The sequence below is a fragment of the Crassostrea angulata genome, chromosome 9 (assembly GCF_025612915.1).
Source record: "Crassostrea angulata isolate pt1a10 chromosome 9, ASM2561291v2, whole genome shotgun sequence".
Classification (NCBI taxonomy): Eukaryota; Metazoa; Mollusca; class Bivalvia; order Ostreida; family Ostreidae; genus Magallana; species Magallana angulata.
Window position 1 is genome coordinate 33350540 of NC_069119.1, and position 136393 is coordinate 33486932.

The window sequence follows — 136393 nt, forward strand, 5'->3', positions numbered from 1 at the left end:
GAGGTAACCTACACAACGGTTGTGTATTTAGAACAATAGCACGATTTATTTAATATCAATCAACGTTTAAATTATGGAGGATATAGAGAAGGATGGAACGAGACTTAATCTTAGAAAATCAGAGATTAGACTGTAAAAATTAAGGGGTTAAAGTAATGGACGCGCTTATGAACGTTCTCCAATAACTTTCTATATAACAGTATAGATCTTTATGAATGGAATCTGACGGGAAACTTACGAAATCCCAGTGAAAGAATTTGACTCATAACGAAGCTGCGTAGGAGGGAAGTTTATCTCGCGTTAATTTTGAATTCTAGAAGATAGTCCTTCATTTCAGACGATAGACTCTCTTCTACTGTATTTTAAATGACGATGGTTTGTCAACAAAGTACGACAACTCTTTACAGTTTTAACACATATAAAAAGAAATAAAAACGAACAAGTTTTGTAAATCCGAAAAAATCTATAGCTTCTTCATGATAAATTATATTCCTTATTTGGAATTTAAATTTGAATTAAAGTCATATGATATAAACAACATCACACTTTTGTTTTGATCTCGTCCCTGGTATCAGCCCTCGGATGGTATCGGCCCGCGCCCTTCGGGCTTGGGCCGATACCAACCGCTCGGGCTGATACCAGGGCCGAGATCAAAACAAAAGTGTGATATTCTATATATATCACGGTACAATATAAGTAATAATTGGAGGTGGATTATCATCATTACCAAAGAATCATCAGTTTTGATTTAAAAAATATATATTCATAAAGCTGGAATATGTACTGGAGGAACTAAATCGCTGTATAGCGGGGTGTGACCCGATTTTCGATCATTGGGCGATTTCATTCATCTTGAAAGGGGTACATAATTCGCCTGTCTTACTAAATGTACATTTAAACAAGTACTAGTCAAGTGTTTATGTTAACTCGATAGATTTCTTCTAAAACATTAGATCCAAAGTATAATAAACGTAGCTGATACAAAACAAATATCAAAAAATCATTTGAGACCCTCCCTATGCCAATGGATGAGTTCATTCAAACCGTCAGCCGTTGCGTGAATGGTAAAACGGGACTTCGCGCCATTATATGTGTCATTCAAAGTTTCTTTCGCGGCGATTAATGTACGAGTCTAAATTGGGATCAGAGCACACCGTACCTATCAGCCAAGACTTTTCGGTTCACTCCGCTCCCCTTAAATGGGAGCGGAGTGAACCAAAAACCCTTGGCTAGCGAATATGGCCGTAGAGTAAAGACTGGAGTTTCAAGATAAAAACGCTCCGTGTGAACACATCACAGGCACGTAGCATCAGGATGGGGAGGGGGGAGGGAACAGACACTTAATTTTAAATATCAGAAATGGAATATCATAGATTTGCCCCCCTTTCACTTTTGCCGCAGCATGTAATAAATGAAACTGAAAATAGTGAATTTTAATAAAAATGAATTGAAGTTAATGGTTTTGAGAATTCATCCTCTTTAAAGTTGCTTGTCAAAATATTTTAGAAGAAGCTGCCCCCACACACTTTCAAAACAATGTTACATGCTTGAATAATTCTTTCTTCTTCCCTCCTTCGAATTTGCATCTTAATATGACAAATACAACTAAAAATTGACTGTTTATCTTTACATGAAATTATTTGATACATGTACATTCGTAAAATAATTTTCATTTAATGGATTATTTTAGTTTCAAATGATATACATGTAAATGCACATGATGGAAGACAACCCTGAAATTTCTTTTTAAATCTGCACTTTCCGTTTATGAATTTACGATCAGCAGTTAAATTGAAATTAACTTCCTATAAGATAAAATTAATCAACTAATTGATGCATGCTTTCAATGAACAACTTTATTCAGTCAGGCAACCTTTTAAAAAGCTATTACTAGTTGATTTAACAGTATATAGGGTAGACATATTTAAATAGATATCGTTCGTCATTTATAAAATTAGCTTGGAAGCGCTTATGTTTAACACATGTATTTCAGCGTTTATAATAATGGCGAAATCCTTCTGATTATAATATACTTTAATCTACATTAATATTTACACGTGACCCATACCATCTTACATAATTATATTTTCTCACGGTCCTGGAAGTCCTACAGTGAAAAAGGGTCAACCCCCCCCCCCCCCCCTTGACCCCGCTCTAGATTCGCGCATGATTTATTTTTCATCAAAACGTTGGGATGCACGTTTCCGCACCTTCCGCTCACTGGACGCTGACATGAAGTGAAGCTGACCTTCCTCCGTCTTCACTGCGGTTGAAAAGAATCTACATTAAATCGTCTTCATCATCTGTAAATTCTGAATCTATGGAAACTCGCTATTTAAAATGATGTAGTCGTTCAGGATCTGACTAGGATTCTCCAACCAAATATTACGGAGCACTCTCTTCCGTACATGACTTATACTGGGCCAAGCCTGAAATTATTCCATTGTTGTTGGACACAGCCTCAAAAAACTTCCAACAAGCCAACATGCACTTTAGCTTTCAGATTTCTTATAGTCTTTGCATGAGTTTGGTATGCATCAGCACCGAAAGTCTGATTCCAATTGACCATAATTTACAATTCGAAATTATACATAGAGCAATTAATGAATAACACAATCAAGGTTTAAATAACATATTATGCAGAAATGTAATGAAATCATTTATCAAACAACAATTGAGTATAAATCATGACATTTCATAACAGGATTAATAACAGAGTTTCAATAAGCGCAGAAGTCATTTAAAAGATTAACTGTCCATCTCTGACTGCCTCAGGTGGGATAAAGGCTGCGCGAAATTTAGAACGTTTTTAAAACAAATGTCGAAATATGGGAAAAGTTTTTGTATCAAAAACACAAAATCAGAAAAAATAATTTACACAATAATTAAAAATAGTCCGAATGATTGAATTTCAAACCGTGACATGTTCATCATTTAAAAATTTAATCAATTTCTGTGTTGATGTTAAATAGTTATAACTATTCCTTTTATAACTATTTAGAGTTACTAATACACCATTAATCTTTTGTCTGACGATGCTTAAGATTTGGAATATAAACATTTATTATTATCAAAGTTTATACGAATATTGTGTATCAGATAACCCTGTCCAGCACCGACCGTGGGAATCGATTCCTCGGCCGCGAGCGAGGGATCGCTTACGTAATGGCAAATACACAGAGCTCAGAATCGCAGTTAATGCTTGCAGAACTTAACAGAAATGTCTTATCGTCCACGCGTAAAAACTTTAAGAAAAACATGCATACTGTAAAACGTTGTAACATTAAAAAAAAAAACTATTTCAGTATTAATATTTATCTATGGAATTCAATGTGCATTATTCTAACGAATGAGCTACGCGGACTCTGCATTGCCTGTTACGTAATGTATGACCGTTGCGTTTTACAGCCTGAATCTTAACAAAAGTTTTTCAAAAGTTCACGTGAACGTTACATACCTATATAAATAGTCACCGGACTTTTCAATTTCACACAGCGAGGGTTTTCATTTATTTATTGCGCTATCGTGCAACACCTACCACACGTATTGTTTTACTGGAACTGCATTTTCTTTCAATGCTTTAATTGAGAGTATTTAATTTAACTTTAAACACCATGCTAAATTAGTGCGTTCATTTTCTGGTTCGCCACCACCTCTTTCTTATTCTATTTTACAACTGATAAGATTAAGAACTACACTATTTTTGTAAGCCGATTTATTTCTATTAAGGTGGATCTCTACACCAAATAAGTGTAGGAGATTTTTGTTGCATGCATTTGTTACCAATACTAGGCACAGTATTCAACAATAATAGACCTCAAAATACAATACACTATTTTCTAGAGAATTTTTAAAATATCAGTCTGGTTCCAGATAACCCCTTATTTATCAAATTTTTAAACATTTCTGTTTTAAAATTCTTATGAAAGTGAGATGTTATTAAGTTTAGAAATGAAAAACAAAAAAATCATGAATGAAGTTTGTATGATTTTTATTGGAATCCACATAAATATGAAACTAAAATATAAAAAAATTCTTTTAGGGCAAACTGCTGGACAAAATCCCACAAAAACCTGAAAATATAAACAATATTCGTTGGCGAATGAGATGAATAAAAGAAATTGAATGAAATTGAAAAATTAAAGGAAATACTTAATTATTGCAAAAATCTTGGTATGAAAGATCCTGTTTAAGAGTTGTCTTTCTTTATTTTACATGGTCTCAAATATCTTGGGATCAATTTTTTAATTAATAAAAATCACGAAGAAAAATTAAAAAAGGAACAAGTTTATGCTAAATATGTAGATATAAGATAAGTAGTGCTTATGATAATGTTTGAAGCTGAAAAATCATATTATTGATGAATGCATTTATATATATATATATATTTAACTCTTCAGAACAAAATATTAGTAGTTGATTATATTATAAATTGCCTTTTACTTTTTTTTATATACAATAGCAATTATAAACAACAACAATACGCATATGAATACATACATTAGATGTCCATAGTGATACACATGCATGTGTGGAAATGAAAAACATGCTCCTTTTCAGAATTCTGTCTTTCCCTCATTTGGCTTGCAAATCCGGGCTTCATTGCTACCTAGTTGTATCTATTTTAATCAAAATACATTAGTTTAATGTCAAAGATTCAGTGAAAGTCTTTTACTGCAAATGTTTTTTTTAATTTGGGAAGTTAGGATCAATTCAAGAGATCGTACTACGGTACTTTTGTTTTATATTCATCATACATATATAGTTTAAATGAAAATTTGACATCTGCTTACCTATATCGATAATCCGCCACATATGTATGATCGTCTGTTGCAGATGACATGACAAAAATGTGTTGCCAATAGCAGCAGAGCAGGGAAACGGTATATTATTTAGATTCCACGTTTTCCGTACAAAACAGCTGATAATCAATGTTAGTTAAAAGCTTTAAACAGGAAAGAAATTGACATATTTTCTAAGCGTTTTGGTGATTTCATTCCTATCTCACCTCCTTAGTTAGAAGAGTTCAATTAAACGGTGTATAGCTATTTTGTACCACGACATAATGTTATCAATCCGGAACACAATGGCGTTTCGAACGGAAGTCAGACATGTTTTGACGATGTAGCCTTCCACCTTAAATTCTGTATTGTATTTAATATTTTGAATACACAATTGGCCTTGCGTATCTGACAATAACTTATTCAATGCTAAATAAATTAAAATTACATCTGTTGTGTAAGATAAAAGAGTGTGTTCTTGAAACAATATATGTAAACAAAATAAATACTGTAGTTATTATCTAGATTGAATGATGAACGTACAAAGGATCAATGAACATGTATGTGATAAAGTAGAAGCACATGAAGCGAGTGTTATTAGACTTCCGCGGATCGCATGCATGTCAATTTTGCCGGGATCTTCACGGCCATATGCGGGATATGGATTATATAAATGTGTACACAGAGCTCCGTGGCCATGTTCGCTTAAAATATTTGCAGTTTAATAACTTATTTTATTTAAACAATATATAACTATTTAAGAACTTTGAAAATATACAAAGAGCCCCCTTTTCAATGACACATGTCACAATGTCATACATGTATTTACTGAAATATCTACCGTTTTTAATTATGAAGCTAAAGCAGATTAATTTCATCATTTAAAGATTTCATCATTTTTTGTGTTCGTGTTTTGTGTGCATTTTTTTTTTCTTACAATTATTTAGATTTACTTACCCACCATTAATTTTTTGTCTGGCAATTCTTATGATTGAAAATATAAACATTTATATGTTATAGAACTTCTTTGTGAACCCATATATGAGAGACGCAAATCTTGTGTATGAGATAACCGCTGACCACTAGATAGTCCGGCCGCGACCAAAGTGACCGATTTTCTCGGCCGCGAGCTATGGATCAGTTACGTAATGGTACAGAGATCAAAAACCAGGTTAATGCTTGCAGAACTTAATAAGGCTGACATATAACCGTCACGCAAAAACTTGAAGAAAATAATGTATGCTGTTATGAAACTTTTTCGAATGAATTAAACCATCCCGAATTCAATAATACATTTTCTGTGGTGAATTTATGTCCATTGTACACAATGGCTGAGGTCATTTTAACGCGATTTAAATGAGATTAAAATTTTTGAAGAATTTAAAATTCATCCAATCAATTCAAGAAAGATGACATCAGACGCAGAATTGTAAGCGCAACTTAGATATCATGTTTGAAAATTAGTTTGAGGTCATTTTAACGCGATTTAAATGAGATAAAAATATAAAATTCATCGAATCAATTCGAGGAAGATGTCATCAGACGCAGAATTGTAAGTGTAACTTACATATAATGTTTTGAAATTAGCCTGAGGTCATTTTAACACGATTTACTAAAATTTAAATTGTTCCAAAAATTTAAGAATCATCCAATCATTTCGAAAAAGATGTCATTAGACGCGAAATTGTAAGCAAAAGTTTGATATCATGTTTTAAAATTAGTCTGATGTCATTTAAACACGATTAATTTAAATTTAAAATTTTCAAAAAAATTAAAAATCATCCAATCAATTCGAGAAAGATGTCATTAGACGCGGAATTGTAAGCGCAACTTAGATGTTATGTTTGAAAATTAGTTTGAGATCATTTTAACGCGATTTAAATGAAATTAAAATTTTTGAAAAAGTTAAAATTCATCTATTCAATTCGAGAAAGATGTCATTAGACGCAGAATTTAAAGCACAACCTAAATATTATAATTTAAAACTAGTCTCAGCTCATTTTAACACGATTTAATCGATTTTAAAATTTTCCAACAATTTAAAATTCATCCAATCAATTCGAGAAAGATGTCATTAGATGCAGAATTGTAAGCTCAACTGAGGTATCATGTTTTAAAATCAGTCTGATGTCATTTTAACGCAATTTAAATGAGTTTAAAAATTTTGAAAAATTTAAAATTTATCCAATCAATTCGAGAAAGATGTCATCAGATGCAGAATTGTAAGCGCAACTGAGGTATCATGTTTTAAAATTAGTCTGAGGTCATTTTAATGCGATTTAAATGAGTTTAAAATTTTTGAAAAATTAAAAATTCATCCAATCAATTCGAGAAAGATGTCACCAGATGCAGAATTGTAAGTGAAACTTAGATATCATGTACTAAAGTTGGTCTAATGTCATTTTAACACAATTTAAATGACTTTAAATTTTTTGAAAAATTTAAATTTCATCCGTCCAATTCGAAAAAGATGTCATTTGACGCAGAATTGTAAGTGCAATTTAGATATCACGTTTTAAAATTAGTCTCAGGAAGTTTTAACACGATTTAATTAAATTTAAAATTTTCAAAAAATTCAAATTTCATCCCATCAATTTGAAAAAGATTTCATTAGACGCAGAATTGTGTGTGCAACTTAGATATTATGTTTTAAAACTAGTCTGAGGTCATTATAACACATTTATTATGAATTTTAAAATTTAGTGTCCCTACTCGGAATTTCCAGACAATGATTTTTCTCGTAATGCTAGTCTATCATGTCCTCTATCATTCCTGAAAATTTCAGCTTTCTATCTTTTTTCGCTTTAAAATACATGTGTGGACAATGAAAACCCTTCGAAAATGTGTTATATATCTTGATCCCGGCTAGCTTCCGCATTCGGAATTTCCGAACCGTAATTTACCTTGTGCGGCTAGATTTGTATATCTTCTACCAATCTGTAAAATTTCAGCTTTCCATCTTTACTCATTTTTGAGGAAATGCGTGGACAAAAAATTTCGTCGAAAACGTGTCCTATATATTGACCCTGGCTAGCTTCCGTACTCGGAATTTCCAGACAATGATTTTCCTCGTGAGGCTAGACGTTCATGTCATCTATCATTTCGAACAATTTCAGCTTTCTATCATTGCTTGTTCTTGAGGAAATGCGTGGACAAGGAGTTTTCGTCTAAAACGTGTCCTATATTTTGACCCCAGTTAGCTTCCGTACTCGGAATTTCCGGACAATCATTTTCCCCGTGAGGCTAGCCTATTGTGTCCTCTATCATTCCCGAAAATTTCAGCTTTCTATCTTTGCTTGTTTTTGAGGAGATGCGTGGACAAGGAGTTCTCGTAAAAAACGTGTCCTATATTTTGACCCCAGTTAGCTTCCGTAGTCGGAATTTCCGGACAATGATTTTCCTCGTGAGGCTAGACATTCATGTCCTTTTTCATTCCTGATAATTTCAGCTTTCTATCATTGCTCGTTTTTGAGGAGATACGTGGACAAGAACTTTTTTAAAAATTACAAAATGGCGGATAAGTCCGAACCGGAAGTGATTTTTACAAAATAAAAAAATGTATATAAGCTTTAGATAATAATAGATAAATGCTGAAAATTTGACAAAAATCGGACCACGCATCTCCGAGAAATCTTCTGCACAAAAATTGTAAAGAAAAAAAAAAAGTGAAAAAGAAACATTACAATAATAGAAGGGTCTTCCGCTGAAGACGGAAGACCCTAATAAGTTTCCAAAGATTTCCTAAATATATAATGTCTATTGTAGCTTTAGCCCATGAAAGACTTGTTATTACAAAGCTGTTTTCTACATTAAACATCCGTTGCCCGGCTCACATTTTATTTTTTTGAGAGAGAGACCCTGTATTTGAGTCCCTTGTTAAAACCACATGCAGTGACGCACTGGAGAAGGAGGCACACGAATCGGGGTAAAGTTTGATATTGTAAAATTCAAATTTGCGTAATATTTGTATATTTGTTTCAATACGTAAATCATAGAATATAATAGCATAATAATGTTATAAATGCATACATTTTATATGATAGTTTCATTTATCACAGTATCGGTAAAAGTTTTCAGTTATGTTTCCAAAGAAATCTTACACAGGTGGTAGGCTATGCTGTTATGGCAAAGACCTGCAGAATATGTAAAAGTGCTGAGCTCCATGGGCGTGAAAAAAAGAACATGACTGCAGAAAGGAAGGAAGCTCAAAATCAATGGAACAATCAATGGCCGTAAGAATCCTCAAAGGTATTGAAAACAAAGGACACAAGCGAAAACTTTAGCTCTGGATGATGATACCAGTACCATACCTAAAGTGAAAATGGAAGTAAATGCTGACAAATAGATATGTAGTGACAAGAATCATTCATTCAAGAACGTTACAAATAATCTGCATGCCTAACAAAAAGAAAATATAAGAGGATACTGAGTGCGTCACATAAAAAAGGCTTGGCATATGCTATGTCATCTCACAAGGAAGATCCTGTGTCTCTGAAAGAGAATCTACTAGCTATTCCACACCAGCTGTATGGCAATTGTTCTTCATGTCGGGCCAAATGGTGTTGATATCTACAAAATGAGGAAACGTGCACACCGAAACGTCTCTCCTACGGGTAATATCTCACCGACTCTAATCTGTTTTAAGATCTTCTGCAACTCTTTACGTCGTATGCTAATAAGTCAGAGAAACTTTCTTTTCTTGAAAGCACTCAACATGAAGAGAACTTCAATCATGTTATTTCCAGGAAAAATCCCAAAAACAATTTCTGCTCTGGATCTGAGAGTATCAGTGTTAGAGTTGCCGCAGCAGTGTGCGAGAAGAATATTGAAGCTCCATATGTACTTCAGGTAAATTCATAAAAGAGGTTGTACCATTTATTGTCTTTGACACAACTGGTTGAAATAGCAATCTAATTTTCAATTTATATGTTTTATTATTACACATACATGAAGAGCTAGCTTTGGCCTCTGGATCATGCACTGTCAAAGATGCTGAAAGAATGAAGAAATTAAAAATGAATTTGGATCAGATATAAGAGTAGAATTGAAGAAAAAGTCATCATCTGCAACAACTTTATATGAAATAAGAGAGGGCGTAACACATGAGAGCACAGTTCTTTCGCAGACTGGTGGTATCCCTAATGACAGACTCGAGACTGTACCATTCCGTCCAGAACAACTTCACCAAGTTGCATTGCCTCCTGATGAATACATTAGAGTCTACTTTGATCTAGAGACAACTGGCTTAGGTCTGTGTAAAATTGTGACTATCCTGATAAATACATGAACATGTATAAAATATGATATTTTCCTACAAACACATGATATTTTTTCTTCTTTTATTTCAGATTCATCATGTGAAATAACACAAATGCGTGCAAGGTGTGGAGATTCTTCTTTCTGTCGGTATGTATTACCATCAATTGCCATACAGGAGACAGCTTCAAGGATAAGGGGACTTACATGTGATGATTCAACTTTAAAAAAAAAACTGCTCTATACTGGAGTGTTTGACATCATTTCATGAATGGCTAAATAATACACCGAATATACATAAACCAACACTATTTGCTCATAACTGCAGAAAATTCGATAGTGTTGTTCTAGGCAGATCAATGAGAAAATGCTCTGATATGACATTGCAAGACTGCATTGTTGGATTCTGTGATACCCTGTCTATGTTGAAGAATCATGCGTCTTGTAATACCACAAATTCAACTCTAGCGACCCTTGTGCTGGAAATTCTAGGCTGTACATTCGAGGCACACGATGTACTTGAAGACAGACTGTACATATCTACAGAAACTTGTGGAACATCACAGTACATATTCCTATTATTTAAACTATACTTTCAGTATGGATTATATGATGCAAGTTGTACTCCAAATGGAAGACTCTAAATCTAACTTGCAAACTTTTATGCCCTTGTAAACAAAAAACAGTGCCTGAGAGCATGATGAAAAGGATGTCTCTCTCTGGGCTTTCAATGCATCATCTACAGTTAGCGTACCAACGAGGAGGCTTTGATGGAGTACAACGTGTACTGAATGAAAAAAAAAACCCAGAGGTAACCAAACACAGGGACATTAACATTTCTGTTGTTGACTTATTGAAAGAAAGATAACAATTTCTCATACATAATGTAAAGATATTTTCTTTTATTTCAATAATTTTAATACTGGATACAGCACATTTTAATTTATTTATTTTACATATATATATATCTATTGAATGTTTTCATGTGCAGGAATCAAGTGTTATCATACTCTCCTTAATACAAATTAGCAAAACCTTGAAGTCACTTCTCTTTCCTTATATAAATCTTTATGGGTGATAATGCATTATCTTTGAAAGACGCATGGAAACATTGCATAAAAATGTTTGATTTATTATAATAATCATTAGTATGAGACAGTAAAATGTCATTTGCTTTAAAATTTACACTTTCAATTTTGGTACCTGAGGATCGGAGAACCTTAAGGGCTTTGGTACTCGGTTGAATGTCAGACCCTTAAGCGCCTTGTTTATTTTTAAAAACAAACTCAATATATTATTTGAAATAGATGCACACTTCATTAGAAGTTTTACCTAAATTTATTTACATGTATAAAAGATATATAACAAACAAAAGCGTGATTTCTTTTATTTTGAAATCAAACATTTTATTGATAGAGTAAATAGCAATAAGAATAAGGAAGCCGTTTGCAAAATCCGCGAGACTGTTCTTGAAGTCGAAGAAAACACTTTTTAGTCATAGCAAGGCAGTAAAAAAAAAACAACGATATTTAAAGCACAGTAGGCTGGATTTTCTGAGGGTGTCTGCATATGAACTTGATTCAAACTATCCATGAAGGGTAAATTGACCAATTTTGACAATCCTGATTCTAATCTCGTCTCTCATGGGCTAGCAAAATATAAAACATCTTTGAGTTAGAATAATTTAACACCGGAGTAACAAACTAAGTACATGTTTACTGCTTTTATTACAAAAGGTGCATGTATCTGGTTTGTGGTATATACTTATACAAATAAAAATATCTTACTGAAATTGTATTTTTAGAGAATCTATCTAATATGTTAAACAAGCGTATCAAAGAGGAGCAAATATAAAAGTCAAATTCGAATTTGAATGTTTTTCAGTAAAACAATAAAAAGATTGGGTTGTACAGTACCGACCAGACCTAGTTTAACAGAAGGTAAACCCAACAAAACCCCGAGTTAACTTTCGGGGTTCACTGGAGGAGAACGCGAGTAAACCCCGAGTAAACCCCGAGTAAACCTTAAGTAAACCCATACTGGATCCTGAGAGTAAACTCCGATCATAAGTATACCCCTGAAAGCAGACGCTACATGTGTATTTGGAATATACATGGGGCAGGAATTACAGGCAGTGAGATGGTAAAATTAAAAGACGGAGTTGTTTCACACTTAAGTGCGTGAAGTGGACCCAAAACGCAAATCCAAAATAAACCCTGAATGGACTCAAAGTAAACCCCGAGTGAACCAAAATTGTTCAAATAGCAGACCCAGAGTAAACCCCGGGTAAACCCTGAAAGTAAACCCGGGTTTTAGCTGGGGTCTGCTCTGGTGTTACGTTCGGTCTGATCGGTACTGTATCTACACTTTTGATTATATACACTCACCGTGATAACAGTCTGGTTGACGTCTATCTGATGACCATTCGGAATTTCTACGTCATAGCCGTACAACTCTCCATTAAATGGCAGCCGCACACTTACACATCTAAAATTTTATTACAGAGGGAATAAAGTTGAATTACTCCTACAATTATTTCATATTATGGCATCAAAGAAAAAAAAAAGAAAAAATACCAATAGTTCAAACTTATCTGAGCATATTTTAATAAATAACGATATTTTTTTGGCATGTATCGGGCATCGATAGCTTAACACCACTTGGGCCGTGTGTTGTGTGCGTACAAAAGTTGTTCGATAATGACATCGTTTATGAGAATATCACTTGAACAGTTAGTATAACATCTTGGAAATACCAACCTGTAACACTTGCTTTTCGGCATCAAAATTTGTAAGGCCATACTATCACATGAAATAATCTTTCGTGATCATGGTTCTCTTGGCAACTACATACCTTCTACCGTGATTAAGTAGCCATATTTTGTTTCCATTTTCGAAATAGTGAACCCATGGTTCTTCACGAATAATTAACAATGTTAGCAAATTGTCCTTGATTGAATTTTGGACACATTTCTATGGAACTTCTAACTTCTAGAAAAAAAAAAACTTTTGACATCTTTTTAAACAACGCTTCATTTACAACTTTCTAGCAAAATACACACGTGCATCCAGCAAGGCGTGATACTTTGTTTACTTCGAAGTTACACATGTGCTTGAAAATCAAGCCCAGACCTTTTCACCGATCTCCGGAAACAACACGCATCAAAAATTCAAATGACTTCGCATTATTACAAAACTGGGATAGTAAGACCTCTTACACATTATTTTTCATCTCATAAAAAAGTCGGGTCCTGTCGCGTGCGGAAACGCCCCAAATTCAATGGAAAATTCAGGATTATTTTGCCTCAGCCATGTTCGACGTGAACCTTCAGTGAAATACTGTTATGACTCTGCAAAGCGTGTGCTTCTTTGATTAATATTTAATGTGAAATAAAGTGTACAAGAGAGAAGATTCGGTGCTCCTCTAGATACACTATCAAGAAGTTGTAAAACTATTTCGTTTAGAGAGGAAAGGCAATTGTATGATATGTTGACATGAGCACAATGAGTCGGATGTTTTGCACAGTGCATATGTATAAAGTGAGAAAGAGGGCATTGCTCACGGGGCTACTCACGTAGTAGTGATCGTAGAGTTCGTTCTAATAGTATCATTGTGATTTATGAAATTCACTCCCTTCAAAGGTCCGTCCTTCTGCTCTTTTTTTTTTGACAACGTCACGATTGTCTCTCCATTTACATCTTCAAAATCCGCTAAAAAGAATTTCAGTAGTTTAGTCATAATTTTTATAACGTTGTTTTAAGATGTAAGCTTGAACACTACGTAATATGCATTATTTGAATGTACGGTATTTATTTTTGGAATATCAAATTGGGTTTAACATTTATTACACCGCTCTTCAAATTTGTATTACCACATACGTTGAAAAAACTTTTTTTTTTAAACTTTGATAATACATGATTTGATGTACTCATTATTTAATTGTATATTACTTAATCATCTAATGTTTTAATAATATAATAAGATAGGCCATGCAGTTAAAATGAATACCGGGCGTTAGCGCAATATGATAGATCATTTGCGGCCTGGTGTGTTGTAAGAACGATGTTCAAAAATAAGTATTCAATGCTTAGATTTATTTTTATTGAACTTCTTGCCTTGTCTGCAAATCTGATGCATGCAGATGATATGTGGAATGTGAATAATTCAACATCATGCAGGTACATTGATACGAGAAAGGCTGAATTACTCTGAGTTTCAAACGGTTGTCAGAATTACATTTCAAAGTAAATGCTTATCGGACTTGTTCGGAATCTGTTCAAAAAATGTTTTAAATAGTTTTTAACGTACCATTTAATTCACTCATCGCAGCCATTTCTGAAATATAAAACGTTGATAGCTCTATTATATGACTTTTTTAAATTTTTCATTTGCCATTGCCAATGTTAATTTTTGTTTAAATTCACCATTCTGGAAAACATTTAATTTGTTAGTAAGAATTTAGATTTTTTAAAGTTTTTTTTAAGGATGGTCAAAAAATTTATAAAATTTAACATGATATTTTTAATATAAAGTGGGCACATTTATATATTAAATCATTTTGAATACGAATGTTCATTAATTATACCATGATATAAAAATGAACGACATACCCCTTTTATAAAATAATAAACATTGACTTAAAAAAGAAGATATTATTTGACGAATTCGGTGAATATACATGTACGCTAAACAGTATTTTTTTCATTACATAAATAGATGTGATGTTGAATTTAAATGGATATTTAAACTACGTATTTATCTTTTGAAATATTGCTGTTTGTTTAACGTTATAATTTAAATTATGTTTGAGCAGGTGTGTGTATTTAATGGTAATAACTTTTTAAAGCATATGAGTGTGCACAGTTATATTAAAATAGACAAAAATCAACAAAAAATTAACGTTTAATGATCAATTTCAACGTTTACACAAATACACACAAATGTACACATGTTTATTGAAAAAATAGACAAATTTTAACAAAATTACGTTTTAACTATCAACTTCAGCGTTCACACATAAACCTACTTAAAAGTTTTTTGAAAAGTGACTATTTTTAAAATATAATCCATATTTAAAAAATTAAAATCTGCACAATTTTTTATTGCAAAAAATATACTTACTTATGTAAAAAAAAAAACTTGCGTTGCAACGATCCAATTACACCCCAAATCTACATTTGCGGAGTTTATATAGAAAAAGGGTTAAGACCTCCCTCAGGTCAAGTGTCAATATGTGAACCAACCAATCAAAATAAAGATTGCCAAGTATGGTTCAAATGCCATAAAAACAACATTGTTTTAATCGTGATAATATATACATTAAAAAAAATCCAGTAAAATATAATTCTTTTCTACACACATACATACAAAAGACATTAGAAGCGCTAGCACATTACAATATCATTAAACAATGCAAGATTTAGAATGTAAATCTGCTTTGAAATTTATTTAGCTTTTCCAATTTTGAGCATAAATCAGATTGAATATCTAAGCGAGGATAAATTTGTAAATTAAACCCGCCGGTGACTATGTGCCAAGCAAAGGTTCATTGTGTGTAAAAAAAAAAATAATGTAAAGCATAGATAGCATTCTACTTAAGCGGAATACAGAACAAATCTACAAGAGATATTGCTGAGGTTTTGGTAAGCTTGATGAGTTTGTCAAAAATATCATAAAGCATAATTGTTTTATGATGATGTATAACAAGCAATGAGTAACATAATTTGAGTCCGTTCACGTGCATCTAAAACTTTACCATTCATCTCAGTTCAACGAGGATATGGCCATCCGGCATTGTTGTCTTATCCCACCATCGATTACTTTTGAGGTGAAATGTTTCAGACAGGCAAATGATTTGAGGTCATTAGGGCAAAACGGTGGTTGCTACTAGGAGGACTGAATTTTAGACTTTTTGTGATCGGCTTCGGCCGATCACTGTTGTGTCCATATGAGGCATCCGGCAAATGCTTCAACGTGCGCACACATTCCGCTTGCATAAGTAGTTCTTATAAAAACTTGAAGCTTTTATTTAGTATTTATATAGCATTTTACTAAGTGTTATTTCAATTCATTTAGCTTAAGAGATGCAAACATACATTAAATACAGTTCGACCTGTTAATTCAAGAATGCACATTTTGTCTCACGCGTAAGAATTTCGATCGAAAGATTCATTCAGTAATGCAGTTGACTTCGATGAACTGACCTCGATCATAAGAAGATTCTCCATGAACTGACCTCGATCTACTGATGTTGCATGATAGTAGCTAGGAAGACGGCTTGATTTATAAACAAGGTTACGTTATAATGCGACCTCAATAGCAAGTTATGATGGCACCAATTTTTTTCAGTCGCATTAAATTATTTTAATACAACTCTTTCTTTGTATACGTGTTACGTGAAGAGCCCTACTCAGTATTCTGAAGAAGAAAATACATTTACATTTAATAATAACGTTAGAATATAAAACTAGACAAGGAGTTTACGAACGGCTTTCTGCAAATTTATTTCAAAATTAAATTTGTTGACGGTTTATAATATGATGAAATTACGGTGTACAGATTCAAAATATTCTATATTTTGTAAAAATACAGTACTTTTTTCATCATTTTACATCAAACTGAGCATGTTGATTGCTTCTAGATATCTATATATCTTTATTGCTGATCATTCCTTTAAAAGGAATACTTGTTTAATCTCCTTGAGAAGGAGGGCTGTGTATTAAAAGTTAAAAAAAAAAAAAACTTTTTGAAATTAAGATTAAAATATTTGGGTTTTTTACCTGATGTAAACTTACGGCTAAACATATCGCACTTGAAATCTTAGGGCATGTCTGATGACCATCCAACTCTCTTAAGCGTCCAATTTACAATGTTCTTTGAAATTACCCGTTCAGATGCTCAAGCCAATCTGGTGAGGAATGCAAGTCATTGTTATTTTCTCAGAATACCTCGATTTCAAAAATGCCTCTTTCATCGGCTAGAACCATGCATTTAAAGTAGCGGCTATGCGTGGCATAGGGTGGTGACATCAAATCGGGGAAAACACAACCAGAGCGATTAAAACTGATAATTGTCTAAATATGTGTCTTCATGTTTGCTCCAAAATAATATATTCTATAAAACGAACAAACATTTGTGGTTAAATGTTTTTGTGATAACTTTTTTCAATATTAAGTAGATTTATGCTTCAGACCAGATACGACGCTCGGAGTGGTGGTTTTTGCACGGAGTGGGTGCTTTGTTTATGAAACTGGACTCTTTTTTACATGAAGTTTTTTTAGAGGGGGGACAAAAGAACACATTACGTAACATTACAACTATATGAAAATTATGATCTCTTTCTTTTGTGCTATAATACAAGTAAATTATAAGAGAAATAAGTTTATGTTTCATATATGATAAACATTGTACGTAGTTTAATTTTTTATTTCGGAACTATTTTTTTGTAACCGTTATAATTAATCAATCATTGGCAAAAATAAATCCTCAAAATCCTGGAGTTTGAATAAGAATAAATTTTAATTTTGCAATCGTTAAGACTTGAGATTCTGCTTTACATACACTCAGGAAGAAAGTATGTCAATTTTTTTTCTTTTCACGATATATTTAATTGAAAACAACATTTTTTAAAAAATTGTTAAATGGAAACCCCTTGACTGATTTTAAAAATACTTTCATAATCTCTAGCTTTTTTCACCATATTTACGTATTTTTCAAACCTTTTGTTCCAGAGATTTGGTATTAACAATCCAAAGTAAGATTTTTTTTTGGCTCGCACATTGCAAATAATATATAGTAGAGCCCTTAAAACTATCTTAGAGTTGTTTTTAAATTTAAAATTTTACAAATGAGTTGTAAAAAAAAGTTTTCAATGTATGTCAAAAAGTGACAATTGAATCTACTGTAATCAATATGAATTTCTTCCAAAATCTGGCAAAAATTAACACCAGGAAACCTTTTAAAATTAAGTCTTGTTTTTCTATGAAATATACAGAGAAAAAAGCAATAAAAATTGACATACTTTTGGCGCGTGAGTGTATTTCAAAACATGAAGAGATCCGCTATTTACGTTTTTAAAAAGTGTGGAAGTGTTTCAAAGGATCTTGTTTAGAGTGTTTTAACAAATATACATTTTAAACATAAAACCAATCTGTGCATATCGCAGTCTTCCTTTCAATGGTTGCAGAGGCGTACTTTGTATAAACAATAATGTCAATAGATTATTTGAAAGGGGGCTGAAAAGTTTATTCAAAGAAATGAAACTACTTTTGATAAATTGTAGGAAAAAATATTAAAGTTTGGAAAGTGTAAACTTTGAATAAAATCGGTTCAAGAGGGAAAAAATATTCCACATTCACACAAAAATTCACCATTAATACAACATGAAAAAAATCGTGGAGGTGTACGGGGGCACTTACATGGTTTCCGTCTATTTTTTCAAATGTAAAACATCTATTGGAGAGGAAGAGTGGTAGAAAAGGAATTTTTTCAGCAGTATTTCATATCACTCGATCATTTCTTGCATGAAGAGGTCTTGTAGAACTTATTAAAAATTTGAAAATATTACATTCTACATGAAAGAGCAAACGTTTGGTTTCATTTGATACATTTTCACAGTATATATACTAGTGTCATCCTTAGCTATATAGCCCCGTGAATGGTTCCGCCTGTGTCATATTGACACTTTCAAAATGCTGTTTTCACACAGATTGATTACTCATCAAATTAAATCTTATTTAATATCCTCACGGAACTTAGCATGACTGAACCCCTTTTATCCCTCAGATTTCTGATTAAACAATTAGTAATAATTATTGCTCATCACAGTCTCTTGACTCATATATGTCACAGCAAGCTATTACATAAAGTTACATAAAGCAAGTTACATAAACCAGCATAAATATGGATTATTTTTACTAACAATAAGCACATACTTATTATAGTGATCATGTTTAACATGCTTCGCACTTTCGAAATGTCAATTGTTTATAATTGTTTTATAATTTCTCACGATCATACCAGAAGTGTTTCCTTTATGTACTTAAATGTATGTAAAGGCTCTTTGACAAAGGCTTGAGAGAGAGACAAAGAGAGATAAGGGATTCTTAACTTAAGCTTAGACCTCTGTTGTAAAAACTATACGATCAAGCCACAACCAACAGTTTTGGAAACAAAAGCAGGGATAGAAAATAGGCTCATATGACAAGTTAATAAATTTTGATTCTAATTCTCTTGATAATTTAATAATTTGCTTAATTTTGTTTAGAACCAAACAGCCGGATATGTATAAAGTAGTGTGCATTTAAATAATATACTTTATATCAATTTTTAATGCCAATTTCATTATCATTCAAGTCTGAAATTTAAAGAAATAGCTCTTTTTAAAGTATAGCACAAACAAACACAAACTAAAGCAGCATCGAACCGTGCCTTAACCATAAATACTTCTTAATGACATAGGTTTCTTAACCTACCAAATATAGACCAAGACAAAACAGTGTACAAAAGTATTTATTTTTAATCATGTCGCCACCCGTTGAGACACATACACCGCCACACCGAGCATTGTATCTGGTTTGAAGATTAATATTTTAAATTAATCATGCTGACTTGCCACTGAAAACCAACTTTTATTCGCGAGCGAGATATTTTTGTGAGGTTCGTGGAAGCCTCGTAGCAATGTGAACGAGGCAAAGTAAAGCAAAAGAAGTAACATCCACAAAGTAAGTACATGTATTACAAAACTGTGGCTTAACCTAACTTCATTGACATACATGTAGTACAATCATTTAATTTTACGTAAAGATACATTATAACAAGAATTCTATATTAATCAGCTTTTTATATTTTACATATTTGATAAAGCTTTTTTTTTCAATTTAATAAGGTAACATGTTGAACTTTACGCATATTCAACGATTTTTCTTGAAAATAGACGACTATTTCAACATATATAGATCGAGTTATAGAGTATGAAACCTCTCCAAAGACTAAACAATTTAGGAAGATTGTCCCAGAATATTTTTAACTTTCCGTGATGATTGCCTCGTTTTGAATTACACTCTTTTTCTATATAACTACTGCGAGTAAAGTTTTTGGGGCATATAGGAATGAACTTTTCCGTCTGTCCGTCTGTCTTTGCAATCGGTCCGGTGCATATCTTTCTTATGGAGAAACAATATTGACCCATGATCATTGTGGCCAGTTCAAGGTCATTGAAAGGAAAGGCGCATAATTTGTGGCTGGTGTATATCTTTTTTATGGAGAAACATTGGAAGTTTTTACTTCACACAAACATTGCTTATGATATGAGGGTGTTTCATTTTTAAACCCAAAATCATTTGGGTAGGTTCAAAGACTAGGAAAGGAAATGTGCATGATTTGTGTCCGGTCAAAGTCTTCCTTATGGAGAAATATTGGAACTCCCTACTTCACACAATGATTGTGTTACATTATTTTGATCCAAAGTATTTTGTGCGTAGTTCATGGTCATTGTCAAAAATACGTAATTCCTGTCTATGCCATATTATCTTCTGAATTATGATTAGAAGTTAAGACTAAAAAATATGTCCTGAATATAAGCTTTGGTCATTTGTTCAAGTTTAATGACACTAAAATAAATGTAGGTAATTTGTGCATAGTCTGTATCTTTCTTACGGAGTAACATTTAAAGTTTTTACCTCACACAAACATTGCTTATGACCTAAAGGTGTGTCATGATTTGGAATCAAGGTCATTTTGGCAAGTTCAAGGTCAGCAGAAGAAAGGGGAATAATTTGAAACTGATGGAAGGAATCTTGGTCGACGTGAAAAAGAAATTGAAATGTTTGTCAAAATAAAAGAAGTTTTATTTCATTATATTTTATCTTAATTAATTATTTTTTATTCAAAAGGTAATTTTCTGTACAACAATTAACAAAATTAAATATGTGTGATGTTTTTTTAACCATATCCAATCGACAAAGAATCAGCAAAACCGAAAATAAGAATAAACAACATACAAGTCCCTTTCTAAATGGTTCTCAATCAATGACAAAACTTTATATACATATTGATATTAAAAACAAACTACATAAATTACTCTAACCGATATAATTTCATTAAATTCTAAAAGAATGTTTTGAGCAATATAGGAACATGGTCACGATCTGAAAAATATGAACGATCTTTCAATTTTTCTATCCCAAAAGATATGAAGACTTTAAAATGACCAACTTCTACAAAGTTATGCTACTGGGGATTTGAATATTACTCACTCCAGTCAACTGATGTGGATAAGGGTACTTGAAAAAAGGTTAACCAAAATATATTTAGGCTATTTGGCACTGCGTCTTGGAAATACCGCACTTTCCCGGAATATGTACGATTGCGTCCAACACTTTATCGCTTCTTGGACACAAAACCTTCATGGAAGTTCTTGATCTCACAATTAATTTTGCATTTCTTTAAAAATTTGTTTAGCATTACAGTCTAAGAATTACTGCCGTTAAAATTTTAATTATCTCTAATCATAGCGACACAAAACAAACGTGCATCTACTATTCACTTGATATCAAATAACCGACCCCGCTTTCTGTAGTTATAATTCCGCTATGAGATGTTTCAGGAGAGAGAGAGAGAGAGAGAGAGAGAGAGAGAGAGAGAGAGAGTGAGAGAGCTAGTAAACATGCCATGAAGAGTCTGAAAGAGACATCTTATTTTTATCCTTCAAAAACTACCGTAAAAAGGTTTGATTAAAATTTAAAGCTACCAACATTCAAAAAGTTCTTAATTTCATTTTAATAAAAAAGGGTATGGATGTATTATCTTTCTTTTCAGTAAGTAAGATGTACATGAAAAAATCAATGAATAAAATTATTCCTTTTTTTATCCATCTAGATTTTCTTTTACTAATATTAAAGAAGTTGTCTAAAATGATTTTTTTTCTTAGGGAATGTATAGGACAAAGAAGGATGTGTGAAGTCTCATCACCTCGCTATGTCTAGAACTAACATGATCATATGCTTTATTGATAGTGTTTTGTTTCATCATTTCAACCACAAATGTGCTTGCCTATTGGCCAGTACTGGCTTTAGGCGTGACCAATACATTCTCGCCATATGGACAGCAGAAATGACGCTATTGAATTATCTATTTTGATCAGTGGTATTTTTCATTTTCAACTGCACAAGCATGCAATTCATTACCAATAGCATAGTGTACGTGCATTTCTAATATCTCTTAATACAATTTATTTCCTATTTCATAAAATACTGATCTGTAAGATTAATTCTAAGCATTTGAAATAAAAAAAAATGTTTAAAAGAACGTATTATTATACCTATTAACCAGATGTAGTTCACCCTATATACCAAGTTAAATAAATAAGGTCTTTGTTTGAATTGTGACTAAGAGGCATAATCAGTAAATAAATGCATTTGAAATATCATGATCAAATTTTTATTCCTCAATGTTTCTCTGTTAAAGCTGATTGATTGCAAAACCTTATTTTCTCTTCATTTAAAAATATCATTGCTATTATTTATGATATAAGATCGCCGATATGATTTGAAATAGGTTTATACCAATACATAATTGGAATCAGAAAATTTGAACAAAGAAATATCTTATTAACATTGTATGATGTATTGATATCGTAATTTAAGAACATGTATTTTAGTTTTGTCAGCCTCAGAATATAAAGAACAAGGGACGTTATTGGCCGAAATTTGCCGTGTTTCAAATATGCACAGCACCAAACATTTTAAAAAGCCTTGAATTTATCAAATCCAATGGTATATAACTTATATATATGACTTAAACATATGTATCATGAAATTTATATTGAAAACTGTTCCATTTTTAGCAAGACGTTGAAATTCTAAACGCGACGTCATGCATATTTACGGGAGAAGTAACTCTTTCTGTGTTGTAAAACATACCGGTATCTGTGCATGAGTTTCGGACTTGTGAACCGCAAATAACAAGTTTAAATTTGCATGCGTTTCATTTCAATTTCATCGAACTTTTGAATTATAAGTGTTTAAAAATTGTATATATTTTCGCCTATATGACTTACATGTACATACTTCTAATGCATTATGAAACATTGCATCTTTTCTAATCAAGAAAATTTCTGTTGATTTGAGACACTATTTCAAGGTGTAGTGAGTCAGTTACATGTAAATACAAGTACCTTACGGCTTCCATTGGTTATTCACTAAAGTACAGAGAGCAAAAGCTGTCATTATATTTTTGATAACAAGTCTTAATTTTAAATGCATGAACAATGAACTCGAAGAAGGTAGGGGAAAAGGGGGAGGGGGGTCTTCGACTCTCTGAAAGTTTGATAAGCAATCTCAATTAAAAAATATCATTGGATGAAAAAGAAATGGAAATGGGAATGATTGGACTGGACTTGAAAGATGTTAAACAAATTAGATCTGTTCATGTTTCACAATATTGTTCGCACCCAAATCTACACTCAGAGAGAGAGAGAGAGAGAGAGAGAGAGAGAGAGAGAGAGAGAGGGGGGGGTTTACACGTGTAGTTTTCTGCTTAAATAACGTAGTATGTAAACAAATCAACTTTCACACATAGAGTGTGTAAGAATCATATTATACATTAAAAACACTATAAAATACTTTATTGTCAAACGTATTTCTATTTTCTTTGGACTTGGAAAAACTTTATCACGGAAAGAGCACGTGGTCCAGCTTGCGGGCTAATTTGATTGACAGATATAGTACGTGATTGCACAATTTTGGGTAAGTGCATGTGTATACGTGCTTTTCTGCATAAAATGAGTCAATATATCGGTCTGTGTTGGAGATAGCATCTTCCATAAATTGCCTAAAACATACTTAGTGTTCAAGGATATTCATAAAGTACTGCAAACACTTAATGTTCAAGGATGTAAATAGTGATAACAAATTCTGCCAGTAAAACCACTAAATATTGCAATGACCTGGTGGTTTTTTTTCTTCCTTGATTGCACAATTTTGGGTAAGTGCATGTGTATACGTGCAGATTTTGATAACAAACACTACGAAACATGTCAGATCAATCTTTACTCAGCGAAATTAAGATAGCTATATGGAAGTGGCTTTTTTAAAAATATATTTATCTCCTTTAACAAAAGATCTTTGTATAAAGATTAAGAAAAAATTATTCAAATCTTAAAACTAAGATATAAGGACTTTCTTTACTAAGCAATAGCTTACGGCTTAAACAAGTCTTAAAATTTAAGAAAAAAAATTATGATTATTCGTTGGCAATCTCCTTAAATTGACAAATCTACAGGGCGTCATTTACAATTTTTTATTCGTAAAAGATAAATTTATGTTATACACATCAATCAAACCATGTATTGAAAATAATTTTGACATTTACCTCAATTATGACATGCAATTACATTTTTTAAATACATTTTTGATGTAAGTTAATAAACAGTCAGATTTTCTGCAACGGTATTAACTAATCGACGTTAATTTTATTCCACCAAAAATAGACGTTAAACATAAAGATACAGGGAAATGTTGAATTTTTTATTTTCAAAGGATTCAAAATCAAACTTTGTACTGATATTTAATTGGTTTTTTTTTAATTTGTCATTTTCTTGTTTTTAACTGTTAATTAATGTAACACAGAAATATCAACCAAGCTTTTCAAAATCAATGTCTCTGATCATAAAATCTTTACCGATGTGTGTTCTAAATGAAAACAAGGGACCTGCTCAGAAAAAAATTTCTATAAAAATTTCAGATGTAAAAACATTTTGCAAAAACTATTAAAGTTTCTTCCTCATGAGAAAAGTTTGCATTTTGACACTTATAGTAGAGGGTCTGTCTTTCCAACTGTGGCCTTCAAGGATTGTTTAAACCCAAATTGCTACAAACCTAATAATCATACACTGTCTCTTTTACCATAATTCTTAATAATACCTATTTCATTTCTACTCCATTTTTTTAATTTTTTTAAAACCAATCTCAAAATACTATATGAATAATATGCACTATTCATTCGATTTACCTTAAATTCTATGTAAAAGATAAAAAACAGACAAAAATGATTTCTTTTATTTTGTATTAAAACGTTTAATTGACATGGTACAACATGGCTCTGCTAATAAAAATTCATAGCAAGGCAGCAACAAAAACTAAAGAACGATATTTAGAAGCTTATCAGAATGAATGTTCTTTTAGAGTTTCTGTATCCGGATTTGCCATTCCATACTAAGCAGGAAGGGTAAATTCACCAATTTTGACAATTTTGATTTCGATGACGTCACTCTTAGGCTAGCAAAATATAAAACATCTTTGAATTAGAAAAATGAAACACAAAAATATCAGAGTTAGTACACATTGGCAAGTTGCAATACAAAGTATTTATGGCACATACTTCTTATATGAAAATAAATTTAGATTATATCTAGTTTTCATTGTACTTTTTTTTGTTACTGAAATGCAAATTACTAATTTAGGTACAGTAACAAATTGTTATGTATTTTTCATTAAAACACCGAAAAAATTTGAATTCAAGCAAGCTCTGAGTTGCATATTCATTTATTTATATTTACCTTTTTATGGTAGAATTTTTTTTCAAATGTTTGAAAAAATATTTTGGTACATTGTACAGTGGGGAATTGTCAATAGTCAATTTACTTTATACACTGTACAAGCGTATGGCAGGGGAGCGAATATAAATGTATAATTTTAATTTAACCAATGAAGACTTGCTTTTCAGCACGTTCTAAGTTGTATATATTTTTTCAGCTCACCGTGATAACAGTTTTGTTGATGTCTATTTGATGACCATCCGGGATTTCAACGTCGTAGCCGAACAACCCCCCATTCAGTGGCAGCCGCACGCTCACTAATCTATAATTTTATTTCCACAAAAATGATTAATAATATTCTTACAGAAAACATATATTGTGTCATCACAAATAAAAATATATATTTTAAACCTATCCAAGTGCATTAAACATTAATAACAATATTGTTGGCATGAGTTGTGCAGCGAGAACTTAACCCTCACAAAGTCCGTGTGATGTACGAGTGTATAGATATCAGAGAGATACCAGAATGCACACGCTCTTTAGCATATGTAGAACATTCAAATCGTGTGATGAATTTAATAAATATACAAAGATTTTATGTAAAACGATTTATACAAGTAAAAGGATCCATTGCGATTTTAATGTTTACTTTTATACAATTTGTGAGACGATAAAACTCATTTTTGTAGATGTTGATGCGTGCACAAAGAGTGAGATGCCGTCTATAAAAACAAACACCGTGCACAGTTACTCACGTGGGCTGGATCGAGGATTTCTCTATAATGATGCTGCTGTGTTTTGAGAATTTTTCTCCCTTCAAAGCTCCATCCTGCTGCGCTCTCGTCTTTGACAACGTCACTTTTGTCTCTCCTCTTCCATCCTGAAAACCCGCTAGAAACATAATTTAATAGAAAATGGTTTAGTTTTAATTGTTGGCAGCTCATTTATATCATTTTAAAATTCAAATTGCTTATTATGACCTAGTATTCTACGAAAGATGGGTTATTTGATTTTAAATTTTACATATATATATGTATTATTTTTTGGATTGAGTTTTATTAAGCAATTGTAAGCGTTTATTACTCATTCGTAAAATATCCCATACTAGTAACACATATTGATTTTAAAAAAACCAACAATCTCACTTCTTTTTGTTAATCCTTATTAATCTTTGTATTTACTTGTATTTAAGATTAACACCTGTATTTAAAAATAGTTTAACACACTTGATATTCAAACTGAATTGAAATACAATGTTGAGATTTGATCATTTGCATTTTGACTGGTCTCTCGGATTAGAGGGTAAGAGATGTTAATCTTAAATACAAGTAAATACACCAGAGGGAATTGTTTAATAATCACAATTACCATACAAAATTGCCATTCTTTAAACTTAATGAATTTTGATCTAATAATAACTAAAACATGATAATTGTAAAAGCAAAGATAGTATCACCGTGTGAAATGTTCCCCTTGGACATGACACCTTTTCCCCTGTCACTGGCGTTGAGTGACTTTTATCCGGACACCCTTAATTGACTCACAGTTTATCTTAGTAATCCGTTAATTGAAGTAACGCTCTATATTTACTATTCTATTATTCTCTATTGTTAAAACTGTGTTTTGTTATCTATATGTAATTGGTTGCCATGTTCAATTATTCGGCAGTTGGAGAGCGACAGTCAAAGCGCTCGTACCACCGACTCCCGACCTCGCAGAATATTGTTATAAGTTTGCGGAGTTTTAATAAATCTTGTAAAACGAATACCGATCGACTTATACATTTTCCGTGGGTCACAATAGAATCACAGAGTTTCCTTTCTCATGTTAAACATGTAGTATGTTATTAAACCGTTTCCTCGCCTATATGTTTAGTTCGTTGCTTCGCTCGTCACCAAATCCCATGGCACTCGAGACAAGTATTCCTTTTAAAGGGATGATCGGCAATAATGATATATAGATAGCTAGAAGCAATCAATGTGATCAGTTTGATGTAAAATAATTAAAAAATACTGTATTTTTACAAAATAGAGAATATTTTGAATCTGTAAACCATAATTTCATCATTATAAACCGTCAACAAATTCAATTTTGAAATAAATTTGGGGAAACTCCTTGTCTAGTTATATATTTTTAACGTAATTATTAAATGCTAATGTATCTTCTTCTTCTTCTTCTTCTTCTACTTCTTCTTCTTCTTCTTCAGAATACTAGGTAGGGCTCTTCAAAGAGCATTAACACGTATACAAAGAAAGAGTTGTATTAAAATAATTTAATGCGACTGAAAAACATTGAATGCCATCATAACTTGCTATTGAGGTCGCATTATAACGTAACTTTCTTTATAAATCAAGCCGTCTTCCTAGCTACTATTATGCAACATGAATAGATCGAGGTCAGTTCATGGAGCATCTTCTTATGATCGAGGTCAGTTCATCGAGGTCAACTGCATTACTGAGTGAATCTTTCGATCGAAATTCTTACGCGTGAGACAAGATGTGCATTCTTGAATTAACAGGTCGAACTGTATTTAATGTATGTTTGCATCTCTTAAGGTAAATAATTTGAAATAGAACTGACTAAAATGTTATATAAATATTAAACCAAAGCTTCAAGTTTTTATAAGAACGCCTTATGCAAGCGGAATGTGTGCGCACGTAAAAGCGTTTGTCGGATGCCTCATATGGACACAACAGTGATCGGCCGAAGCCGATCACAAACATTTTACCAACACACAATTAGAGCAACAGTTTTGCTGTTTTCCAGAATTTCTGGAAGTTCTTTTTAAACTATTATGTAGGATATATTTCGCAACTAACAACGACACAACAAAATTAAATACAAAATGTCATTTTTTTAAAAAAATCATTCCTTTTAAATTAATTATAGATCGGCAAAGAGATGCCAAATTAACCTTCACAAGCGTTCGATATGTCCAGCATTAATGAAAGTGTATCAATTGTTTCGTTAATATTACAGTCATTTCGTTGGCAATGAAACTATGCACACCCCAATATCGCAATGAAAAAAGACTATGTATTTATTTAACTGAATTTTATTCATGACATATCTATACATATAAGTTGCATACTCACCTATGAATTCGCTCATTGCTCCATCGGCCATTTCTAGAATTTAAAAAAAATGATAACTCAATTTATTTTATCTTATTTTGATGTTTTATTTGTTCATTATTTGCAACATACTTTTTATATTTTATTTGCTTAATAGCATGTTTTTTATTCACTTGTTGGTCCAACCATTTTTAATAAGATTTCTTTTGTAATGATTTTGTAACTAGGGTCTTGGATTATTTAAATTTAAGATTGTTTTGATGAATTCCATCTTATTCAGTTGTAATACATATTAACTAATCTGTAATTTAACACTCATGTTAACATAGATAAAATGTAAGGTTTTCATTAAAATGGTATGTAAAATACTAGACAATTCTTTTTAAATTGCCTGCTTTATTTGATAACAAAACCATGCAGCTGCTCAATTTTAAACGATATGCAGTAAGGTGTCCATAATTGTGACTGCGTTGAATCACCAAGACATACCTATGCCTAAAAGTATTGCTATGTCTGAAAGCCTTACCACTGAGCCATTGAGGCTATTTAAATGGTATGCAATATGTATGGACTTGTATTAATTTAAAAATGCACTGTTTGGCTGTTTCCTAACGATTTTTTTTTATGAAAAGCAGGCCTCCTTTCAAACCTTTGTAAATGGAAATTCAATAGTTTTTATCATGTTTAAAGCTCATGACAAATCTATGACGCATACATCGAAAGAATAAGCACTGTCCTCTAAAACAAGACATTACTTGAAAATGTTTACTTTACTATACTATTGATCTTACTTAAACGCTAAAAATTAATATAATAAAACATATCATCACTTTTACATTTTCCAGTGTCTTAAATTTCTCTGTGATATCACAACGAATCGATTTTGTATCGTATAGTTCAAAATAGTTCATATTCAATGCGCGGTTGGGGTGCAAGACGGGGTTTGCATAAAAATACAAAATGAAAATAACGTCAAAATAATTTAATATTTGATTGATCCCTGGGTGAACATTTTATAAATATAAGTACTAAGAAATCATTTCTTGAATAATACGAGGTGATCAAATTCGGTTGGGGTGATAAACGGTATCATAAATCCCTTCAGGCTTTATTGGATCTAATAACCCAGCCATATTTGATCATCTCAAAATACTGAAAGAATGATTCCTTATACCTTATTTCAAATGTATAAAGCCCTAAAATAATTCTAAGATTACTACAATGCAATGTCAGTGTAATATGGGTATGAAATGAAAAAAACAAACAAACAAAAAATAAACAACATAGTTGACATATAAACGAATTAAAATATAACATGCATTGGTTATTAGCATGAACATGCATTAAATATTAACATGGTACTTGAGTTATTTTATAACAAATACAATTATGTGAAAACAGAATTTAAAATCTATTTGCTTGTGTGGAAACATAAATGTAGCCAAGCTTTGTTATGCAATTATAAAAATAGTTATCCTTGCTTAAAATAAAAGAAAAGAAGCTGTAAAGCAAGTTACATACTGCCAATAAACTTCCAAAATACACAAATGTCTATATTATTTAATCACCTATATGAATAGCCGCCGAGGAAAAAGTGCAGTTATTACATGTATTAAACCAAGTTAATCGATTATTAAAAGAGTAAAAAATAATTGTATTTATAATTTTAATTGTGGAACAAAGGGGTTTTATTGGGGTGTCGTTTTGGATAGGTGGGTGTTTGTAGCTTTTTAAAAAAAAATTATCATGTGATTTTTGGGGCCTGTATAATGAACTCTTTGTTCTAAAATTATGAAATTTACATTGATATAAATAAGTATAAAGAATATATATATATATATATATATATATATATATTACAGGTAGATCTGAATTTTGTTGCCTTTTTTTTCTTAGTGATAACACTACATGACAGGCGTTAATAAATAAAAAGGGTCAAGAAAGTTTAATCTTCCTTGAACAGGTGAATTTTTGTTTAAATAAGACTCAAAATATTCTTAAAATGAGTTTAATTGCAAGTCAAAAACAGGTTTATTTTTGCGAAAAGGATCATAAATCTCATTCGTCGTATAAAGAATGATCTTTATAAATAATTAAATAATTCTAATGTATATAAAAAACTATAATCGCTATAAAATTTAAAGGAATGGGTTAAATTATTTTTTATGTTGATTACATACCTATTTTCAAAATTTGTAAGCAGAACCTAATTCTTTAAAAATAGTTCATCTTTAGTGTATTTATATTTACAATTTTATCTGCAAGATTACTTTTTATTGCAAAGAATTACTTACTGGTTGTGTAAAGAAACTTGCTTTGCAACTATCCAATAACACCAGTTATTCTAGTTTGGGGAGTTTACATGGAAGTTTGGGGTATACCTCCTTTCAATTTAAAATTCAATGCAAAAAGTAACCAATCAAAATATAGGTTGCCAAGTACGACCTAATGACCATAGAAACAACATAATATTTTGATTACATTAAAAAAAACCTTGAAAAAAGACAAGAAGGGAAGTTAGATAAACATATCATTTGACACGAATCAATTGCATTTCTATAATGAGTGATATATTTAGAATGTACAAATGCAAGAATATAAAAGAAAAATATAAACGCGCGCATGTCCTCTGTTTTAGAACCATGCAAGTCTTAACATGAAGATCGAAAGTCCGCCTAGATTGCTGTTTACCTTTTCGAAATCGTTATGTTAATCATATCGAATAATAAAGTAAAGAGAACGCCTCCTTGTTGAAACCCGCCGGTGACAGTTAATTTATTTGCAAAAGTTTTGCCTTGATGACATTTTACTGTAAGAGAGAGAGAGGGAGAGAGAGAGAGAGAGAGAGAGAGAGAGAGAGAGAGAGAGAGAGAGAGAGAGAGAGAGAGAACACAATCATTATAATTCGTGGTGGCCCAATGATTGTGGTATTTGTGAGTAGCCCTCCCTCAGAATTTACCTCATCGACCAAGCACATTTTGGATTAAGTTAATTTTAATCTTAAACTTAAAAACGGCACAACCATGAAATTGCATCCCCATGAGTAAGCAAAAATCCCATAATCCACGAAAATTGGCCCCCACTGAATTTGAATGATTCCACAATATATACTTGTATTATCGCAACAAAAAATGTACACAAGTTTGTGAAGTATTGTCATCTTTACCTACAGAAATCCTTTTAAGCTGACATAGAAAAATTGTATAACAGATAAAAGTGGAAACAAAAAGGTCGTTTTCTTTTCTTCTCTGTTCCCGGAAGAGAAACACATTAACCCCTATTATCTTATCCTTACTTTGCGGTGTTTTTAAGCTAAAATGTTTCAGACAGGCTTGTGATTTTTCTCGGTCTTAAGGACAAAACAGAAGCTGTTAAGAGGGCGGAATATGTATGCAGCAAGACGACGTGTAACCTAAAAATGTAGTCCCGCTACGTAATGAGGGTTGCAACGTTGTCGAAAGCTGAAGTTGCACAAAAGATATCTGGCATTGGACCAAGTTTTCAATACTGTTTCACAAAAGACTTCTGGCATCAGACCAAGTTTTTGGTGCAACCATTGAGCAATTCAGTGTGTTGTTCAAATAGGCTCTCAATGCCAGATCTGTAAGGTTTCTTGTGTGATATAAAAGTGAATATTTCATTTTAAATCTTTCACTCTTTTGCTACAATTAGGAACGGAGAGATCTTTAATTACTGAAAGGCTGTCTGATTTTGTTTATTTGTACAACATACTGGTTAATTTATGCCAACATTTCAGAAACAAAAATGATAATACCTCTAAAAAACTGAACTTTATTTATTTTACAACGATTGATAAGCAAGTTCTTCAACTTATATTAATACATCTCGTTGGCACAGATATTAGCCGGAGGGGGTCATTGGTGTGGACAGAAGCCGGAGTACTCGGAGAGAACCCAGGTGTCCAAGCGGGCGACCGCCATACCCTATCACATACAAACACTGTCGAACTCGAGTTGCAGAGGTGACAAGCGAGTGAATTGTCCACTACGCTACTTGGACACCAATGATAATATTAATTCTTGTTGGCAAGACTATTATTTTTTTCTGCTGTGGTCTTAACTGGTTTACACTATGTGGTAATCATTTAAAAATTGCGTTTAACTATTTATGCACGAATTCTTTAAACTTATAATGATCGAAATTCGTGCATTTAGTTTTACTTGTGCTTCGAGAAATCCTGCTTTTTGAATCTTGAATGATTCATTGGAATGCATGGTTTGTGGCTTAAGAATATTTTACTAGTTTTTTTTTTCATTCAAAGAAAGGTACACTTACAGATTTACATATATCACGAGGTCGGCCAACAATTACAAAACAGGATTTGACAAAGTAGACGTTCCTCTCATGATGGTTCTCACATAAAAACGACTATTTTGGTATTAAAAACATAAATTATCCTACCGAATTGATTTCATTGAATTTAAAAAAATGTTTTGAATATTGAAGGAAAATGCATAACGATTTGATGCTGAACTATCTATTGTTTAAAATATTTACAATGCCTCAATAAGGCACTTCTAATGGTTAACCAAGATTGCAAATGATCATGTGGTGTCGAGTTATGAGCAAGATATATAAAACCAATATTGTTTGAATTGTAAACATGGTTTATAGTTAAGCATGTCTTGATCATATTGAAGCATTTGGTAAAACTTCAGTTTCAAATTACTTGTTTGTCATACAAAATTGAAGGAAACTGATAACGTTTCTAGCATTTGTAAAATTTAATTGTGTTTGACACAGGTTGAAGATGTGCCTTTTCGTCAACTGAAAGGTGGCTGAATGTGGCTGATTGGCAGAACTATGCCTTTCAATCACCGCGTTCAAGACTTTTCATTTTACATTAAGTTGACATAAAGTGGCTGAAAGAGCTTTGCCATTCAGTTACTGTTTAGACCTTTCAGTTAACATTCAGGTTTATTCTGTGTAAAACCAGGCCCCGCACTCACCAATTCTCCTCAAGTTAATACTCAACCTCAAGTCTGAGTATAAACCTCAAATTTAATGTATGCACTGTTCTTTTTTTAACTTTTTAGGTGAAAATGGTGTTAATTGATTTGAAAATTAGTGAGACATTGGGGCCTGGTCTTTTCTATTCACCATTTAACATGTTAGCAAAAAAAACTTGTCTGAACTTCTTTTTTTTGTACATAATAAAGAATTGTGAGCTTTGACACTCAAATTATAATTCACCATTGAAATACCTTATTGTTACATAAGCGTTAATTTACAATGTTGATATATTTTTCTGAAAACAAACAAAAGCAAAATAGCATATTTTTGTTTACCACAGGAAAAGTATATATCGTCTAAAGTAAGAGCTAGTCAAAACAACAGTAACAATCAGTAATCACTATAAACTTTGTGCATGTTAATTCTGAGAGAACTCGATTTACGATTTAACGCCACAAAAAAGAGAACGTTCATATAGATCCTACACATTCAAACTCACATTAAAAATTTCAAAGGTAATTGCTATTTACATTCGTATACATTCTATTCAACTCAATGGGTATAACATGACAACGTTACATAATGTTCATTTAATATAAATTTCAATTGATATTTGTCATGTGATGTAATCACTGTTTTTTTTTTTAAAACAAGAGACATGTTGTATGTAGCGGCTTAATTTACATCAGATGATTAAATTTCATTTTTCTTTCACACATCATGCAATGAACTGACCAAAAGTTTAAATCTCCTTTGATTTCAGAAGAAATTTGATCATTAAATACCTTATATACGAGAATAAATTTCATATTAGCTTGTTACGGTTTAAAAAGAAAGTGTAAACTGTTCCAATCCAGTTGATACGAGTTTGATTTTGAAAACATTCAAATTTTTTGTCAGTGTGTTAGAGATACAATCAATTTTCAATCAATCATATTTTAAAAACACAAATAAGTGTTATTTTTGCATTTTATTTAAAAATGAAAAGAGTATTTTTTAAAGTAGCAACTTTCTTTTACACGAACAATTAAAACAAACCCAAATTAACCGCATATCTATGTTATAGTTAACTTTGATTTCTTATTTTTATTCTGAAATTTGTAGGAAAGCAGTCATGGTGTGAAAATGAAATACATGTATATGAAAATACGAAATATGTGATTTGCTACAAAAGGGGTCATCAAATGCACAACATATTCTCAAGAACAGAAACTGTATCACGTCAAAGGTAAGTAAAGATTTTGTTTTTCCTGTTTAAGTAATCTTCATCATACAATACCAACAACTCAACAACGGATGGAAAAATGCAGTTCATAAACATGATATGCGTAAAGAAATGCTTACGCCAGACCAATGGAACTGGAGAAAACTTTCATTGATAGATTATTTTCTCTTTATTTGCATTTAAACTGTTAATGCCTTAAAAAAACTAAGGGTGCATTACCAGGTAGAATATTTTGATTTTTTTTTCTTTTAATTGCATGCCCAAAGCAACTAGAGACTTATTTATAAAGTCACGGTATATATTTTCAATTGAAACTATATATCGAAATAGAAAAATATCATATAACATGAAAATATAATTTTAAAACATGAGGCCAATAGGCCTTAACGGTCATCCAAGTAGCATATAACCCATACAAAAACCTGTCGAGGAATCTCATATATTCATTTAATTGGGTTTCATTATGGAGTAGAAAAATTATAAATTTGTAATGGCGACTACCTCCCTGCCTGAAATCTTTCAAAAAGAACTAGGAAACCTATAATTTTGGCGAAAAACTTAAAGATCACTTCTACAAAATCATGAATTCAGTTTTCCTTTCAGGTGTGTGGGAGTAAAGAAGATAATGTTTAAACAATATATGCATTTACACTTATACATCTATTTTGGCCCTGTCCTAGAGTCAAAGTCCATACTCCAGGGGACATAAAATTTTAGTACAGAACTTCCTGGTAAACATAATTATGAAGTCAGTTTTTCATACAGATGTGTGAGAATAGAGAAGAAGATTTTATAACATTATATGCATTACCACTATATTGCCATATTGCCCCCCCCCCCCCCCATGTCCTGAACCCCTGACCCAGGGGCCAAGAATTTCACAATTTAGGTAGAGGAGTTAGTGGACATCATAACCATTTATTCAGTTTTTTGCCGGTAAAGAATTTCTTTTAAAGATTTATTTGGCCCTCCCCAAGATCCTGAACCCCTGACACAGGGGTAATGAATTTCACAATTTTGGTAGAGGGCTTCATGAACATCATAATCATGCATTTAGTTTTTAACAAATATATATGGGAGTAGAGAGGCATATTTTCTAAGATTTAATACATTTTACTATATGGCCATATTGGACCCACCCAAGAACCAAAACCCTTGACCCAGGAGCCATGAATTTCCCAATTTTGGTAGAGGGCTTCATGGACATCATAATCATGCATTTAGTTTTTAACAAATATATATGGCAGTAGAGAAGATTTCCTAAGATTCAATACATTTTTCTATATGGCCATATTGGCTCCACCCTAGAGCCAGAGCCCCTGACCCAGGGGCCATGAATTTCATAATATTGGTAGATGGCTTCATGGACATCATAACCATGCAAACAGTTTTTCTTCACATGTATGGGAGAAGAGAAGATTTTACAAAATTTGGCTTTTTTGTATATTTGGCCCCACTTGTGGTGCACCAGGTGGTAGAGCCACGAATTTCACAATTTAGATTCCTCTTACCATAGAGATGCCTCACACCAAATATGGTAACAATTAGCTTTGTAGTTTTAAGAAGTTAAAATTGTAAAATTGTTCACGCAAGACGGACGACGGACGACGCACGTCGCACGACGAAAAGGACGAAAACGGATAGCAATAGGTCACCTGAGTTTACTCAGGTGACCTAAAAATTGGTGGTTACGACTTTATATTCGCGATTTAATACAAAACAGTGGAATCGCGGAATAAAGTACTCGCGTAAATTAGGGAATTTATAGTATTTAGAGTATATAGTTAAATGCTGATTTGAACATTAAGTTTAATGCTGACTTAAATATTAGGTTAACTGCTATCTTGTATATCAAGTTAAATACTGACTTGGGTATTAAGTAACATGCTGACTTGAATATTAAGTTTGAATGCTATACATGTAATGGATTGTTGTTCTACATATTGCAATCAATTCTTATTTTATTCACCGATAATTTAAAATACCCCTATCAAAATATTGTCTAAATATCATTATTCTATTGGTCTTCAGAATCTGATAAAAAAGGAACGACATCAATACATTGTAACATTGAATAATTTAAAAAAATAAACCATAAAATATCGGGCTTTACAAAAAATATGGCTATGTTGCAGCAGAGGTTAAATAGCATTACTCTTATGATAAAAGAACAAGTAAGGAGGCGGAATGGTTAAGAAATACCCGACAAATTAAAAAAAATTGAATGTGATATTTCTGGCTATTTAGTATTTCCTATATCATTATACAGTACACAGAATTTTGCCTCAAGGAGATTTAATAATGTAATAATGACCACAGCCATTGGAGCTTTCAAATTTGGGGAAAAGAGGTGGTGCGTTTTAGTTAAGCAATTACTACATGTCTTTCCTACATGTATTAATACCTGAAGTGTATTTACCTCCCTTATACATCTGTAAATTTGAAGAAGGTACAGTTTCTTTTAATATGTGCCCTAAAATTCAAAAGTGGTTTAAATCTCATGAAATACACATATGCGTTCTTGAACATGTGTGTATATAAAATACCAAGTTATACACTTTTATCTTGATTCAAAAAATGATTATGTATTCAACAATTTGGCAAATTTCTAAGATTTAGTCAAAAATGATGAAAAATGGCACATTTTTTTTATAGTTTTTTGAAGAGGAAAATGTGTCCGCAGCCGTCGCCCACAACAAAATTATTATATTTTATGTGTCAAAACATGATAAAGTGATAATGTGAGTTTCATTATGGGCGACGGCTGCGGACATAGTTTTCTATTTAAAAAAAACTACTGAGGAATTGGTGTCTTCTGCCCATATTTATGAAAATTACCGGAAAATGCACTGTTTGTGACGTCACAATAACCCTTGTGAAAGTCTAATCGGGTAACTATTTATAGATTCTTAGTTTATGAATATTCTTGTGTAGATAAATGTTATATTTCCATTTTTTTGTGATATCTTTAAAAATTACTCTAAAACAGGGCAAAATATGACTGATACTGTACCTTGTATACACAAGAAAAAAAAAATCCATAAGTAAAAACAAATCACATTTATTGACAATAGAAAATAATAATAGTACACAAAAAAATCTGTAAAACTAATGTCATAACAGTTATAGCACCATAATAATAATAATGATAAAAAAATGTAAAATTCAAAGAACTACCATGGTAACCATGGTAATATAATAAAGCAGAAAGGTCAACATCGACTCATACAATACACACACAAATTAAAAAAACCCAGACATCCAATATATAATTCAGTTTACAGAAAATGCCTTTGTTTTCTGTCCAACATTGCACTTAAAGGTAAAAATCATTGGGACATACGTAAAACGTGAACCATAGTTCTAATATCACTGAAACTGTCAAAATTCCTGTAAGTTTATCATAAAAAGTCTTAAGTGTAGATTTTAGCCTGGTTAGTCCATGACCATTATGTACATTGTAAGCACTCTAATCATCAGACAATGACAATTAAATATGAAAAGAAATCAAAACACATGTATCAAAATAAGTAAAATTTTAAAAATGAAAGTAAAGTCATGAAGGACCATTCAACTTCTACCAATTCAAGTTAAAAGCTATCTAAAACCTTAATAGTCTTACCCACACGCTGGGAAATGACACAACATGTAAGCATAAAAGGTTGACAGTAATTAATTACATAGGCTTGGTTTTTCTAAGAGACACATAGACAGACCAACAGTCATTACATACACACAAAATAATCTGAAGTCTGTCCAACCTGACATTATTGTTGATTTAATCTTGCTTTAAGAGGGTTGGATGATGGTGACCATTTTTAGGTTACACTGTATATTTACCTCCTTTAAACAAAGATGTGGGAAAATTTTCAAATGTTAAAATCAAAATGTTAGGATTTTTTATTTACCAAGTAATAGTTTATGGCTTAAAATATAATATTAAAATGTTCGGGTACTTAGCTGACCATCCAGCCTCCTTAATTAAAATCTAAAAAACATTATTTTATGATACTTATTTCTCAACAGGGAATCATTTTGCTTGGATTTCTGTCCGAATGTTCAGAGTTTACAAAATGTAAGATCATGAAGATACCGATCAGGCCCAGGGGCCATAAAACTTGGATGAGCTCAATTTTGATCTCAGTCTCACTTTTCCACTATACATTTCTTTTGTTAAAGTGAGACTGAGATCAAAAATGAGCTCGTCTAACTTTTATGGCCCCGAGGCCTGATGTTCAACAGAAAATATTTGTGGAACACCAATTTAGAATATAAATAATTTTGGTTGATTAAAAGTTGCTTAAATGAAATATCATAGTGAATATAATAACACTTGTACACAATGAAGTATATTTTAGAAGAGTGTCAGTGTCAGAATGGACATAATCCAACATATTAAAAAAATGCTCTTCTGATGCTAGCTGCCTCAAATAAAATAAAAATACACAAAACAGTGATGAAATGATAAAACAAAATTTTAAAAAAAACCACACAAACGGGACAATAAGCTGTCTGCTTTACTTAAGAAGACACGTTGTAAAAGGTGTCTTAAGTAAAGATGCAAAACACATTTCTCATATACTTGTACCCCAAAAATAATATTGGTTATCTACATTAATTACAACATCGCTTAATCTTCGAAACAAGAAGCATTATTTACATTGAAAGTGGAAAAAAATATAAACACTAATAACACAAGAGTAATGTCCCTTCATGACAACCTTTTACAACTTGTTGCAAATAAGAGTAATGTCCCATAGACAAGAAGCTCCACCTTAAACACGTCACTTAGTAAATACTCTTTGTGCACCTATATACTGAAACTGAATACAAAACTCAAAAATTAAGATTATATGATGTACAACAAATTTAACACATACAATAACATAGATTTATAAATATTAATACCTCATAAATATTAATCAATACTTAATAAATATCATACAATATAAATGATTTATAAATAAAAAAAAACATGGATGTGCTTCATACAGTGTAAAACAAAAAACGTATCTAACATGACATTAAATAATAGAACATTAATAAAAATGCCATGTATGGCATACATATATACATGTATATATCATATGTACAATATCTAGAGATTTAGAATGAACACTTTGGTCTTTTCTGATCAACAATTTTTTGTTTTATTACATATGTGTCTAACTTTGGTACAATGCCATCAGCATGTAATCTAAGCTGAAACAAAATCTATATATATAATTCATGGTTTTTAATGAAGAACTGCCATTGGCAACTGTGCCTGATCAATTATTAATTAACATTTACAGATTTCAAGAAGATTGTGTTCTGTTAACGTTGATTGTGAGTTTTCTTAAATATATTGATTAAGTTTGAATATAATAATTATTCTGATTATAGCTTGAACTTTTTTCACTGCCCAACATACACAAGTGTATCAAAGGAAAATAATTTTTTTTTTATTTATTTTAGATTGATTTTAAATATTTTTTCTATAAATATCATGATTATGTTACACTGATTGTAAGTTTTCTTAAGGATAGTGATTAAGTTTGAATATAATACTTTATGTGAATGGTATACTTTCTAAATAGGAATGGTATGCAGTTTAAGAGTTTATCCATATATATATTTTGTATGATTATTCAATATAGAGGGTCCGTAATGTAAGTCTTCTTGTTTCTTGTTTCTGTCTATAAAAAATTCTAGTTATACATGTTTACAAAAATATCAGAACAATAATAAAAGGCCAATTCTCAAACAAAACACAAACAGCTTGTACTTATATATATACCATATATCCGTTTTGGGGTTTTTTTTTCACATGTCACAAAATTTGCAAAAATGAGGGAAATCTATAACAGCTTTAATCTGTTTCAGTCATTTTTTGCCATTTAAAAAGTTTCTTGTAGAAAATGATGTGGGATATTTTTTCTGTGTATTATATCACAATTATTTGCGACTTATATGAGATTGCGAAAAAAAAAGCAAATATTAGATTATCATGAAAATTACCGTATATACAGTATCATGATCATAATATAAAAGCGTATCGTATACTGTATACCAACTTTTATTTGCGACAACTTTATATCATGGTTAAACAGGGATAAACTAGCTCGCAGCATTTTTTTTTTTTGGTGATTAGGCTTTAGCCATACAGGTATCGTTATTAAATTCATTAGCCAGGGATGGGTTCATGGCAAGAAATATTCACATTTGCGACTGTGGGGCTCTGAAAATTTGAAATCCGAAATCTTGGAAAAGTTGTCACAAGCAAATAAAAGTTGTTCTACAGTAGCGTGTATAATATTGCACAACACTTGTCTAACAGCCTGGCATGCTATAGCCGGAACAATAAACTCAGGTATAGCTCACAATAGTGATGTTTATATATATATATATATATATATATATCATAATATCTAAATTACATGTCCACCTCTCTTCGTACTCATTTGCACATATAAATAAAATTGTTTGATCATAAATCAAATCTCTACTGATATTATCCTAAAGAGAAGCAGTTCACAGTTCTACATTTTTGTTCACTAATCAACTTCACTGTTCAGACTTCCTGTAAACTAACATTAAGTTTATGATTACTCTGAATTAATTTTTATGGACAAATTTCCCCACCTTCCTTCTTCACAAAATTATTGAAAGAAATACATATGTATAGTGTATACATGAATATAAAGTGATTGTTGTAAAAAAGCAAGCATGCCAGACTTGAACACATAATATATAAAATCTCCCCTATGACCCAAACAAACCTCGTTATCTGGATGGTCAAAATTTCACTTTGTAACCCCCCCCCCCCCCCCACCCCCTTCGCTCTGAACCAAGATGAGTTTCCCTGCCTCTACATATAATGGATATTCACTTTTTGGTGTAGTAGGTGAACAATATAGAATGGATTGTAGGTTCCCTACTTCAGTTGATTCCAGTGCGTGCTAATCTTCGATGATCTAAGACACCACTCAATATTGGAGTCAGATTTCTTAACCTTATATTGGCCCTTATTTCGGTGATGAACTTGACAGATTAGAGGTCATCTTAACAGTCAATGGCAAGTTATTTTGTTTTTCCATGCACTGGGCCTTGATTATGATAGGGGCCTCCTTCACAGCTAATATGAGTTCTTATTTTATTGCACTGGTCATTGATTTAGTGATGAATTAGATTTCAGGTCTTTTTTCAGTTAATGCAAGTCCTTATTTTATTGCACTGTGCCTCTTTCTGGTGATGAATTAAATAGGAGAAAGGTCTCCATTTTTTCAGTCAATGTGAATCCTTATTTTATAGCAATGTGCCTCTTTCTGGTGATGAATTAAATAGGAGAAAGGTCTCCATTTTTTCAGTCAATGTGAATCCTTATTTTATAGCAATGTGCCTCTTTTTTTGGTGATGAATTAGATAGATAAACCCGGTCTTCCTTTCCCACTGGCGTGAGTCTAGGGGGTCTCCTGCTTGAGTTTTTTGATGGTGTTTTTTAACGCCTGTCTTTTATTACAGAACCAGACCCTTATTACCTCTCGGTCGTAGTTCAGTTTGTCAGATAATTCTGTCATCTCGGCACCTGTAATACAAACGTGCATAACTTAATCCTAAAACCATCTCCCTCAACCAAACACTATAATGCATTTCAAAATCACAAAAATTTTTACCCTCTCTCACATACACTTTCCCCAGATCCCTCTCAAAATCATTGTTCCCAAATTTTAAACACCCTTCTTTTCCAGATAAAACTATTCCAAAGTATTCAAAGGCCTCCTCTCCCACAAAAGCGTTTTTCTAATTTTTTAATCACATCTCGCCAACAAACACTAATCTCTCCAATCTAAAATCCCCTCCCTCTCACCTAACAATTGAAGCTGAACCAAGCTTGTGGTTAATTGAACACTAAATAGTTATTGCCCTGAGTGAAATCATTAAAAAACATGAATCATTTAAACTCTTTTCAAGAACTTAGTAATCCTTATTTTATTTCTTTTAGACTAAGTTAATACAGATGTATAATCAATTTTTACTTACCTGATGGATGAGTATTTCTTTCAAAGAAATTATTCAGAACTTCGAGTGCCTGCGGTGTGAATGAGGTTCGTCGCTTGCGTTTTTTGGACGGTTCGCTGCCGATGAAATCGGTGAGATTCTGGATCCCGTTCTTGTATCTCTCTTCTGCCTCCTGCATCCAGCGTTCCAACACTGGCTTAATCTTCTGAGCACTCTTAGGGGTGATGTCCAACTTCTCAAACCTGAAAATTGAGGAGATTGTTTGTGAAGATCAGGGTGAGACATCAGTGATAGATAACAAGGCAAAATATTTTTTTTTTAAAAACCAAGAGAACTTCATTTTCTTATGCCAAAACTTTCAAAATATGAATTTTAATTTTAAGTTATTTCCCTTTTCAAAATGTCAATTGATCAGCACACAGCATTTGACCTGAAGTAGGTCAAAACTGACTTACCTATAATAACTTACCTAGTGAGCACAGGTAAAATTCAATTGACTTACCTGCAGATTTGACTGTAGGTAATACTGACTTACCTATAAAAACTTGCCCAGTGAGCACAGGTAAAATTCAATTGACTTACTTGCAAATTTGACTGTAGGTAATACTGACTTACCTTTAATTAGTTACCCAATGAGTACAGGTGATACTGACTTACCTGCAGATTGCGGACTGACTATAGGCCGGCCCCTCTGTGGCACTGAGAGCTTGACCCACTTGTGTCTGGGTGAGTCCGAGCGATAACCGTCGAATCTTGAACTGTTTGGCGAACTCTTTAATTTCATCTAAGTTGATTCCGTCCACTGTTGTGCTTTCTGTGGAGTTTCCAACTGTATCTGAAAACAAAGGTTTCCAAAATTGGATTTTACAGTTCATTGAAGAGGATTCAATGGCAGATGATATGATTGCTATTCTTTGAAGAATTTCAATTTTTCTGGGAATTTTTCATCTTCTTCTTTCTATTACTGTTTTTAGGAACTATTAGACATGTACTGGGTAATATTTCATTTCTATGATTTTTTTTTCAACCCGATTTAATTTTTACATTGAAAGTCCTCAACATAGTCCTGCTTTCATGGACTTGTCTACTTTATTCATTTGAGTTCTTAACATTACTGTGGAATCATTTTTATTCAGGCGGGGGGGGGGGGGGCCACGGTTCAACAGTATTCAAAATTTTCCTAGTTTCGGAGGAACATAATTTCGTTGGTAGCAAGTTCTATTTTGTAAATAAATAATAAATAGTCAAATGCTTGTACATACGTTCTTGACATCATGGTCAAGGGGTTCCCACAACAAAAGCCCCGAACATTGGTCCCCCATAAAAACAATGATGATTCCACAGTATATGATATTATATACACATACTAGGTAAGAGCTGGCTGACACTTGGGGGCAGGCCCTCAGACAGAGTCGACACGGATGACTGGTTGTTGATTTTGGCGGACTGGGCATTACGGATAGCCGACTGTACGGCGGACTGCACGGCTGATTGGGCAGCGGTCTGCTGGGTGGTGGCCTGGGAGAGGTGTCCGTTGGTCAGTGACTGGGAATTGTGGGAGGAAGAACTGGATGTGGTGTTGTGGGACAGAGACAGCTGGTTCAGGACCTGTAAAGGAAAACCCACATGTACAGAAAAACTCTCATATATTGTTCCAGGCTTATGGACTCTTAAACCAAAAAACATCTTCAGTAATGAATTCTGAGCAATCAATCTATTCCTTATTTTATGCTCAGAGCTTAATTCTTCCAATTACTATCACATTGTTTCAGGCTTCGGGACTCTTAAACTCAACCAAAAATCAGAAGAGTTAAAAATTCTGACCAATCAATCAACTCTAGATTTTTTATTCTATTATAAGTGTTAAGTTCTTCCATTATGCTGTTATATCATATATCAGGAAAAACTATCATGTATTGTTCCAGGGTTAAGGACTCTTAAAACAAAAAACATCTTCAATCAGATATAAGTTCTGAGCAATCAATCTACTCCTTATTTTATGCCCAGTGCTTGGTTCTTTCATTACGCTGTTATATCAAATTGATGACAGGCTAAGGGACTCTTTAACTGAACCAAAAATCAGATGAGTTAAAAAGTCTGACCAATCAATCTACTCTAGATTCTTTCATTAAGCTCAGTGCCTAGTTCTTCCATTTTGCTGTTATATCAAATTGTACAGGGATTGAAAAATCAGTTGCCTGATTTTACATGTATAATTGAAATGGACACCGGGATGGTATGCACTGTAAGCCAAAAATGATCCATTCATGTTTTAACTCAGCGTACCAAGCAGAAAGTATTCAGTCATCACATTTTGTTTCAGTCATTTAAATAAAATTTAAAAAATATGGTGATGTCAGTTTTCTGATTTTCTGGCTACAATTGTCAGATTTGGACACGTCAGAGTTTGAGATCATAAGCAAGTACATTGAAAAGTTATTGTCTATCCCTGTTGCATTGATATAAAATATAGCAAATGCAAAACTTTGATTGTAGTTTCATATTCTTATCTACTGTCATAATAATAATAGCAGGATTACAGGATATTCCTCATGTTTTATAAGGAATTGTGGTATTTACTGAGACTTATATATGTCTATCTATCCAACATCCAAGTTTGTCAACAATATTTAATTTGCAATTGCATTAATAAAGCATTTGCTGTTTCTCTTTTCTATGTATGCAAGACTTATTTTTCATATCATAAACTTGATTTATGAAACAAGAAGAGCAATTCAATCCAATGTATCTAATTTGCACTAGCATTTGATTTTTCATTTTTCTATCTGTGTATGCAATGTTTTTATATATCATGAAAATGAATTTTAACTTTGAACAAAGAATTAGGTATAAAATAAAACAAGCAATTCAATCCCATATCATATTAGGCTCTTGAGGGCTGAATTTAAAAGGCCCTGACCTGAGGGCCGACCGCCAGGATTTGGCCCTGGGCCCCGGCGGCAGCAGCGGTCAGCAGTTGGGGAAGGTTGGTCAGTCCAAGACTGGAGGTACTACTGCTGGGGGTGGTGCTACTGTGTGCTTGGTTAGATCCTGTAATCAAAGTACAAAAGTACTGACAGTGATAAACATCACAGATGTATACACAAAACTCTGCAAAATCTGATGAATGACAATAGCAATCAATGTATAAGAAAGTTTTTAATAAATTGGATTACATACATGTATTTCATTCATTTAATCTTTCTATACTATATTATTTCATTTTAATGAGAAAAATTCCCCTAAAAAACCAACAGAGAAAATGCTCTCACCCCAAAGATCATAATGATATTCTTTCATTTTTATTTTGTATCATTTTGTCAAGTCAGATATAAATAGTTATATGTGAGGATATCTATACAAGGAGGTTGACTTTATTACAGTTAGAAAAAGACAAAAGTTGTGTTATATAATGAAAGACAAAGTTCAGAATGTTCATAGAGTTAATCATTTTTTTTTTTTACAATTAAATGCAATGAAACAGTAGCATGTCATTTTTTTCTATCTATTGATCATAACAGATGAATTGATTTTAGTATTAAACAATCAATAGTTGAAAACACAAAAAAAATCTATAAGAAAATAGCTGATGGACTAAATTTTTCATGTGTAAGAAATCAAAGCATAATGATAAATTTGTGAGAATTTCAGATTTAATTTATTAATATCAAATTGGAACTCCTGCACAAAAGTTCAACTTATAAAGCTTACCCAAACTGAAATTTGACCTATAATCAAAACTTCAAATTTAAAGCAACAAAATATAAAACATAACAATGAATGTTTAGTAAGATTTGTAAAACCAAAATCCAGCAAAGTTGAATCAGATTAATGAAATTAATGTAGATTTAAAATTATTTAAGAAAGTAACAAGATAGTTCACATATACAACAAATATATCAAGTCAAAATTGAGCTTTTTTCAACTCTTCCAAGACTTGCCCAAAATGAGCATCCCCCCCCCTCCCCCACAACACCTTACAAGACTCATAGCACTTACCAGAGTTGAGGTTTAAGTTGAGTGGTTGAGTTAGGCCAGGGATTCCGCCGAGGTTTGTGGCGATGATCTGTCCATTAGAAGTGGTCAGCAGTTGAATCTGGTGGTTTCCACCCCCTCCTAAGGAGACGGGAATACTAATGAACTGCTGGGCCCCATTACCTGAGGGGTACAGAGTAGGGGGATTTTTATAAATTTTATCAATGAATGACTTCAATTTGATCAAACAAGAAGATTAGGATGATATAACTAAATTTGCAAACCGCTTCTACTGGTACTCAGAAGAAGAAAACTATGATTTCATCGTAATGAGGTTAGATAATAATTATATATAAAATGGAAAACTTTTCAATATAACCTCTGCATTTGCAGATGATTTTTAAATCTATCAAATGCTAGTTTGAATTTGATGCAAATTTTTTCATCTATTGGTCAAACTGAAAGAATGTATTCTGCTTATAAAGGAGTAATTAAACTCTGGCTACATACAAAATGACCTTGACCCCTGACCTGTGAGGAAGAACTGTGGTGCTGCCACCTGGGGTTGTCCAAACAATTGTGAAGGACTGGCTAATGACCCCAAACCTAAAAGACAAAATCATCTCATTAAAATGTGAAAATATATGAATTGAATTTTTTATTAATTTTTTTTTTTTGAAATGCAAAATTTCATGTACCTGATTTGTCGGTATGGGTGTCAGTGACAGAGTTACTGTGGGCATTGGGAGGGTCCGCTGGGATGTGGGACATAAACAGATGGTCAGTCAGCCCCCCGAGGCTCCCACTGTTGGCCAGTGATACGGTCGGCATGGAGATGTTAGGCATGGTGAACACGCTGGATACCGTTGCCAATGGCGATTGGGTGCTGGTTGCCGAGAGCATGACATCCTGGAAATCAGAAAGAGGTTAACATCACTGCTTGTCAGAAGTATTATAAAAAAATAGATAATTTCTTTTCTTCCACGTTAATAAACCGACAACACTGCACATCATCTTAAGAATAGGACATGATTTAATATCACTTATTAATTCTTACCTCAATAAATGTAAGAATTTCAAATTCATCATGTTAACTGTTTGATCAAATTTAGTTTCTGCAAATTTGATGTAAATTTGTATGAAAAATATTTTCACAAACTTCAATAATGAAACTAGAATTTCAATCTTTCTTTTACAATCAAGGATACTTGGAATATTGGAACATATAAAACTATTTTTGAAATCAACAATTTTTATTCTTAAAATGAATAAATATCCCCATTTGATTATAATGATATATTCATAATACAATGGCCAACTTTTTTCTTTTCTTTTTTTTTTTTTTTTTTTTGGGGGGGGGGGGGAGTTGATTGATACTGATAACATTTTGTTTTGACATTTAGGGGTTCCATCATAAGAGTCATTGCCTTCTTGTAAACATGGTAAAGTTGTATTAAGGTCAGACGACACGTTCCTCAATTTTAGATAACTTTTTCCAGGAATTTGTTAATGGTTTACTACTACTTTGACAAGCTTTCTTTCAAAAATATAGGGTACCTTACCAGGCATTTCTGCAAAATACTAGAGCATGCAATTTCCTATATAACCTTCTTGAAAATACACTTGAATTGCTGATATAAAAATAAATTCATATACAGCATAGTAAAATTCACTATAATGGAACTCTATCTCGGCCGGGTCGGGGCTTTGAACTCACGACCTCTAGAACCTATATGCTTCTGGGAGTGAGCGGCCACTGTTCTAACCACTCGGCCATCTAGACACATAACCACATTCAATTAAATTTTAATCATTTTAAAATAATTATATAATTAATATTTTTTATTGGAACTCTTTATTACGAGGAGATACAAAAAAGATTCTCGAGGAACGTGTCGTCTGACCTTAAAACTATTCCACCTATGAAAAATCCCCTCAAATAAACATGTTGTAAATGTCACTAGATAAAATCAGAAGGTATTTATAGGTGTCAGACAAAAGCTGCTGGACTGCTGCTATGCTGTTTGTAAAGTTGTATTGAAAATATACTACCTATAATTAAACTATAATAAATATGTACTTCTGACAATTGTCTCTGTTAATATGTTAACAAACATAAGGTGTTCAATATGAAGCAAATTGAAAATGTCACAATCAACTTTCGTAAAATCATGTTTTCCCCCTTTTCTTGAAAAACACCCCCTCCCCCCTAATATTTATAATGTTTATCAGCTAACCAAACATTATAACTTTGTCCTGATCATTTTTAAATCAATTTGTAATGCGCTTTCCTGCATATGAATGTTAGAATTAATTTTTATAAAAGTCGGACAAAGCCGCTGGGCTACCCTTCTCACTTTTCCTCCCCCTTTCTATGTGTTTGCAATCTATGAGACATGCATTCAAAGCAATGCAATCCTGTTCCTGCCTTTTAAAGTACTCTTATTGATTATTATGTCAAAATGCTTTGTTTCGAAATTATTCTTTAGAAAGCTCAAGATTCATGTCATTTTCTGATATGGATCTAAACTGAAAGATGGATTAAGCACGATCAGAATCTAGAGAGTAGAGGGGCTGATTAATTAGAATCGATCTTATGGCACACTTTGGTCAAAGAACAAGTAATTGTACATTGGTAATCATAGACAGCATGCATTTGAACCTAATGCTTGAGAGAGAGAGAGAGAGAGAGAGAGAGAGAGAGAGGTGTTAAATTTTTTTTTAAACTTTACAACTTTATTTTATACTACTGTGTTCTAAAGCATCTAAACATAAATTGGGAAAAAGCTGAAAACTATTGTTTAACACAGGACTTGGTACCAGTGAAGAAATTGGTACAAATTTCCTTTCCTTGACTTACTGCATGTGCTATATACATGTATCTGTCTCTCACAAAACTATGTCTATAGCAAATTATATCATGAATTATGTTTGCTGCAATAATTTCTGAATGTCCGAGACTATTACACAGTATTAGCTTCCCCTTATTGATAAAACGAAATAAAAGCTAAAATATTGGGATAATTTTTCAGTCCAACAAAAAATCAGACAAATGTGTTTAATTCAAATTGAATTCAATTAATTAATATGTCAAGTGATTGGAGGAAACTTAAAGTTTATATAAAAATACATTTAATTTGTATTTGTCCTCTTCAACTAAGGAATGTTTTAAGTATTCAGACTTGAGTTTGATGGGCAGGGGACATTACTTCCTCTTGCTATGTTGTGCAAGACTTCAATGGAAAATTGAACTGTAAAAATATAAAAGCTGAAGTTTGTAAATAAAAATAACTTAAGAGTTTGGTATATACTTCTGTTGTCAATCGGTTGGAAAGTGGCAAAACAAACAATTTTTTAATGTGGACAAGGAGTTATAGCAGAAAGCCAGTACACAAGTGCTACAGTGGGAGTGTAAAGGAATGCAATCTCAGTAAGACATCTGTATCATCCGGGAGTGTGTGACCGAAGATGGTATTGATTTTATTTCATGGAAAAGCTGGAGGAATTCTGAATGTCTGAGTCGTGGAATCAATATATCCGATCCTGCACTGGAATCTCCTAAAACAATCTGTCTGCAGGGTCTCTATACACAAAACTCAGAACATTGCAAAACTAATACAGCTCATTTATCAACCATCAAGAATTATCCACATACTTCAAATAATGAAGAATCATCTGAATCCAGGTCCAAACTACACAACTTAAAACATCAGCTTCAAATTGAATGGACTTCTAAATTCTCAAAATCATGATTTTTTTTTAAAAACAAAAATATTTAAATCTTTCAAAAAAATGTTATTCACCATATCAACTTGGATATTGTTGATAAAGATAAGACAATATGGTAACAAACTTCAATTATATTTTGAATCATACTCTACAGTTCATATATCATATGACTTGATGACAGTGTTAAAACATTGCAAAGAACTTGCAATAAGTTCCTGTTCTGTTTTGACAACAAAAATAAAGTTGATGCCAAAACACAATAAACAAAAACTTTTACGTGTTGGCATGTTTATATATACTTTTCTCAGTATTCCCAAAATTTAACAAGTTATTTAAATTCTAATAACCCTGATCCAAGTAACAAAAGGTGGTGAATTCTTTACACATTGTTGGGTTGAATGGGAAATACATGCAAAACTGCAGTAAAGTGATTCTTTAAAATTATTCATTCATTTCTTCTTAGAATTTGAATAAATGAATTTACAGCATGTTTCCTACTTTACAATAATATATATATAGCACCTCACTGCCACGTTGGTTATCAGGGAAAAATTTGTAAATAATTGGGAATAAGAACTTTTCCACTCTAATTCAACCAAATCATATCAAAGAACATTCAAACTGAAACCACTGTTAAACGGTAAACCCAAATCCTTTTATTCGAATGAAATAATATTGAAAATCCCATCAACGTTTAAAAGCAAGCATGATAAAATTAAGAAAAACACAAGCCTATTAAGTATGTTAAGAAATATTTATAACATTACATTAATCATGTTATTATTACAGAGTACAGATTTGTAACAAGAAAAAAAACTTTAAAATTATGAATTTCCCAAAAAATCTCAAATAACATTACTTTGCTGATGTTTGTGAAATAACTTGGCAGAAGAAGAAGTACAGGAAGCATGGAAATATCCTGCAACATTCCTATACTGACAGTATACTGAACATTGTAAATACCTGGCAGTGAATTCTATGCTGCGGTTCCTCTCCATCCGACTGTAATATCCACAGACAAATGCCACATTCGGATGATCGGCCATCTTAGCACACACAATATGAACATCCCAGTCCACATTTATATACCAAATTTATCAGAACATAATCACCCATCTCATTACAGAGTCTCAATTATTTTCATTTCATTTTCATTTTAAATGGTCCACATCAATATCTTAATTTATATATACATAATAAAGCCAGCAAAAGAGCCGTCATAGTTACACACTATACAGGGTATATATGTTCTGTACTTAGTAGTGAGATAAGATTTGATGTCCCCAGTTTGCACCTTGTAATCCTTTGAGTATCTTCGGAAGAGAGAGAAAGTGTGAGTGTGTGTATGATGATGTTAATAGGATGATAATGCCCAGTCGGCTCCAATATTAACATAGATTTTTCTAATGAGCTACCTTGCACACCTGTTTAGAAAATGCTAAACAATGTACATACATCACATAAATAATACCTCACCTGTGGTGGCAGTGAGCTTCACAGATGGACTCACTCTTACAGCACACGAGTGCTTGTCAGGGAAGAGGCACTTTCACCAAGCAGAAATTCACAAAAGAAATAGAGGAGTTTTCATGTTTTAGATACTTTTGATGGAGCTTGGGAATTTAACTGAATCAAACTGTGAAGACTTATATTTTTGAGAGAATGGGAGGGAGGGACAGAAGTTGTTATGGGGGGACCCTGAGCTACAGAAGTGTTGGAGCGGTAACTGACCTGTTTGATGATGGCGGTCTGAGCCAGCTTTGCGGGGTCGGGTTTGGTCTCCCCGTTGAGTGACTCGGTCACGGTCCCTTCATCATTGGAGTCCCCATCCATGCTGTCTCCCCGGTAAGATAGGGAATCCTCGGGGGGGACTACCACTACGGGCGCCACGGTTACGACCTCTGATCACACACACGCCGACCTCCCTGCGTCACTGTCCACCTGTCTGTCCGTTCACTGGGTCTGTTTTTCTAGCACCAAGTTGAAGTTTTTTCGAAATTTAAAATTTGCACTAAAACTTCTCCTTCTTCATCACATGGAAAATCCAAATTGTGTATGCTTCACAGCCCATTTAATCTACAAAGGTATAAAAAAAATATTAATTTTTTTTTAAATTTCAAAAAATCAAAGGTTTTGAAAAACTCAACAAAAAACACAAAAACAAAAACTCTTTCCAAAATCTACAACTATTAGTCCTTGGAAAAAGATGAAAAAAAAATTATCAATATCCAATAAAAATAATTGCAAGAATACCCCTTAAAAAAGTTCACGAAAACTTTTAATTAATTCAGAATTCTGAGTCCTCATTAAGCATTGAATTGTAATAAGTAGTCGCTGATTACGATATTATGATGAGATGACGGGTTAGTCCAGCATACATCAGAATTATAATGACACTGTGGCACAGCACTGCTGCCTCAGAAATCCAGCCCGCGTTCTATTGGACCAGCTGAATAACATTATAGTCTATTCCCAGAGAGAGAGAGAGAGAGAGAGAGGGACAGAGAGAGAGAGAGAGAGAGAGAGAGAGAGAGATGAATGTCTTGTCACTTTAGGTGGTATTTAAGGAGCTATTATAGTAAACATTTATATATTTCAAATCTGTTCAAGTCTATATTTGTCTCAATGTGATATAGATATCTCGACTACAACATATACAGAGAGTGAGAGAAAGAAAGAGAAAGCTTATCAAAAAGAGAAGCTTCAGAATTTGTTACATTTTTGTCTATCAAATATGAAAGAGTATTTATTATCATAAAAATATAAATTTTATTACTTTTGTCAAGGAATATATATATCTGGTGATAAACTATGCTGAATAAATCTTTCCTTTAATATTGGTAGCATTCAAATACGACATTTATTACATGAGTATTAATTATCATAAGACAAAATTATATGGCACCAGGAGAATCCCCATATTCTCTACCATCTTCAAAGCAACAACTGTCTAATGGAAACCTGCAATTATCCTACAGCAAGCCTAGGTCTGTGTGATGAATCAAGTAAAATTCCTCATATCCAGCTCAAATCAAAAACCCTGTGCTATTGATTTTTTGTCGTGGAATGCATTTTCATTGCTTTTTCTTTGATCGGAAAACTCATCCAGGCTTCATAAATGTACATAAATTAGACAATCAGTTCGTAATTAGTGTCGGGACTGCTGGCATTGTGCAAATATTCTGAATTATTGATCTCTCTTGGAGGAGAGACATAAATTGCTGCATTTAATCATGTTGCAATATTCCTGAATCCTTAACTACCGAATAAGAGACTTGAGGAGAAAATTAAGCCTCTTCCTTTTAACTCTCCGTCTCCATTAATTTGCTTCTTTTACCCCCGTTTCTGTACTCCTTTGCTAAGATAGATAGTCTAGAAAAAATACTGACTTGGTTTCTATTCCCCGTCCTTATACGACAAAAGTTAATGAGTGGATATAGTACAGAGCCAGAATAGAGTACCTAAAATCAATGATTGCACAACCCGCTATCTATAAAAGGAATCTTGACACCTGAAATGTATAAATACCCACAATGATAATTAGCGTCAAGAACAATAACCACTGCTAGCAATTCTCTCTGTTAGTCCAACATTATCATAATTATGTTCCAATTAATAAACATAATTTTTCAAGATCCAATTTATTTAACCCCATATTTTTTTGTTAAATCATAACCCTTTTTTTTAATTCATCTGCAACAACCTAATGCTTTTTATCTGAGTACCCCTTAGCTGACCCCCTTTTATACTACAATTCCCCCTTAAAGGTCCCCACACCAAATGAGCTCCAGTAATGGTATTGATTGGGATGCTTTTCAATACTAATACACCCCAGCTCTATAAATCTCCTGAGACACAGCTTCGTATTGATTATTCCTACCAATATTATGCAGAAATTACTAATCAGGCCACACAAAGGGGACTCACAGACTGTGCTTCCGCAATTTTTATTATTATGAGACAAGGTTTTTTCAGGTCTCTCTCTCGATCTCTCTGTTCTTTTTCCTCTTCAATAATTCAGTCTCGGTTTGAAATGAATCACTGGTTACTATGGCAACAGATAGCAAGAGACTTCCAGGCATTCATCATACATATTGAGTACAATCTGGGTACTATACCAGACTTCAGTAGAAATTTCTGTTTACAATAGTCACAACACAAACTGGTGTACCGTAAATCTAATAATTTATAACTGATAAACCTACGTTTGATTAATTCCAAAAATAGTGCAAAATATATTTCCAAATCTGACATTTTCAATATTTTCTTCTATATTGCATCCAATCTTTGCAATGGCACACAACTACGTAATTGATCATATGAAGCTCTGAAAAAGATCCATGATTCTAAAATTTGTAATAGGATGCAATACTTTTTTGCTTTCGTGATGGAGATGCAAGATGTATTTTTAAGATAATGAAATATTTCTACAACTGCAGGGATTGGTCAATATACATCAAATGTCAGATTACAAGGTTCTGGGATACAGAGGTTCCACTTTATCACCAAATAAATTCAGCAGATGATGTTGCTCCTACATCCTGTAAACAGATTTTTTTAGAGGAATACTAGAGCTCTGTGAAATCATAAAAATTTAAAGTAGCTCAATTTTCGTGGTATTCGTGGATAGCCCTCCCCCATGAATTAATTGACATCCTCGAAGAAAACAAATTAAGAGAGAGTTATCTTTCAAACTGAATCTGAAAACTGACGCATCCACAAAATTACATCTCCAAAAGAATAATCAAATAACCAACAATCCACCAAAAATTTGCCCCCGCCCCTCCAATTAAAATGATTTTGATTTTGATTAGATTTAAATTCAACAGTATGTTGCCAGTGATAACACTGAAATTTTAAGAGAAAAGTATATGCATGTAATTTAAAAATTTATTGGTCAGACTTTGTAAATCAGTGAATACCTGCCAGCATATCTCAAGTTTGTTTGTGACTGGCACCTTTGTTTAAATGAATTGCCATATTTTCTGTTTTAAAAACTGTACACATCCAGGAACACATCACCAGTCTGAGCTGATTTGTGAAACTTATACACACAACTTGCTGAAGATTCATATTTTTGTTTGAATATATGTTTATTCAACTTTCACATTGACCAAAGTTATTTCCCTTTGTTGGGTCAATTTCAAGTCAATCCAGAGTTTTGTATGGACCACTATTTCTGTAAGAAATCTTGAAGCAAGCAGCTATCTTATATGTAGTTAGTCATATTGTCAAGGGTTAAACCTGACAGGTATGAAAGAGTGCGTGGTCATCCCAGCTCTTGATTATCATTGCCACCTATGATGCTTAGTGTGCAGTCATCCCTGCTTGTTTTGGTGTTGGTTAAAGCAATATGAGCTGCAATTTTCATGTGAAATTTTTTTGGAAGAAAATGTTATTTTCTACTAAAATGACAAAAAATATCATGGTTTTAAAATTTTTGTTAGCTCCGTTTTTTGTGGGAAAACACATTAAGAAGCCTTAATTGGAGCAAAATTTAATTATTGTCGTCCTGTACAAAAATTGATCTGCTATATATTCCTTATAAGTGAAATCTTTCTCCTGACAGAAATTAATGATTTTTTCAAATCTTATTTATCATAAAAGTTTAAGTTACAGACAGACTTATCATACTAGCAGGTTTTTGCACCAAAATAAAATTCTAAAAAATACAGCTCATATTGCTTTAAGTTAAATCCTTTCCCTAGCCATCAAGGGGCAGAGTGCCAGTGCGTATCTCCGGTTTCCGTGGTTCTTTGCGGATTCAGTGATTGACTCTCCCTGGATGGGACACCAGTCTATCACAGGTTAACCCCCAGCATAAGGCGGTAACCAATTCCAGTTGGTTGGACTGAGAAAATGTAAGTAAACTGCCCTGTCTGAGGACAAAACACACAACACCAACTTGTCCAAGTGACCACTGTGGGGTTTGAACCAGCAAACTTTGGGTAACTGATCTTACATCAATGACCACTGATCCATGTGTTTCATTAAGTGTCTTGTATCTGTTGAGATTGCGCATGTGTGCAGACTTCCAACATTGTCCCTGTATATATAAATGCAGGCACAGTGCATACATGTAAGTCTGCACTTGTAAATATTTGCAGCAATCTGGGCTATCCCATTCTATCTCAGGTATGGGTCTGCAAGAGAATACGGGCAGTGATCCCCTTTCATGTGTAACAGAATGGGAGAAATAATAATGGACCAGACCAGGATTTGAAGCCTGGCCCAGATAGCTCAGTAGAGCACCTGACTAGAGATTTAGGGGGCCTAGGTTAAAATCTAGGTCTGGTTTGTTTTGCTATTTCTCCCATTCTGTTACACATTTGGTGCTGTGCTAACCGCTGGAACTGACAGGTAAACTCATGCCAAAGGAAAGAACCTGGGGATGTATCTTCAAGGGCGATGGTCATTTGCAGAGGGGCAATGTGATGATCAGACCGATTTGAATATCAGCACCAGATAGCTCAGTTAGTAATTTGGTAGAGCACCTGACTAGAGATTCAGGGGGCCTTGCTATGGGTTAAAATCCCGGTCTGGTCCGTAAATATTTCTCCCTTCCTGCTACACATGTTACAATCTGTTAAATTACCGGTAAATGTTCTCGTCAATATCTCAAGCAAAAAAGAAATGTCATCTCAAATGACAATGAAAAAATCAGGACATTGATAATGTTGATTTCAGTTATATTTTCAAAGATATGTGTATTTTTGCATTTAATCATTAGAAAGTGACAGAACAGTAACAGGCTATATATAGAAAGGCATGGGACCTGTTTCAAATCTATAACTTTTTTGTTGAATTTTGACGTACTCCAGATTCAGCCAAAACAGCAAAACTTAGAATTGGTGACCACTATAACTGCAAGGTATACTTTCATGCATTTAATGTACGGTACTTAAATATACATTACCATGATTACAAACTTAATTGTTTTCAAATATAAATTGACAATCAAATAAATGGTGACAGCTAAACTTGAATTTTACAGAATTTATATATAGATAATCTGATGTGCAAAGGATGAAATGTTCAATTTAAAATTCCTATATAAATATTCAGAAATCTGACTGTTAATGCCACCCATTTATTCAATTTACCACAATATGTATATACCAAAAAAAAAAAACAAATAAAAAAATACATCAAAAGAAATCTTTAAAAAAAGCTACAATATATTTTCATTGTAATGAATAAAAAAATGTTATGAATGATGAAGGTTTCTAGCTTATATTTGAGAGAATTTGGAAACAAAAATTTCAATGGTCCTATATCTAATTGGCACAAGACCAATATCATATATCAACATGATCAAAATATATTAATCATGACTCCCAATAATAAATTATCTTATGAGGAGGAGAGGTCTATATATTATGATAATATTTTCTTATTTTCCAGGAAATGCCACGCGATTTATCACCATCGCCTAACATTATGGAGATTTTTTTTTCTAAAATCGCCGGTGTTTCAGCATCAGCAACCAACTTCGCATCCAGCCATCTTTGAAAAATCACAGACAAAAACAATCGATTTTTTTCCGCCGATTTCGGTCCAAACAAAGAAAACATACAATATATGTTTGTATCAATTCTTATGAGTAAATATATACTTAATATATTATCCGTACTTATAAATTATGCTAATATTTTTTCATAATATATGAAAATGCATCTTTTTCCATCGCAAAATTACCTACCGTGGATATTTTTACACATCACTAAAATTGACCTACCTTTTTGACAAACACTTCGTAATCTTCATCTCCGACGGTTCAATTATTTTGACATTTGCAAATATAATCATTAATTTATGCCGGGAAAACGTATCTATTATAAATTATGCTAATGAGTCGTCTCTACATAAATATTACAACGACTTCGTACTGTGCTGACCCGAAAAAAGTAGTCCCAGTTTTCGGTCTTGATGCTAAATTTGGAAACAACTCTATCCTCGGCTATCAAATTTCCCCGAATTACGTCATATTCCTACAAGCGGTGCTTTTACTTTTGCGGGAAATAGAGGGCAACAGACAAAGCCTTTCGCTGAATTATTTAAAACTTGACTACAGTTTAAAGTTGCATTTAAAATTAAATTTGGTTATTCTTATAAGTAACATTTACAATTGAAAATGACATTACAAAATATATTTAATCCCATTCCACCCTGTTCACTCAGTTCTCCCCTGATGAGATTTATACACAAAACAAAAGAGTTCCAAATAATACTCTTGGTTATTTTTTTCCTTAAACAAATGTCTTTGAATTTTTTGGAAATACCTAACTAGATTGGTATACACCATATCATTATTAATGATAATTCGATGCAAAATCATTTATTTGTTTAATATATTTAAGCACTCGTAACATCTCGGTGATTTTCAGTACCGATCAATTATCGCCGAGTATTTCCGAGCCAGGTCATGTGACAATACAAAATGGCGACTTCCACCTCCGACGAACCTCAAGTTGATGTAAATAAATATATATTTATTGTATGTCATGGTGAATATATGCATTTATTGTTTATTTAATTAAATGATTTTCTATTTTACAGAAATCGGAAGATGAGGAGGAGACAAGTAGCGAAGAATCAGAAGAGGTAAGTCGGTCTATAGGAAGTTGAAGACATGCATAAAACTTGAGCTCCTTTGGTATATCTGATATATCCGCGAGTTTGAAACTTTCTAATAATAGAGCTAATGTAATGGGACAAAACCACATAACTTCATACATATGTACCACATGCATAACCTTTGACTGTTTGAACTTAGGCTTATTTATACACTCAAGTGTTTATACGCTGTTTGTCATATTTTAAAGGACTGTGAACCAACACTTAAATATGAAAGGATTGGAAATGACATGAAGAACAAATTGTTGTCTAAGGACTGTGTCAGCTGTCTCGCAGTGCACTCAAAGGTAAGATCTGAGTAAACTATATTTATCCTGTATATATAGTACATGTAGTTATAGGGCTATATGGATCATGGATATCAACCTGGGTAGCTCATTGGGAGAGCTCCTGACTAGAATTGCAGGGGTCCAGGGTTTGATTCCCAGTCCAGCCATATATTTTCATTGTATTTATATACTCATTCCTCCTTTCCTACTAGTACTACAATCCATTAATAAAAAACATTAATGATAAATAATCAAAAAGTTGGTCTCCATTTTTCTATGATACATGTTTATGTAATGACGAGATTGTTGGGGCAAGTGTTACATATCATTTTAAAAACTTTTGGTTTACTCATATCAATGAAAGATAGAAAAAAACAATTATGAATGAAATATTTCTATATCTTAATCACTAAAGCAAATTCCCATTTGATTCAGAAGAACTTCAATCATTATTAAGACATCCCTTAATGTGTTAAGAATTTATTTAAAAATGCTTAAATATGTCTCAAATCCAGTGGGAAACTATACTTTATTCTTGCCAAATATGAAGAATTTATGAATTGTACAGATTATCTGAGTTATTTTTATTTTTAGTTTTTGGTGGTAGGCACCCACTGGGGAATGATCCATATTTTTGACCATGCTGGGAATGCAATCAGAGACAAAGAGATAGCTGCAGTAAGTATGGGCTGGGAATGCAATCAGAGACAAAGAGATAGCTGCAGTAAGTATGGGTATGCAAAGAGACAAATACTGCTTCTGCTGAGGTCAAATATTGATCGAGCCATCAGCTTAGAAAGAATTAAGCTAAAGGGTGTTTACATCCTAACCAGAGTTAAAAGAAATGTGGCATATCTCTTTTACACACAGAATAGGTTGAAATTCTCTCAAACTAGAAAATCAGATTAGAATTAATTGTTAAGCAACAAATATGGCTAAACATAGGAATTAGTAGATTTATTGATTGATATTGAGTTAGCTGCAGTAAGTATGAGTATGCAACGAGATTCTGCTTGTGCTGGTGTCAGAAATTAGGCTAAAGGTTGTAAACACCCTAGGCCATAGCTAAAGAAAATTTTTTTTATTATTTCTTTAACACAATAACCAAAACTAGTAGAAATTCCAAACAAGGAAATCAAATTAGGAAATCAATTTGAATTTTCATGTATGATAATCTTTGACAGGTGCTTGCTATGTAATGCTTACAAATTTGTCAATTATGCACAATAATTGAATACCATGCATTGAATTTTTAATTTAATGCCTCATGTTGGAGTTTAAAAATTTATTTATAATGTGCAGTTCTATTTTTAGCACACAACGACCGTGAACCAGCTGAGCATTGATGACCAAGGCGACCACATTGCTAGCTGTTCCGACGATGGCAGAGTAAGTAAGATCCCAGTACTTCATGAAACTGACACTTTGTTACTGTGCTTGCTCCTTTTGCTGTGGAACAAGTAGAATTTTGGATGGCTTAATTGTTGTTAATTTCTTAGTTACCATTGAATGACAGCTATTAAATGTTCTATCTGCGTACAAGTTAAATCTATTAACATCCAGGAAATTGAAATCCACAGAAACGGTCCCATTTCCCCTGAAATTTAAACAACTTCATAGTAATCTAAATTTTTTCAATACAGAATCCGGATATTTGTTCACTTATATTTGTTCACTTCATGAGTGATACATGTAGTTAGACAAGAAGATCAATTGTATGTGGGATTTTTGTGTTACCTAGGTGATGATCTCAGGACTGTATACAGCTGACAACAACCAGACTGTGAACTTTGACCGACCGGTCAAGGCTGTTGCCATAGATCCCAAGTTTGGCAAGCATGGCAGTGGGAAAAACTTTGTTACAGGAGATGACAAGGTGAGAGAGAGAGAGAGAAAGAGTGAAAGAAAAAAGGAGAAAACAGAAACAATGAGAGAGCTTACAGATAGACACTGAAAAATGAAATTATGAGGAAGAATATACAAACAAGAGAAAATGAAAATGAGTAGGAGTGATGGATTGTTTGAAAATTAAGAAAAAAAGGAGAGTTATGTTTTATTTAATACCATTAACATAAATTTTCTTTATTCTGCAGTTGATCCTAAATGAGAGAGGAGGCCTGTTTAACAGACACAAGTCTACCCTTCTACACCAAGGGGAGGGACTTATCCGTGAGATCAAGTGGAAGGGGGAATTCATTGCCTGGACAAACGACCATGTGAATATTTCATTCTACTTCTACATGTATTTAGGTCTTTCCACCTTTCAGGTGAAAGACCTTTTGTTTTCTTTATGTTTTTTATTCTTATTTTTTTTCTCTATTTTCCAAGGGACAGCTTTTTTATTATAAGACATATTGAAACAATATTTCCTTCATGTAATTGACCATTTAAAGTTATGATACCAAATGACCCTGTACCTGATAACCCTCGGAACTTACAAAGTTATTGCCCTTGTTTACGAAAAGCTTGTTATCGCTACTCCTTTGAAATCATAAGAGATAGAATCTTGGAATTTTTACCAATGTCTTCAGTACACTTAGAGGGTTCTTCAGTCTATCATACCAAAAGGATCTGAGGCCCCCTTCTAGTAGTTATTGCCCCTGAAAGTATTTGAATTTCTATAAAATCACTTCCAACTTTTTTATTATTTGTCTCAGAGACTTCGGACCACTTGGGATGGAAGCATCTACCTTGGCCGGTCAAAATGACATAAAGGTCAACGGTCAAGGTCATTTGGAAATCTGTGAATTAATGAGTTTTTAGATCTCTTTTATTAAGGGTGGTAGAGAAAAACTTTTTCATGGATGAAATAGGACATCTTAAGACATTTTAAAATATAGCCCCTTGGCTTTTTCTTTTAAATATTAACAGAGTTATTGCCCCTATTGTACAAAATGCTTGTTATCGCTACTCCTCATTAATCGTAAGAGATAGAGACTTGAAACTTTTACCAATGTCTTCAGTATACTTAGAGAGTTCTTCAATCTATTCATTCCGAAAGGATCTGAGGTCCCCTTCTAGTAGTTATTGCCCCTGAAAGTATTTAAATTTCTATAAAATCACTTCCAACTGTTTTATTATTTGTCATAGAGACTTCGGATTACTTGGGATGGAAGCGTCTACCTTGGCCAAACAAAATGACATAAAGGTCAAAGGTCAAGGTCAAGCAGTAAAAAAATTGCAAACTTTATTGTTTGACACTTTTTTTATGAAGTAACGCAGAAAAAATACTTTAATCTATTTAAGCAATCTTATTTCAAACATAAAAAAACAATGAGGTGGAAAGACAGCTTTTTTGTTTCAAGAGATATTGAAACAATTTTTTCTTTATGTTATTGGCCATTAAAAGTTATGGTACCAAATGACCCTTTGCTTGATAACTCCCAGAACTTACAAAGTTATTGCCCTTGTGTACGAAAAGCTTGTTATCGCTACTCCTCTGAAACCATAAGAGATAGATACTTAAAACAGTAACACTTAGAGGGTTCTTCAATCCACTAATACCGAATGGATCCGAGACCCCCTTCTATCAGTTATTGCCCCTGAAAGTATTTGAATTTCCATAAAACCACTTCCAACTTTTTTATTATTTATCATAGAGACTTCGGACCACTTGGGATGGAAGCGTCTACCTTGGCCAAACAAAATAACATAAAGGTCAAAGGTCAAGGTCATTTAAAAATCTGTTAATTAATGAGTTTTTAGATCTCTTTTTTTAAGGGTGATAGAGAAAAAACTTTTTCATGGATGTATTAGGACATCTTAAGACATTTTAAAATATAACCCCTCGGCTCATACCTTTGAATAAACACAAAGTTATTGCCCCTATTGTACGAAATGTTTGTTATCGCTACTCCTCTGAAACCATAAGAGATAGAGACTTGAAACGTTTACCAATGTCTTCAGTACACATAGACGGTTCTTCAATGCAATCTATTCATACCGAAAGGATCTGAGGTCCAAATCTAGAAGTTATTGCCCCTGAAAGTATTTACATTTCCATAAAATCACTTCAAACTTTTTTATTACTTATCTTAGAGACTTCGGACCACTTGGGATGGAAGCGTCTACCTTGGCCAAACAAAATAACATAAAGGTCAAAGGTCAAGGTCATTTGAAACTCTCTTAATGAGTTTTTGTATCTCTTTTGTTTAGGATGGTAGAGAAAAACTTTTTCATGGATGTAGTAGGACATCTTAAGACATTTCAAAATATAACCCTTTGACCCTTACCATGTAACAATTATAGAGTTATTGCCCCTATTGTACAAAATGCTTGTTATCGCAACTCCTCATTAACCATTAGAGATAGAGACTTAACTTTTACTAATGTATTCAGTATACTTAGACGCTTCTCCAATCTATTCATACCGACAGGGTCCAAAGTCCCTTTCTAGCAGTTATTGCCCCTGAAGTTTTGAACATTCAATAGAGAAACACAAATAACTTTTGAATCAATAATCATAGATACATCGGGCCATTTGGTATTGAAGAGTCTACCTTGTCAGATGAAAATGACATGAAGGTCAAAGGTCAAGGTCAAGCATTAAAAAATTCCATACTTCATCGTTTGACACTTTTTTATGAAGTAACGCCGAAAAAATAATTTATTCTATTGAAGCAATCTTATTTCAAACATAGAAAACAATGAGGTGGAAAGACCTCTAATTGTTCGAGAACAATTAGTCTACTAGTTGTACATGTACTTATACTTAGAGCAATTCTGTAGATTCACAATTGAATGCAAGAAAACATAAGGTGTAATTGATTTTAGTAGTCTCATGATTGATAAAAAATAGAGAAATTTATTACTTGCTTGAATCAAAAAATCCTTTGTTATATCAGAGCCTCTGAACATAAACACTTTCTCTTGACCTATTTCACGCTTTAACTTTTGGAACTTTTGTTTTTCCTGATTTGAAAAGAAGCATTCAATTAAATTCTTTCCTTGATAGTGCATATGCAATTCTAGTAAGTACATGTAGTGCATATGCAATTCTAATAAGTACTGTAGATTCCTAATTAAACATGAGGAATTGATATCTGTGTAAAATCGTGGGAAGCATGTTTAGCCGTTTTTAAAATCTTGCTTTAATTCTTCAAACAGATATACCCAGTAATTTTAAAACTAAATGAAACAATCGTTATAAAAATTTGGTGTTTCCCATTTCATATTCTTCAGATGTAAACTAAATTAAACTATGATATCATAAAAAAATGCTGTTAGCGATTTTATATTTTCCCGATTTGGTGCAAAATGGTTGGAACACGGAATTAAGTATTCTGTAAAAAAAGAAATCTAGAGTAAGTAAGATAGTCAAACGATTTTAATATGGTTAGTTGAGGAAGCTGTGTATTGCTTTAACAATGCACAATGTGACTGATTTCAGGGGGTGAAGATTTTTGACATGACCTCCAGGAGTAGAATCACTTTTATCAGTAAAGACCACAGGTAAGCACAAATTGTACCCCCAAGATCAAAACTTTAAAGTGGTGAATCACGCATCCTCATATTTTATACCATGCTTACCGTTTGACTGTAGAAAAATCGTACTAAATAATCACCAGTGTCAATAACAACTTTTACAGTATTCGAAATATAAAGGATGGTTTCAATACTGGTAAATTAACATTATTTGAAGTTTTATTTATTTTGTTTCTATTATTAGCTATCGACCAGACCAATACAAATGCAATATGTGTTGGAAGGATGGACATACATTGCTCCTGGCTTGGGCAGACAAAGTGAAAGTAGGTACACCTAATGAAATGACGTTATAGTGAATTGAGTTTCATTTGATTCTCTGTTGGTTTTAAACATGTTGTGAACCTAATGGAAATAATGAAGCAAAATTGCCCGACCTTTATTATAAGCGAGCATTACTGTATTTTGAATATTTTGCTATATATAAGGAATAAGGAATCATTCTTTGAGTATTATGAGGTGATAATTTTGGTCGGGGCGTGATCAAATCCAAGAAAGCCCGAAGGGCTTTATGATAGATTTGATCACGCCCCGACCGAAATTATCACCTCATAATATTCAAAGAATGATTCCTTATTACTTATATTTATATAATTTTTAGCCATCGTACGATTAAATATTTAAATATAAATAAGCAAACCCCGCTGGCGCCTCAATTTGGCGGCATTTGTATTATGGGTTATATAGTACAAAATCGATATGTAGTGTTATCACAGGCAAAGACACTGGAAAATGTAAATATACATGTATTTATACAGAGTTCTTTATTTTATGGAGATTAACATAGTCTGAATATGGCTTTTACCGTCCAGCCTTCTTAAAGGACATTTAGCATGTGTACATGTAGCGATATGTTTATAATCAAAATCACAATCTTAATTTTGTTGATAATGAATTGAGACTGTTGTTTCAGGTGTGTAAAGTCAAGGAAAGAGCAGAGAGGGATGTAAGGGACCTCCCTGAGAAATATGTGGAAATCAGTAAGTTATGTGTTAAAGTTGTCACAGAGATTAGTAAGTTACATGCATAGATGTGACAGTAATAAGTAAGTTACATGTATTGTATAGATTTAACAGTAATTACATGTAGTAAGTTACATAAATTGTATAGATGTACAGTATCAGAAATCAGTAAATTACATGTATTGTATAGATGTACCTATCAGAAATCAGTAAGTTACATATTTTGTATAGTTTTAACAGTGAATATTTACTGTACATGTATGTAAAGTTGTTTTATAATAGAAATTACATGACACTATACTATAAGTTATTGGTATAGTATAAAAACTAACAAGTTACATGCATTGTAAAGTACATACACAGGTTTTATCAGACACAATTCTCAAAAGGCAGTGTGCTTTGTGCATGATTTTATTTTTTGCCTTTACTTTTATATCAATTTAGAAATGTAACATACCGGGTACATGTTTGATTCTTTTTCTTTGCAGCGGCCATGTTTACGATTGATTCCTTCGCCTGTGGGATTTCTCCACTTGGGGAAAGCCTGGTCATTTTGACTTTTGAAAAAGAATTGCAAGAGGAGGTAACTCTGAAAAAAATCATTGCTGTTCACTACAGCATGTTTTCAGCAGACCTTCAAGATTTTTTTCTATCAAAATATAATTTTATCAGATAAGAGATCACTGATTTTTGTCATTTACCGGTAACCCTCTGTTCAGTAAAGTAATCTACTAACTAAGAATTACATAGATTACCATAACTGATGTTTTGTTATTTAAGCATCAGTAGCATTCAGGTGACATTTATTACTGAATTAATTTTTAGTAAGTTTCTCTACTCACTTACATGTAATTGATAGCCATTAATTATTAAGCAACAGGGTCAGATAAAAACCATCCAATGCTTACCGTATCTAACCAAAAACAGCAGATCAAGGTCTTTATTTTAGAAAAATATACCTATACCTTTTTATGCTTACCATATCTTAATTCACTGTTTCTTTGGTTGCTAGGGAAACAGACAGGTCTCCAAGCGACCACACCTGCTGATAGTGGAACCACATATGGAGTATTTTGAGGAGATTTCTAACGACGCACTTACAGTGCGTGGATTCCAGGAGTACAAACCCAGCGACTACCACCTCGGTAAGAACCATATAACGAAGGATCTGTTAATTACTTATTACTGTATTTCTAATATGAAGTAATATTCACATATTTTCTGACATATGTGAACTATATAAAACTGAGATAAGAATATGGCATTTGCGATTTAATATTCATGAATAAATGCAAATTGGCAGAATTATGTAATTAATACTCATGTAAAATAAGGAATCTACAGAATCTCTTTTTCTTAGGAAATAAGTTAAGCAGGGCATTGAAATTTGTTAGAAATCGGTTAGTGAAACAGTAAATCATTTCAAAGTTTTTGCTCGGTCTTTAAAGTGTTTGACAACCCTGATAGATTCATTAAGGAGGAAGAATCGTGTATCACTGGTAAAAAAAATTTGATAAATGACATTCATTATGTTCACTTCATTGAAATACTGTCTCTGTGACATAGAACATCATTTTTATAACGGGTAATGATTTCATTATGTATCAATGAAGTTCAACCTGAATAACTACATGTACTTGTCAATAAGGTACTATAATACGCTTCTAATTAAAGATACTGTTTATCGGGGGGGGGGGCCACAAAATTAGGGCAAATCCGTAACATTTTAATTTGCGTCAGTTTTTAGTTATTTAAAAAGTTTATTTTTTAGAAAATGATACAGGATATAATTTCTGCGTATTCAATTACCGATATTTGCAATTTAAAAGAGATCACGAAAAAGGCAAAAACTAGATCATCGCAAAAATTACCGGATATACAGTTATCTAGGATCATTAACCTAACAGAGCACTGATTAGACTAAATTGACTATGTTTCAGAAATACTAGTCTCAGGTTGGTTCTTTCACTCACTACGACTGCCATTTCACAAACACTCCTCCCCTCCTTTCTCTACACTTGCCTCCAACCCCCTTGTACATGTATAGTTCAAACAGAATAGCCATTAAAGTCCAAATTATATGCAAACAATTCACAGCTTATTTTTAGAGAGAGAGAGAGAGAGAGAGAGAGAGAGAGTAAAGAACAGTAAAACTGAAATATGAGACAAAGAAAGAGAAATTTCAAATCAAATTAGTGCTTGAATAAAAGAGAGAGAGTTAAAGAAAAAGAGAGAGAAAGAGGAACTAGTGGTAATTTTGTAGTTTTGGTAATTAGTTGATAATTATCTTTGAAATTGTTTGATGTAATTTCTCTTTTGTTGTCTCTTTAACAGAGACTATAGAGGACGAGAATCTATTCTACATAGTCAGTCCTAAAGACATCATTGTGTCCAAGGAACGCGACACGGACGACCATGTGGCCTGGTTATTGGAGCGTGAAGAATTTGAGGTAACTATCCGAGCATGCCATATTTTTATAGACACAGTTAAAAACTTTGAGATATCGAGGGTAAAATACTTAAAAAATAAATGGTTGGGACTTACAAATCACTTCATAATATCAATTGTATTCGAGATATCAACATTCAACTGTATTTAATTATATAGGTGTTTTATGATGGGCTGTGGCTTTTAATGAAATTCTATAACTACAAATTAATGGAGAGATGAAGATTAAGCAAGCAAAAGGGTTAGATTAATGGTATATGATTTTTTTGAAAAACTGTTAATATATTTTTCATGATTTTTTCTAGGAAGCAATGGAAGTTGCTGAGAAAAATGAGCATCTTCTTCGTAAATTGACTCAAAAGGTAAGTGTTATATTTACAAAACTTACTGAAAAAATTATAATAGAATGGATGTTAACATTTAAATTTTACCCCCAAAAAACACTCAAAGTATATGTAATACTTTCCAGGATTTTTGTGAGATTCAAGAAATAAACTTTAATTATAATTTAGAAATACATACTTTTTTTTATCAATTTACATATTCATGCAAATTATTATTTTTAAAAAATTATTGTGTGTCTTTGACTTATAGGGAGTTGCTATGAAATATCTAGAATATTTGTTGGAGGAGGGAAATTATGAAGAAGCAGCGAGACAGTGCCCAAGAATTCTGGGTAAAAATAAAGAATCATGGGAAGAGCAAACATGGAAGTTTCAAAAATTGAGACAATTAAAGGTTATTTTTCTATAATCTACCTATTTTTAATACTTCTGTTTGTATTTACAATGTTGTGTGATTAGTTTGTACGTAATCTTTAGATCTTTATTGATTAGTACAAAACATGATTTCCGTTACAATTATCATTAATTGGAAAGGATATTGAATTACAGATTTTTAAAACTATTCATATTGATATCAATTTTTTTCCAAAATGAACTGTTTTATGACAGATCTATACCATGCAGCTTTAGTAATGTCAAGATTGCAAATGTTCACCATGAAAGTTGTTATGTTTAGAAGCAAGAGCTGCCTTGTGAATGTCATGGCTTTTGGGACTTTGATTATTGGAAGTTGGGAATTCTGTTTGTTAAATATATGACCCTAATTATTCACTAGATTTCAAGTCCTCAGAGCAGAAATAACTGCTTCAGGTATTTTTGAGTAACTGTATTAAAATTCTTGACATTGATATGAACAGGAGATTTAAAAGTGTTGTAAAAAAATCCTAAACTGTTTTTCGTTTATTGAAAATTGATTTGGAGGTTTGTTGGCTCCATATTTCCAACCCCCATTTTCCATATACTGTATAAGCATGGCCAAGATAATCAATGTCATAGTTTCCATAAGGAGTTTTATAATTTGTAAAAGAGTTCTTTTTTTACAGGCATTAGCCCCCTACCTTCCCCGCACTGAGCCCCAGCTCTCACCTGCAATCTATGAACTTGTTCTGAATGACTTCCTCAACACAGACTGTGAGGTGAGAAGAAATACAAGTATTAAACTTTTTAGTACCTCTTACTCTTTTTTTATCAGAGACTCAGTTCAAATTTTTTGACAAGTCCATAAATACTTGCATTATCACATCTGTGTAATTATTTGAGATGAAATGAACAGCATTGAAAAATAGTAGCCAGCAGTTTAAAAAAAAAGTTAAAGATTTGTGCTTAGTATAATGAGAAGTAATTAGAAATATATAATCAGAGATTGCCTAAATACACAGAAATTAGAACAGTGTCCATTGGGTTTGTTTGCTAGTTCAAACCTACTTGTATCTTTGACGAATATTTTGCTCATACTAACAAATCCCAGTATGATAAAATCTATCCTGATACTTAAGATATTTTTTCATTTTAAAGAAATTTCTGAACCTGGTGAAGGAATGGCCATCAAACTTGTATAACGTTCAGACAATTATCACTGCCACGCTCGATCGACTTGACCGAGAACGGAACAACACAGTGCTTCTGAGGGCGCTCGGGGAGCTGTAAGTTATTCGTAGTATTGAGCTGGAAAATATTGCTGAAATGCAATCAGCATTTATTTTATGATATAAAAAAAATTAAAGTAAACATCAAAAAAGAAATTGAAAACAAATAGCCATAATTTCTCGGCTCAGTTTAGATTATTGCGCCGAGACAATTTTCTAATATCCTCATCATTAGATGGTCACCTGTGCTGTTCCACCGCTTATTCATGAAATTACACTGTAGACAGTCTACCTTTTTTAACAATTTGCGGTTAGCATCATTATGTTGTTATATCGATAAGTTCTTTATTGATGTAAATTTTATGGCATGAAATTAGATACATCCATTAATTTCATTATTTTTACAGGTATACACTTGAAAGGCAGTATGAAAAAAGCTTGGCCATTTATCTGAAGTAAGTAGGGTAGACACCTTATATGACACTGTAAAATGTTTTATAGTCTAAACTAAGCAACAAAAGTACAGATATTCTATCTGAACTATTTGAAGTATTATATATAGACAGCTCAGAAAAAAACCTGTTAGCAACAGTTTGTAAAGTGAAGAAGTCTAGAAAATGTAGTTTAAGGCAATTATTCACAACTAGAGTGACAAGTAAAGACCTTTCAATTTAAGTTATTGAAAATTATAAGAAATTATTTCTGATCCATTTATCTGAAACTAAGAAACTTACACTGTAAATTTAAAATGGTTATTTATGCATGGGAGAAATTTACACTATTTACGCTGTAAGGTTAAAACCGCAGAAAATAACCCCACGCATATTGTAAAAAAAATCAAAACTTGAGTGGTAAATCATGCAGCCACATATTTAATAGCCCAGATGTATTGTTTGACTATACAAAAAGCAAACTTAACCACCGGCGTAAATAACCCCAGGAAATTGAAACCAATTAAAATGCATTGCAATTAATGGTTTGATATTTAGCTACTATCAATGGTAAATGAAAATCAAAGTTTGATAAGAATACTGAGACAATGAAGTGTTCTCGCTATGAGTCACTCCCCCACTTATGTCACTCCCCCACTGTTGAATGATATGAAAAGGTGGTCAATTTAACAAAAAAAACAAAAAAAAGATATTCATATCAATTCTTATTGTATCTTTCATATGAAGCATCAGAAATCTTCCTCAGTATGTGTGAACTTTGATTGAACAGTTATACAAAGTATATTTAGCATGACAGTGTAATAAATGTAATACAAACCATGCAAACAAACCCTGTGTATTTCAAAATTTATTAAGCCTGTAAGATTCCTACATCAATTTATAAATAATTATATAGTGACAATATGCACAGGCACCAGACGTTATATATATTTCTGATAATAATATATAATTTATCTACTCTCTTCCTAATAATACATGTTTTATTAGGTAGAGGGTAACTATATCTTCTTTATTATGAGAAAGATTTATAATGTCAGGTGCTTGTAACAACATGATATAAACCAGCCTTGATAATAGATACTATAACCATTTTACTGCAACAGATATATGTCTGATAATTCACTGCCCAGAGTGATGGTTCATACATTCTTAATTATGTAAACTATAGACCTCAATATACTGTGTTAGAAATATTGTGGTTTCATCAATATTTGTGGGCATCAGTTTTCATTAACTTTGAAAAATTTAGTTATAGTTTTTAGGACAATCTTTCACAAATTAGCTTTAGTATTTACAAAATATTGTCACTGACAGGTTTCTTATTTTGATAAGCATTTAATTTGAACTTTGCTTTTCAGCAAAATCCATAAAAATGTGTGTAAAAAAAAAATAATGATGGAATCACAGTACATTGTATATGTCGAAAATATGATATGAATGTTACACAGTTAAACCTGTTTACTTCAAACTTGCTTCTTAATTTATACATTGATATAATTATTAGATATTGTAAACCTAGTTTTATTCGCATTTAAGAAATTATTGCAAGGTTTGCAAGAGCCTTGAAGTTGCAACTATTTTTCGCCGCAAACCAGTCCAGTTCTAGTTATTTGGTTGTAATAGCAACACTTTTGTTAATAAGGCTACTTAAAAGTCACAAAAGTTAGTCGCATCGAACCACTTCATATCAAGTATTTGCATATAAAAGTTTGATTACAGTATATGAACACAATCATATATACAGACCCTGAAACGTGCTACAACACCTGGTGCAGTTGCACGGCTCGGTACGCTTTTTTAACGGTATGGTTCACTTTGTAAATGGTACAGTTTGCTTTGTGAACAGTACATTTCTGTTTGTGAACGGTACGGTTCTTTTCTTGCACAGAATGGTACAGTTCATTGAAGAGGTGGAGTAGCATGTGTTGGGGTCTGTACAAATTAAAAAATAACTTTGGATTTATTATCAGTCAAGAATAAACAAGTGTCAGATTATGAAGACATGTTAGGCAAGTTTGACTGTTGTTGCGTATGAAATTCCTTTGTAAAGCATGCAAATTATTGTGTTTTACTATTGTTATTACCAAATTATATCCATTTAATAATAGGTACTGCTCAATCGCAAAATCCAAAGAGAGGTAAAACTGCATGATAGCGCTGTTGTCTATTTTTGGTATCAGGAAAACCTCTAGTTCTTAATAGTTAGAATCTTGAGAATATCATCTTTATGTTATATTTAATGTACTGCTGGCAAATACAGCTGCATTCATTCTATTGAGTGCCCCAGTCCTTTAGGAAAGCTACATGTAAAAATAAAAAACCAAGTGCATGCTTTCAAATTTAGAAAAGATAGCAATGTTAAAAGACCTCTGATACATGTTCAATGCATCATGAGTTGTAATGCTGTGCTATCATTGCTTAAACATTTGAAAACTTCACTAAACATTTGAAAAAAATACTTTAGCAAAGTCTTTGATTTCCATTTGATTGAATAATGTCATAATGGGCACATTTAAAGGGGCAGGAGTGCTCAATAGCATGAATCTAGTAATGTTTTTAAGGACATACACAGATAATTTGTCCATCTGTCTGTCCATCTCTCAATTTTGCTGATATACATGACTGTATAGTGGGTTGCGGAAACATTACAACATCTAGCAAAATTAATTTTCATTTCTTACTGTGTCATAAATAATAATACCAGTAGCTATTAATTGATTTAATATTGATATGAACATAAATCAAATATCATGAAAACTTTTGGAATTAAAATTGATTTCTCACGAGTGCCCTAAAATATCATTAAAAACAGGACATTTTACCTTAATGCATTCTATACATTAAGTCCTGTTATTACATTATAGTTAGTGTAGTATCTGTATAGGAAGCCATGCATGTACCTGTTCCCCAGGTGCATTATAGATTATTTAGTGAATTTACTGTACCTGCAACGTTATTTTTATTCTATCATATGGTGTACCAATCCTATCATATCGTGTGTATTTACTGTTCTATCGTGTGTCAATCTTATCCTATCCAATCATGATCGTTGCAGGTACTGTACTTTGAAATCTCTAACCATATAGTATAACTACTGGTACTTTTTTAGATAGAAAATGTGTATTATTTTTTATTAAGCAATTTCTTACTAAACTTAATATTCCCTTTCAGCTATTTTTTTTTAAATCAATAAAAATATTTAATTTTATCACTTATCTATTTAATAAAAAATAAGTTTTACTTGGGTCTGAATATCAGATGGGAGGGGGATCAAATTGTTTTCAGAAGAGAAAACCACATTTATTTTTTTTTGTTGATTAAAAAATCTCAGAAAAAGTACTGAATCTGTTTTTACACCAATGAAATGTTGTGGAAGCCCTGTCATTTGTCATTCTCATTAAGCATTTTCTTTTACATCATATCTTACTCAGTTTTTAGATAGGCATCTAATTTGAAGATCAATAATGGCCTAAAAAGGTGTTCTAGATAGAGTCATGTTGGAGCTCTTGGGCAAAATATAATGAAATCATGATGATTACCGGTATTCTTAGTGGCAATTCATTATACCTCAACTATGAGGTTATATGCTTCATAATGACAGTTCATTATACCTTGATTAGAACTTCATGATCATTGAATGTTTCATCAAGCTGCCTGCATGATGCTGAGAGGTTTTAGGAATAAGCTAGTTCATAAACAATCTAATTTCTTATATTTTTAAAGTTTTTTTAGAAGATTGTTAAATTGAAGCATCTTGAATTTATCTTTCATTGCCACATCATGAAATGTTTGCCATATTGAAAAGGAAAATAATTCAATTCTTAGTTAGAATATAAAAACCAAGTGATTGCCTTTTAGAAATCTTATAATAAAAGTTAAATACCTGTAACATTTTATTTTGAAATGTTCCGCATGAGAAACTTAAGATTAATTGTTTTGGCCATATCTGTTAACTAATTATCAATTCATTAATTGCCTGAGAAAGAAAAGATAATTTTTTTGGCCTAACACAGTTAACTTAGTAATAATTTAAAAATGACATAAGAAGAAACTAAAGATTTACTTGATTACTAATTAACTTGTACATGGTTTGGTCTTTGTTAGACTACAGAACACGGACGTCTTTCAGCTGATCCATAAGTACAATTTGTTCACCTCCATCAGCGACAAGATTGTCCAGCTGATGGAGTTCGACGAGAACCAGGCGGGGAAACTCCTGATAGAAAACATGGACAAACTTCCTGTAAGTCTTTGGTACTGTGCAGGACTTTGATTATTACTCTGACAAGTAGGCAACTTACATCTATAAGTGTTGTGTTAATGCTGTGTTAAGTACTCAGAAGATTTTGACCTTGAGTGATTTTGGGCTTTTGTAATACATGTACTTTTAATATTTTGATCATAGGTGTTGTTGCATTCAGTACTCACAAGACTTTGATTATATTTTAATCAATAATTTTTTTATGGTCTTGTTTACAGTCAGCACTTAATGGATTTATTTAATACTTTATCCACTGAATAATGGAATTAATTTTAGCTTTCATTATTCACAGGGATTTGAATCAGATGTCTAATTGACTTACTTCATTCATTTGGTACTATTATGATAGCATTATATCTATAAATGCTTCAATGTTAATGATTGCTAATGTTCAACAATAACCTTTAGTCCTTACAGGACTTTGATTTTAATTTTGTTTAAAGTTGATTGCAATATATTTGTACATGAGTATTCCTATGCTATTTCTATTTGCAGATTGAACAAGTTGCTAAACAGCTGGAAAACCATCAGAAGTATTTATTCACAGTAAGACTCTAATATTTAACTTTTACTTCAGTATTGTAAGTGTATTATACATGGCTTTACATCCTATTTAGTGTTTTTAGTGGAAAGTAGCTTCAGCAATATTTAAGACATTATACAGGGTTATTTTTGTCCCATTTTATATTTGCCCTTCTTGACTTGCAAAGGCTTTCATCCCATCTTGAATTCGCCAGACAAAGTTGTGTTTAAAGAGAGATAATTTGAAACATATGAAATCGCCCAGCCTCAAGTTTGCCCGCTGACAACAAGGGCGAAAGGGGTGAAAATAAAACAGGGGTGAATATTTCCCTGTATATAGTATATTGCTATATATTAAGTATACATGTATATAAATAGGTAAATTTAGAAGTACAGGTATGCTAAATCAATACCTGTTATTAATAACCTTTCAAAGCTACAATGTGGGAGAATCTCCCCTTAGCAACTTAACTAAGGAGAAGATTTTGCATAGACAAAAATTCAAAATCAAATCCATGAGGGTAAATTGTTGCAAATCAATCCCAGCCTAACACAAAATATGAAATGTGTACACAGTTAAGCAAAAGAGAGAAAATGATAAAATTACCAAATAAAAGACAAGTTATAAATAAAATGTGTATTCAGCCAAATGTTCTACACAGTAATATAAAATGAGTACATAGTTAAGCGAAACAGAGAGAACAATAGTATTACCTAATAAAAGACAAGTCAAAGTGTATAAAAAGTTATCATCAACCTTAACCTTTGACCTTTGTTGACCTCTGCAGTATTTAGACCGAGTGTGTCAGAAGGACCAGCAGCTGTGCCAGCCGTACCACGGACAGCTGGTGAAGCTGTACGCAGAGTTCGCTCCACACAAGTTACTCCCCTTCCTGAAGAGCAGCATCCACTACCCCCTACAGGGGGCCATGGACGAGTGCCAAGTCCGAGGTCTCATCCCCGAACAAGTCTACTTACTGGGTGAGTCTGACTCATTCTAACAAGTTATCAGTAAACAAGTCAGTGAACTGGGTGAGTCTGAGTCATGAAACTATAAGGGCACCCTAACAAGTTACTGTAACAGTTATTGAACAGGTCTATATAAGTCATGAGTCTTCAGGTATTTTTGTGTACAGTAAATGAATTTTTTGTTTTGCCAGGTCGTATGGGAGATCTAAAGAAAGCATTGAGCTTGATCACAACCCAGCTTAAGGATGTTGATCAGGCCATCGCATTCTGTAAGGACAAAAACGACGAAGAGCTGTGGGCAGACCTCATCAAGTTCAGCATTGACAAACCTTGTAAGTGACTACTTAAATGAAGCAAACAATGTGTCTAATTCAGCATAGACAATCCTTGTGTCTATCCCAGTAAAGAAAAGCCATTTTAGTGTCTACCCTGGTATAGACACACCTTGTAGTTGTATATATCAGTGTAGACAAGTCATTTAAGTATCAAAATCATTGTAGATTAGCCATATATCAAGTGTGTATATCAGTGTAGACAAACCTTTTAAGTGTCTATATCAGTGTAGACAAGCTATGTAAGTGTCTATATCATTATAAACAAACCATATATGTCTATTTCAATGTAGACAAACCTTGTAAGTGTCTATATCAGTGTAGGCAACCCATATATTAAGTGTCTTTACATGTATTAGTGTAGACAAACCAAGTAAGTGTCTATTTTAGTGTAGACAAACAGTGTAGTAAGTGTATATTCCAGTGTAGACAAACTTTGTAAGGGTCTATTTCTGTGTAGAGATGCCATATATTTAATGTCTATTTCAAACATTGTCTATATCAGAATATACAAACATTTTAAGTATATCATTGTAGACAAACCTTGTAAGAGTCTATATTAGTGTATCCAAGCCATGGAAGTGTTTATATCAGTACAGGCAAACTTTGTAAGTGTCTATACCGGTATCAATATGGGCAAATATTTTAATTTTTTAAGTGTCTACCCAAGTATAGACAAACCTTGTAATTGTCTACTTCAGTTTAGGCAAACCTTGTTAGTGTCTACTTCAGTGTAGACATGTTATGTATGTGTCTATATCAATGTAGACAAACTATTGAAGTGCCTATGTCAGTGTAGACAAACTTTGTAAGAATCTACCCCAATATTGACAAACCATTTAAGTGTCTATATCACTGTAGACAAACCTTTTATGTGTCTATATCAGCGTAGACAAGCCATGTAAGTGTCAATATCAACAATGAAACATTTAAAGTTTGTTCCCTTTGAATATATGTAGACAAAATATTTAAGTGTCTATATCAGTGTAAACTTTGTAAGTTTCTATCCCTGGGTAAACAAATCATGTAAGTGCCTTATTTACAATTTGGTGTATATCAATGCAGACAAACCAGACACTATTTAGTTAAATAAAAAAGAATTCTATTAAAATAAGTCAGCAATGAAAGGACTAAGTGCGGTTTTATGCAATTTTTGCCCCCCAAAATCAAAGTTTTAGAAAGAGCTTTAGAATAAGGTGAAAGATAGTTAAAATCATATTGGAAATAAAGGTGTAAAAGGTTATCGTCACAGTGACGTCATAATGTAGAAATGACGTCATGAATATTGCATTATTTTGATAAATTGATGTTTTGTAGCAAAATATGGGTGTTTTCCGATGGTTTTTCGACTGGGAAACATCGAGCGCAGGCTTGCTCAAGTACCATTTTTTAGTATAATATGTATAACTATCTGAAGAAAAACATATGTTAAAATCGCACTTGAGCAGACCTGCGCTCTATACTTTCGAATGCAAAATTTAGATCAAAAATGAGAATATCTTCATTTGTTAGCAAATTTGCGTGAATTAGGTCATTTAAGTGACGTCATAGATAAACAGCGAGTGAGCAATGATGACTAAAATCAAGATTAAAGTTATAGGCATCTTCTATACAATGATTTGTGAAGATTTCATTTTCATACGATACTATTTAAAAATTGGTTGAAATCGGGGGCAGATATTTGACCATACCGCACATAGTCCTTACAAGTTTTTTCCCATTGAACATATAATAAGTTAACCCCAAAAATTGTCTTTTAGGAACTGAACATTCCACAGTACTTTTAAAACACTATTCAGTGTCTTCTTTTATTTTACAGCTTTTATCAAAGGACTGCTACATAACATTGGTACCCATGTAGATCCCATCAGACTGATACCTCAGATCCAGAATGGAATGAAAATCCCGGGACTTAGGGACTCTCTTGTCAAGATCCTACAGGATTATAACCTTCAGGTGAGTTAGGCATTTCAATGTGGGATCCTTTAGGATTAAAATGAATAGGTGACTTGGAAATAATTGCCTAGCTAAAAATCCTACAGGATTATAATGTGAAGGTGACTTAGGCATATGTAGCTAAAAATTTCAACATGATTATGACGGTCAGGTCATAGGCATTTTGTGATTCCAGATCCTGCAGGATAATAATCTGCAGTTGAACTAGACATTTTTAATTTGAGATAACTTATTAGTCATACGTTGCACATATCGTAGTCTACCATCTGTAAGTCATATAAAAAAGCATAGATTTGTTCATGCCATGATTGAACTGTTCTGTTTCTAGATGTCACTTAGAGAAGGCTGTAAGAGGATTTTGGTGGCAGACAGTTTCAACCTTCTGGACAGATTTGTCAAAACCCAGAAACGGGCGGTGTCTGTGGACAGTAAGTAAAAACTGAACAACTTATTATTTCAATACAGGTAAAAAACTTTAAAAATATGTCTATCAATGATCACTGATTGAAGTAGATACAAATTTTCAACTTAACCAAACATGCTGTGAGTGTAGGGGAGTGGGGGGGGGGGTTAAATGATTATTAAGAATTACAACAGAGGAATATTTTGTTGTCGAATATATCCATTAAATTAAATGTCCGTTGAAATCCAATATCCACCATTAACATATTGTATTGATAGTGTCTTTGGCCACAAGTTTACATATATGACTTACTTGACTTATTCCTGTTTGCTCCCTGGTGAGCATAGGGCAGCAAAATTTACATATGAAAAATATTTATTGTGATTAATTTGAAGTTTATTGATCAGTAAAATGAACATTATTTCAGGAGAATGAATCTATGGGGTTTTGTTGCTAAAATGCTACTCCTGTTCATGTCTTTATTATTTGCATGAAAGATAAATTAATCAACCAATGACAATAAATGTTACAAAGTCAGCAGTAACATTGTTCAACAACGAAGTAGAAGAGTGTAACTTGCCATCTGATTGGTTGAATCAAAGTTAATTCTGACATAAAGGGACATGACTCTTATGGAAAATGGATTGCTAGTCTACAAGAATTTAAGAATTGTTTGTTTCTGTTACAGACGGCCAGGTGTGTCCAATCTGTCAGGAGAGGATTCTGGTCACAGGTTAGTCCATTTTGTAGGCATAAGTGTAGGCATTTTACTCTTAAGAAGAATCTTAAGAACAAAATAATTTATGTTTATGTACTTTAGAGTTTGTTGAATTATGGGGAAAAAAGGATATTTATTAAATACAAAATACAGAAAATAAGGAATTTTTCTAGTTTACGTTGCAATGCATTCTTGTAGATGTCCATGTTTAAATGCTTATAACCTCTCTATTTACATGTTTGGTTTACAATTTGATAAAGTTCTTTACTGATAACTGAAATACTTTTATGGATTTTAAGTATGTCTGCTACATTGTGATACCATAAAACCAACATTTGACATGCATAGAGCTCAGTTCATAACATTTTTACCATGTGTTGTAGATTTGAAGTATGCCAGCAACGTTGTACTATTCTACTGCAAACATGCATACCATGAAGACTGCCTGCCCACTCATGCCCAGGTCAGAAACAACTCTAATATTTTTTAGCTTTTCCTTACTCGTAGAAGCTTGATTTTTTTTTCTAAGTACAATGATAAAGAATTTTGGGTATAACATACTTGGTTTATACATGTTCCAAGCATTATTTTCATTTTATCGGTGCAAATGCAAATTTGCAATTGGTCACACAAGTAAAACCATTATTTTTAACTAAGTTGAAGAATTTTCACGTTGAGTTTTAAATGGTTTGCATGGTACAGTGTAGTAGACTTGATATTCGATTATCATGATAGAGAGGAGAGAAGGGTTTTTATTTGGCATGGAACTCTGAGTTTGAATTTAGTTTCATGAAACATGCTGTGATCTTTAAATTTGTACCTTATGACACCATGAAATTGCATGAATAAAATACAGTTTGTTAGAAAAGGAAGGAATGCACATCTCGGTACTTTCAGTACTATGATTGTGTTTATTTATTTTACAGGAGAGGTGCAGTATTTGTAGCACACAGAGAAGAGGACCAGGGTCCAAAGCTGTGGTCAAATAGTCAACATGAACTATACAACAGATCAAATAGTCATAATCCAATATCATCAGTATTGAGGTCAAATGTCAGTTAGTATTGAGGTCAAATGTCAATTCATATTGAGGTCACTAAACATTGGGTGAAATGTCATTTACAAGCCTGAAAATCTTTAGTTTTGTTGGAAAAAGCATTCAAGATTTTAAAAACCATGCTGGTTTTCAAGTCAAATTTCACCATGCATGGATTAAGAAAACATCTACCCAGTACATTTGAATATCTGGAGACCATTCCACAAATATAGAATCATGGACATATCTTTGACTTTGTGTGTGTGCATTTTCAATTCTTCAGAGCATTCTGCATTATTGTTCTTGGTATATACATGTACATGTTATTTGTAATTCAGCAAAATAATATTTATTGCATTAGTTCTTTGTTTGCTTACATTTTCTCTGATAATGAATTTGTGAGGTAATTTACAGAGTTAGATAGATTTATGTACAACTCATCAAGCCATCAATGACTTAATATGCGCAGGTACATTGTATTTATTATTAATATGATGTCAGACATTTTCTGTGCAGACATAGTTTGCTTCAATCTGTATTTTGCTATGCTTACATGTTATTACATGATTGAATAAACTGTACTACCGTATACAAGTATGTACATATTGTATGTATTTACCTGCACTTCTATATCACAGTTGTTGTAAGTTTGACATCCTACTGAAAATTAGTACATTATGTACAGTACATGTATACCTAAACACCAAATGTTCACAGCAACATGTTTTACCGTATACTGTGGTTTCATTAATATTAAAGGGCATCAATTTTCGTGGATAAAGTGAAAATCACAATTTCAAGGATACGTAAATTCGTGGCCAATGACCCTATCAATACAAAATGTTAATAAAAATTGCACTTCAATGAACATTTAATTTCGTGGATCAACTAAACAACGAAATCCACAAAAATTGGTATTTAACGAATATTAATGAAACCACAGTATCCAATTTTTTTTTTCGCGTGTCACAAAATCTGCGATAATGGGAAAAATGTGAAGCATTTTATATTTGCATCAGTCATTTTTTTGCAATTTAAAAAGTTTCTTATAGAAAAGAATAAAATTTCTGCTTATTCAATAATTTGCAATTCAAAAGAGATCGTGAAAAAAGGGAAAATAAGATCATTGCAAAAATTACTGGATATTCGGTATCATGGGAAATTTTGCTTTATGGAAAAAGATATAAATTTCATTTTAATAATGGTAAAGCAACATGTAATCAACAATTCTATTTTTTAGAGTACTGGTAAGAATAGTTATTTCTTAATAAGAGTAACCCACCCCCCTCCAAAAAAAAATAAATTTAAAAATAAGATATTGTTTTGCCAACATATCAGATATCTGCCTACACCAAGCCTTCATTAACCCTTTAGTACATTTTCATGCTCAGTGCTCAATGCATGGTGTCCTAGCAAGAAATTAATCAAATCCATTATTGAATTGTATAATCATATTAATACCAATGGTTATATTCATCAAGTCTAACGGTATATTGAATTCTAAAATCATTTACCCTATACCGGTAGTTAGAAACAGTCTTAACTGGATAAGAAATATGACAGAACACGCGTGTATAAACAAAATAACATGATTTATTTCTGTAACAAACAAACTCCATGCACTACGTGCACATATCAAAAAACAAAATTGCCGACATAAAATATACAGTACAAAACTGGCACTCAGTGACCTAATTAAATAACTGATTGGGGTAATAATACTGAACCAGCATCGGTCACTTGGTTATTGAACCAAGAGAAAGAAGCTTTATCCAAATAATACAAAAAACTTTTTAAAAAATGTAATGAAATGAGTTTTGGAATTTAAAACTTTGTTTTTTAGCCTTTGTAGTAATTGTTTCAGTTAATGTTCACATTCTACATGTATGTGGATGAGGCCAACAAAAAATTATGTTTAGTTTCTCATGACCAAACTCTCAATGCAAGGAAGTTTTCTTCATTGCAAGATTTGAAAAGGGGTATAACTCTGGTTTTTAACTTTAAGCAAAATTGGTTAAAATATTGTGTTTTTCCTTTCCATCAAAATAGCATTCAAAATAATCAGTAGGCCAGCATTTGACCTTATGCTGTCTGTGGTGACTGAGAAACTAGCCATTAATTTTTTTAGGCCTTAAGTTAAAGCTTCATAATAAAAATAAGTCATAATATAATAAGGGTCGGAGAAAATTAATGAGAAATATAAAAATTAACATAATATTAAGATGACAATAAAAAGAAAAATACCTTTGTTGTGTCGTAGTACATGACTAGAAAATACTGATTATCAAAATATAAAATGGCTGCACACAGCTCAAAGAACATAGCACAGGTTTGTAGAACGCTTGTTGTGTGCAGTCATCTCTCGTAAAGAACTTGCACAAAATGACATCCAAAAACTCTCTCTCTTTCTAGAATATAGCCATAATACGATGATACAAAAATATCTCTCACAAATTTGTTCATACATAATTTTCATATATTTACATGTCTATCGCAAAAACATACATTCAATTTAAAACATAAATAAATGAAGATGTACAATTTGATGAATTTTTCTGAAACTATTCTTCGCCTTCACACCAACACAATCACATGCATCTCCACAGAATCTACTTTCACTTAGTTGGACAACAGCCAGAGATTAAGGTGTCCCTATACAAGACCCACCGATTCATATGAGTGATTTAATATGAGTATTACACAAGATAGCTTAATCAGGTCCTTGTACTTGGTTGTGTACATGAGATTCCATCCCATTCACACTGTAAACATTCACACACACAAAAGTTCTCATTCTTGCACACCCAATAATATTTTACATACATATCAATTGCATGAAACACACACAAGATTTAACACACACATACATCAGATAAATGACATATACACACAAGTGAGATTTAACACATACGTAACATGAGATGACAAATACACATCAATTTGATGCAAACACACATATCAATGATTTGACACATGCCAATTCTACAGTCATTCACAGTCTCTTAGCTGTACATTTCAGCCAATCAGCACTCACTGAGCTGTACATTTCAGCCAATCAGCACTCACTGAGCTGTACATTTCAGCCAATCAGCACTCTCTGAGCTGTACATTTCAGCCAATCAGCACTACTTCTCCTCACAATCATGATGTCCAAAGTTTTGCAGATGACATAATCTCACTCAATTAACATTAGATTTAGGCCTACAAGTTTCTTTGGTTTTTTGGACAATATATAATGCTATCGATAAATTTCATGCAATGCTTTCACAGGGAATCTGCTGCTCCGGGTCATGGCTTGTTTTTGCCTTAATACAGGGCGAGTCTAAAGCGCGGACCAGAACCGGAGAGCAGTTTAAAGAGTTTGCGGAACTCTAATCAAATGCTGTTGATAATACATAAAGCTTCAGTTTCATAGCACCTTCCTTTAATGAACTCCTTTCACACTCCATAATACTGACTGGATCGTAACAACCACCATCCAATCCAAGTCCATGTATGCTGTTTGCATTGACCAACCAAAATGTCTGTTACAAGCACTGATAGGGTATCACAGTCGGATATTTGGCAGTGGAATCTCACTGTCATTGATATATAGGTTAATCTATGACCTAGAAACAGCTGAAAGTGTTCCACTTGAGCAGTTTCTTTCTTGCCGTTTTCTTGGCTGTTCCAGAAACAACATAACTCCCCCTTTTGAGATCCTCCCTCCATTCTTCACGACAACAAAAAAAGAAGTTCCAGATCCAAAGTGATAAAACACTACAAAGTTTGTTCACCTGTTGCTCAAGCTGGCTTGCTTTTTGTCACAGTTTAAGCACACTGCAATACACAGGAACCAGCCGCACAACATTCTCAAGAGTTACTTAGCACAAATCATTACCCATAATGCATTATGTATCAGGAACTGTTCAACGTCCTCTTTGATAAAAAGGTCACAAATATTAACACAGTTAAGAGAGTGATTGAGGGGGAAGGGGTGGTCACTCCTGACGCTGGGAGGGTGCTGGGGGCCCTCATGGGGGCCAGTAGGAAGGGGGTCAAGGTCGTGTAGGCCTTCAGGAGGGGGCTGTCCGTCTGTACCAGGTACTCTATCCTCTCGGCTTCTCTGATACAAGCTTGTACCTGAAACAAGATCAATTCATTAATTATCTCAGTCAAAACTGTTATCTTGGCATAAAATTATGTGTGTGATAAATCTCCATTTAAATCCCATACATCATACCTGACCCGTCTTCTATTCTTTATGAAATAAATTAAATGACTATTAGCTTGCAGAAATTAATTGTCCCAAATCAATTCCCAACTGAACTTCTGGGAAAAAAAATTATCTCTAATGTGTATACTGTGGAATCATTAGAATTCGTGGTGGCTAAATTTTCGTGGTATTCGTGGTAGCCCTCACCCACGAATTTACATACTCGACGAAAACTAATGATAATAGATTATTAGTTTTCCTACTGAAACTAAACACTGACGCATCCACGAAATTACATCCCCACGAATAAGCAAAATACTGACAATCCACGAAAATTGATCCCCATGAAATTAAATGATTCCACAGTAATTCAATTCCAAAATAATAAATTAATAAAAAATTGGTGTGTGCATATTCATTAATTTGTCTTAATGTACATCTCAAGTACACTGACCATTACTACAGCATTGGGTTTACCTGTAACATGGAGGGCTGAGGGGTGATAGGTTTGATCAGAATAACCACTTCTGATTGGTCGACACCAAGGAAACCAAACACGTCACACTCCAGTATCTCCAGTATGTGTGACAGAAGGTCCACGGTCTGCTGAACGCTCACTGGACCGGACATTGTCTCCTTGGAAACCATCTCTGCCAGTTCCGGTTTGTAGAGCACTCTCAGCTCCGCAGCTACAAATGAACATCAGTGAATCCATCAAATTTTGGATATCTTAAGCTCGAAATGAGCCCAGAAATTACTTATAAAAGTACCAATGAATACATAAATTAATGACTTCAATATCTCAAGCAGACCCTTTTTGAAAATATCTGTATCTCCATATTGGTATTTTGTTCTGATCAATACTTATTTACAATACATGTGCATTTAAAGAAGGTATTAGATTTAGAAGAAACACATTGAAAAACAAGAGGTCCAGGGGCAGAATTGCTCACCTGAGAAACAAGGGCCAACTAACGCAACATAACAGACTGACACAAGCAGCTTAAGATTAAAAAGAGACTGTAAGGAAATAACTAAGGCTCTACTCACCACACACGGGACAGCAGGCCCCTGGGGGTAGTATTGGCTTACACCTCTTGGGGAGAACAGGGGGACATACCACTCCTGGACACTCACTGCCCGACACATTTCCTGTTTGTCAAAACAAACACGGTACATTATGTTCTACTCTTTTAAAATGAGCTAAATATAGTAGAAGTTTGCAGATAGGAATATATCAACAACAATTAAAATACTGTTTGTCAATGAATAATAATTCTCATAGTTTTTCTTACAAGCTGCTCTAGACTTGATGTGAGATTGTTATTTGTGGTAAATTTACTAGGTCAATGAATTTTCCATTGGGGTCCTTACCCTCTGACCCCTTCGCTGGATTCACACATGCCACTCATTAACAATGACAGATGAGACTTACCTGAGAAGTATCCCACCACCCTGCAGGGCCCGGGATAGTCCACGGTGACATGTGCAGCGAGCGCCTCACACTCACTGCTGTATGTCTCTCCGTCATGTCCGCACACTGGCGATGACATGCTACAGCTTATCTGGAATTAAAAGAAATTACGATAAGATTGACATTATAGTCTTATGTGTGACAGTGACATTTCTTAACAATGTGACACACCTGACATATATTTATACTGACAGACCTGACATACTGACAGAACTGGCAGTGACTTCTATTAGTACTGACACACCTGATAACTATTTACACTGACAGATCTGACATAATAACTCACTTAGCAGTTAAATCTATATATTTACATTGTTCAGTGTCTTTGCCTATGATAATACTACGTAACGATTTTGTACTATATAACCCATAATACAAATGACGCCAAATTGAGGCGCCAGCAGGGATTGCTTATTTATATTTAATTATTTAATCGTACGATGGCCTAAAATTATATAAATATAAGTAATAAGGAATCATTCTTTGAATATTATGAGGTGATAATTTCGGTCGGGGCGTGATCAAATCTATCTTAAAGCCCTTCGGGCTTTATTGGATTTGATCACGCCCCGACCGAAATTATCACCTCATAATACTCAAAGAATGATTCCTTATTCCTTATTTTCATCGACAAACCGGACATTTCGACACACCTGACAGTTACCTCTTTTTACATCAACACACTTGACATTTTGACCCACCTAGCAGTTACCTCTATTTACATCAACATACCTGACATTGCTGACAGTGACCTCTATCTGACATAATTACACACATGGCAGTGACCTTTATTTGTTATTTATGACTTACCTGGCAGTGTCCGCGATAGGCCAGCTTCTTGTCCTTCTGCAGCAGTAGACAGGCATTGGTGTGCTCTTGTGCATCTGTGTCACACACAGGGTCATGGTAATGTGGGTTACACTTCACTCCACGGGGCACTGTAAAACAGGGAAGGAAGGGAGTTGTTAATACACAACAAAATGTGGAGTTACATTTGACATCACAGGACACTGATATTCTAAAATGTAAAACGAGTTATTACACAACAAGCATTAAATCTAGCAGGGCTTGTGCCATACCATTTCTGGAAGAGAATGTATGTATTTATGACCTTGTCTGTTAACCTTTGATCTTGCCTTGAATTTAAAAAGGGTATTCTTAATCTATAGAGAGTCACAGTGGTTAGTTTCATTACAATGTCTCCAAGTGAGCTAAAGACTTCAGATTCAGAAAACTATTAAATACGAGATAAAAAAATTTGTTGAGCTTAGGGCCTGAAAAATTTTAAATGCTGTTAAAAGTTATCGCAAAAACTTCACTGAAAATGTTCAAGGACTTTAAGCAAAAAATGAAAGGAAAAAAATATGCAACTTCTCCGTAGATACAACTGAGCAAGAATGGCATTGTTCATGACCTATTATCAAAGTTTAAACAGTATTTCAATAAAAATGCAGTATACAGTTAATCTTTGATATATCGAACACTGATATTTCGAATACAATGGACATGTTGAAGTGATTTAATTGTAAGTCCCAACCACTTATATTTTAAGTATTTTAGTTACCCATGATATCTTGAATACTCGGATATCTAAGAAGTTTTTTAACAGTCCCATCTAGTTCGAGTAAAGGATATGACTCTATTTAAAACCAAATTTCTTCAGGAGTGATCTTTAGAGTTTAATTTTGCCTCTTTTCAAACAACACAATTCCCTCACCACACTCGTACTGTAGACAGCTCTCCTGGGCAATATTCAGGCACACCTGTGGCTTGGGTAAACACCTGGAAAATACACAGAAATATGGCAATGAGGTAAATACATGCACCTTAATATGAGTAACAAGGCAACAGCTGAAACTGATTAAGAAAATGCAATCCACCTGAAGTTGTTTCCGCATGGATTGTCACGACACGGATCATTGGATTTACAAGCTCCTCGACGAATCTGATCCTGTCTCAGTCCTCCACAGCTGAAATCACACAAGAGTTATGTCTCTTTGAATAACAACCTCAACAACTTTTTTTAATTCATGGTATAAACAAAAAAATATTCATGACAGGGTGAAAAATTGTTAGTAGCTAGAACCTGTGTTCAAACACATTATACATAATACCATATACATGTATGTACAATAAAGTATGTCATTTGTTAGTTATGACTTTGAACCCAAGATGGGAATTTAGCATGTTTAAGATTTTTTTTTTATGAATGTAATTTAAAATTTGTAAACAAAGGTTGCCATCTTTAAATGTGTAAATTTTTACCGCTTGGCCAGACAGTCGTTGGGGTAGGTCTTTCCATTGTCCCCACACACAGGGCTGTAGGTCCGCGGGCAGTCACATGACAGACCGGTGAGGGCAGAGTCTCCGTCTCCGGATGGACATCGACCCTTGGTACACACCAGCTCCCCCGAGTAGCAGATACAGAAATTACAGTCGATGCGGAAATGTTCTCCATGATCTATTAAGGATGAAGGAGAAAAATTAAGAAATGAACCCTATGAATATCTACTCTTTCTCAAGATACATACAGAAATGAAAAAGTTGGTTTCTTTTGTCATTAAAATTGATTGAGAGTTTGTCTCACCCTCTAATAATCCTCCATCCCACTGTATTTCCCTAAATTCTTTCTCTCAGACCTTACTTTAAATTATCTTCTTCCCCTCTTACATATATAACTTACACATTCTGATCCACCCTTTGGTTTGCCAGCACATACTTTTCTTGATTCACTTCACTTACTTTTACTGCCCCTCACCTGGGTTCCCTGATCACTTACTTTTACTGCCCCGCCCGCCCCCCATGGGTTCCCCGATCACTTTCTTTTACTGAGTGCCCCCCTTTGATTCTTGATTCCTCCATCACTCATTTTTACCGAGGTCCCCCCCAAAGGTTTCCCTGATCACTTACTTTTACTGATACCCCCTTGGGCTCCTCCAAGGTGACACTTGGCCTGTTGGGTACAGGGAATGCTACGACAGTTGTCCAGCTTCTTGTTGCCACAGCGACAGATCTGTTGTTGGACGCAGGTCTCTGATTGGCTGCCGCTGACTGAGGTGTTGGGCAGCCTGACATACACGTGTCGGGGGACGGCCATGGAGGAATCTATCCCCATAGAGCAGGCTGTCAACAGAGAAAAAATAAATGAATTTCTGGGAGGAAGGAAATAATTAACAGCTACTTCAGAATGTGTGTTTGCATCCAATACAGTATGTCTTACATATCTACATTAAATAATATGGTAAATATATTTCTATGTACAGAAAAAGGTATTCATTTGGTAGATTTAAGTTCAAAGTTCACAGCAATATCAAGCTACGAGGTTTTTTTTTAACAGATGTATTTAACCTATGCATCAGGGTTAAAAAGAGGTTTATACTTCAATTTTTTTTTCTGTGGCTGTCACATATTACAGGTTCCTGTAGTTCAGGGGTAAGGAAAGGTATATAAGTATGTTTCTAGGGGTGAAGGGAGGTAAATAATTTCTTCGGCTGAGGGGAGGAATAGTCAATATCACATTACCTCTGTGGCAGACATACTGCGGACAGTAGTCGGAGTGGTGACATTTGCGGTGGTTGTTCCAGCACACCTCGCCCGCCTCACAGGGGTTTGGGCTGCACGGCGTGGTGATCTCTGAGTTAGTGTAGCCACTGAATGGACTGCTCTCTGTAACACACAGACATAATGATTTATATAATACACAATATAAGACATACATGGATATATCGTGGAGTGGTGATCTGTGAGTTAGTGTAGCCACTGAATGGGCTGCTCTCTGTAACACACACACATAATGATTTATATAATACACAATATAAGAAGCATAAGACATTCATGAATACTAGTATATCATGATGTGGTGGTCTTTATATTAGTACTATATTAGTGCGGTCACTGCATGCTCTACTCACTGGCAGCTCAGAGCTTCAAGTACAAAACATCTTACGACAATTGTCATTGTCTATTTCAATGGCCTATATACTAACCTGTGAACCGTTTGATGGCGGTATTGGATATTCTGTGATCTTATGACCTCTATACTTATCTGTGAACTATTTGATAGAGGTGTGATCAAATGTATTATTATGTATTCTAACATTCATCTGATGACCTTTGACCTATATAAATTAACCTCTTTGATGGAAAAACATGGTCTTTGACCTGGTGACCTATTATTTCAATACTAACCTGTGAACTGCTTGATGGAGATACAGGACCTGGCGGAGTCGTCGGGGGACAGGAGCTTACAGAGCTGACCCACGGACTGAGGGGGGTGGAGCGCGGACGTGTTCAGACACTTGTTCAGCAGGTACTCACAGTCCTCCCTGTAATACAGAATGAATTAAATACTGTATATCCCTCATTAAATGGAACCAATGTTTGCATAAAGTCATGAGGAGCTTCCCTCACAATTTCTGAAATCTTGTTTTAATTTTTCATTGTTGAATATTATTTTGAATCGCTACAAATGTTAAGCCCCTAGGATCTAGATTTTATTTTCTCATGATTTGATAAGAAATGGTAGGGTTGCAGAATTCAGTACAGTACTCGGAAATCTGTGACATAAGGAATCTAATTAACGACTGCTAAAATATGGTGCAAAACACATCAGGACTGCAGAACTTAGCGCTAGATTTCTATAAATTTATTCTAAAATAATTTTTAAAAATTTGTGGATTTTCAGCATAAATTAAACAGTCCAAAAATTAATGCCTAGGGTTTTTAATTAGCCAATCAGAATATTACCTGCAGATAACAAATGAGGCCGGCTTCCTCCCACAGGGCTTGATCTGCATAGCACAAGCAATGGCTTTCCACATCTCTGGCTCACATGTGTTGATGTCTATAAATAACGAGATATTCATTATTTTAATTAAAGAAGACACTGATAAGGACATAATAAACATTTGAATACCGTAAATTCCTAAAATTAAACCCGAGAAATTTATATCCTAATAAAATCGTGAGGCATCCCTCGCAGATTTTAAATTCTTGCCATTATTTTGGGAAACTATAAGAAATATGGATAAATGTTCAGCGTTTGCGATTTTATATTCTCGTGGTTTGATACAAATTAGCGGTATCGCTAATTAAGTACTCCCATAATTTAATGAACTCTTTAAGATAATCCAAGATATTAATTAGTGGCAGGATATTAAAGCAATAAACAATGTTTTTCATTGAACATGTCATTTATGAACTGAAGTTGGTCTGCTGGCATTTTTCACAATGTGCCTCAGCTTGTCATTTAAAATATTTATACACAGAGTAAACAGTAAGTATACAAACATGGATTTGGCAATGTGATTGAAGCAATGAAGGTGGGGGTTACATCTAAAATTGACCAAGCAAAACAATAAAAAAGACTTGAATTAAATATCTCAGACTATTTAAAAAAAAAAAAAAAAAAAAAAAAATTCCAAAATGTATGTTGTACTAAGCCTCTGTGCAGGCCCACTACCTTCTGTTCTGTTACATATTTATGATTGAATAAATGTTTGGAAACAAAAAAAAATAAATATCTCAGACTAGTGACTTATTTCTAGAGCTTGGTAGATACAGACTGAGACATAAATGAAATATCCCCAACCTTTAACAGGGATCTGTAGCTGGGGAGATAGGGGGCGCTTTGTCAGGAGCCAGTTCTGGAACTCTTTTCTGGCCGCGCTGTCCGATTGTTTGGAGCAGGAACGAAATAGACTGGTGGGGCGGTTGTTGAAGTTGGTACAAAACTCCAGATCATTGCAGCCCAGTTTACATGGTTCGTATGCTGAAATACGGAGAAAGACCAAGATGTTTAACTTAATAAAAGCAAATGACGTTTTTGTTTCAATGTAAAAATGAAAAACTGTTACTTTAAATACAAAAATAGTAGGTGATTCCTAATGTAAGTCTAGCTGAATTGAAGCTTATGTACAGCACAGAGTTTTGGCCAAGAAAAAGAATTTGGCTTAATGTCCAAGTAAAAATGAAGAGAAACAAAAATGAGGCTAAAGCAATAAGTAACAGTAGATTCCTAATTATACGTGAGGAAATAATATCAGCATAAAATAACAAGAAGCAAAACTTGCGAGTCTTTAAATATTACTTTTATTTTTCTAGCAGATGTAAACTATATGAAACTATTAAGATAAAAATCTGACAATCGTGATTCCCTATTTTTACAGTTTAATACCAAAAGGCAGAAGTGCAGAATTACCGGTAAGTTCTAGCTTAAAACATGGAATCTACAGTACTCGGTTGATATCAAATTAAATCATCAATACCAAAAGGCAGAATTGCAGAATTAAGTACAGTACTAGCTTAAAATTAAGGAATCTACAGTACTAAGTTGATATTAAAATCAGTGCTCACCGTCCATGATACACGTCAGCATGGGGGCCTCCATCCTGGACACAGGTAAAGTTAGATCCTGACAGCTGGACTGGAACTCGGAGTACTGCCTCGTCCAATCACTGCTGTACGTCTGAAAGTTCATGAATATTAATTGACATCGATAATAGTCTTAATAACAGTTATGGATATATCTGTGCATGTAAGTCTGCAAGTAACTAAATTTTCATTAACAAGTTGCTAGTTTAAGATTAGTATACTGTAAACGTATTATATTTGGCGTGTACGAAATTTGGCGGAAATTAGTTTTTGAATAGGTTGGCGTGGATTTTAATTAGCGTTTTCCTGAATGTTACTATTTTTACACATTTATGCATGGCATTTAGCGATAGAAGCTGCATTCCGCCAAAAGTGCTAAATAGAATACACAGCCAAATATAGTACGTTTACAGTAATTATGATTATCTGTTGGATTTTTCTCATCTGTAGGTCTGGATTAGTCAATGATTATTGACTAACATTATACATAAATGTATAAACAAAGCATTTAGCAATGTACTTGATTTAGCGGTAGTCACATTCCGCCAAAAACACTAAATAAAATACACAGCCAAATGTAATACGTTAATTTACTAACAGTACTTTAAGAATTAGGATCATTCTGAGACAAAAGCTGTATGAGAAATCAGGGGAGAACTTGACATCTTATCACAGAATTTGAAAACACCCTATACACCTACCCTGGTACAGAGCGTCCTACACCGGTCGTTGCTGGCTTTAGAGCAACACTGTAGTCGGGTGTAGTCCATGATTATCTCCTCCGTCTTCTTATTCAGGGGCTGGGTCAGGAAACAACTCCATGGGGGCAACTACAAACAAAACTAGAACTATCAAATCTATTCTGAACAAAAGTTTGCATAATTCATGGGGGACACTGCAAAGAATGGATAATTTCTGTTGCAGAAAAAGTTTCAAATCTATTTCAGAATGAACATTTGCAGAATCCATGGGGGACACTACCCAGAAAGGATATTAATTCTGTTGCAGAAAAAAGTTTCTGTAATCAAATCTATTTCTGAATGAATGTTTGCATAGTACATGGGGGTCATGGCAAAGAAAGGATATATCTGTTGCAGAAAAAGTATTACATCTATATTTCAGAAAGTCATTATCCAAGTGAAAAACTAGCAAGAGACATTTCTGTTGGAGAAAAAATATCAACTCAGAATGATGGAATGTTTGCACAATCCACAGGGGTAGCTGCATGGAGAGAGAAAAAAGATATCTGCTGCCGAAAAACTAGGAAATCTGAAATGTTTAAAATGTTCACATTATCCAAAAGGGGCACAAGAGAGACAAGAGCACAAAATTTGTCAAATTTATTTCAGAATGAAAGTTTGCATTATCCAAGTGGAAACTAGATAGATAGAGAGCCGACATTTGTCATTTTCTGTTGCAGAAAACTTCCAACATGCTAAAAGTTGTATGAAGAAATTCAAATCTTAAACTTAGAACATATAAATATCAAAATGGCACAAAATTATGAGTTGGGGTGATTTCTGAACACTTCTCTCTTGACTGAAATAAAGATTCCCTGGCATCTCACACTGAAAGCTGATATGGGTTGCTCATATAAAACTATAATAAAATTTTGAATTTAATTTGCTTTTTCATTCAAAATATTTACATTAGAAGTAGATATCTCAAAAGCCCTGTGTGAGATCACTTTGCAGTGGATATTATATTATTGAAGACACGTGAAAATATTAAAATGGGAATTATGTATTCTGTGCAAATATCAAAAAGGGAATTATGTATTCTCTAGAAAAGCATTTTGTTTTTATAATTGATACACTCGTCACTAAAAACTGTCTAGGCGATTGCGGCATTTGATGAATTCACCATCTCTTGACTTCCACTTCATTCAGTGGAAATTAAAATAATCTGATTCGTTTTCGGAACCGAGTCAATTTCAGATTAAATGCAGGTTGGGGGATTTTTCGGTACAGTCTTTTTTTAACCCTCAACACTCCATCTGATAAGGGAGCATATCCATCTCTATAAATTCTTTACTGAGTATTTTTATCGCCTGAAATCTCAGTCGAGATGATGAAGGCGATGCTATTGTGTCATTAATATTTCACACCTGGCAGCTGTTTGAGGATTTATCCCCCCTGCTACGCAATCTAAATCATAAATTTCACTCGCTTCTGGCAGCTTCGAAAAAGAAATCTCGCACTGATAAACTGAAATGTGCCAGCTAAAACCGTTCCTCCAAATTCCTCTTGATGATTAGACAGAGTGACATCAGACCCTTAAGAAGTGTAGGCCCCCTATCAGTGAACGCGAGCTTGTCGGATTTCATTAACACTGAGATGGGTAAACAGTTTTGTGAAATAAACCTGTCAACAAATCCCTCTCTTTCACTGCTCAGCCGTTCTGTGATGCCATTTAATGTACACAATGTATCCTTTTCCAAAAATTCTAATTAAGTTTAACAGAAAACAGGGTATGGGTGCGATAATCATAGTTATGTATTCCTACCAGAAAAAAATTCTAATCAAGTTTACAGATGATTGGGGTACTGGTGTACTATCTTAATTAAGTTGTCAACAAATCTATCCAACCCCCAAAAAGTACTTTTAAAAACTTTGGAAAAGAGGGGCTAGTGTTTTGCAGTAGAGGGAGCAAGTCTACCTGCTTGGGCAAATGCTGAGGAATCAATTTGGCAGGGGCGTATTTTTAATGGGTACAAATCTTTTAATGCATTGTTGAGACATCATTTCATGATTCATTAGAAACAATTTTGAAAATTTAAGACTAATTTTTTGAAGATGTTAGTTCACTGGTGAGTTTACCCACAATTTCCAATAACAACTGAGCAGCCATAATTCCAATGATTCAACAGAACACTAAATACAAGCATAACAGATACACTACCTAACCTCTGTAGACAGACAGATGAACAGACAGAAAAATTGAGGGAGAGATGGACAAAAAGACAAACAGTTGGGCACACTGAATCAGACTGGCCACTCTTACGGCAGACTGTTAGTACATGTTGTGTGTTGATGAGCCGAGTATGAGTTGTGTGTTCAGCCGACGCTGTTTTGTTACCTGTGGTAGGATTGGTCCACATATATTCTCCAGTTCCCCGGCGATCTTATACTGGTCCGTCATCGTGGACAGGGTGCGGACGCAGGTGTCACGGCAACGCTGGTTCTCGATCTTGTAACAGCATGGCAAGTCTGGAAAGAGAAGAGTGCAACTGGTAAAATCAGCAGCTAAATGGGGGGGGGGGGGGATCATGAAGAGTGCACATATTTTGTAAACAGTAGCTAATTATAAATTAGAATCAAGAAAACCAAAGAGCAAAACTTGTGTATATACGGTCACTTATTTTAATATGTGTCAAAATTATATGTATGGAAACTAAATGGGAATCAAAGTAAAAAATCAAGCAAAAGTTGTTATAATGACAGCAACATAAGACGCAGGAAAAAATGAGCATTAAAACTCATTTAAAAAAATGTTTTTTACGGGAATTGCAATAGCATTGATCATTTATTTACGCAATCATCCTGCAATTGTATTTTTATCATTCACACACTATCCTGCAATTGTATTTTTATCATTCACACACTATCAAATGTTTTAATGATAGATTTATTTACAGATTAATATATAATCAGTAACAATGCACTTGACAACGTGATTAATTTTCACTCTAATTTATCACGTATCATCTGTGCATCTAGACAATGAAGCGCAATACAACAGAGCTTCATTACTATACTTCTTAATCATTATCCAATATTTCGCTTTATTTTGGGTTAACTGTTTCATAATGGAAAAAAGCAATAGAATTTAAAAAGGTTCATTAAAATATCTCTTAAAGCAATACGAGCTGTATTTTTTAGAGTTTTATTTTGCTGAAAAAAACCTGCTAGTATGATAAGTCTGCATACCGGTATATAAACTTAAACTCTTATGATAAATAAAATTTGAAAGAATCATTAATTTTGTCTGAAGAAAGATTTCTCTTCTAAGGAATATATAGCAGATCAAATTTTGTACAGGACGACAATAATTCAGTTTTGCTTCAATTAAGGCTTCTTTACGGCTTTCCCAATAAAAATATGGCTAACAGAACTTTAAAAACCATGATATTTTTGTCAATTTAGTAGGAAATAACATTTTCGTAAAAAAAAATTTCAGCATATAAATAGCAGCTCATATTGCTTAATTACACATGGCAGTAGAGCACATGTTTTTTCATTCATTTAATAATTAGACAGACATACTGAACACATTTTTTGGTCAGAAAAAACCCTGACTGACAAATTGCTCCAATCAACAGAGACCCATGGTAGCTGCCTTTAATTCTATCAATGGACACTACCCCCTGCCCACAGTAACAACACAACATCCTCAGTTATCTCCCTTTCATCAAAACACCAGGCCACTTATCTCCCCTTGGTGCATGGATTTCATTTCAAAAATAAAACAACAGACCGGTGCAGAGCCTTATCGAGGGACAAGCTCCCACATAAAAACCCCCGCAGAGGCATCCCCCTAATTGACTTCTTTGATCCCCGATGAGATAAGCCATACATCTCTCTCCTCTAGCCCCAGGTGCTAAAAGCCACATTGCCCCGAAGATTTATCTCTCCGATACTGGCATCATTCTCCTCTGCTGTCTTTGGGATAAATATCCGTAAATCAATTCCTCTACAAAGCTTTTTTGCTTTTTAGAACCAGATCACCACTGGCCATTTTACTACCTGAGTAATGTTTATTCTGGGCCCTTAAATGATTTATAAATAGATTATGGTTTAAAAATAGTGGCTGGACTTTTCACAAATTGCAATGACTTTCATGTGATACTAATTGTGTTGACTTCAATAAATTTTCAAGAGATTTATATGTGAGTTTGATAAGAACATAAACACTTGAGAAATGAATTTGACAAGCTCAATATCATATTCAAACATATTTAAACAATGACTATTGAAGAGCTAAATGACTTTGAGTTTGTGTACTCATCTTAATGAACTGTGATCAGTGATCTTGATTACTCGAGTTGTGAACTACCATCAATGAGCTTAATGACTCGGGTCTACGACTTAGGATCATTGAGTTTAATTACTTGTGACTTGCCATCAATGAGATAAACAATTTAAGTTTATGACTTGGATCATTAAGTTTAATGGATTGAGTGACTAATGATTAATTACCTTGATTACTTAAGTTTTATGACTTACAATCAATTAATTTATTAATAAAGACTCTGAGTTTGTATCTTGCAATCAATTTGACTTTTAATTTAGAAATTAAGACTTGTGATTGAGTTGATGACTTAAGATCAATTAGCTTGATGACTTGTGTTAGTGTTGATGATTCAGTGAGTTTAATGACTTGAGTTTGATTACCGGTACTTATGATCAATGAATTTAAAAGACTTGACTTAGTGCTTATAACTTTTGAGTTGAATTGTCTTACAGTCAATAAGTTTAATGGCTTAAAATAAGTTGATTACATAAAAACAGTCAATATTTTTGATAAATTCAGTTGATGACTTACAGTAAATGAGTTTGAAGACTTGTGTTGATGACTTATTGTCAATGAATTTAATGACCTGAGTTTATGATTTATGGTCAGTGAGTTTGATGACTTGTATAAATGTTTGTAACTTTTGTGTTTATGACTTATGGTCAATGAGTTCAATGACTTAAGTTGATGACTTACGATCAATGAGCTTGATGACCTGGAAGTTGTCCACATGACTGACCACACACTGCATGATGGTACTGGGGCTCCGACAGTGGGCCCTCAGCACGTGCCGCTGGCTCTTACGGTTGTAGTTGGCCAGGAAAGTCCCCATACAGGTGATGTGGCAGTTAAAGTTCTGCCCTCCCCCACAGCAGATCTCTCCATCTGTAATCACAGGTAAATACAGGTAAACACAGGTAAGCATAGCTAGTAGACACAGGTTAACATCTTTCCAACAGTTGTGTGTAGAATTCATTGTATCATCATCAAAGTGAAATATCAAAAATTTATCAAATGTGTTATATGCAATACATATTTAAACAGTAATAAAATGTCAAGGTCGGAATGCTATCTGATGACCTTTGAACTTACCTCCTTGTTTTTTCACACATTCATACAGACTGGTCTCCAGACTCTCTCGACACGATTCACTGATCTCCTTCTGTGACTTCGCCTGAACAAAAACAAAACAAAACCAATAAACACTCGCAATTAACATTGCTCCAATAGTAAACAAATTTCTCTGTCAGTAAAAATTATATCTCAAGTTAACAAAATACATATGGTTCAGACATTCTTCTTTGGTAACATAAATACTTAACAAAAAATTCTACAAGCAATTTGTGGTGGTTTTTTTTCTGAAATCTATTTCACTGAATTTATATAAGCGTCAAGCTTATGATATACAAGTTGTTAATAGTACTGAGGTACTTAATGACAATTTTTTACATGTACTCAAAAGGATGTAATTCTTTTATTTAGTACATATACAGTTATTTAGTATTTTTTTGTGTATATGTATTAACAACATAAATAAGTGTTCATTTTTTTCATGCTGCTCTGCAGCAGGTTAGAGACATGACTCTGGGTACAAACAGCATTTGCATGAACGTCTTGAAATATTTCGGAGATAAACATTTCTATGAAATATCAGTAGCTGTTGCATCATGTCTGAGCAATGCTCTTATTTTACGGAGTCCTTTACAAAATCTCACTAATCAAATGTGAAAGAAGGTGAGGAGACCGTCCATTAATGTGAAATATTTCATAAAACCCGTTTGTTTTTAGCCCTGCGATTCCATCTCTCCTCTGACAAGAGTAATTGATTGAGCGCTACGTTCGCCGTGAATTTATATCCCCTCACGTCATTCTCTGCTGCCTCACTCAAGTGCTTTCTGTCAGAGCGCATCCTTGTCGTTCGCGTTTAATGGCCGACTTTAATTCGTTCCGACTTCTTCGCTGGGTGTTCTAGTCTTTCAGAAAGAGAGAGTTCCTAAATACATGTACTTTTTCCATAATTACCGAAAAATCCATCTCATTAACCAATATGTCAAGAAACTGAGGGAAAGGAATATTTCTTATTTCTATTTCTATTCTTTTAATTTTTCTTTCCAAACAGTGAAATCCTTCCATAAATTAAGCTTACAGTCAGCTTCTCAATGCAGGAAGCTGGCTATATCTCTACCATAGTTTAGCTGTCACACATGGCTAGAACTGACCAACACATAGTGATCCCTGAATTAGACATACTTTCATATATAGCACACGATGCAGATGAATTAGTTGCTTCAGTTTTCATAACTGAGAAATTAACGTTTTTATGAAAAAATTATTTTCTAAAAAGTCTCTTCAAATGGATAAATCAAAATTATTAAAAGCCTTGTTAGTCAATTTAAGTAATGTAAATTTCTTTTAAATGTTTTGGGTACCTTAAGTTAATGATTAATATAAATGTACTTATTATTACGGTATCCATCTTCAAATCCATTTAAAATGGAGAAATGTAGAAGTATTCATTTTTTTTTTTTTAATTTTCATGCCTTTCAAAATGATGTAGATTAGAGATATTAAATTTATCTATTGCTGGCATCTGACATTGATACATGTTTTTTTTTAATGGAGTAATTAAACCTTTAAGAATTTTCTAACCTCATAAAAATCTTGCTTTGTTATATTTTTGGTTTCAAGGAACTTCCCCTGACATGAGAGTTATGTTTCCTTAATCTATGACACTTTGAATCGGAGCAAGTTTTGATAAAAATTTATAATATGAAACATGATAAAAATCAAATACTCATTCCTTAAAATTTATCTTTTATATTGCCAATCAGATTTCCATTGTGAAAACTTTAAATTCCAACAAGTTGATAACTTTACTTAAATATGATCAATTGTGAACCTGCTATATTCCTGCTTATATATTCCACACAAATATCTACAGGTCCACTTTTTTGGTATTCAATACATGTATATCAAACTATTTTCCCCCGGATTGCATGTTCTTTTTTTTTAAGGATGGTTCTTTTTTTTTAGGCGATCAATTAAAACTCCATCTGTTACTAGATAGTTGTGAGATTACACGAGATAGCGAGATAGTGGTCCCGATGATCAGATCAAGCTGCCATGTTTGACCTTGTTGCACTTATCACTGCCTGCCAGGAATGACCTTGAAGCCGTCAGGGTCGCTGGTCCTGCCGGTGCACTGGGTCTCTTATATGGATAAAATAAACATGTCAGGCCCCATGTTTTTTCCCGATCCTTATTACTGCGGGCTGCTTTCAGGGCTGAGAAATCGTTCAGGAATTTAAAATCTGCACTAGGAATATGCACAAGCCACAAAGTCTGACAGTTCTGGCTAATCATTAATTGTAAAGCAACCAGAATTCAATGGAGAACTGAGTGTTTCTATGACACTGACTTGGTATACAAGAGGCACCATGTTCTGACAGTTCTACAGTTTTAGCTAATTATTAATTGTGGGGCATCCAGATTCATCAAAGTTCTGAGTACTTATAGCAGCTTCTAGAATACACACGTTTACATTAACCCGATTTGGTCTGACAGTTCAAGCTTATGCTTTGTACTGGTGTACCAGCAGCTTTTATGACAAGGTACCAGATTCTAGTGATGTGCCGGCCTCCTTTAAGTCCTGCAGTTTAAGACTACCACTTTTGTTGGGTTTTTGGTAGATATTTGGTATTCAATGTTCTTACAGCTATCACTTAGGATCAAATTTCAAACACAATAAAAAAAACTTGACCCAAAAATTAAAAAAATTTACAATAAATCCATTTTTTTTCAAAAAACGCCCTTGTAATAGAAGTCTAACTTTCTAAATACTTTTATTTTAGATTAAATTTTATCATCCCCCTCTTTTTTTCCAAAAAAGGGAAGAAGGGATGGCTGTGACAGGGCATTATCTGACTTTGACAAATCTCCACAGAAAACTCTAAGACTCTTTCAAGGCTGATACAGCAATTAATACTGTTCTTCAAGCACTTTCTTCTAGAAATACACCGAAGAAAAATATCAACCTTTTAACACTAATGAGAAAAGCTTTCCCTGTCTGTCTGAGAAAAACAAAAGCCATTACTTAGCCTTAATTGTTCAAGTCATTCACAGAGGGAAATAAATGTATGGCAGGGAAACCACCTAAGCACCACCTGGTGTGTGGTGAAATCAGGATCTTCTGAGGTGGCGCCTGTATTTCTGAGCTTGAAAGACAACTCTGTCAAATTTACCTGAGTTTTATTGTGGAGAAAATCCACATTGGTGTAGGTCTTACGAAATCATCTGGTGTTTTAAAACAATGAAGGTCTTAACTGAATCTTTAGAAAGGTTGATTAAGTGCTTCAGGGAGAAAAAGGGAATATTACCACTCAGGAGTGTTTGTATTTCCGAGAAAAACAGATTTTTTTCTAAAAATGTTTTTTCTTTCTGGTAAAAATGGGTTTAATGTATGTTTATCTCTGAAGCTTATCAGCCTGCTTAAAAAATGTATTTGTCTTGTAATATCCTTATTTTTTTTAAGGCAAAAAGTTTGCAAAATTTCTTTACAACATACGAAAGATGTCAAGTTGTTACCAGGCACGTATCTTGCAAACTCTTTTGTTAACAGAGGTAAGAAATGTACCTTTCAATGACATACAAACAAAATACCAAAGTTTATGAACAGAAGAAAAAGATTTGAAATTCCTATAACAAAAAAAAAAACTCTCCTGGGTATGAAGGGAAGTTGCACAAGCCCCCTTAATTGTTGTTACTCACCTCGCGACATGCCAGTTCACACACCCGGTTCTTGGCAAGGTCACAGCAAGGTCGGCCCGACCACACCGCCAGGGAGCTGACCACTGAAAAAAATACATCATAATGAAAAATATAATGTAACATGCTAGAGAGTGGACCACTGCAAAATGAGATCATAAAATACGATATAACACACCTTGACCACTGCCAAAAATAAACTATAATGATGTAGTGTCTCTAATATGATAAATGTGTACGGCAAAAAATAGACCATATAATGCAATATACATTATTTTATTCCTTTCAGGCATAACTTTGTGAAAATACTTTGTAAATGCTGTCTGTTTTATGTTCAATTGCAGAAGGTGTGTAAAGTTATTCGGCAGTTTTTCTTACTAAAAATGTTATCAATGTTTTATTAATATTATATGTGTCATACATGCAAATTAAAAATCAAATCTAATGCAGATTTAACTTTCTACTTCACATGAATTCACTCAGCACAGTGCAGCATATAGAATTTTTTTTACAACAGCAAGCCTATCTGTGTAGATTTGGGATTTTTTTGTTTATTTTCAGGATCAGACTGATACAATTACCTCCCCCTTATTCAAGATAACAATTTAACACACAGGTGTCAATAAGCATCGACCTTTGACCTCAACCTGCTGTCAAAATCACAAGTACAACATCAACACATCCCCGCCTCGCTCCTTTGTGCTCGCGCTTCTTACAAACCTCCCCGTGCCTGACCGAGCTCTTCAAAGCGGTTTATTTCCCATCAGTTTACACCATCTTCCTTTTGATTTTTTCTCTCTCTCTTTCCTTGCCTTTTTTTCTTTTTTGAAAAAGAAAATACGGCTTCATCAAGGCTCAGGGCTTGTCAATCACTCTATACAGGGCTCTTTTCCTGTCAATCAACCTCCCCAATTTCTTTTTTTTCACCTGGTGCAGTGAACTGGTTATCAGATTATGGCTGCTAATGCCTCCCGACACAAACCCAGTCCATTATTCTCCGACATACAACATCATGACATATCCCCCTCCCACCCTTTGAGATCTTCCAGGGCCCTGGTCCCGACTGAATGCCTCCTTTATGGGGACCCTTTTATCAGCCACACTGCTTCATTACCCCCAGAAAATACCCCCGTCTACGCAGTCACTCCTCAGACACAAACACAAAACTCGCCCAACAGGGAATGAGAGGCAAATGGCTTATATTTTTCTTTTCTTCGAGTTAATCGACTGGTAATCTACCACGGTATAAACATGCCCGATATGTTTATGAAGGCTGTTATTTCAAGATCGAAAAAGTTTCCAAAGGAATCCTAAAGCAATAAAAGAAGACAATAGCTGTTATTTTAAAAAAACCATTAATAATATCCCGTCTTCAGAAAGATGCTTTCTTAAAGCCTGTTTTGTCTATAGTTAAAGTTTGAAAAAGAAATCATCCAAATGTTGGAATCTGTGAGTGCCTGATTTCATTCTTTTTTCTATTTTTTTTTCTAACAACAATATGAATTGTTTTAGACCCCTAATTTCCAGCTCCCTTTCCACAACCCCTAATCCTGTGTGAGATTGATAACTGAGAATGATCCTTTGAAGGTACAGTACAGTCAAGTACCGGTAGACCTCAGCCAAAATTATTTATCAACCCCCAAATACCACAGTGCAGAAGTTTATTTCTAAGATCTCAGCATGATCGTGTTGATACGTTGGTACAAAGTTTGTCCATACATCTATGGCAAAATACATGTTTGTATATACATGTACTTATTGGAATAGAGCTCTAAACAAAATGTTGCTGGATTCTTAAATAGTCGCCAAATGCCAAATTAACATTTTACAAAACATGTTAAGGGCCAAATAAAAACCCCCTGACTTTTAGGGCACTTAGATCCCTCTTAAGCAATAATAATACCATGTACAAAACCAGCACCGGAGTTTACCAGCGGATTAAACCAGAGAGAATGAAGAAATCCGGAATCTAAACAACAACATCCGATTGTAATCCAATGTCCAAATACAAAACCTCTGGCTTTGAATGGCTGTGGAAACAAAGAACAAGTGATTTCTGAATCCTAGAATCAACAGATTAATTGGCAACTGACAGGACCGGTTATACCTGAAATCTGCTATACAAACAGTCATTGTCCAGTTCTTCACTTTTTTGGAAAGTTTGAGAGCATCTACCATTATAGGGTCTTATTTTTTCGAATTATTTTTTTTCAATCTTTTTAGGGAGGATTAAGGATGGGAGGAGGCATGAATATTTATATCATGAATGCAAACAGATTATTTGGTGTCTGACAGGACCAGTTATATATCTAAAATCAGCTCAATAATACAAACAGATAACTGTCCACTACTTGACCTTCAAATTGTTTGAAAGTTTGAGAGCAACTACCCATAGGGTCTAATTTTTTTATCGTCCTTTTTTTAAGGGGAGGGTTTGGGAGGAGCCATGACCATATACATTGAAAAAAATATTTATATCAATGATAACACAAGACATTTTACAGATATCATAAGTGCAAAAAAATAATAAAACAAAAGCAATATAATTGATTCAGAATGAATATAAAACAGCTTATTTATTGTCAAATATTAAAGTTGGATTTATTACTTAAATAAATTAGATATATTCCTAATTCAGTATAACCTATCAAAATATGGCACTATAAAAGGTTGTATATACATGCATGTATATATATATGTATAACTTCCGATTATATTAGTACAGTATGTAAAATTACAACCCATATCCAAACATTCAGATATTCTTCCTAAAAATAGCCTTTGGCTTTTTATCCTCTTTCTTTCTAAAGTACTTTAAAATTTTCCGCACAAAAGGGATGCCAATTATTGTTACTAGGACTTTTAAAAAATAAATACAAACAAAACAAAAACATCCAGAAGAAGTCATGACTCATTCCTGCAATTGATCTGGCCATCTTAACTGACATGCAATGAGAATGCATGGTGAAAAAAATTGAAAGCCCCAAGAACATGCCAACTTTGGACTAATATGTATTCCTTAAACAAAAGAGCGATTCATTGATTTGATCTTGTTCAACTAAATGTTTGTCAGATAAGGAGCCCTACTTAACTTCTGATCTGGGTGACAGCTTCTCATTGAGACGGACTGTGTTTTATTACATAAGCTTCTGATCTTCCCCTACAGGGGTTTTTCTCATTTTTTATTTTTTCATTTTTTATAGAGAAATCCTTTGCCTAAATCTTCGCACTGATCCAACATTAAAATGTCGGGGCTGACTCACCGAGATTCTTCATTTTAAAAGTGGGAGCATTATATGAAAATGCAGAAGAGGAAAAAAAGGGACCCTTGTTGGAGTGATCTCTCCCTCATTATAAGACCTGTCACTGAAATTGCTTGCCGAGTGACGACTGCACGATTCCTCCGCTCCTGGATCTCGACAGCCTCTATTTGACGGCTAACAAAATATTTCAATAAGATTATTGATCGAGGTCTTTTTAATTTTTTTGTTTGACATTTTGGCATCAAGTCATGCTAACCTAATGCGCGGACCTGTCCCCTTCCTTAAGGGTATTGTATTGGGAACAAAGCGTATCAATTCGGTCTTCTGCCATCCAGCAATAAAATCAGCCCCTGATAGGAATCAATGAAATCATTCAGCGCAGCCTGTCTGCAACATTCAGAGCCGAATAAAAGGGAGAATTTGTAGATTTTTGTTTGCTAAAGAAGGTGATGTATATTCCTGTAGTTATGTTTCTGTATTACAAGGTTATAGATTATCAGAACTGTCACATAAACATTCATATAGCAGGTCTATACTTTTTTCATTCCCCAATAAACTGAATTCAATAAATTAGTGAAGAAAAGAACTAATTCATAGATATGAACCAACCTTTTCCCCCCAAAAACTGGTAATTTAATCATATTTATAGTTGACGACAATTTCAGAAGTCAATCCTCCTTTTAAAAAGTTTAACACCAATATGAAAGTTTCTGTTCATGATATATTTAATGAAGAATTGATGTTTGTCCTGGTTTTTCCCGTAAGAAACATGTTTTACTGTTCGTAATTTTTTTTTCAACCAAACATTGGTAGAGAGTTTTCCATTTCGCTGCTTGTCAATGAGTATTGCAATGTTGCATCAGAGAGATTCCTTTACTTATGACATTGTCATTGGGAAAAAAATGTGGGTGATCGAACTGGTATCACCCCCTACCCATGATCAGATCTAGTGGGGGAGTTGCTGGGGAGGGGGTTCCGGACCCTCTCTTGAAAATTCAAATTTCTTAATATAAATCTCTATAATAAAATTACTGAAAGATATGCCTAAAAATGGGCTCCACTCATGACCAGGAAGTCATGCATTTCTCTTCATTCTAAGATACAATTAAGTCTTTATTAATTGCTCAACAACTCGGTAATTACTTTGGATGATTTTTTTTTTTACTTACCCTGCATACTCTGATTCACACATTGCCAGAACTCAGTCTGAAAATAAAAATAAAAAACTATTTAGTTATCCATGTAACATATCGTGGTAGCTGAAGACAAGATAATATGACATGTAATGTTATATTGAATATACATGAAGCATTTTTTTTATACAGCAAAATACATGTCATACTTAAATTCTTGATCAAGAAAAATGATGAACCAAAAAAATGACGCCAAATTTCTATTGCAAAAAGTAAAAGACAACTATTATTTGAATAAATGCCTTAGTGTTGGAAGTATTGGAAAAATATCCCATTCTGCTTTGGTCAGAACTAAATACCAAAATTTCCGATACAACAAAATCTCAAAAAGGAGTGACTCAGTTCCTCACAGATATCCTATCCAAGGTGGGATATATTTCTTCAACATTTACATTGCTGAATATATATATTGAAAATAAAATTGCTCTAAATACTGGACAAGGAGATCAGATTGAATGAGGTTTATAATTTCACTCGTATTGAGATGTCACCAGATCCAGATGCTGCAGAGCCATTAATTATTGAAGCTTTCAATTTTAGACATTTTAGTACTCAACACTCACTGGCCATCTGAAGCATGAAGGTTTTTTGTTTGTTCTATCAGCTACAAAACGACATACTGCCTTTTATCTAAATATTATATATTATCAAAATGAATACAAACTTTCATTACTACGTGTAGGTGTTTGATAGGGGAACATTTTTTTTTTATTTTACTGCCGTCTTTTTTCATAACTTAAATTCTGTTGTGATTGGTGGATATTAATAGGATAGAAGACCAAGAGGTCAAAGAAAAGATACAAGAGCTGGGAGATTTCCGATGTAACTGTGACATCACAATGAAACAGATATCCATGGGTAATATCAATTTTTTAATAAGCCCTGAAAAGGCGGTGTCAAAGGTTAGACAACTGCTGCATTTGGAGTGTCAGTCATCGCTGAGATTGATATTGGTCGTAAACATGTCAAATGTAAACACCAGAAATTGGAAACCGGGGTTAGTCTGGACCTGCTGAAACTGATCATATGAGAAGCCACAATTCACAGTCCATCGGACGAGGCCAAATTAGTCTCTTATTTCTTAAAATATTTTTCTTATGACTGTTGCTGCAGCAAAATGCATGTTTTATGCAATCTATTAATCATGATGAAGATCGAGTTTTTCAATTGTAGTATAAGATAAATAGCTTGTTTACACAACAAGATAGGGAATCCAATTAAAAAATGGCAGTTTTGAAGCCCAGTGAGTTTCGGAGACAATTGATGCCCAAGTTTCAGTGTGAGTATATTTCTGATACATTATAGGTAATACATTAGATATTTCTGAGATAAATTAAAGTACTTTTCAACACCAGAGTACTGAATTACAGTGTACAGTAAAGGTTTCACATATAAGTACACTTGCATTCATTATTAATCTTAGTTACGGGGGAGGAAACTGCATCCTCTTGGTAACACAGATGTCACAGATAAGCTTTACACAACAAGACTGTATCTGGTGTCAGTCAAACGTTCAAGTGACATTTTTCCATGACAAAAAACACTGCCTTCCTTGTCAACCATCCATAACAGTCGGACCAAACAGCTCGATCTGCCAACTCACGATAAAAACCCGATATCTAGGGGTGGCTGCATTTTTTACTTCCCATTCCAGCATGCATATATCATATTTCAATTTCCCCTGCATTGCTGGGTCTATTTTTTAATGGGGACCCTCTCCTGTTACATTCTATGCACCCTGCTCCTATCCAGCTGTTAACAATATATTGTGAATTAAATCGGTGCATTTTCATCACAGAGAGCTGTAACTGGAACCATGATCACCTGCAGAAGAAATGAATCATCTGGAACACTGAAAAGCTTCCATTGAAGAGTTCCACAAAGGGAGCGAACCATTCCTTTGACAGAGGACATAAGAGAATTATTAATTCTTAATTTGAAAAAAGGGAGCAAACTAATTCTTTGAAAGAACATAGGGGACATAGGAGTTTTATTAATTCTTAATTTGAAATTGATTTTTTTGGTTCATACGTACATATGGGAAATGTACAGTGTGTAAAATAAATGAAAAAGACTGATTCTTTGCATTTGATTCACTAAATTATGAATTGGAATTAATGTACTGTTCTTACTGAGAAATTTTAAAGCCAACAAATGTCAATGACAAACTATCTTTATAACTCACAATATATAACAATTGATCAAATCATCTAACATATAAGAAGATAGGAGATGATTAGTCTTCAAGAACATCATAGACAAACCAAGTGAAATTGAAGAAAGTCAAATGTAATATTGTAGGGGCAATTATATTGGAATGGTTTAGAATATAATAATAGAGATTTAAGGATAGGAGAGATGGGAGAGAGAGAGGGCATGCAGAGTCATATGGAGAGAGAGAAAGAAAGAGAGAGAGAGAGAGAGAGAGAGAGAGAGAGAGAGAGAGAGAGAGAGAGAGAGAGAGAGAAATCTGTCACCGCTTTGACAGAGCGGATTCTAGTGTCCGGCACAGAGTCACAGGGTTATAACTGTTACAAAGTCATCAAGGCGTCTTTAGCATTCATATCTTATAACTGTCACCATACAAGCTAACCACACTGGACAAAATGGAAACTAAATGCTTTATTACAGCCACCATCAGAAGAAAATTCATCAAAAGAAAACGAATGTCAAAATAAAAAAAATCCCAAGGTCTAGAAAAGGACAAGGTAGCTCCATCGGTCAACGAATAAAACAATCCATCTGTCTTTATTTGGGAGAGAAACCCCACTTAATTTAATTCAAAGGCCCCTGTGACTGTGGGCCAATTCTAAAGCTGTTCATTTTTTTTCCCAGCATGCAGTCTGATGGGAAATTACAGTCCACGGTTTCCCCTCCCTCAATTACGGGATTCTGCCGATTAACTTCTGTGCAGGTGAGATATCGTGCTTAACTGAGGGACACAAAGCCAGGTCATCAACAAAGGGGGCGGGGCTCAGCATGGGGGGGGGGGGAAGGGGGGGGGGGAGAGGGGGACAGGGCATCGACACACTGCTTCTTAACAGGATCATCATAATGAAAACTCCTTATACCTGATTTGACACATCATATATAATTATATATGTCTAGAATAAACAAATGAAAGAATTTCCTTTTAATTTCTATTTTTATTATATATATAGTATCAATGATTTCTGGGTGTAAAACAGTCATTACAATTCATAACACAACCATAAATGCTACATGCCCTGTAAGCTCTAATCCCTCTTTGTGCACCCCTCCCCCATCCATCCTCAATCAATTCAAAATCTGTCTGGGTCAAGAGCACACAACGTTTCTGTGTAAAGAATAAATGATAAGTCAATATTTTCTTTTCTCCTGTCTCTTAACAGGCAATTTTGATATTCAGAAAAGTCTATGATTTCTGCTTGTGGATGAGTACAACATATTATAATGTTACTAAGCAATGTTCCCCTCCTTGTCCTTCTGGACACCCTTAACCCCCCCCCCCCCCTCCCTTTACACAAAGGGTCAAGTGAACAATATGTCTCTGCCCAGAAGCACACTGTGCCTGTGTATGGGCAGCTGCCTCAAATGTGGCACAGCATCAATCAAAGTGTCAGCTTGGTCACAGTCGGATAGGAACGTCAAGAAATTCCAGCAGAGCACCCTCCATAGAGGTCAGAGGTCAGGAGAGTCTCCGATGGAACACACTCTGTGTGTGAGGGGTCAGATGAACTTGGCTGTATAGGTTTAACAAAGGAGAGAGTGGCAGATGAAAGATGAGAGAGAGAAAAAAATAAAGAGGAGAGGGAGAGAAAGAGAGGAGAAACAGAGGGAGAGAGAGAGACAGAGCGTGTGTGCATGCTTGCATGCGTGCATGTCACTATTTAGCTTCTTAAAACATTTAACATTTTAAGGGGAAAAAGAAAGATAAAATGAGAGAGAGAGAGAGAGAGAGCACCTCTGTTTAGCTTTCTAAAAAGCATGCTCTAGAAGAGGGGTCTAGCTTGTACAAAGATTAAACTTTAACAAAGGAAAGAGATACACACAGAATGACAGAAAGATGGACAGACAAGAAGAGAAAGAATGAGATGAAAGGTAACAGAGAGAGAGATTGAGGGACAGAGACAAGGAAAGATATGTATACATGACTAAAATCTTAATGATGAGAGTAATTACAAGAATCAGAATACTGTGGTTTACTTTTGATTGCAGAATTACATAAATATCCATTTAGAATCTCTGTGGAGCCATTATAACAGAGTAGCTTCTTCAGACAGGGGAGATGTAGATTGATGGGGGCATTTAAAAACAGCATGCACTCTGTTAATTCAATTAACGGAGAAAAAAACATGATCGTTCAGTGTAAAACAACTCCCATCTGTCTTCAAACCGGCCCTGTGGTGTCAAAAGTAGATAAAGCTTAATCATCTAACAAGTACTTTCGGTTTTATCTTGAATAAAAATCGACTTCAGCTTTTTCATTGGAATAGCAGTAACATCTCTGGTATGCAATATCGACCTAAATCTGTAGGGAACTAAAGATGAGACAAAAATTCAACAGCAAATCAAGAAATAATAATAAAATAATTCATAGAAAGACTTGCATGGTCACTGACTAATTTAGGGGACTATATGTGTCAAAATTCTCGAAATTGATTTTATAGTGAATTGTGTCATTGGACGCATTAAAAAGGGAAAAAAAATATTCAAAGCAGGACTGGAAAATATCAATCACTTCTGTCACCAGTAGAGTCAGAGAGAGAAAAAAAACCTGCAATAATTCTAATCCCACAGGTAAATTCCTCTTCCATGATGAATATAAAACCAGAACGGCAAAAGAGCCAGAGTCAGTTAGACATTAATCCTTATTGATTTTACGGCAAAAAAATAATTGAGGCAGCCCAGGCCTGCCTTTTGCGACAGGCAGAGTTTGAATTCCTGTCTAATTCCGTCTAATTCCGGGCCAATCAATACCTGTGACAATACCTGGAGGGGGGGACAATGTGGTGACAGAGGCAGAGGAAATTCAGGCTGCAATGCTGTGTGTAGTGATCTCTATATTTTGTAGTAGTATGGGGTATATATAGACTGTTGATATCAGCCTCAGCAACTCAGTGGTAGAACTCTTGACTAAAGTTTCAAGGGGTCACGTGTTCAATTCCCGGTCCAGCCATTATGAAAATTTCATTGTTCCTATGCTCATTCCTCTAGTCCCCATGGACTACTGTTTAAAAAGTGTGTGTGCATGACAACACTATATATTACAGAGGAAAATAAAACTTCTGTGTCAAAAAACAAATAACTACTGTGGTACCTTGATCTGTATAAACTGCGATCGAATCTCAAATCTCTTTCAGACTGACTTGCACACAGAACCATGCAGCCGTATTATGTTACCCACTAAACCATTGGCATGGCCAGATATATGGTCCACCATGCATGAGTTATATATATTATTGTATCTTTTGGGTTGATATTTCTCATTGTGCTGCAACCTACCTAACAGCAACCATTGCACAGCAAGTACATGTAATGCCCTGAAGTCTTTCATTTATTCCAATATTCCACACCAGAGCTCACAGATCTTAATTAGATATAATTCTGACAAAAATGAATACTTGCATTTAATGTTACTATATAATAGTTTCTCAAATTTAATTTGCTTGACAGAGCTCAAAAATTTTATTGGCAGGGAATTTATATTTTTTCCCTGAAACGCTATCAAAAGAATTAATTCAATATATTTATTGAATCATTAATCATGATAATTGTTGCTATGATTTTGGGTGATTATAAGATATTTCTCGTTCAGTGAAGATACTATATTTTTTGCCAATTTTTTCCAAGAAATTTCCCAAATGACTCTGTATTTACTGCTTCAGGGGCCACTCCACAGAACAATGCAGTCATTAGCTTCAGTTATTCGCTAATTGTTCCCACCGAAATAGTTATGGTTTTTTCCCCTCTTTGCGAAGTGATTAAAGCACAGATGGGACCCAGAATCAGATAAAAATCTCTGTCATTCCATTTGCTTATCCTCCATCACTAACTCCCCAAAACATTTTTTTCCGTTTTCATTCGTTCTTTATCATCTTTTGCCGTAATCAAATTGAATGACAATGGCCGAGTAATTCAATACACTACCCATCAGCTGCTCTGCGATTCAATTTTCACTTATTTTCCCTTAATACTTGATTGAAATCTTGCTTCTATATAGTTCTCTAGAGCAATATAAAATGTTTATCAAATGATGTGAAAAGCATTGGAATCAATAAGGAGAAACAGCTGAGAGAGAGATTTGGTGCAACTTCTTTTTTGTATGAGGTATGGTCAATGATTTCAGTTAAAGCATAAAATCTTAAACATATCCTTCCTCAGTTCAAACATATGGTCACTGCCTCAAGTACATGTATAAGTCATCTAACTTGTTTCCTGGTCAGGTATATGTAAGTACAAGTAATTTACTTCAAAGGCCTTGCCCAGGTATATCAGTACTTCATCAAAACACTGCCTAGGTAAAAGTAATTATCTGGTCCTTGCCCAGATATAAGTACTAAGTATTTTACCTCGTTACTGGACATCTATAAAAAAATAATTTACCTGGTCCTTGCCCAGATATAAGTAATTTACCTGGTCCTTAAATGGATATAGATAAGTAAATCACATAACCACTGCCCATACAGATATAGGTAAGTAAGTAACATACCTGGTCACTTCCGCAGCTCTTGGACGCCTCCAGCAGCTGTTCCATCTGTTCCCTCTGACCCCCTTCTGTGGTCAGCTACAAAATAATATATAATAAGAAAATGCTGTAAAACTGCAGAACATGGTGACTATATTACTTCACATCTTCCTAGACCTTAAGCTCAGGAAACAGAAGCAAACAATACTTGTGTATGTTACACTAGGACATCTGATTTTTGAAACCAATTACTGTATACATGTACCGGTGATTTGAAGGAACAATATGTAGTGTAATGATTTTAATGCCAAAGACCAACAGTCATAAAGTTCAGATGGTCATTTCATACTTATTAAAGATATACATGACAGAATAGATTATTACATGTCGGAATAGAATATTACATGTCAGAATAGATTATTACATGTAATCATTCCAGTACAGCTAGCTGACCTCTGACCTGTAACCAAGGGGGGTAACTCTAGAGATAACATTAGGTGAAGGTCATATTTGTGATACCTCAGGGAAACAGAGGGGGGACATGTTATTTATCACACACAGTAATAAACATGTCACAAACTTAATTGTACTTGTATGAACGCAATAACTCTTGTCCCCTCTCTCCAGCCACGGTTAACTATCTAGTATCATACCTGCTGTCTCCCCCACACTGTAAACTTGTCTACACCTATAACTATAGGCTCTATATACCTGGAACACATAACAGCTAGGAATGAACAACTATCTGGACAGAAATATTTATTAATGAAAGCTGGAGGTGTTATATCATTTATTTTATTTTCCTCATTTATAACTTTCATGTCTATTTGATATGAAATAAAAGGAGAAAGTTCCGAGTACATTGGTCTCTCTCTTTCTCTCACTTTTTCAATCATTGACAAGGTCAAGGCAATCTCTCTATTTCTCTCTCTCTCTCTCTCTCTCTCTCTCTCTCTCTCTCTCTCTCTCTCTCTCTCTCAGTTCACTGCCCCCTCAATCCTCAAAAACAGAAATCAATTTACTACAATGTAAATATTGTGCAGACCATAAATTTCGTTTCACATAAACAATGAGATAATAGAAGACAGGCAGGCTGCGAAGCATTCAAACACTCCAAAGACCCAGAATCTCTTCTCAAATCCTGCCGTTCTCTGCCAGATGTGTATAATATACACAGGCAGCCATCACTGCAACAAATCCGGCTATTAATACCATCAATTTCAAATCAGCTGACTCCCTCTAAAGTGTTGAAATATCACCCTTATCTGCTGTTGGTATGGTTCGTTTTGTCTATCATACCATCTGTCTATCACAAAATATACTAAATGTAGAGAACAATATAACTTTAAGTTCAATTCATATACTCAATACAATTAAATATCTCTTCTTAATTTGAAATTAAAAATCAGATAACATTTTTTTCCCCATAAAATTGCAATTTTATTACATTTATTACCATTTAGAGCCCATAAAAGCATCAAATGTGATCCAATCCTGACCAGTTGCTATCTATTTTAGAAATATTTGACTGCTCTTTTTTTTAAGAGACAATCTAAACAAAGCACTTCAAAAACATTCTTCACATTAATTAAGTTCAACTTCATATCATCAAACGGAATTTATATTTAATAGATATAGTATATATAGCTGTTATTACACAGTGCACAGATGCAGTCAACACCATATGGTCCAAAATTGGGCGGTTGGGGTGGGGGGTGCAGCTAGTCCACAAAACACAGTCCATTCAAACCCACAGTATTTGTTACATTCAGTGTGTTTGCCTCACTTTTTAAGAACAGAAGCGCAGCGCAGTGAGATCCCCCTAACGCAGTGTTACACATCGGTAGCTTGGAGCTTTATCTCTGCGTTCATTTCTAAATAGTGTTTTATAGCCTGTAAAATGCCGGCCCGAACTCCTCTTATCACCAATAAACACTTCCTCCACAGTCTACAAAATTGCCGCATTTTTCTGAGAGAAATATAATTAAGTCCAATGCCTTAACTGTTTTGTTTTTTTTTTTGAAAAACGTGTGAGTGGAAAAGTCTGGCTAAATCATGCATCGGTAAAATCGTTATTATATGAAACATCAGCGAACATAATGGAACAATAGAGCGCTATTTTTCTCTTTTTTTCAACAACAAAAATATCAATTGCACTTTGCGATAAAATCAGCCACTTAACAAAAATGGCGCTATTTTCTCAGGTCTTTTAACTAGATTAAATTAGTTAATTTAATATCTGCAATTACTGCTGATTTAGAGAAAGGGTGTTATATCCAAGATCACTCAGACTGGGTATGATATGAAATCATAATAATTCACATTAATTTTTGTGGAGTTATTTGGTACCCCTAAACAATCTCTTAAGAATTTACATATTTGAAAAATTCTACTATTCATGAAACTCAGGCAATTAATCCACAAAGTTATGCCCTTACAAATTTTTCCATAATTCAATGGCTTGCATATCCAGAAGTCCTCTTTTAAACCTTGTGATGAATATTAAGTTTTGGAATAATTTCCAGTTTTAAATAGTAGCTAGATTCTCTGAGTCAAATTAATAAAGGTTGCTGGATGGTCATCCATTTTTATTACCAATTAAACTTAGATTCTTGAAAAAGAGCTCTGTAAAAAATATGTGAGGAAATATTCAAACAGATGGAATTTTTTAACTAGAAGTTTTTCTGTGGTAACTAAAATTCTACAGCAGTAAGTTGCTGTCCATTCACCCTCTTCAGCAACATTACACAGCCATTAACAAGGGGCCTGAGGATCTGCTTTCTTTCTAGGACAGGCATTACTTTAAGGAAAGAACAATGACCTATCACTTCAAGACATTAACAGTAAAAAAAAAAAAAAAAAAAAAACCCTAATCATCTGGAATATCACAGAACTACCTGTTGCTATGGTGATTGAATTTAAAACAATGGCTGAATGATACTGGCAACCCATAACTCATCACCGGGGTAATTGGAATGGAGGTGCAATAGATATGTTTCCATGGTAACCCCCAGTGTAATTGTTCAAGAATTCTCAAAAATGAAAAAAGAAAATATATCGTAATCATAAAACACAAAACAATTTTCAAAACAATTTCGTCAGAGAAGAGAATCCTGGGGTAATTGTTGAGACACCCTGTAGACAGAGGGAAGAATCAAAATTGCGAGATTTTTCCACCGATTTCTAAGTATTTATCCATCAACCCCTCCTTTATCCATCAAGAACTGAAATTGAATTTTGCTAAACAAACTTAATCCGTGTTGATCTTACAGTCTCTCTCTCTCTGCCTTTCTCTATCTCTGTGCCATTCTCTCTTCTCTTTCTCTCTATCTCTGTGCCATTCTCTCTCTCTCTGCCTTTCTTTCTCATCCCTGTATGTCTGTCTCTCTCTCTGTGTCTCTCTGTCTGTCTGTCTCTCTCTCTCTCTCTATATTTATCTCTCTCTCTCTCTCTCACAAGTCATGGAGTACATAAAACATCAAATCCGAATGTCATGATTACAGGAGGGGTGCACCAGTTACATCACAGCGACAAGTGTCGGATAAACCCTCGGATGTCCTGACGGATTACTGATATATCCCTCTCAGCCAACAGACATGGTGTGTGTCTGGACGATTCCCTCTCCCTTCTTCATGCAGATATCTCCAAATTCCTAGGGATCCGAGTCCAACTCTCGACTTAATAAGCGGAGAGTAAACACTGTGGCTTTAGGAGTAACAAATGAGGTGTCAGGCAGCCTCAATTTTAAAATTCTACCCGTTTTAATTAAACTGACAGGTAAGAAAAAACTCAGATAATGTCCTTAAGTGATCCAAGTTGCTGTTTGATTTGGAGTTACTTCACCATTTTTCTTCTGGATTTTAATTTCTTTTTTCACCTTTATTAAATTCCTTTGTTCCAATTAAATGCTGTCATTCTTCCTCCCTTGTCACCTGGTCACATGGCAGCCCCCCTCCCTCCCCCCTACCCTGCCGGAAATTAAAATTCTAAATCAGATGCCAAACAAAATTAAACTTGGGCAGAATTTTAAAAATCTAGAGTTAAGATGAACTTTGGATCAAAGATAACCTCTGGATTTCACTGAATTTAGACTCAAGTGAAGGTGACTAGGTTCCTATATAAATCAGTTCATGTTAGTCTTGATGGCTTAGTTACATCAATTTCAACTTAGTACAGAGAAAGTGAAAGTTACGAATATTTTCCTTCAGAATTAGCTGGTACATACATGTATAATTTATTTGTCAGCAAATTTTTTTTTCTATTTTTATTAATATGACACCATTTTTATATATGAATGCATGGAATTGAGAAACGTACACTTAACAAGAACCTCGATCCCATCAATGTCATCACTTTCACTTCTATACCTAACGTCAAATTTGTCTCTATCCGTTTTTTTTTGTCTTCATCTGCAGAGTTAGTACAATTGTAAAATAAATATATATCTGCAGATTGAATACATATATGTTTGTTTAATATATACCACACTGCAGTATACTCTTGCATCCACCTTAACATAAGCAGTTCACTCTGAGTTTGGTATTTTGTGATATCAGTCAGTGCCAACTGTAAAGAATGGAGTTTTTTTTTGCTTTTTGGGGGGGGGATCTTCACTAATAAAATGAGAAGGAATTTTTTTGTGTGTAAATATTCACTCAATGTTATCAGATATTTAGTCTCCTTATTCTTTGAGAGAAAAAAACCCCTCATTTTGCAGACTATTAATAAGACATGCTCAGCAATATTCAATATACATGTATACCATAATCGAAATAAGGGAAAATAACTCTACTGTAATTTACTGTAGTTCTGATAGGATGTTCAATACTTTGATTATTTAGGGAGGTTGGGGGGTCATAATATTCACCATCAGATCTCTCTAAAACTTTGACATGTGATATTTTTTGTCATAAACTATTATATAGTACAGAAAAAAATCCAGTTACTTTAACTCTAAAATTTGAGGATATTTATATATAGAACTCTTCAAATTATGGAGGTAAACATAGCTCTAAAAATGGCCACAGCTATCCAGCCCTCTTGAATTTGAAGTTTGTCTTTTTTATTGATCCTGCTTGACTTTAAGAAACCTTTTATTCCTTCAGACTGGAACTACGGATGTCTATGTTTACAACCAACCTTGCCCATATAATACACCAATGACTGCTATGTATTAAATCACTAAAAATACGTGTAAAGTTTCATTTCACTTCTTGTAAGCACCGTCTTAAACTTGGAGATATATGTATGAACAAACATATACACATACACACTCTAAAAAAGAAAAAAGACCTTTAGACATTCTGCATGCATTTATCAATACATTCGATAAGCCATTGAGAAAACCAATTTTAAAAAAGTTTCAAATTCTTGAGCTAACACCAAGCTACTGTGGGCCAGGATTAAATAGCACGGGGCAAGTTACACTGCCAGATAAACACAGCGCTAAGGCCCTAAGTCTTAATGATCGGAACACACAAAGTTACGAGGGGCTGTATAGAATTTCACAACTCCGTATCCTATCTCGGTCATAAATCAACCCAACGCTTTAAACTGTTTTGATCGGCTCGGGAATGACTGACAGTCGCTCAGCCCCAAGTCGCGACCTCGTCTGTGCGTTTGTTTGTAAGTGAAGGATCTATCCACTTTTCAAGTGATGTTAGCGCAGGGTTTCGCCACCTTTTTGTTATAATCTCTGAATCAATCTAATGAAGAATGGTGCAAAAACAAAGCCCTGCACTAAAGTACAAACAATACAATACTCCAGTCAGAGAAATATCTGATTATTCATATCACTAACTTCTATCAAATCTGCTCAATTTCCAGAACAGCCAACATCTATCTTTTAAGTTTAGTTGTTTATTCAGAAAACTTTTATCAGGTTTGCTCAATTTCCTTTCCATTTCTATCATTTTTTCCTTAAATAAACATCAAATAATTTTGAGATTAAATTCCTGATTTAGATTGTGATCAATCCTCTTTTGCTATTTTTTGGACGCAACAAATGGCAAAAAACTTTAAACTTTATAATAAACATGCATTGCAACAAGCTATTTTCTCTGGGTTCTTTTTTTACCATTGTACAGTGAACGTTTTATCAATTATATATGCACATAATATTTAATAAATTATCATATTCCACGCTTTAGCATTCTGATTGTTAAGGACGAGTTCAAAGACTTCCCTAGCCTATAAATGTCAGCTCCGTCGCACTGATGTCTCCAAGCTGACAGAAGCGGCGACAAAGATTTCGTATTTCACTCTGGAGATCAGCTTTCATCAACATTTTGTTCAAAAATAAGGGGCGAAAATGCTGCATAAACATACAACGCACCTGGAATATTTTCCCTTTTAATTTTCATTATTCCTTCTCGACTTGGTTTTTTTTTTTTTTCTTATCAAAAAATAAAATTTCTTGAAAATGTCTACATTAGAAAGTTTTATTAACTTCGCCCACTGCATACATGAAACCAATTATTCTCTTTAGAGAAGTGGACAGACAGTTTATTAATAGTTTTAATCCCCGTCCACTTCTTTGGGGAGAAAAAAAGTCTCAAATTTATAACCATCCCTTTCTCCATTCTTACATCTTTTTTTTACTGTAAAAAATTACAAAAATTTACAATAATCAGAATGCTAGCTGACTAAGGAGACTTATGAACAAGGAAAAAGACAAAATGCAACCACTGACATACCAAATAAGGAAATATGTCAATAAAAATAAACTCTAAAAATAATTGTAAGTGTCATTTACATACGATATAACATAATGTGTATTGGTTCATCTATGATGAATTGACCTATTTCCGGGACAAGTGTTTGTAACTGTATTCAGTGACTGAATCAATGGCAACCTCACAAGCATTCCTCCCCTTCAAATCAAATTATCCTTTTTACATTGATAAATTTAAATGATGTCTATGAAAACAAAAGGAGAAGCCTCCATGGACATCATTTATTCAATACATGGATATGATCTTAAAATAAGGTTCTTGTGACTTGCTTTAGTTAATAGCCCCTACAATATCTTGAAACCAGCAAACTGTTTATCACGAAAAAGATCTCAATCAGTCTGCAGAGTACCGGTATATGTAGCAAATGACTTCTCATTGACCACAGTTAGTGTATAAGTAACCCATACAAATTTGAATGCCCTTTTATCATTTGAATTACCGAGATAACCCTCCTTACTATATATAATAATGGAGATGAAAAATTTGAAGCCACTTCTTCATTCGAGGCTTCGACACAGGATTTAATTGAATATAAACTTGTGAAAGGATCCCTACAGAGTTGTCCCCTTCAGTTTAAAATATAGGTTCTGAGTTTTTCCCTTCTCTGGGTTCCTTACAGAGTTGCCCCTCTAACATAATAATATGGAGTTTTGAGTTTTTAACCCTTACCGTTTGACAGGCGGTGCGACATTCTTCGTTTCTTACAGAGCTGCAACATATCGGGGCTGCAAAAGAAAAAACGTATGGATTACACATCATAGGAAAATATTATTGATAAAATGTAACAGTAGAAAAAAAGGAACAAAATATATTGTATCAATAAAAATATTTTTAATAAACTTCTTATATTTTTTAAATGATATAAGTGTAATATATCAATTAAACAGAATAAAACAAATGGATGTTAATATCAATGATCAAAACATAAGATATTATATAAATAGTGCCTGTTTGGGAGGGTAACAGTTGAAATTGACACCCCGAGAAAACCATTGTCAACCGACGCGAAGCACTATTTATTTTGTTATACTGAATGTCTTTTTTAAAAATTTTAAAAATTTTTTACTGCTTTTATAAAGGAATAACGTGAATTCTACAGCGAACCGTACGCGCATAATTTTCGCGCATGTAACATTTTTTAATGTTACCCGTTGCCAAGTGCGTTGCTAACGCTGAGGGTAATAGTAAATATTATTAACTCGTCTTAACCAATCAGATTTCAGTATTTAACATGAAAGTATAACAAATATATATATATGAGAAAATTATTATTTTTGGCATAGCCCAGGTATTGAAATTCTCACAACTTGTTGAATAAACTTCATATACAATCATAATCATAATAGATCCTTTATTTATTTCAAAATATATTTTTAAAACAGTGAATAACAAAGAAATGTATCAATATACAGTTGAACTGCAATATCTCGAACACTGATATCTCCAATAGAATGGATAGGTCAACGTCATTTATAAGTCCCAACCACTCATTTTTTAAAGTATTTTACCCTCAATATCTCAAATACTTGGATATCTCGAAGTTTTTAAACGGTCCCAACTAGTTTGAGATAACGAAGTTTGACTGTACATTATTGTAATATTTCACACATGGAATTTAAGGAGGCCAGGAAAGGGAACAAATCAACCAAAGATTGATTATAACCAGTTACAGCCTCTCTTGAATAATAAAGAAAAACAGAAAACAATTCACGGACTATTTGAACATGAAATTAAAAACAAACCAAGAAAAAAGTGTCAATATCATAATGAATCAATAGCACCTAGCTCTCCGAATTGATTTCTTCTTTATTACTCTTCTAATTGCTGTGTATAATGACTAAAGATGTTTAATTTAAGCTACAGGTTTAATCTTTAAAAGTGTCATAAGGTACACCTTGAAATATTTATAATGATTAGGATGAAAGAACATCAAATTCAATATATACATATATATTTATATATCAATAATCATTTTAAAATTTCAATCATTGCACAATATTTTACTTAAAAAATTTAATACATTTCTAAATTTTTATAACATTGAAAATTGTGCTACACCACTGCTCTTTAACAGGAATTTCAAATTTAAACTAAATTTTACTGTTTTGTTTTAAAGAATAAGTACATAAAAATATAGATATCCCATCTAGTCATATGATGCATGGCCTCCATTTTTGGGGTCTGTGATCCAGCATCCCATTCAACTTACCCCCCCCCCCCCTTTACCTCCCCCCCCCCCCAAAAAAAAATCATCCTTCTGCATTTCCATATCTTTTAGACAACCTGATATTTAATCTCCATTTCAAACAAATGAATAGAAATCTTGATGTACATTGGATAAGGTGCATTTCGGCGAGGGTCTTAGATCAGCACTTGTAATCAGAATATTATGGAAAAATTATGCTAATTCACTCATTTATTATGAATCGGAATAAATTATTTCTCAATGCCATGTTTTCCAATTGTTTAGATGATATTCATAAAATGACAAAGTTAATTTCATCAGAAGGAAATTTTGATGTTTAAATACATAAATTATAAAAGCCCCTATTTCCATAATGTAGCATCAGATTTCCTGGTCTCTCAAATCAACATGGTGATTTAGGGATTTTTTTTTGGTGACAATATTTTAAGTGGAGTTAAAATCATAAAGCCTATAAAGAAGTTAGTGAGACAAATCTTATACAAAAATCATATACAGGCATATGGTACGAAAGAAATAGTAGGTAGATTTCATAATGGTTGACTAGCATGCAGTGCACCTGGACACCTCTATAAAAATCTTCATAAAAATCTGATTCCCCATCTAAGAGCTCTCTGGTGATACGTACATGTATGCATACCCCCTAACTATTTCCCTTTCTCTCACTCTTTTTTTCTCTCAATCATTTTCTTCTCTTTATTCCTCTGCTCTGTCCATCTGTCTGTCCATCCATACATCTTTCTTTCTCTCTATCATTATCTTCTATCTTCATTCCTCTGTCCATCTCTCTCTCTCTCTCTCTCTCTCTCTCTCTCTCTCTCTCTCTCTCTCTCTCTCTCTCTCTCTCTCTCTCTCTCTCTCTCATACAATGGCGTTACTATTTTATCTGGCATATATTACTGTTGGATTATTATTATTATTACATGTATGTAGTAACTGTCTTTTGATATCCACTATGATAAATATTAGGAATGTAAACAATGCATGCACTAAGTACTGTTTACATTGCATACTCTTCCAACTCCTTGGATGAAAAAACCCTATAACTGCATTAGAACACTTTTGATGCTTTCCTATAGTAACACAGATATATTGATGCTTGTTTATAGTAGCACAGAATGTAACAAAAGAGCAGGCCAGAAATATCAAGTGAATGCATCAAAATCAAAGGCAATTTAGGCCATAATATTATTATAACTATAAAGAAAGTAGTTTAGCCAAGAAACCCCCCCCCCCCCCCAAAAATCGATGGTGATACCAACAAAATATTATACAATGTGCTCTGCAATCTACAAAATGTGCAACAGTATTACTTTTAACTTCACAATTTAAAATGTTCCATTTTTTCAACAATAGTTTAAAAAATTCCACCAAAATATTGAGGAAAAATACTATTTATTCAATGGGTTGTATGGATTCTCTCGAGGTTTGAGTGGGATATAAGTCCCCCCCCCCCTCCACACACACACAGACAGACACACCACCTCCCAACATCCTAAATCAAGACTATTTCCCTACATTTTTATGTCATTAAAAGAAAAGACAAGGATCCTAAATCATTGCAGCTTTAGTATTTGTAAACTTGCTCTCACTTAAAAAAAAAAGGTAAATTGGAATTCATAGGAGACTAAATATTACTATAATACACAATGTCGCTGCATTTAGTCAGTTGGCTTATCATAATACACGTTCCGTGTTTAAAAGGAAAAAAACCCAAAATAACCAATATATTTTAATCTAAAAATAAAGGAAGTTTCAAATTATCAGTGTGTAAAGTTATGTCACAATGAATACATGTATGCAACATTTAGACGGCCACATTTTTTTTCTGATCATTGACTTTTGAATATAAATATCTGCATGTAAATGAATAAGTTTAATATTTTTCTAAATTAAATGGATTATCCGCATTAACTAGATTTTTAAATGATTATAATACAGGTAATTTGTTTTGGTATATTAAAGATTTCTTGAAAATGATTGATTGATTTGCATTCCTATTGATAATATCTAATTACTCACTCAATAGTCTGGTTTTTGGTTCCCCGTGATATGGCAAGGAATTCAAATAGACCTTTTTTTAATAGCTACATGTAGACCCTTTCAGGGTACCCGCTGTTCTGCTCTTTTGCAGGGCAAAATGATATAGTTCGTTGAAATATGACGTAACGTCAATCAATGTTTCCTTAAAGTTATTTAATTATCTACCTACTAAAATTTTGGCAAAGTATATTAATTTGCTCGGCAAGTGAGAAGTACCGAGTTACCGTGAAAGGGTCTACTGAGTATTAAATAAAGGATTCTTAAAGTCATATATACATAGTAATGGGACTTCTTATATAAAGAACCCAGAATCGAAAAGTCTTCTATACTAATTATAACACTAAGAGTCAAATCCAATAATAATTCAAAAGATTAACTCGTTAAGAATCAGTTAGCTCAATCCCAAGGACATGGGATCTCTATTATAAAGGATTCGATCAGGATCCCTAAAGCTTTGACAGCTAAGACACGTACGAATGTAAATTATTATTCTATAGACTCAGTTCAAATCCCTTAGCCTGCTATGACAAACTGGACCTCAATTTAAAAAAATCCAAGCACAATCCAAAATACAAACACACAAAAACTGCTAGTTAGAGAAAACTCAAAAAAAGCGTTTTTCCCCATTTTCTGAAAAATTTAATTACTCCATTGATTGCATGTGGCCCTTAGAGTTGCCCACTGAAATCCTTTAACCAGCTAGAGAAGACCTATATTGATGCTGCTTTAATTTTGATAGGATGATCTAGACTCTTTAAATCTTGATTGGATCCGATAATCTAATTACAAGATAATGATTACACATGTTGGACTGCGATATTACATCTCTGACTCCATTCTGATATGATCAAGCAGATCTCTGATCAATCTGTAGTAATTCTGAGCTCTATGTTTCACCTTTAAATTAAGTGACAATTAGAGGTCTCAGAATCTCTCCAATTTCCCCAACATGCAGTGACGATATAACTTATAAGCTGTGTGTAATGTAATACTGATAAATACTTATTAGGTCCCCTCCAAATTGAGAATAATTTTTTTAAATATGTGAGAATGTTGATTAAATTCTACATTCATTTTCTCCTTCCTATTTTTCTCCCATTCAATAATTGATACAGGTGTTGTGTAAAATAAACCTGGTGGAAAAGTCATTAAAATAAGTGTAGAAACTATTTTCGGCTATATTAAAATCATATCATAATGATTATGCATTCCACGGAGAGAGAGAGAAAAAAATATGGTGTGAAATACTACAAACTGTTCGATAAAAAATGTCGATATAATTATTTTAAAAACCACACACTCGGTACATTAGCTCCGACACAGATCAACACACACCAATAGAATCCTGCCCGACTCATTTACAAATCGGATAGATAAATCTATTAAATGACAATAAATAATTTAGACATTTTTTAACGTTATTTATGTCTTTCTCTCAACTTGTCGAGGGCTAGGAGCTCGTAGATATCCTGGCAAATCTAACCCCCCGGTTACAGTTTTCGATTTGTTTTTGCCATGGCGGACTGCATGTAAAGAAATTCAATACACACGAAAGAGAGAGAGAGAAAATCCTTTTATCTGGGGCAATTCGTAAGGTAACAACTTACCTTTGCAATTAACGTGCGATATAAGGCCCAGTGACAGTAAAATATACACAATCATGTTGCTAAATTCACAAGGTGCACACAAAATTCACACATCGTATTCCTTGCGAAGCTCTCGCCGAACTATCAACATTGAATGAGGTTTTTTTTTCTCTTGATCGGATCGTAGCAATGTGCTTTCTGTGTATACCGGCTGTTCCGTTTAACTCCCGGTCTAAATGTCAGATTTTTTGAAACGCTTGACGAACTGCGCGTATTTTAATACCAGGATATTTTTTTTTATTTCTTTTTTATACATCGAAGTTAGACACTAATTAATTTCTTTGGCTGACAGTAACTGCTTAATCACCCGATATTCTTAAAAATTTAATAACTTTTTCCCCCTATATCTATAAAAACACGCCAGGTATTTCAAGGTTTTCGTACCTGGGCAGGTAAAAGCGCTTTTTGAATGGGAACTTAGAAAGCCAATCGAAGGGCAGAGAATTTCTCTTTTATTAACTGGACGGGCGGTCAGTAATGCTAATCCTCGCTTTAGCACAGGCGGTGCTCTTCTTGTTAAAGTTAATGGAATTATTTGAAACGTGAATGGGGCTTTAGAAATGTTAAATGATGCCGGCAAACAGTAGAGTTTACCTGTGGAAACCTGACAATGATGGGAAATTAACTTTGTGGACAACTGTCAGGGAATGGCTCATTCAGATGCTATAGACTTAGCAACTGTATTTGATAAAACTGGTTCAATTAATTTTTTTTTGAAATATAATGTCATACTTAGATATTTCGGAACCTTAGTGGCTTACTTGAATTCATACACACAAAATGAAGGGAAAAAAGGGGGGGATGGTACCAATGATCCAAAGATTCGAATAGTCACGTGCATTCACATTCACAGCATGCGCATATCTTGTAGAGGGAGGGAGAAGGGCGGGACCGGGGGGGGGGGGGGGTGCTGACAATTCAGATTTATCAATTTCAATTTTCAGGTATTGTAAAGTTATTGAAATACACCGTAGTTGTATATATAGGCTTAGCCAACAACCCCCCACACTCTCTGCAGTCAACAATTTTTTTTAAACCTTTTCCGGTTAAGAAAAAAATTTCTGGACCCGCATAGATCTGCATGCATAGACTGTCGATGTCCATATTTACTTTTTCTAGTAAATATAAATACATATATAGTTCGTTCAAGTTGACTTATCCAGTATGAATAATTGTACGGTCATATTAAGTTAAAGTTGACTGTATAAACACCTTTAGTAAATGATTTTCATATTGCAGTGTATCAAAACTTACAAAAATAATGTACATAATCTGTTTTTATATATAGTGCATATTATATATATAATATAAGAAAGCAGTAGACCTATACCCATGTAATTAATGTATATACATACAAAACATTAGAACGCAGTTCCATGCAGTATACAGAATGATTGTTAGAGAAAACCAATTTCTTCTGCAATTGAAGACCCAGTGCACACACATCTCTTTAACACATCAATAAGTATACGTGCCTGTCTAGTGTACAAATGTACTTGTTGTACTAGCTCATAACTATAGAGTACACCGTACATCTCTATAGTAGACACGTAGTAAAAGGGGACTCCACGTACACTTTTTTTTTTTTAAGAAACCGATGTTTTAAATTTTTTGAAATTGATTACTTGTATATGCACGGATCTAGGTGGGGTGGGGAAGGGGGGGGGGGCGGACAACTTCCCCCAGAAAAACTCTAATTTCATATTTCATAGTTCATGTAAAAATAATCACAAAAATGCCACGGACCCCCTCCCCCCTTCCCCCACCCGGCATAATTTGACTTTAAATTTCACGAACTGCCCAACCCACGCACTTTGAGTTGGGGACGGTGTTCAGTGCTTAAAATTGTTGGGAAATTCCACATATAGTTTTTATAAACATGACTGTACTATTTTTTATTTTTATAGTCGAACAATACAACCGGTTTTTAAATACGCGGATGCACGATTCGACACCCCCAAGATTTATTTTTTTTTGTTGGGGTAGTATTGCCCCCCCCCTTTCCCGCTTCGTGTCAATGACCTGCCGCATCTCAAGCGGACGGACATACAAGTAATTCACAGATAGACATTAAACGCCACATTAATGAACAGTAAGTTGCTATTAAGAGTATACAACGATTAGACATTCTTAGACTTTTTTTGAGGGTACATGTATATACTGTACTTTATTTTCGTAAAAAAAAAGAAACCTGACAAATATATGCAAACATTGCTTTAGTTGGGTTACTGGTGATCAAATAGACATTTTCAGATGCATGTATATCTCGATAGTCTGATTCATCGTTTACATAATATAGACATGATAAAAACTGTTACAATACATACTTTATGTAAAAAGTAAAGGAACAAGGAAAGACAACTCTAGAAACAAGAGCTGACTGACCATCTTTAAACAAGCAGGAGATCGCTACATACACAGCAAAATATGTTTGTAATGTGTGTGATTAAAAGAAACAATTTAAATCACAAAGGTATACAGAAATTGATAAAAACAAATTGCACTGGCGGATTGAGAGGGGGCGGGACCCCTTTTGAGATCAATTTTTTTTTAAATATATAAGACCTGTAGAAAAAGAATGTCAAATCAATTGTTGTTGTTATTTATCGTTATTTATCTTTCTTATAATGTGTCAATTATTACTAGAATAGCTCATTTAAAGTGTCTTAAAAAACACCTCAAAACCCCCCGACTCCCGACCGCCTTGCCCCCTTTCAACAAATCCTGGATCCACCACTGAATTGAATTGATAAACTTACTGGTGGGGGCCCAGGGGGCGAAGCTCCCGGAAGCTCACGGGTTTTACCAAATTTTAAGTAAATTTCCTGGAAAAGACATCATGCTTCATCCCTTTTATCTAGCAAATACGTAGCGCTGAAATAAGTTTCCCAGTTTGAGATGACACAACAATGGAGTCATTTAAATGCTAGTTCCGTTATTATCAGAGAATATTTTCAAATATATTATATACAGGTGAATCTCGATAAATCGAACTTCAGGGAACCATGATTAAACTTCGAGAGATCAGAGTTCAAAAGATCAAGAGTAAATTTGCTTAGTTATATAGAGAAAAAAATCGGGACCGTGAGTTCACTTCGAGAGATCAAGAACCTCGAGAGATCGAAGTTCGAGCCATCGAGTGTCACCTGTAGCTCTTTAGTGCATATGATATTGTACATTGTTATACTTTCATGTTAAATACTGAAATCTGATTGGTTAAGACGCAGTTAATAATATTTACTATTACCCTCAGCGTTAGCAACGCACTTGGCAACGGGTAACATTAAAAAATGTTACATGCGCGAAAATTATGCGCGTACGGTTCGCTGTAGAATTCACGTTATTCCTATATAAAAGCAGTAAAATTTTCTTAAAATTTTTAAAAAAGACATTCAGTATAACAAAATAAATAGTGCCTGTTTGGGAGGATAACAGTTGAAATTGACACCCTCGAAAACCATTGTCAACCTCCGCTTCGCGTCGGTTGACAATGGTTTTCTCGGGGTGTCAATTTCAACTGTTACCCTCCCAAACAGGCACTATTTATACAATGTAAATGTTGCAAGGAAACATCAAAGCTAAACAAGATGTGTTTTTTTAATTCTCCATTTTTGGTAATATCAATAAGAGAAGATGTATTCAATCATCTATATTATCTATTTTGTTCAACGTAAATGTTTAAAAAATCTTGTATAGTTGTCCACGATCCTCTTAGCAACTCATTATTTTATATAGATATAATATTAGATAGTTCTGCGACCCATAGCTTGCTTTCACTTATCTAAGTTATGCTCCGGATAAACAGGATAACACGGATTAACTGCTGCTTTTTATAATTTCTACAATACTTTCTTTCTCTTAATTTTGGATCATTTTTTAGTGCACCTAATTGCTGATTCAGAATATATAATTGAAACATATAATTTGAAAAAAAAAACCACAAAAAATAATTTGAAACAGCTAGTTCTTGATTGTATATATTCTTTTTTCTACAAATAAGATCTCTCTCTCTCTCTTTCTCTCTCTCTCTCTCTCTCTCTCTCTCTCTCTCTCTCTCTCTCTCTCTCTCTCTCTCTCTCTCTCTCTTTTGAAAAGAAAATGACGTGTAATTTGCGTACAGGCAGCAACGCGCCTGATTTAAGAAATAAGGTATATCATATTGGTAATAATATCATTTGTGAATATATTATGTTAAAATGAGCTGTCAAACCCTTTAGACAAAAATTTGATTGTTCATATATGCAAAGTATGTAAATATAAAAAATGATTGTAGTACTACATGTTATTTTTAAAAACCATGTTACAAAATTCATAAGATCTTAAAAGCAATTTTGACTACTCAATATTCATTGATAATAAATTTCAACAAAGTACAAAGCACATTTTTGTAATATGAATTCTCGAACTTTCCGACAAGAATTTCGAAAAAAAACCATATGAATTATGCTGTACAATATTTAAAGATAGAAATAATTCCATCTAACTGTGTATCAGTAACGCGGCTATGTTAAGGCTTTCCGAAGCTAAATATATATGGGTCATTATCAAAATATGCAGACTTTTGAAAAATGTAAAACATGAGAAAATTATTGCTGAAAAATTACTTTGATTGCAAAAAACACATTTAACAAACAATATGAAGTATAACATCTAAAAATTTGCAAACATTGGAATCTACCATTTGGTTGATAATTAGACCGAAATTTAATGAACTGTGAAAAATTTGTCAGTGGTGTAACAGGCATATAGTATAGCAAAAAATTCTTAAATAAAATAAAATAATTCTTTTAAAATGATGGACATAAAGTTTATATCAACAAACTTCATTTAAAGTTATCAGAATTAGATAAGATGCAGAAAATATTTGACACATTTACATAGTGACCAACATAACATTTGAGACAAAGTCTTGATGTTACTCAACAAATTTTTAATTTGAGCATTAAAAAGAACACAACTGGATTTTTCTTTTAATGGAGCATAAAAAGGACATTACTATAAATGCACTGGTGTTTTCAAATATACATGAATTATTGTCAGTTAATTTTATTTGGAGAAAAATGTACATGTTACACCACTGATTATTATGTTTTACCACTGACATAAAAGTTACACAACTGATCTAGCGATAATAAATAAGAGATAAGCGTGTTGAATTTTGTAAAATAAACTAGTTTCTTTTTTTGATTGCATTTAAAACATGATAGATTTGATCTTAAATAAAGGTTTTCGTGCCTCATTCTTTCATAATCTGAAGATAGACACACTGTTACACCACTTATAATCAATGTTACACAGGCACGTAGCATCGTTTTTGAAAGGGGGGGGGGGGGCCAGACCCATCCAAAAAATCTTGACAAGCAAAAAAAAAAAAAAGGGAAATTTCAAATTTCCAAAAATCTTCAAAATCCTAATCCGGGGGGGGGGGGGGGGACTCAACTATACTTCCAAAAGAATTCTTCCGTACCAATACTTTTTCGAGAAAAAGTGGGGGGGGGGGGCAGGTCCCCCCTGCCCCCCCCCCCTGATGCTACGTGCCTGTTACACCACTGACAGACAAATGGCATGTAGATGTTTTTTTAACATGAATTCACTCATTCTTTGATGTTATATTTTTTACTATTGGCATCTACACACTTTTATCCTCCTTGTACCGAGTTCGAACTTTCTTTGGCTCATCAATCTCACAAACAACATCGTCAATACTATACCAGCTCATATCAATCAAACATTTTGGACAATAAAATTGAAATTTCTCCAATTTTCTCCCAAATCTATGCAGACAACGCATATACACTTCCTCTTTGTCTGTATATGTTTGTTGAAGCTCAGCTAGCATTTGTTACCTTTAAGCATTTGAAATATAACACAATAGGGAACGTGAAATGTCAGTGGAATTACATATCTTATAATACACTATAAGTCATTTAAAAAATTGATTTTTTAATAAAAATGAAATGTGGATAATTTAATTTCTTTATTAGAATAAATTTGTTTTTACTTTTATCTTTTAATCAAGTATTTAAATGGGTAAAACATATACAAAATGTCAATGGTATTTCAAATAATGTCAATGGTGTAACAGGTCTCATTTTCCAAATTAAGAAAACACAATTGCAATTAAATAGTCAAGCTTTCTTTATTGTGACAGTGTCTAACTTGTAAAATTGATAAATAACAATTGTTCAAAATGCTCAAAATATAAATGAAATGGAAGAAAAAATAAAATAACTAGACACGATCTCGTTGCGAGCAACGAGGAGGTCTTCCGTCCGAATTTTAGAATAAGGAATGACTTTACTCTTGATCCTCGTCAACGAAACCTATCCGGAAAAGGAGGCAGAATCTATGAATGTAATGGGTGAAAGACTATCTATCCCTTTGGTGTCCCTTATTTGAGGGATCAGCTCCTTTTCATTCATTTTAGTTAAAAGGTATTTTTGTGTACCGCTAATAAGTGTTTAGAAATTGGTTACCGTTTTTGAGATATCTGCGGAAAATCGTTCTGATATCCGGTCCTAAAACTCCTTTTAGGATCCAGATAACAAACAATATATGGTTGTACATTGTTAAGCACATTATTTTGAGCATCTTTTGTTAAATACTGCTTTCCAGAATTTTCCTCCATTTTGAGATATTGAGCATCAAATTTTTGGACTTCTGGCCCCTTAAATCCCCTAATTACGTAACATAGGAGTAAATGATTGCCATGTGTAGGTGAATAACGTTAGAATGAACATAATCGCTTCTATAACGTATCACAAAATATTTCACAATAAAAAGTTATCATTAAAAGACTTAAGAGCTCTCTCAGCCGCTTATTTGAAGGGCTAGCCCCTTTTTTAAGATTTCAAATGTAATGCTCTAATCAATTTAAACACATTTTGTTCAACAAGTGCTCACAAATTTTGTACCGTTCTCGAGATATCTTGAGAGGGTCGTTTTAGGGGCCGACCCTGTAACTCCTTTTAGGGACTGCATAACAAAGACATTATGGTTGCAGATTGTTAAGCTCAATATTTTGAGCATCTTCTGTTCAATATTGCTTTTCAAAATTTTCCTTTATTTTGAGATATTGAGCATCAAAGTTTTGGACTTCTGGCCCCTTAAAAATCCCTAATTACATAACATAGGAGAAAATGATTGCCTGTGTAGGTGAATAACGTTAGAATGAACATAATTAGCTCTATAACGTATCACAAAATATTTCAGTGAAAAGTTATCATTAAAAGACTTTAGAGCTCCCTCAGCCCCTTATTTGAATGGCCAGCCCCTTTTTCTTGATGTCACATCAAAGCTCTTGACTTTATAAAGATTTTTTGTTCTACATATAATAACAAAATACAATCGAGGAAAGAGATATTGAAAGAAAACCACGAAAAATCACGACGCTTTTTTAACTGTAATTTTCGTGCTCGGGCGAACTTCGGCGCTTTTGGTCACAGGAAAATATATATACCACATGTCAGATCTACAACCTTTTGTCTACAATCACTGAAATTTTGAACTTAATATCTTAAATCGTTTAGGAGTTTACCCCTGGACAAGCCGACCCTCTGAAAATCGTTAAATTGTAAATAACTTAAAACCGGAAGTGACGTCATCATTAAAAAATTTCCAATACGGTTCAAATCATTATCTTTCAGACCTGAAAGTTTCATGTAAATCGGTGGAGTTGTTTTAGAGAAATCGCATACACATAATTGGTTGGAAAAAAAGAAAAATAACTAGACACGATCTCGTTGCGAGCAACGAGGAGGTCTTCCGTCTGATTTTAGAATTTGAGATATATGTTCGATCTTGATTTTGCTATTTAACAGCTAAACATGATTCAGAATAGAAAAACAGGGTCTACATTCTAAAGGCCAGATACTATTTTGTTTCAGGGATAAGAGTTTTGTTCCACACGTGTTTAGAAATTCGTCACCGTTCTTGAGATATCTGAGAAAAAAACGTTTTAGGGACCAGTCCCTTATCTCCTTATTGGAGCCGCTGAACCAAAATTTGAAGGTTGAATTTTGTGAAGTACATCACTTTAAGCATCTTTTCTTCTATACTGCATTTCAAAATATTTTCCTTTTTGAGATATATATGGTCATAGTTTTGGACTCTTGAACCCTAAAAAATCCTTATTACATAACACGTGAATAAATCATTACATTACTTGGATACATAACTGTAAGCTAAACATATTTGCTACTATAGCCTTTCATTAAATTTCCCTCAGTGTAGATCTACAGATGAAAGATTTTAGAGCCCCTGGGTCCCCTAATTTTAGGGGCCAGCCCCTTTTTCTTGATCTCAAATAAAAGTTCATTTAAATCTCAACACATTTTGTTCAACAACTGTTTAGAAATTCGTTACCGTTTTTAAGGTATATGGGAACGTTTTAGGGGCTGATCCCTTAGTTCCTTATAGGGGCCGTTTAACAAAATTTTGAAAATTGCATATTGTTTAGTACATCATTTTGAGTATCTTTTCTTCTATACTGCATTTCAAAATATTTTTCATTTCTGAGATATATGTGATCACAATTCTTGAATTTTGGCCCCTAAAAACCCCTTATTACGTAACACACGATAAAATCATTACATTGCTTGGATACATAACTGTAAGCTAAACACATTTGCTTCTATAACTGTTCACAAAATATCACTCAGTAAAGGACTATAGATGAAAGACTTTAGAGCCCTTTGGTCCCCTAATTTGAGGGGCCAGCCCCTTTTTCTTGATATCAGTTGAAAGGTCTTGTAAATATAAACATTTTTTACATTAAATGTTTAAACAAAATATTTTTCAGAAAAGAGATAAACAAAGAAAACCTGAAAAAATAATGACGTTTTTTTAATCTCAATATTCGGGTCCAGGCGAGCTTCAACGTTTTTGACGATCGAAATGATTTTAAACCTTCATGCACAATTTCAGTCTTCCGTTTACCATCACTGAAAATTTCAAGTTTATATCTGCTATAGTTATAGAGTAGTACTGCCGACAAGATATCCCTCTGAAAATCGATAAAACGACAATATCTCAAAACTCGAAGTGACGTCATCAATAAAAAAAATTTTGCAATACGGTTCATATCATCCTCTATTAGATCGCAAAGTTTCATAAAAATCAATTGAGTAGTTTTCGAGATCTCGCGTGAACAAAATTTGTAAGAAAAACTAGATGCGATCTCGTTGCGAGCAACGAGTGGGTCTTCCGTCCAATTTTTTCATCAGATGCTAATGAGATGAGGTAATTGACCAATCATTTCGAGAAAAATGTCATTAGAAGCAATATTGAAAGCGTAACTTAAATATCATGTTTTAAAATAAGTCTTAGACAATTTTTACTTAGACGATTTAATTAAATTTGAAATTAAAAAAAAATAAAATTAGAATTCATCCAATCAATTCGAGAAAGATGTCATTAGACGCAGAATTGTAAGCGCAACTTAGATATCATGTTTTAAAATTAGTCTGAGGTCATTCTAACACGATTTAATTAAATCTAATATTTTTAAAAAAATTAAAATTCATCCAATCAATTCGAGAAAGATGTCATCAGACGCAGAATTGTAAGCGCAACTAAGATTTATGTTTTAAAATTAGTCTGAGGTCATTATAACACGATTTAATTAAATTTAAAATTTTCAAAAATTTAAAATTTATCCAGTCAATTCGAGAAAGATGTCATCAGATGCCAATATTGTAAGCGCAACTTAGATATTATGTTTTAAAATTAGTCTGAGGTCATTTTAACACGATTTATTCAAATTTAAAATTTAAAAAAAAAAATTAAAATTCATCCAATCATTTCGAGAAAGAGGTCATCAGATGCAATATTGTAAGCGCAACTTAGATATCATGTTTTGAAATTAGTCTTAGGTCAATTCAAACACGATTTAA

The 136393-nt window shown here is 33.6% G+C and overlaps 5 protein-coding genes and 2 long non-coding RNA genes across 14 annotated transcripts; 2 read left to right on the forward strand and 5 right to left on the reverse strand.

Moving 5' to 3' along the window:
• Nucleotides 1–3724: 3724 nt before the first annotated feature.
• Nucleotides 3725–5148, reverse strand: LOC128163931 (uncharacterized). Its single transcript, XR_008240879.1, has 3 exons — nt 4794–5148; nt 4501–4619; nt 3725–4073 (listed from the first exon to the last, which is right to left on the reverse strand). It is a non-coding gene; the product is annotated as an uncharacterized LOC128163931 (long non-coding RNA).
• A 3761-nt stretch (nt 5149–8909) lies between these two features.
• On the forward strand, nt 8910–11251 carry LOC128163663 (uncharacterized). The gene is made up of 3 exons (XR_008240847.1): nt 8910–9629; nt 9735–10030; nt 10130–11251. It is a non-coding gene; the product is annotated as an uncharacterized LOC128163663 (long non-coding RNA).
• Nucleotides 11252–11407: 156 nt separating this feature from the next.
• LOC128163662 (uncharacterized) lies at nt 11408–15190 on the reverse strand. Its single transcript, XM_052827287.1, has 5 exons — nt 15159–15190; nt 14346–14372; nt 13612–13747; nt 12425–12524; nt 11408–11685 (listed from the first exon to the last, which is right to left on the reverse strand). The coding sequence occupies exons 2-5, from the start codon at nt 14368–14370 to the stop codon at nt 11623–11625; spliced, it is 324 nt and encodes a 107-aa protein (XP_052683247.1). The 5' UTR covers nt 14371–14372; nt 15159–15190; the 3' UTR covers nt 11408–11622.
• A 9910-nt stretch (nt 15191–25100) lies between these two features.
• Nucleotides 25101–31059, reverse strand: LOC128162483 (uncharacterized). The gene is made up of 5 exons (XM_052825712.1): nt 30944–31059; nt 28671–28703; nt 26331–26466; nt 25795–25894; nt 25101–25312 (listed from the first exon to the last, which is right to left on the reverse strand). The coding sequence occupies exons 2-5, from the start codon at nt 28699–28701 to the stop codon at nt 25250–25252; spliced, it is 330 nt and encodes a 109-aa protein (XP_052681672.1). The 5' UTR covers nt 28702–28703; nt 30944–31059; the 3' UTR covers nt 25101–25249.
• A 7271-nt stretch (nt 31060–38330) lies between these two features.
• Nucleotides 38331–58717, reverse strand: LOC128162722 (POU domain, class 6, transcription factor 1-like). Of its 4 annotated transcripts, none has more exons than XM_052826009.1 (10): nt 58292–58717; nt 52285–52629; nt 47523–47733; nt 47356–47430; nt 46849–47007; nt 45770–45900; nt 44217–44457; nt 43507–43684; nt 42871–43091; nt 38331–42415 (listed from the first exon to the last, which is right to left on the reverse strand). In XM_052826009.1, exons 2-10 carry the CDS (start codon nt 52384–52386, stop codon nt 42291–42293), a joined length of 1443 nt encoding a protein of 480 aa, XP_052681969.1. In that variant the 5' UTR covers nt 52387–52629; nt 58292–58717; the 3' UTR covers nt 38331–42290. The 4 variants fall into 4 exon arrangements, with proteins under 4 accessions (XP_052681969.1, XP_052681971.1, XP_052681970.1 ...); XM_052826011.1 differs by lacking the exon at nt 58292–58717 and adding an exon at nt 52896–53305; XM_052826010.1 differs by lacking the exon at nt 58292–58717 and adding an exon at nt 52807–53305.
• A 215-nt stretch (nt 58718–58932) lies between these two features.
• Nucleotides 58933–81539, forward strand: LOC128162721 (vacuolar protein sorting-associated protein 41 homolog). Of its 4 annotated transcripts, XM_052826005.1 has the most exons (29): nt 58933–59029; nt 59113–59157; nt 59379–59477; nt 60054–60137; nt 60774–60848; nt 61201–61335; nt 61553–61675; nt 64849–64910; nt 65128–65209; nt 65857–65923; nt 66394–66488; nt 66918–67050; nt 67846–67860; nt 68240–68355; nt 68660–68716; nt 68949–69092; nt 69742–69834; nt 70214–70341; nt 70692–70739; nt 72845–72874; nt 74841–74979; nt 75493–75543; nt 76308–76500; nt 76680–76820; nt 78640–78776; nt 79105–79204; nt 79868–79912; nt 80281–80360; nt 80824–81539. In XM_052826005.1, exons 1-29 carry the CDS (start codon nt 58994–58996, stop codon nt 80884–80886), a joined length of 2616 nt encoding a protein of 871 aa, XP_052681965.1. In that variant the 5' UTR covers nt 58933–58993; the 3' UTR covers nt 80887–81539. The 4 variants fall into 4 exon arrangements, with proteins under 4 accessions (XP_052681965.1, XP_052681967.1, XP_052681966.1 ...); XM_052826007.1 differs by lacking the exon at nt 72845–72874; XM_052826006.1 differs by lacking the exon at nt 67846–67860.
• A 967-nt stretch (nt 81540–82506) lies between these two features.
• LOC128162857 (reversion-inducing cysteine-rich protein with Kazal motifs-like) lies at nt 82507–102892 on the reverse strand. 2 transcript variants are annotated; one of them, XR_008240720.1, is made up of 20 exons: nt 102755–102892; nt 99080–99161; nt 98684–98872; nt 96053–96183; nt 93676–93804; nt 92957–93068; nt 92193–92372; nt 91349–91445; nt 90791–90927; nt 90125–90268; nt 89513–89725; nt 88868–89063; nt 88483–88572; nt 88320–88384; nt 87413–87540; nt 86564–86693; nt 86179–86280; nt 85606–85817; nt 84063–85055; nt 82507–84030 (listed from the first exon to the last, which is right to left on the reverse strand). XR_008240720.1 is itself a non-coding variant. In XM_052826274.1 (19 exons), the coding sequence occupies exons 1-19, from the start codon at nt 102875–102877 to the stop codon at nt 84831–84833; spliced, it is 2685 nt and encodes an 894-aa protein (XP_052682234.1). In that variant the 5' UTR covers nt 102878–102892; the 3' UTR covers nt 82507–84830. The 2 variants fall into 2 exon arrangements, 1 of the variants encoding a protein (XP_052682234.1); XM_052826274.1 differs by having other exon boundaries at nt 82507–85055.
• Nucleotides 102893–136393: the final 33501 nt, after the last annotated feature.

Coding starts and splice junctions, on each gene's coding strand:
- LOC128163662 (XM_052827287.1), bottom strand. CDS start 14,370: ATGGCTGCGATGAGTGAATTAAATG. Junction 13,748..14,345: donor TGCGATGAGTGAATTAAATG/GTACGTTAAAAA, acceptor AATTCTTTTTAG/CGGATTTTGAAGATGTAAAT. Junction 12,525..13,611: donor AACTCTACGATCACTACTAC/GTGAGTAGCCCC, acceptor ATAAAATTTTAG/ATGTGTAAGTGTGCGGCTGC.
- LOC128162483 (XM_052825712.1), bottom strand. CDS start 28,701: ATGGCCGATGGAGCAATGAGCGAATTCATAG. Junction 26,467..28,670: donor AGCAATGAGCGAATTCATAG/GTGAGTATGCAA, acceptor TTATGTTTCTAG/CGGGTTTTCAGGATGGAAGA. Junction 25,895..26,330: donor AAATCCTCGATCCAGCCCAC/GTGAGTAACTGT, acceptor ATAAAATTATAG/ATTAGTGAGCGTGCGGCTGC.
- LOC128162722 (XM_052826009.1), bottom strand. CDS start 52,386: ATGGATGGGGACTCCAATGATGAAGGGACCGTGACCGAGTCACTCAAC. Junction 47,431..47,522: donor CACCCATACCGACAAATCAG/GTACATGAAATT, acceptor TTTGTCTTTTAG/GTTTGGGGTCATTAGCCAGT. Junction 44,458..45,769: donor TCCTGGCGGTCGGCCCTCAG/GTCAGGGCCTTT, acceptor TTTCCTTTACAG/GTCCTGAACCAGCTGTCTCT.
- LOC128162721 (XM_052826005.1), top strand. CDS start 58,994: ATGGCGACTTCCACCTCCGACGAACCTCAAGTTGAT. Junction 61,676..64,848: donor TTGCCTGGACAAACGACCAT/GTGAATATTTCA, acceptor GACTGATTTCAG/GGGGTGAAGATTTTTGACAT. Junction 65,210..65,856: donor CTTGGGCAGACAAAGTGAAA/GTAGGTACACCT, acceptor CTGTTGTTTCAG/GTGTGTAAAGTCAAGGAAAG.
- LOC128162857 (XM_052826274.1), bottom strand. CDS start 102,877: ATGTTACATTATATTTTTCATTATGATGTATTTTTTTCAGTGGTCAGC. Junction 91,446..92,192: donor GCTACAGATCCCTGTTAAAG/GTTGGGGATATT, acceptor CGTTATTTATAG/ACATCAACACATGTGAGCCA. Junction 88,385..88,482: donor CCATGCGGAAACAACTTCAG/GTGGATTGCATT, acceptor TGTATTTTCCAG/GTGTTTACCCAAGCCACAGG.